Below are 144,179 nucleotides of genomic sequence, written 5' to 3' on the forward strand. Positions count from 1 at the left end.
TCTTCGGAACTCGTCTCAGGAACCCCTCTCAGAAACCCCTCTCTGGAACTCCATTCAGTAACTTCCCTTAGGAAACCCTGTCAGGAACCCCTCTCAGGATCTCCTCTCAGGAACTCATCTCAGGAATCCCTCTCAAATACTCCTCGCATTAACTCCTCTATGGAACCCCTCTCCCGTACTACCCTCAGCAAATCTCTGTCAGGAACTCCGCCCAAGAACTACTCTCAGGAAGTCCTGCAAGGGAATCATCTCAGGGTCCAATCACCGGATCATTGCTGAGGAACCCCACACAGGAAACACTCTCAGGAACCATAATCAGGAAATTATCTCAGGGGCGCCTCTCAGGACCACCTCTCAGTAAACCTTCTCAGTTAATATCCTCTATAACTCTGCTCATAACGCCTCTCAGGGTCTACTCTAACGAACTCCTCCCAGTATCTTGTCTCAGTAAACTCTCTGAGGAACACGTCTCAGGAACTTCTCTCAGTACCACCTATAAGGAACCACTCTCAGGAACTACTCTCAGTAACTGCTCTCTGGAACTGCTGACAGGAACCCCTGTCAGAAACAACCCTCAGTAACTCCTTTCTGGAACACCTCTCAGGAACTCCTCTCAGGTACCCCTCAGATGAATCCCTCTCAAGATCTCCTCTCAGGAACCCCACTCAGCTACGCCTCTCAGTAACTAACCTCTGCAACTAAATCTGTAACTGTTCCCAGGAGCTCCTCTCAGCAACTCGTCTCAGTAACACATCTCAGGAACCCCTCTCAGGAATTCCTCTCAGTAGCTCCTCTCAGGAAACCCCCTCAGGAGCCCCTCGTAGTAACATCTTTCAGGAACCCCTCTCAGCAACTTCTCTCAGGAACTCCTTTGAGGAACTCCACTCAGGAACACCTCTCAGGAACTCATTTGAGGGACTGCACCCTGAAACTTCTTTCAGGAACTCCTTTCAGGGACTCCTCTCTGGAACCCCTCTCAGGAACTCCTCTCAGGAACCACGATCAGAAACTCATCTCAGGAACCCCTCTCAGGAACTCCCCTCAGGAATACCTTACAGAGATGAGGAGAAACGTCTTTAGGCAGTGAGTGGTGAAACTATGAAATTCGTTGCCACAGAAGTTTGAGCAGGCCAGGTCACTGAGTGTGTTTAAGACATAGATAGATACGTTCTTGACAGGTAAGAGGATCAAAGGTTACAGGGAGAAGGCGCGAGAATGGGTTTGAGAATTTTCTCAGTCATGATTGAATGGCGGAGCAGATTCTATGCGCCAAATGGCCAAACCTCTGCTCCTATGTATTAGTGTCTTATGATCTCAGCAACCCCTCTCAAGAACTCAACTCAGGAACTCCTCTCAGAAGCTCTTCTCAGGAACTCCTCTCAGTAACTGGGCTCAGTAACTCCTCTGAGGTACCAATCTCAGGAACAACTCTAGCGATCTGCTCTAAGGAACCACATTCATAAACTCCTCTCAGGAACCCATCTCAGGGACTCCTTTCTGGAACTCCTCTCAAAAACTCCTCCAAGGAACCGCATTCAGAAACTCATCTCAGGAACTCCTCTCAAGGACTTGTCTCAGTAACCGATCTCAAGAACCCCTCCACCGAACGCCCCTCAGGAAACGCCCCCAAAAACTCCGCTCAAGAACTGTTATCAGGCACCCCTGTCAGAAACAACTCTTACTAACACCTATCAGGATCAACTCTCAGGAACCCCTCTCCGTAACCCCACTTAGAAACCACTCTCAGGAGCTCCTGTCAGGAACTCCTCCCAGGAACCCCCCTCATGAACTCCTGTTAGGAACCCCACTCAGGAACGCCTCTCAGTAACTCACCACTGTAAGTAACTCTGTAACTACTCTCAGGATCACCTTTCAGCAAACCCTCTTGGGGACTCCTCTCAGGAAGGCCTCTCAGTAGCTCCTCTCAGAGACCCCACTCAGTAACCTCTCTCAGAATCTCCTCTCAGGAACCCCTCACAGGAGCTGCTCTCAGTAACGCCTCTCGGGAACAACTCTCAAGAACTCCTCTCAGGAACCCCACTCAGGAATTCCTCTCAGGAACTTCTCTCTTGAACTTTTCTCAGAAACCCCTTTCAGAACGTCTCTCATAATCTCCTTTAGGAACTCCACTCAGGAAATCCTCTCAGGACACACCCTCATGATATCCTCTTAGGAGCCCCACTCAGGAGCGCCTCTCAGTTACTCGCTGCTTAAACTCACTCTGTAACATCTCTCAGGATCTCCTCTCAGCAACCCCTCTTGGGAACTCCTCTCAGGAAGTCCTCTCAGTAGCTAATCTCAGGGACCCCTCTCCTGAACCTCTCTCAGGATTTCCTCTCAGGAACGCCTCAGAGGAACTGCTCTCACTGACTCCACTCGGGAACAAATCTCAGGAACTCCTCTCACGAACACCACTCAGGAATTCCTCTCAGCAACTTCTCTATTGAACTTCTCTCAGGAACCCCTCTCAAAACGCCTCTCAAGATCGCCTTTAAGAACTCCACTCAGGAACTCCTCTCAGGAACCCCTCTCAGGAGCAGCTCTAAGAAACCACTCTCAGGAATTCCGCTCAGCATCTTCACTCTTGGGCTTCTCTTAGGAACAACTCCCTCAGCGACGCCGCTCAGTAAACACTCTCAGGAACCCCTCTGTTACTACCCTCCCTACCTCATCTCATAACTTCTCTCAGGAACTCCGCTCAGCATCCCATCTCTGTAACTCCTCACAGAAACCACTCTCAGGATTTCCATTCAGGAACATCACTCTTGAGCTCCTCCCAGTAACTTCTCTCACTAAACCCTCTGAGGAACAGCTCTCAGGAACAACTATGTTTATTCCCTCTAACCGAACAGTCTGAGGAACTCCTCTCAGTAACAGTTCTCAGGATCTTCTATAAGGAACCCCTCTCAAAAACAGCACTCAGCAACTCCTCTCAGGAACCCCTCATGTGAAACCCTCTCACGATCTCCTGTCAGGGACGACAATCAAGAACTCCTCTCGGGAACCCCTCTTAGTAACTCCTCTCAGGAACCCCTGTCAGGAACTTCTCACAGGAACCCCACTCAGGAATGATTCTCAGTAACTCAACTCTGTAACTCGCTCTGCAACTTCTCTCAGCAACTCATCTCAGCAACTCCTCTCATTTACTCCGCTCAGTAAAGACTCTCAGGAACTTCTCTCAGTAACTTCTCTCAGGAAAACCTCTCAGGAGCCCCTTTTAGGAGCATCTCTGAGGAATCCCTGTCAGGAACACCTCCCAGGATCTCATCTCAGGAACCCCTCTCAAGAACACCACTCACAAACTACTCTCAGGAACCCGTCTCAGGATCCCCTATCAGGATGTACTCTCACGAACTACTCTCAGGATCTACTCTCAGGAACTCCTCAACAGAAACCACTCTCAGGTATTGTCGTGGAAAACGGAGTGAACACTCAGACCCAGGAGGGTTGTCTCGGAAGCCTTTATTAAATCGTGATATCACGGAGAGCCCAGTAGCATACAAGGGAGCTAGCTGACACTCTGAGGAAGCATCAGAGTACACACATAGTTATAGTAAAAGTCGTACATATCAAAGAGCTTGAAGGTGATAAGACTGTCTAAACTTCGATAATTAATTACATTGAGAATCATTGTTTTTGGCATGCAACACACAATTAGTCTATTCTAATTTATGACTATACCGGATATTGGGGGAAGCCCATCTGGTAATAGAAAAGTGAGACAGAGAATAGATAACCATGCTTGACCTTATCTTTAGTGCTAGGGGGTGTACACTCTAGAGAACAGATGACCATTGCTTGATCCTGTCTCTTTGTGTTGGGGGCAGACATTCTAGCCTTGTCTCAAGGATTCTAGGAAGCTTGTTTATGATACTCCTTTTCTCCTTTCCTGCTCAATTAACTGGCAGCTACAGGTGTGCCTGCTAGAACAAAAGAGGGAACTGTGCTGTAGTATTCCACTACGGTTTTAACTGTTTAACCCTTAGTTGTCCTGTAGATATATTTTATTCTTCCACAGCCCTCCTTGTTAATCCTTCAGATTAATACCAAAGAGGAATAATATCTTAATCATCATAAGGGGGCTCATAACCATAAGGAAAAGGCCGAGCCCTGGCATGGTAAACTTTTTCTCCCCACCAGTGTATTTCGCTGGGGCCAGTGCGTGTCAATTGAGGGACAACTTGGAGCTTCTCGTAATCCAGTAGAAACACTGTTAATAACCTCGGAACAGCAAATTCGCAGAGCAACACATGCACAACAACCTATAACACATGGTATGACCAACCCAATTAAAACGTATAGCAACCAACTTCCCCAACCGGAGAACTAACCTAGTATTACAGACCACCAAGAATCTTTATGACAATAATTACTCAAACTTTCCGTTTCACTACATAATACAAGTTAGATCCCTTGGTAACAGCTGCTATATTGTTGCCGGACAATGTATTTAACAGCGAGTGGCGTGGACCCAGTCTTCCTTCTCTTTAACCTTCAAGGCCGTTCGATTTGTTAGCAGCACAAGGTAGGATCCTTTGCACCCTCTCATGCAATTCAGCCGCTGTTTTGCATAGAGGAAAATGAGTAAAAATCCAACATTTAGTCTGATGAACTTGCGAGGCTACGGCCTGCATTCGTTGAACTGCAGAATTGGTATTCCATGCTCCCGCAAGGACCACGCAGGACAGGATCCAAATCAGAGTCAGCATTCTGCCGGCTCAGTTAAATTTCTTGCACAAGCCCTTCCGTCCAAGGTCAGCGTTCACTTGACGTGCGATGCGTGGATCCACAAGGGCGTCCTTCAACCTTCACGGCCTTATGGGTGGTGAGCAGGACTAGGAAAAGCCCTTCCTATCGAGTTTCCAAACAGTTCTTTCTCTTGATGGTCTTCACTAGGACTAGGTCCCCGGGCTGGTATTGATGGCAGTCACGTGTTAAACCCCTGAGCTGGCAACCGGTCAAGTCATGATTCTTTTGTCTTAAGAGATTCAATAGATGCTCATGAGTTACCCATGAAGGGACTACCTCTTCTTTAGTCTGTCTTAAATTTTCTCGGGCTTATTCCAGTGCCCAAGATCCATAGGTGTTGCATACATCATTTCTGCTCGCTTTGTCTGAAATATTGTTCCCTATTTCAATTAATTTATTGAAAGTGCCCGCATGACTTTCGAGCACGGTAGCCAGACTTTGGATTAACCAGTGATGTCCCTATATTGAATATCATCGTGGCATCATTCATCAGGCTGCGCTTAACGCAGTTCCCTCACAAGCCTGATCGCATCTCGCCACTGAACTGAACGGCTTCAGTCACCAATTGGCGCGTCAGAGCACTATAGAGTGCTTGGGTATGGGTTGAGCACCATTGTGGAGGACGACACCGGATACAATCAAGAATATGTGTACCAGCTCATGGTGTACATTATCATACAATACTTCTGATTAAGCAGTACCAAACCATTCGTCGATCCTGGATGCATAGTCGGAAAAGATGGATTAGTCGGTGTGGTTTGAGGGGCTTCAATTATCTCAACTCACACTGTGAAAGTAGAGGTGGGATGTGGCTGGGTATTGGCGGACCTCCCATGCTCTATCTGAAGCAAAACCTTACTACAATTTGAAAGCACTTGTTCTCCTACTGTTACATTTATCATTCCCCGTTGCGAGTCAATCGGCACTGTCCATGCTGTACCAAGGTTCCTCCTGCTGTGCAGGATGGACAGTGATGTTCCCCGACCTTGTTGCCAGTACTGATAGGCCCACGACCAGGATCGTAGATCTGTGGAGACATTACAATTGGCTCCCGTTCTCTGGGTTACCGCTTGGTCAATTGTGATGTATCTTTAACTGTGTGTAATGCCTCCATTTACTTCCCGTTCTCATATCTACAAGTGCGCATGTACAACCTCCATAATTACCTGGTATGGTCCATTGTTGCTCTTTGGATTTGCCTGTTTCCATATCCTTAATCACCTGTCGGTCTCTGACTTCCTCTCTTATCTCATGTAATTGCCTACTTAATTCCCTTACATTGTCCTGTATTTTTCCTTTCTGTGGCCCTACATCTCCTACTATAATACCTTCAGGTAAATGCATGGCCCTTCCTGTTATCATTTCAAATGGGGTGAACCTGGCGGTGCTGCTTGGGGTAGCCCACAGTGCATTAGAATATTGGGCTGTTGCATGTCTCTTGATTGATTTTTTTTGAAGTTCAGTTCATCATTTCCACCATCCCTGGACTCTGAGGGTGGTAAGGAATATGGAATTTCTGTTTAATCTCCACAAGATCAAACATTTCTTTAATGACTCTCCCTGTGAAATGAGTTCCCTGATCGGAATACATTTGGGTAAACTCCTACCAGTTTACTCCCTCCTGCTGCTGTCTCATGTCAGACCTCAATTCCATAAACAATTCTACAATGCACCTTCTTATCTTATCTTTCAATGGCTCAGTATATTCACTTCCAGTGATGGTTCTCTCTGGGAACCGCTTAACTCTGCCTGTCATCAACGTGTTAATCCTATGGTTTTACTTTTTGTAGCTTGCAGGCACATGAATATAGTCAGTAATACATCTATTTAGCCTTTTTCCAGCTTTCCCTTTACCTCTAAGTTTTCTTTCCTGACCTTGATCCTCCATAGGTTCTCTGGAGTTCAGTTTCTCTATTGTCTTGATTGTTTAAAATGTTTCCTTACTCTTTAGGCCATATTAACTATTCCATTTCAACGGGGATCTCTGTCTCTAGATCTTTGCATATCTCCCCCTGTGCATTTCTAATGCCTCAGTTGATGGCCAGTTTATCTTATCTTGTTCATGTTGCCTGGAGAGACTTTAAAATATTTTCATAACAGTTTTAAAAACAGAAATCAGGTATTGACATGTTTTGATTCCTTTTCTACTTCTCAAAGGTTTTATTGTCTTGAAAGAAACCCACTAAATTGTGCCTGACCCTTTTCTTTTAGAATTTTCCCAGATTCATTAACTCGGCCAAAAATTGGATTTCTGCCAAACTTTGCCAAGGTCTTGAGCTTAGCTTCATATTTTTGGGAACAGACTTACAAACACAAAAGCTTGCAGCATTTGAATTAGTGCCAATTGTTGTCAGACCTTTTAAAATGAAATTCGCTTTTGAGAACTTTATCAAGAACCAAAACTCAAATCTTTAAACTTTGTAAGAACTGTAATTTACACTATCAAAATTAAAACAACCTCTTTTTCATGTGTAATGATTTGTATCCAAGTTATAATTTAAGTATATTTATCGACACATTCTTTATCTTAGATAGCATCCTAGTGATTCAAAAGTAACCTGTTAAATTAGATTGCACTTTACATCGCAAGATTGTCCCGAATTCAAATTCCAGTGCTTTTGGAAAGCAAATTTCCTTCAATATTGAATTCGCCTCTTCTTACGAAATCCCTTTTTATCCATTGGAACCATCTAGATCTTATGTTTATGTCTTTTAGTTTTCCTAGGATCCTTATGAATTTCAAGCAATTTCTTTTTCTCAGAATTTTAGAATACTAACTCTTATGTATTAATCCCAACCAGCTTGGAAGCTGATGATGAAGGTTATTCCCTACGAGGGGTTGGTACAAGGGTTGGTTCATCTCAAACAAAGGCAAGCCCTGGTTTATCTTTACACTAACTTCAAATTACGATTTTTGCCAGAAATCCCAACTCAAACCTTGTACTCAAAACTTTGAAATATTTGAATAAACTTTTCCTTTAATCTAATATGGGGCTTTCGACTCTAAAGTGCTCAACTACACACACAAAAGACAATTCAGGGAAGAAAACACATTAAAGCTCACATACAAATGCTTCATTGCACACAAAAAAACACATATATAAAGGTATGTATCGATACTCCTATAATATTGAACTTAACTCTAAACGAATCTTCGAGTAGCAGTGGGGAATAAAGGGATCTTGAAGGCTCCACCTATAGGGACCTTCAAACTGACAAAAGCTCACATTTTCTCTGCTGCTGCTTGTAAATTGCTCATTAACCCCCTAGCGGTACCCTCTATCTCTCTCTGTCTCTCTCTCTCTCTTCAGCACAAACAGCTCTTGTAACTTAGATCAATTCATTTTTTTTTAAGTTACAGAAAATTCAGCATCGGACTATCTACCTCCCTTAAAACATATTATAAGTGCTCAATTTGTCCCAATTAGAAGTTCCAGCTGGTGAGAAGCTCCCTCGTTTACTTTGAGTCCATTTAACCCAATCAGAAACATATTGGACATTTTCAGGACCGTAATGCACACAAAAGAAAACACAGAAATTATTTACTTTTCACCTCCAGGGCACTGGAACCCCTGGGTATACTACTACTACTTTTTTACTCCCATCCATTTTTCAAAACAACCATCATATAATCAAAATCCCAAGTAGGATCTCTGGCCCCATTAGCCACTCCATCCCACCAGGCCTGGATGAGGGGTATTTTAAAACTCCTACCATACAGCCATTCACCTTGTGTCCAGCCATATAAGTCACTGCTAAAAGGCACCGCATACCTGTCATCACCCGTCTCTTTTACAACAATGTCGGCTGGCGACCCCGGAGGGACCAGCGGGCCTCCTAATTTTTGTCGAGCCCTGGTTACCATTTTCATATGTTTTTTCCGTTTTCTTGCCCATCTTCAAAGTTCCTGACTTGGGCTCTGGCTTTGGTTTGTTTTTGGAACCCCGTGGAACCGGGGAGGCGGCAGATGCCGCTCTGCTGTTGAAACCTCCCATTTTTCTGAAAAGGTAACACAATTAACAGTGCGGCGCGTTTCCTACCCTCTGCACTCACCGGTGTTTAAGAGTTCCTTAACAAGACCTCCGATTCTTTGGGTCACTTAAGTCTCCTTGGTCGGTAGCTACCCTTTCACTCGCCGTCCCCTTATCAGTTGGGACGCTAATTAACTGCAATCCCCTTTCAGCTAGGATGCAGTTCGCACTCTCCCTAACTTGGGAGAGGTATTCCTCTCCTTTTTCCGCGAGGGTTCTTTTTTTAGAGATCCGACTGACCAGGATTTCAAACACCTCTTTAACTTAAGAGGTTTCTGGACTTCAGTCGGATCCCATCCTCGTCGCCAATTTGTCGCGGAAAACGGAGTGAACATTCAGATCCAGGAGGTTTGTCTCGGAAGCCCATATTAAATCGTGATATAACGGAGAGCCCAGTAGCATACAAGGTAGCTAGCTGACACTCTGAGGAAGCATCAGAGTACACACATATTTATAGTAAATGTCGTACATATCAAAGAGCTTGAAGGTGATAAGACTGTCTAAACTTCAATAATTAATTACTTTGAGAATCATTGTCTTTGGCATGCAACACACAATTAGCCTATTCTAATTTATGACTATACCGGATATTGGGGGAAGTCCATCTGGTAATAGAAAAGTGAGACAGAGAATAGATAACCATGCTTGACCTTATCTTTAGTGCTAGGGGATGTACACTCTAGAGAACAGATGACCATTGCTTGATCCTGCCTCTTTGTGTTGGGGGCAGACATCGTAGCCTTGTCTCAAAGATTCTAGGAAGCTTGTTTATGATACTCCTTTTCTCCTTTCCTGCTCAGTTAGCTGGCAGCTACAGGTGTGCCTGCTAGAACAAAAGAGGGAACTGTGCTGAAGTATTCCACTATGGTGCTAACTAGAGAGGGAACTATGCTGTAGTACTCCACTATGGCGCTAACTGTTTAACACTTAGTTGACCTGTAGATGTATTTTATTCTTCCACACCCATTACAAATTCCCCTGTTTCTTTCAGTCAGTGACCTACATTTGTCTTCACCCAACTTTTTCTCTTCACATGCCAATAGAAAACTTTACAGTCAGTTTCATGTTCCCCACCAGCTTACCCTCCCCAACCAGTCTAGCAAATATTCCCCGGATGGCATCAGTCCTGGTTCTGCCCATGTGAATCCCGTCCTATGAAATCTAGTCCAACCTCCTCCAGAACCAGTCCCAATGTCCCTGTAATCTGAAACCCTCCCCTTTACACCATATCGTCAGCCAAATTTTCATCCAATATATCATCCTATTTTTACTCTGACTAGCAAGCGGCACTCCTTATAAACCTCAGATCACTTCCTTTGAGGTCCTAATTTTCCACCGACTTCCTAACTCCCGGGATACTGCTTTTAGGACCAAGTGCTTTTTTTCATCTACATCGCTTGTACCAATGTTTAGCACGACCATTAGCTTTTCGCCCACCATCTTCAGAATGTCCTGAAGCCGCTCTGAGACTTCCTTGACCATAGCACTAGGGAGGCAACATACCTTCCTGGAGACTCGTTTGCGGACATATAAACGCCTATATATTCTGCTTACAATTGAATCCCTAATAAACATTGCATTCCAACAGTTTTCAAACCTCTCTTGTGCAGCAGGGCTAACCGTGGTGAAAAGAATTTGGCTGTCGCTGCTTTCCCCCGAGAGGTCACTCCCCTCAACAGTATCCAAAGCGGTATTTCTGTTTTTCAGGGGAATATCCACAGGAGATTCCTGCACTGTCTGCCTAGTCCCCTTGCTCTGCCTGGTGGTCGCCCATTCCCTTCCTGCCTGTGGGTTTTTAGATGGCGCTTATGCACCCTCTCTGTACGTGCTATGCACGGTACTCTCTGCCTCGCGTGCGCTCCACAGTGTCCCCAGCCGCCGCTCCAGCTCCAAAATCCGGGCTTCAAGGAGCTTAAGCTGGAGACACTTCCCACACACATGCGGGGCCCTGGCATCGGGAGTGTTCGCGCTTCCCACATTAGCTCATTTGTCGTCTCCTAAACCGTTCAATGCTGCTGACCTTGTTATGACGCAGCTGAGGTTGTGTGCAAGGTTGACTCAAATCCACGAGGGGAAACTTGGTTCACCGAATAAAACTGTTTTCCTATTTGCACTTATAACGAGAATGCTGAGCACTGAGATCAGAACTATTAAGTTCACCATGAACTTTAGACTTTTAAATTTTTGAATTAAAAAAAATAAAAGGATAGATGCCAAACACATACAATATATTGCAGCTACTTAATACTCTAGTAAATAATAATATTCCTGCCTAAAGTGACTCCCGAGAGTCCAAAAAAGATGTTAAAGTTAGAAAGGCAGGCCAACTCAGTTTTCACCTTTAAGGGCTAGACGCAGCAGAATCATGCAGATATGGCTCGAGGCTCTTTCGTAAGCTTCGGCTCAATGTCCCAGTGCCTCTTCAAACATAGCCTTTCATTCTCAATTCTCTACCTTTCTCTCAGTTGAATCTGTAAATTCCATTTTCGTATTTCACTTTGAAAAATTCCTTTTGCGTAATATAATCATTTCATTCTGCTAATGTTGTCAGAAACATTTGGGATAAATAAAAACACTGCTAAGCCTTCGCTTGTTAGATGTAAACATCCCCTACCACTTTGAAATTGCAACTGCACTGGTGTACCAAAAAACTCAAATTCCCCTCACGCCTGACATTCTAAGGCTTCAGACATGTTTACATATGTCGCATTTCAAACCCCTCTCTACCTAACATTTTCATACTTCCAAACTTCTAGACCAGCTGTCTCCAATTCACTAAATCACTCACACACAGCACACAGTCAATCACACTCACACACACACACACACACACACACACACACACACAAAGATTATGCAAACCCAATATTAACCTTGTTTTACAATGAGTAAAAATAATATCATGAAAGTTAATATTACTCCCTTAACAACCTCATATCTAAAAATAATGGCTCACTTGATCAATGCTTTCTTTATAAAGGAAACACTCCGGTAACCCCCATTGTATATGGGTTGTCAACATTTACTCTATGCTAGGGAACTGAGTTTTGATGGTAGCGACACAAACACTAAATCTTGATAGGACCTGACAATTTGTAATTTTCTTTAATCAATATTCAGCCATGATCTTCTCGAATGACGGAGCAGGCTCGAAGGGTATAATCGCCCAGTTCATATCATAAGTCCGATGTTCATACATAGTTTCGCTTTCAACAATTTTGGAACATAGGTTATACGCATGGAAACAGAAGGCAGAAAGAAGAATAACTTCCCTGCATTTGGTTTTGCAAAGAAAGATTATACCACAACAAACATAGCGAAGGATAAGCTCGTTGTAACATTTAATTGCATAAATTTCATATAGGTTTTTAAAGATCACATAATCGATAAGCTGGCTGTAGATGATTAGTCACGAGGAACAAAGGAGATGAATCCGAATTGATTGAGGAATTTGTGGATGATTATTTTGAAGGCGCTGACGTGAATCTCCCAACACTCCTCAGACATAGGTTCGGTTATGGAAAAGAGCGAAACGACAAATATTACCTATTTAATAAAGAGAAATAAAGACAAACAGAGAGACAGGGAAAGAGAGACAGAGAGAGAGAGAGAGAAAGAGAGAGAGAGGGAGTCAGAGGCGGAGAAAGAGGGAGAGATAGAATGAGCTATTGTTGCTGATCGGATGGAGGGGGTCGGGCAGCCCATTGGGCCATGTGTATGTCCTTCTCAGAGTCTGTGTAACACAAGAAGGGTCGTATTCATGTCGTATTCAAAGATTCACTGGCACAAAGCAAATTGTTAACTATAATCAAAAACACACTATGAACTTTATCACTCCCACTGAACTCAGGAATGTGCAACATTTGACAGAGACCAGAATTTAAGATTGCTACACTCGCTGAGATTTCTGTCTGGAGCATTATATCGCTCGTGCCTCACTCGTCGGTAAACGGTAACCCACTTAGGGACTTTAGTCGAATTCATAAATGAGAAGGAAATATATCATTTGTAAATTTCAACCAACTTGCTGTGCATCCAGTAACTGACCACAGAACATCCTGCACAAATTAAATTATCAGCAGAGAAACTCGTTGCGCAGTGACTTTCTCACAAGCACTCACAAAGAAAATAGGCAGAAGCAGAACGTCTCAAATGTCACACCGAAAATGAATTTCTGTAGGCAACATTAAAAACTATACACTGGTGACTATTACAATAAAAAGGAGATGCTAAATGAGCGATAAAGACTCATTCGATGCTAAAAAATGCTCTGACATAGAATAGGTTGGGAAAAGAGAACATTTAACAGAAATTAACTCCAGCAGCAGGGGTGCTCTCAGTAGAATAGATATTGTCTACACTCAAAATCCATTTGGAGGTTTGAGCACCAAACCAAGTTAATCTGAGAGTTTGATTCACTGTTGATGCTTCAACCTGTGGGGCAAGGTGTCACAACGGATTTAGCGAAATTTAAAATATCAACATCCCGCCGGTTACCATTTACCGGAAACTAAACTGGACTAGCCATATTAATACTGTGGTTGCAAGAGGAGGTGAGAAATTGGGAGACTTGCGGTGAGTATCTCACCGCCTGCCTCCACCAAACCTTTCCCCCATCTACAAGGCACAAGTCAGGTGTGTGATGGAATTCTCATGGAATCTTGCCTGGACACGTGCAGCTCCCACAACAGTAAGGAAGCTTGACACCGTCCAGGACAAAACAGACCGCTTGATTGGCATCTTAACTACAAACATTCACTCCTTCTACCATCGACGCACAGTGGCAGCAGCGTGTACCACGTGAAAAATGCACTGCAAAAATTCACTATGTGTCATTCGACAGCCCCTTCCAAAACCACGACCAGCAGCATATGGAGGGACAAGGGCAGCAGATAGCTTGGAAAACGACCACTTGGAAGTTCGCCTCCAACTGGCTCACCATCCTGAGTTGTAAATATATCGCCATTCCTTCAATGTCGCTGAGTCCAAAACCTGAAACTCCCTTCATAATAGCACTCTGGGTGTGCCTACAGCACATTTGCTGTAGCGGTTCAAGAAGGCAGCACACCACCACCTTCTAAATTCAGCTATGAGTGAGCAATGAATGTTGGCCCAGCCAGAGAAGCCCACATCCCGTCAATGAGTATAAAAAAAAATTACAGGCGCCTCTCTCTTCTTGTCATACAATCTCTTTCTTTTCCTCTCTCTTTCACTATACTTCTTGGGGCTTGCCTTACCTATTTGCCTCAGTGCCTTTACCAGCACTTCAGAGCATTCGGAGCAATTGGTTCTCCCTATTCGGGTGCAGGTAAGAATGATTAGGTGTGAAATGCTACTGTTTGTGCAGTCTAAACATCACCAACTATTTCGGAACATGTGGAAGTGCAAATTGGCAGTTAATTTATAGGGAAGTGAAAAATCTATAAATTTGTGATAATTGTGGATGTCATATCATATACTTACATAAGGGCAGTGTTGGGCGAGGAGTTTCTGAAGTGCGCTCTAACTATTTGGCTTGAGCTGTTCCAACTGAATCAAGTATCGGGAAAGGAATTTATGTAACGGTAGGCATTCTATCAGAGGATTTAGAATAGATGGGAAAATAACAAAGGGAAATCGGAAATATAACATGCTGAGAAAGGAAAGGTTCAGTTGATGGGAACGTTTCTGTTCGATATATATTGTCTTCCACCTGTTTCAGAGAAAACAGTTAGGGAACGATATGCTGCATTTAAAGTGGAGTTAGTCCTTGTAGATTCGAGGTACATCCTATCCCTGCACTGAATTCCATCTGCACATGTTGACTAAATCCGCCATTGAACCAAGGCCTTCTTGAAGTTGCTGACTGCCTAGACCTTGTGTTTATGCCTTTTGCTTTTCCTAGAATCCCGTGAACTTCAGGTAGTCTTTCCCCTCAGAATTTTAGAACACTAACTCGCATAAGTTAATGTAACTCGTATGTGTGAATCCCAATCAGCTTGGAAGCTGTTGATGCTAGTCTGCAAAAGGGGTGATACAAAGTTTGGTTCAGCTAACCCGGTCTAGCTTCATGATACCTGCAAATTGCGACCCTATTTTGCTAGGAATCTCAACTCAAATCTTATACTCAAAACTTTGGAATGTTTTAGTATACTTTTCCTTTAATCTAACATGGGGCTTTCAACCCTAAAGTACTGAATTGCACACACAAATTTACGGAAGAAAACACATTAAATCTCACATACGAATGCTTCCTTGCAGACAAACAAACATCTATTTCCAGGTATGTATTCATATTCCTGTATCCTTTACTTAACGACTTTAAACTCTCATATTCTAAACGAAACTTCAAATAGCAGTGGGGGAAATAAAGGGATCTTGAAGGCTCCACCTATAGGGACAATCAAACTGACGAAAGCTCACATTCCCCCTGCCTGTCACTGCTTATTAACTCCGTTAAGGGTACGCCCCTTTTCTCTCTTTCTCTCTCTCCAGCACAAGCAGCTGTTGTAACTTAGGTCAATTCGTTTTTTTAAGTTACACAACATTGAGTAGCGGACATTTCGGGTCCCAATCATCCTTCCACATTTTCAGGAAAACCTCGTCATCCCGCACGAGAGTTTATACACTCGCAATACATCTCTCCCTCCCGCAAGGCTTCCTTTACTGCTCTCTCAAACTCCCTGTGCAGGCCTGTCGCCTTCTCCCGGTCTGGGACGGCCCCAAGTTTTCGCCCAGTCTGCACACCTGGACTGCAGGGATAATCTTCCCCAAATATCCCCTGGGCATTTAACCTTCGCAAGTACGTGAGTATCGAGGGGTGGCATTGCATGGGAATCCTGCATTTCCCACAGTTTGGTCCAAAAAATCTGGGTTGTTGTTCCGAGTTTTAAGTCTCAGCAGTTATTTATGCAAAACCTGTTTCTCCCCCGGGCTGAATGGGACGTGCTTAACCTTCTCCATAACCCTCTCAATAACTTTAACCACCCCCTATTCATCAGCCCCCTTTCTCCCTTCGGGTTTTAATTCGCCTTTCCTGACTTTACTTTTCCGAACGCTTATTGCCAAAGGAGCCATTCGATTCAATGGGCTCAGTGGGGCGGTTGGTTCGTATGAGGGCGGAACTGCCTCAGGCCCTTCATAGTTTTCTCCTTCGGAGCTTTGCCCCTCTTGATCAGTGCCACTGCAGACTGCTGCTGCCACTGTTCTGATCTGTCCTGGATCTGACTTTGTTTCTCTCTCTCTCATCGATTGGAATTTATTATTAACCCTTCTGCACAACTGTAGGTACAGTGTGATAATAACCATCATCAATTACTTTCCTTATCTTTTCTGATGCTCTAACCACCACTGTTTTTGGTCTCCGGGGGTTCCCTGTGAGTTCCACCCCCCCCGCATTTTAATGATTATTTTCGACTGTTGTTCCGCTATGAAGCTCGTAATGGAGTCCACGGTTCCCCAGTCGAGTTCCATGGCCCTATTTTGTTACCCCGACTGCATTTAGTTCCTATTTTTTCATCTCTCTCTGAGCGATACGTTCGCACGGTCCTACCAACGTAGTTATCAGAGGTATCTGTGTGCGCTTTCACTGGGGCCTGGCCTCCCTGCGCGGCTTCGGTTATGGTTATATTTCAAACAGTAACCATGCCAGCACGGCTCTGCGACCTCTCAACTGGGGTCTGACCTCCCTGCGCAGCTTCGGTTATGGTTATATTTTAAACCGTAACCATGGCAGCATGGCTTTGCCTCCTCTCAACTGGGTAATGTTTCCCGTCTTCCTGCGGGGCTTTGGAGGCGCTTGCCCGCCTGCATGGCTCCGCCTATTACCCATGGCGCCTCCTATCTCCTGTCCTGAGTCCTCCTCTTGATTCCTTGATACTTGACCCGGACTGTTCTCGGGTAGGCTTACTGCAGTTACTACGGGTGTTAAATGAATATACTCACCCAGTTTGTCGAGCCGTCCCGAGGATCCGGTCCAATTACCCTGCTCGCAGCGCGAAATTGTTGTGGTGTCTTTGATGGACGGACCACAGGAGCCTCAGGCACACGTTACGGTCGTTTATTCGAGCAATTTCAAGAAGGGCACCATCTCAATGCAGCTTGAGACAGTACTCCGCTAAGCTGCAAGTGTTCACCATATTTATATATTATTGGTCACATACAAGAACATCCTCTATATTCCGATCAGGTCAACAAACAGGTTTACATTAAGCAAACAGTTCTCTGGTACAAACGTAACCCTACATTCACCCAGGCATAGACTTGCCTTCCTATCTAAGATGGGACCATCTGTCCTTCCCGTATCTGTTGAAGAACACACTTAATCTCTGTTATTGCCATCCTCTGACTCCAGTCTAACTCCGAGGACCTTGCTGGAGATTGCAAACCCTGAGGGTGTACAAAGTTTGTGAGTTGTATAAGGTTCATCCTGTTTAACGATTTAATTGTTAATTTACTGAATTGCACTGGCCTGCCTATAGATTCTAATTTAAGTAATGCATTCCCTTATAATGAATTTTCCCTTACCATAAATTCTCATTTACATTCCTCCCCCTAACACAGAGTACCAAATAATTTATTTTGTTTAACCTGCATCAAGACATTCTGTTCAGCGTCTCCAAAAGCTGGTAGTTCACTCTGATTTTTGCCATCATTTTCTCTATTGGTTAAAAGACATTTATGGCATCCGATTTGACCCGTCGTCCAACCCTCTGGCTCCATGGAGAGATCTTCATCATGATACAAAATTGTTGCACTCAATGTTGAATAGGGGAGTAAAGAAGAGAAAACATGCAACTGTTTGAGAAACGGAGTTCATGTCTCGATTCTAATATGACTTTCTTTGGGATCGTTTCGGGACTCATTTCTGAAGAAGCCATAGAGGCAAAATACTGAAGATGCTAGAAATCTGTACAATAAACAAAAAAATCCGGAAAAACTGCAGATCTGAGAGTATTTGCGGAGAGGAGCACAGTTAACGTTTTGCGTCCGTATGATTCCTAATCAGAACTAAGTAAATATAGAAATGTGGTGAAATATAAACTGCTTGAGGGGATTGGGACAGGCAGCGCTGGATAGAGCGCCAGTGATAGGTGGAAGCAAAGTGATTGCCAGAGGTGTTATAGACAAAATACCAAAAGGGATTTGACGGCGGTGATGTTATCTAAGGAATATGCTAATGGCGACATTGAGGGTAGAAAGCAGGACAAGCAAGGGGCAGATTGCTCTAGTGGGGGTGAGCTGGGGGGAAGGGATCAAAATGGGCTAAAAGGTGGAGGTAAAACGAAAGATCAAAATAAATTTATAAAGTGGTGGGAAATAAAAAATATATTTACAAAATTATAAATTATTGGAAAAAGGGGTATCAGAAAGGGGGTGGGGATGGAGGAGAGTGTTCATGACCTGAAGTTGTCGGAGTCAATGTTAAGTCCCCCTTTTTCCAATAATTTAAAATTTAGAAAATATATTTATGTGTTGCCACCTATTTTAAATTCATTTCGATCTATCTTTTCACCTGCACTTTTTTGCCCGTTTCAATCCCCCCATCTCCCACCCCCCCGCCCCACCACCACCCACTACAGCCCCAGTAGGACCGTTTGTCAATTGCTTGTCCTTCTTTCTACCATTATTGTCACCATTAGCACATGCCTTAGATGATATTACCACCGTCAACACCCCTTTGGCATTTTCTGTCTTGCATCTTTGGCAATCTCTTCATTCCCTCCACCTATCACTGGCGCTCTATCCAGCTCTAGTTCTCCCACCCCCCTCAACCAGCTTATATTTCACCACGTTTCTATATTTCCTTTGTTCTGATGCAGAGTCATACGGACTCGACACGTTCACTGTACTGCTCAGAAGACGTCATATTGCCCACGGAAAACAAACTCTGTTTCTCTTTGCACAGATGCTGCCCGGCCAATGAGTTTTTAATATTCAACACCTTCTGTTGATCCCAGGTCTGGGCGTCTGCAGTATTTTGCTTCCATTACGAATGGAAAGTTGTGAAGTGCTTTATCAATAGACGAATAACTCTTCTTCAAGCTGACATGGAACCTCAGTGTAAGAGTAAATGGATACACATCTTTTCTGGTAATCCAATGAGGGTTTCAGGAAACATGTCTTTATTTATAAACGGAATGTTAAACAAAAGTTCTCTTTTCGAATCTGAGCCGATTTCATTGCTATTCGATCACAGGGTGGACGCATCACTGTAGGTACAAGAATGTAATCCCCATCGCTCATTGTCATCCAGAAACCTGCGGCAAGCTAACCTCTTGAACGGCTGCTGTTCATGCTTTGCAGCTACACCCATAGCACCGTTAGGCAGACAGTTACTGGGTTTGGAGCCCGACAATATGAAGGAACTGTGATATATTTACAAATCAGAACTGGATGTGGCTTAGAGGGGAACTTGTAGGATATTGTGCCCTCTTGCACTTGCTGCCCTTGTAAGTTTAGGTCGTTGAGTTTGCTGTTTGGCAGATACTGTCGAAGGGGTCTTGTTGACTGGCTGCAGCACCTGTATATGGCGCATACTGCTACCATTTTGTTATCGGTTGTATAGGGACTGAATGGTTAAACTGTTGGAAAGCAGGGTTAGGAGGCGGGCATTCAAGCGAGCAGCGTTTTAGTGGACCGTTTCATGCCGATTGAATTTTGTATTCGGGCTGTACGTATTGACGTAGCGGAAGATCCCATCACAATCCACATTTAAGCCCGGTGGTGGAGACATGTCGAGGCAGGACGCGACTTATTCGCAGCAGAAATTCCAGTCTTCTGCCAGCTCTGTATCTATATACTTTAAATGGCTGGACAAGAACCTGAAATAGGAAGGGGTAGATGGAACTGATGGTAAGGTGAGATAAAGTCAGACTGTCCGATGTTTCTGTGGGCTGTTTACACTGGTATGCACACGTGGACAAAGTGCCCTCTTCTCTTTCTGTGCTATAACATATTCCGACGGGGAAATAGGAAACTGCTTGGCACAGGAACCGATAGAAACTCGGGCAAAGGCTGAGCATCGGAGAAACCAAACTTTGGATTTTAACAACCATGGATATGGAGCAATTAGGGAAATTCGAGATGTGGATTTCAAATGTCGTCCTTTACTTTCACATTGCTGTAAGGGAGGGAGTTCCAAGACTTGCATCCAGCGACACTGAAGGAATAACAATATATTCTAAATTAGGATAGTGTGTGGCTTGGAGGTAATGTTCCCATGCAAGTGCTCCGTTGTCATTCTAGGTGGTAGAAGTCACGGTTTTTGAAGTTGCTGTGTAAGCAGCCTTGCTGAGTTGTTAATGTACATCGTGTATGGCATATTGTCGTGCCAATAAGTGCCCACGGTTGGAGGGAGTGGATGTTGAAGGTGATGGGTGGAGTGCCAGTCAAACTCGCTGCTTTGTCATGAATAGTGTCGAGCTTCTTGAGTGTTGTTGTTACACTCATTCAGGTAAGCAAAGGATATACCATTAAAATACTGACTGGTGCCTTGGAGATGGTGAACAGCCTTTGCAAGTCCGGAGATGAACTGTACTCAGAACACTGATCTGCTTTTTTAGCCATTGCATTTTTCTGGCTGCTCCAGTTCTTTTTCTGGTCAATGCAAAAACCAAGATGTTTATGTTGCGGATTCAGAAATGGCCATACCACTGCATGTCAAGGAGAGATGGATGGATTCACTGACTTGGAGATGGTCATTGCCTGGGATTCTCTTCCGGGAATTGTCGGGTAAATGCCAGTCTTCAAGCTTCACTGGAACAATTTGGTAAAGGATGCAGTTATTTCTGCGGCACAACTTTTCAGCACTACTGCTTGAATATTCTCAGGGCACATACCTTTTGCAGTATCCAGTGTCTGTATGACACGTGGAATGAATCGAATTGGCTGAAGACTGGCAGCTATGATGCCAGGGCGCTCAGCGGGAGGCTGTGATGGATTATCCACTCAGAATTTCTGACTGAAGGTTTTTGCAAATGCCTCAGATTTGACTGCTGCACTGAAATGCTGCACTGACCAATTATTGAGTAGCCTCCTCCTCCATCAGTGACTGGGAGTGACAGGACTGCAACGGTTAGATCTGATCCATTGATTGTGGGATCGCTTTTCTCTGCCTATTGGATGTTGCCAACTCTATTTTAGATGTAAATAATCCTGTGTTTTATCTTCACCAGAATGACACCACATGTTTAGATATGGTTGATTCGGCTCCCGACATGACGTCCTTCACTCTTCATTGCACCAGGCTTGATCCCCTAGCAGCACCCACCCCACCCCTGCCATGAGGGTATTGGCGGAATCGGCGATCCGCTGGGCTATTTAGTCACACGTTATGGTAGTAAACAATCTACTGCTATTGATGGTCCACAGGGCTGCACAGGTGCACAGTTTTGTGTTGATGGAGCTGATGAATATCTGTCCTATTTCGTACAGTGGTAGCGCCACACAACATGCTGTAGTGCACCTTCATCGTGAAGTTTGGACTTCTTTACCACAATGATTTTGAGGTGTTTATTGCTATCAAGTGAAATGAAAAAATGCAATTGCGGCAAAAAATTGGTGTAGGCGGGTTTAAGTATGCTATTTCTGCCCTCATGTTGCTTCCGAACCTAGCTGCCAGATAAGCTGTCTTGCATTTGTTCCCTTTAGCACTAGAAAAGCTTAGCATAAAGTGGCGCTCCAAAGCGCCATCGAAAAACATCGAGTGCTCCCTCGAAGTGGCGTTCAACATGGAGGAGCACTGAGTCATCAGCTGAGTGGGGGAGGGTGTATGTGGATGGCTGTTGTTGTATGTAGCAAGCAGCAGGAGGTTAATTGCCCATATGTAACCTTATGCGATGATTCTTCATGAGTTCGAAAGTCGATGGTCAGACTTCTCAGTGTATCTCCCTTCCAAATCTATTCCACTGTACAGCCACCTCACGTGGATCTGTCCGGACTGTGGAACCGGCGAACCCTAGGGATGGTAAGGGTGGAGGCTGGGACATTTTCTGTAAGCTTTGATTCCGTGAAAATGACAGAGCCAGGCACTTGCTTGACTCTTCAGTGGGACTGCTCTGCCAATTTTGGCAACACGCCTCCCATGTCAGTAATGAGGACTTCACAAGTTGGCAGGGCTGGGTTTAAGTTGTTATTTCTGCTGCCCATGTCGATGTCTGGTGATGATTCTGGTTTCATTCTTTCTTGGAAGTTATTGTAGGGGTTTTGAAACATCTGTGCGGTTTTGTTGGTTACCAACATTACTATGTGTCTGGAGTCACATGTCGGCCAGGTCAGGTAAGGGCGGCAGACTTCCTTCCCCGAAGCGCATGAGAGAACCAGTTCGGTGTTTACCTCAATCGCTTCAAGGTCACGATTCCCGAGACCAGCTTTCCATTTGTCAATACCTCAATGAGTTTAAATTCCACCAAGTACAGTGTTGGGATTAGAATTAATGCCCCCAAAGTATTGTTCTGGGCCTCTAGGTTACCATTCCGGTGACATCACCACAGCGCAATAGCTTTCCAATCGTCTGACAGCACAATTGGAAAGGTCAGGATGTTAATGGATCTAGGAGCCCTCAACATAGACTCCAGACGCTTTGATGCGTCATGCCAAAAGAAAAAACAGGGAACGGAAATTTCCCGCCGATACCCACCTTGGTCCCTCCGCCAGCTCTGTGTTCCTCCATGTTAAACAGCAATTTCAAGAGGTATTGATTGTTTCATGGCACAAAGTGAAACCCAGTTGGGGACCTGAATACCGAATAGCTTGAGTGATTCGGTAGCATCACTAATCAACGATTTAGTAGAACATGGAAGGACATATTTTCAGAATTCACATGTCGCCCGATCTGATAGAACGAACAAGAGGGAAAACACCGTGATTTCATCCTCATCAGTCTGCCTTCACGGCGTGCATCTTTTCACGAGAGTATCGGTGGGAGTAACCACCGTACAGTCCTTGTAAAGATAAGCCCTCTCTTCTCACTGAGGACCAACTCCATCCTGCTAAATGGGGATGATTGAGAACAGATCGAGCAGCTGAACACTAGACATCCATGAGTCTCTGTGGGCCATCAACAGCAGCAGAGTTCCATACAACCACAAACTTTAATTCCATGGCTCAGTTTATCACTCACTCTACCGTTACTATGAAGCCAAAGGACGAATCATGGATCAAAGCTTTGTACGAGTCAGTGAATCAGGAACAGGACCAGGCATATTGTGCAATGAAGTTTAGCTGGCGAAGATATACTTAAAGTCTACAGGCAATCGAAAAACCAGTAGGGGCATGAGATAGACACAGATATGTAATCCCACTACCAAAAGCTCTGACGAAAGCTTTGCTGGCCTTTCACGTCTAGTGGTGGAAGGAAACTAAATAAGTAGTTGAAGGAGAAAACCCGACAAATCAAGGGGAGCCAAGTATGTCAGTTAAAGAGACAAGACTGAAGCATTCACAAATATCTACAGCTTAAAGTTCTGTGCGGAACATCCAATCCCTGCCTCAAACTGTGGTCACTAGCATTGCAGATGCAGGTTTACAGCGAACGCTGTTCCATCTTATGGATATACGGGAGTCTCTGAAGGCACATGATACAACATGCCACTGAAGTTTTACGTTGTTCCCACAGACGGTGAGTCGCTGTTCCACATTAAGTGACAATTTGGCGCCGGGATTCACAATCACACTGAAACCCAACCCGCCGTGTCTATCGAATGGAACGAGTGATATTTAGAGACTCAGGAGTGAGCGGTCTGTGTATTGTCCACGCACATGGGCTGTGAGCTGCTGGATCCTATGCTGGGTGATACGTTAATGCCAGATTCTCACACCTGGTCCAAGGCTGCCAGACAGGATGGCAACTGTCTAAGCCGGTCAGCTCTGTGTTACAAGCAACTATTAATAGACCGACTAAGTGCTCCAAATAACCATGATAACCACAGATCAGATGGTAAACATGCTAAACTTTGTAGACACCTTGTATCCTGGAAACCTCCAGCATTTTACCCTTTCCTGTAAATGTGAGTTCACTTTAGTCTCCAGCTGATTCCCGCCACTGGGGTACATTAATAGGCACGACTTAGGTAGGTGCATAGAGTCAAATGCCACACAAATTAATTCAACCCTTCTAGTCCATGCAGCGGGAAGGCAGTAAGAGACCATTAAGATCGTGGCCCTGGGAAGGGGATATGTATAGCGGAGCGGTTTGTGACGAAATGGGGAAGAGATTCAGGAGGAAAAGTTGCGCCAGCGTGTGGAGACAATTGGGATGTTTCGGGGCAGTGTGTATGGGAGAGGATATGTGCACATAGGGGCTTGTGGCGTGGAGGAAGCTGCATGTCAGCTTGACCTCAAAGAATGGTCAAGAACTCACTAGGCCTAGTTTGAGTGGCAGAGGCTCGATTAATTAAGCAGTTCCGGACAGTTGAACATAGTGCCAGGAACTTCCACCAGGAAAATTTTACAGGTACCTGACTGAGAATTCCTCAACAGCATTGTGGGTCTACCTAAAATTTATGGAATGCAGTGGTTCAGGAAGGCAGCTGAGGAGCAGATTATCAAGGCCAAAAGGGATGAGCATTAAAAATGCCCGGTCCTACCAGGCACCGCTCACGTCCCATGAACGACAAACATCCATAGGCTCGCTAAAATGATCACAGGTATGATTTTGTATATTTAACTGTTTATATATATTCCGCTCAAAGTCTAATGTAATAAGTACATTCAAGTGATGTTATTTTGACAACCAGCAGTTGACAGTTTGTGCTTTGCCCACACAGAAAGAGAGTGAACAGCTGCTTTATATTCAGGGACAGCTCATTCCCCGGACGTTGCTGAACAGTGCCAGACACGCTAGCGACTTGTGGCAGCGCTGTTCCGTTTCCGAGGCAAACATTTACCAAACAGACAAGGTCTTAAAATTAGAAATGTTTACCTATCCCTGCTAATTGATAATCCCGGTTTAAAAAGGCACTGAAAGACAGTAGGAAAGGAAGATGGCGGATGAGATGGAGGAATGAGGATAACATGAACGGAGACGAACGGAGTGTGATAGAGCATGAGAAAATCATCAAGATTGAGAGATCTGGTGAATAATAAATGTGGAGTTGTGGAAATAATTGAATGAAGAAAAAGAACGATGGCAGAGCAATGTGGAACGTGAAAAGATCGAGTGGGCAAGATTCGGTAAATATTTCAAAGATCCAACAGAGGTTTAATGGGATAATTTGCTTTGTTCTCTGCAGATTTGCTCTTACATTAAACACCATTAAGAGTTATTTTAAACATTCACCATTTCAATCATTACACAGATCGGTCTTTCTTTTGATTAACAAGTATCCGGCTTGGGCGACGGCCTCTTTAACATGCTCAAAGTGGAGAAAATCTTCATTGTGCGCATCTCTTTGTTATCTACAGAATAGTGGCTGCGTTCCTATAAAGAGCATCCGTACTCCAGTTATCGCATTGTGAATCCGAGGAGGGCAAGCGATGTGGAAAGCTCTGTTTTTGGTACTTGGATTCCTGGCCCTGGTTGAGCCGCAGTATAACGACAATCCTTACACTATGGGAGGGGAGTATATTCCACCGTAGCCGCTATAGATCAATATTTAGTGTCCATTCAGCGCCTCAAGACTGTATCTCCGGTCAATTAACAACTGGCTGGTATGCACAGAACACCATCACCCCAATATGTCTCCACAACCATTAAAACCCTTTCCAAATGTAAACCTGTCAATGTATGTTTTGGACCATTTAAAAAATGAATGATGACATTTTATTTATTGTGGACTTGTTCAGTATCCATCAATGTCATCCAATGATCTACCCGCAGTCCCCTCATGTGTCTCAACCACATGCTGTCCCTTGGTGGTTTATCAAATACACGGTGTACCATGTTTTCAACATGCATCATAATCACCATCGTATGATTTTCTCTAGTCTGCAACCCTGCGAGATCATTGGGCACCTCAATTCTGGCTGACTCTGTATGTCCTGTTTTCATTTCACCCCACAATGGCGGCTGTTCCTTCAGCGACCGGGGACAGATTCTCCTGCATTTCTTCCCTCTGAATACGTTGCTGCGTATAAATTATTTGTCATTATGCTCCTGACGAGTCCCCCGGGTATTTTCGAGACGTTGAAGGTGCGATGCAAGTTGTTTCTATTTTCGCGGTGCACTTCCACTGCCTACATATCCCTTGCTTTGACTACAGTTGGAGAAGTGTGCCCAGATAAAGTCTACATATCCCTCAGGTAGAGCACACTAAGAACACTGTTCACTGCTCTGGTTTCAACATTCCACGATTAGTCCACAATTGGACCCATGATGGTCATCAATGAATTTTTCCTTTCACTTTGCAAGGCATCTTAAGGGAATGTGACTGGTTTGGAGGGAAAAGCAGGCTCGGTGGCTGCAAGGCAGGCGAGACCCGCCTCACACAGCAATCTTTTCTTACATCCGTCTGATGCAAGAGGAAGTGAGTTACCATAACTAAATGTGTAACGTTTGACAGCGGTCTGAGGCCTTGGCTGAAGCTGACTTTAATTTCTGCTGTTCACCATCTGCTACATTGCGTAGATCCTATGGCCCTTGGCCCTCTGCTTTCTGAATATTGTGAATAAAACTCAATGCCTTGCACACTGCTTCTTGTCCAGGTATTATTTATTCTTCCGATTGCAGTGTGAACATATTGACAGGGTTGGACGGTAGGTCAGAAAATGGCAAGGCCACCTTGACATCTTGCAGCACCGAAATAGTCACTGGCACAAAACACACAACTTCCAACCAATGTCGAAGACTCGTCTTCCAACATCACTGTTATGTCATGTCACACCGGAAGGACAGACATGGCAGGGGTGATGGCAAGGTGGCATATAGTCGTGGGGCCTGGCATTGACAGGCCCAAAAATTGACAACAGATGTTATAATATCTCACACGGTATCAGGGCAAACATGGGAAAGGAAGATTCCTACTTCATCCCATTTACCAGTTTCAATACGCAGAGGAATATTTAGCACCCGACTCCAATGTTAAACAGCACTTGAAAGAACAAATGGCTGCGGAAAAGTGCACTCTGCATGTCAGTCTTGAATGACAATTATCAAGAATGACACCGTAACCACGCAACGGACGAGTTAGCCCAGCCCCAAACGGAATAGACTACTACTGCACTCTCTAGCAGGCGGCTCATAATTCACTAATTAACTTGATCTCGCCCTCTACGATATGACTGTCACTGATGCGTGTCCATAACAGTATTAGTTGGAGTGACGACCGCACAGTACTTTGAAGCTGAGCTACAATCACCACACGTACGCCACACGCCAAAGTGCCGAGTGCCAATAGCAATCTGCTAAATGCAATCATTCCAATGAGATTTAGCAGTTCGAAACTGGGCATCCTTGGGGAGCTGTGGGCCACCATCAGCAGCAGAACTGTTCACAGCCAGCATTTCCAAGCTGTTGACCCAGCATATCCCCACTTTCCCATTACCAGCAAGCATAGAGTTCAGCCATGATTCAATGCAGAATGCGGGAACGCGTGTGAGAAGCAGCAACAGGCATCCATAAACAGCGGGGATCGAGCCTGTTGAAGTTACAATGAAGAAATAGCTGTTTCTTATCAGCACGTCATTGACGGAGTTCTGTGTTCAAACAATGAACGGATCAAAGCAGAGATCTGGAGCCGGGCCACATCTGTTAGTCTCAAAATCGAAAAAAAAACCTGCCCAGAGGAGAGGGCTGCAGAGCTTTCTTCACCCTGGGTGATGGTTGTGCCCAGCTCAACAGCACTTAAGCCAAGGCTGAAGCGTTCAAAATGTGTGCAGAAAGATGTGGTAAGTGGATGATGTACTTTCGCCTCCTATTGGGTTCTCCAACATCACAAATGCCAAAATTTAGCCAATTTACTTCGCTCCGGTGGTATCAAATGAGATGAAATCAATGGGTACAACCACCCTCCAGGAGGACTGAAGACGCGAATTGCCCCATCAGAGAGACCGCCTAAGGCTTTTTCACTTTCAAGGACAGTTCGTTGCTCCCTCCCATCTCGTTAAAGGATGTCACATGGGATTGTTTCTTTCAACATTCTCTCAAACAGAGTCTACGCCCCACCAACCTCGACCCCTACCACCTGCCTCACACCCATCTTTGGAGAATAGCATGCAAGTGTTGGAAGGAATAACAGTTCAAAGATGAAAGTTTGATCGTCGCCATGAGCACTCCTTCCAAGACCTAGATGACCTGGAGATGGGACTTAAACGGAGAGCTAGCTCAGGCGCAGTATAACTATGGACTGAGCCAGAGTCTCCATGAGACAGGATCGCAACAGCCCCCATATAAATGTGTAGCAGGGTTATCATCAGAAATATTTAGCCATCTCGGCAGATGGATATGGAAGTTCTGGAGAGAGAACGAGAGAGTACACAAAAGAAGGATGGAGAAGGAGGGGCGAAATAGATCGCGGATCAGGGGACTGAAATCCAGTTTGGTTTTCAAAAGAATCAATGTTGATATTAGAAAACGTATTTGTTTTTACACAGGGAGACTTTTGCATCTGGAATGAACTGGCTGTGAGGCAGGAGTAGGCAGATTCCATCGTGGCTTTCAGAAGGGGATTCAATCAGTATCTGACAAGGAATAATATGTAGGGCCACGGCGAAATTGCACGGGCAGAGGCTCGTTGAGAGCCCCTCGCAGAGAGGCAGTTTAGGGAAGAGGGACAAATTTCATTCTTCGGCTCCGGTACCGTTCGACGATTCGATGGGGGAGAGAGTGAGTGCGAAATGGAGCAAGAGAAAATAATCGAGACACAGGCACGGCGAAAGTGAAAAAGGGTTGGGAGAGGTTAGAGAGCGACAGAATGAGAAAGAGATTCAGGCAGAGAGAAACGGACATAGATGGGGAATTGAGAGAGAGAGAGAGAGAGAGAGAGAGAAAGAAACAGTGACAGAGAGAGACAGAGAGAAAGATACAGAGAGAGAGAGAGAGAGAAAGATAGAGAGAGATATACAGAGTGAGGGAGAGAGAGAGAGAAAGAGAAGGAGGGAGATTGGGGGAGAATTGAACACCTCATACAGATTGCTAACTGGTCAAGTTCAATGTTAATTTACATCTACTGTATCAAACACAAACGGTAGATTTAAAAGTGATCTTGAGCAAAATGCAAAAATTGCAGGATCAGCACCAAAAAAGATGCCAAAAATATCGCAGGTAACTTATTATTTATGTTATGGAACATGATTTTTCATTTAATAACTTTCAGGAAAACCAGAAAAATGAATAAACAAACAAATATACTAACAGATAATTAACTAGATAAATAATTAAATGAGTAAATAGATGGATACATGAATAAATAAACGACTACATCGAAATAAATAAATATGGGTTGCTTCATAGATAGATAGAAAGAAAGAAAGAAAGAAAGAAAGATAGATAGATAGATAGATAGATAGATAGATAGATAGATAGATAGATAGATAGATAGATAGATAGATAGATAGATAGATAGATAGATAGATAGATAGATAGATAGATAGATAGATAGATAGATAGATAGATAGATAGATAGATAGATAGATAGATAGATAGATAGATAGATAGATAGATAGATAGATAGATAGATAGATAGATAGATAGACAGATAGATAAATAGCTATATATATATAGAGAGATAGATAGACAAATAGATAAATAGATCGATATATAGATAGATAGATCGATGAATAAATAAATAAATAGATAACTTAATAGAAAAGCAACCAATTAATTAGTTCATTGATCATTTCATCGTTAGTTCTATCAATTAATTGCACAGGTTCTCACGCAGGCCAGGGATTGTTCTGTTGGAAAATGTATATAGGAGCAGATACTCCCGGTGCCCACAGGGCTTAAGGACAACACCACATCCTCCTGTGCCTCTCTTGCTACTCCAGCTGCTGTTGCTCATCCTGTCCTCACACCCAAGCCCTCACCGCTCGTACATTCACCCTCCAGATTCGTGGCAATTTTCGAAGATGTCATTGATTAAGAACTAATTTTCCCATTAGATTTCTATAAGGCGCACATTATAGCCTAGCAGCACAACACTCGCTCTTTTTTGGTGATGCCAGATCGAGGCTCTTTATTGAATTCCGTTAACCAAGGTGTCACCTCGCGCAAAATTCAGGCTCAACTGTTGCTTTGGTTTAAGCTTCCAAATCGCCTGCAGCAGAGGGTCATAAAGCACGATTCACCAAGAAACAGAAATGACTTCTACATGCGCACCTTCTCCCATGTTGCAACACCACCCCCCAAAACCCCTACCGCCACCGAGGATAGTGGCGCCCGGTGCAAGCAACACGTTCTCAAACATGCCTGCTGTCCAGAGCGGATCCCAGTGACGCATGAAACCGAGGCCTCCCTCTTTCAGCATTCCTCTCTTTGGGATAGAGGAACAATGCGAACTGAGTGTAAAATCACATCCACCACTAAACGTTGACCTGTATGTTAACAGTGCATTACAAAATGCAAACCAAACACTTGGCTTTCTGTCTTAGGGGATAAACTTGAAAAATCGGGACGATATGATGAACCTGAATGAAACATCCGTTGGCCAAACTAAGGCTATTGCACGGATGGTCAACATGCGTGGTTATAAAAAGTAATATCGGGGCACTGGTGCAGAGATTATTATTAACGATGATGCCAGGAATGTGCGGGTATACATATCAGGAAGAGTTTTCAAGCTGAGGCTCTTCCCTCTGGAAAAGTGCAAATGAGTCGCAGGGTTGGCACAATAGAGGTGTTTAAAATGCAGATCTTTTGAGAGATTGGATACATAGAGAATGTTTCCTCTTATGGGAAGGGACGACACTATAAGGCCATCAATGTACGATATTCAGCAAGATATCCAATAGGGAATTCAGGAGAGACCTCATGTCTAGAGAGTCGTGAGAATTTGGAACTCGCTACGAGATGGACTGATTCAGGTGAAAAATATAAATGTGTTCATGGGGACGCCAGGCAAGAAGCTGAGAGAGTAGGAAATGGAGGGTAACAATGGAAGATATGCATGAGGAAAGATGTCTGGAGGCTCCTTGGGAGATTAAGCAGCGCAAAATAATTGAGGTATTTATCCTTCATATTCATCAATAAACCTATTGCTATTTTTTCTACAAGAACAGGACGTTGCTTGGGAACACTGTGGTAAGTAAATCACCACATCATTCCCCAAAACATGTGCAACATCTGCACGGGGCAAATTTCGAATATGTTATGATGGAGATGTGCACTGGCCAAATGGACTGGAGGGGGTGGGGTGGGGTGGGGAATGGTGGGGGTAATGGTGCTGGGAGGGCTCACTGTCCAATCGGTGTGAAGGAGAAGGAAAGTGGACCAGTGGATTGGCCAATGGGAGTGCAGTTATCCTGGAGTCTTTGATGACTAATCAGAGCGAGGAACCTTCATGTTGTAAATGCCAATTGTTCAACAGACAATGTTACCATTTGCGACCAGCCTAACGATTCCTCATTTGCCTTGCTGGCAAGCCACTCCACACGCTGAAAACCTGAAATAACATTAGACAATGCTGCACGCGAACAGTGTTGCAGTCATTTTATTCATAGACGAGTATATTCCTCAAGTACGATCGCAACGTATTCTGAGTCACAACATAAAAGCAAAAGGTTATGCATCAACTCAGGAGCTGCAGGATGAAGCCAAATTATTGCACGAAGTAATCTAGATACAAAAAACGAGACAACACATCCAACATCTGTCACCGTACAGAATAAGCCGTAAAGGCTGACCATAACAGGGTGCATTTTCCGTAGAGGGCAAACACTGAAATGTTGGGTTCCCTTCGATTTTCCATCTTTCTGATAGCCAGGCGTCACCTGCAGCTTCTGCTGGTCACCAACCTGTGGCTGACAGTGAAACCATTGAACAACAGAAGCAGGGCACATGGCCTCGTCGGGGTTAAAATGTGATTGAGAAACTCGATTATTCTCCAGGCCGGAGAATGCAGGTCATTTATTGTCAATTCACAGAGCGGTGTTTTTTCGTCAGCCAATACACATTTGCTAACAATAAATATCAGGAAATGTTCTTTAAACAACCCCAAAAAGTCACTGCTCCCCGAACCTCAGCCGCTGTTTTTCCAGCACAATGTTTACTTTCCAGATTTTGGCAACAAATGGCAACAGAGCTTTCAATGGTGCGAGTGACTGGAAAACAGGCAGAACAGTCAGTGGCTGATAGTGTTTGCATTACACGCGGGGGTGGAGTAGAAGAAACGAAACACTTCATAGAAAACAAGCAGAAATTGTCGAAGTATCAGACTGAGGAAATCACGTCTGCCACTGCCCGAGTGACCAATTGCCGAGTCGCATAATTGGAGAGCCCACACCTTCTGGAAATGTGGCACTTTTGTCTCTTAGTTAACAGAGAAGAAGGGAAATGCACCATGCCAAACTTACAAGTTTGTGTCGTAGCTTATTGAACTCTTGAGAAGGTTTAATATATACAGTGATTTGCCAAAACCATTCTACCTGAATGAAGAAACGGGATGCTTGATGATATGAATGAAAGAAGGATGTATTAACTTTATGTAAATGGATAATAGATGACATAGCGATCCTCATTGATCTCAAATTGACAGTGATTAAGGAGAGTGAGATTGACATTAACTCTCTCTCCTCTCTCCCTGTCTGTGTTGGCCTTCTGTGTGAGTGTGAGAAAGAGTGTGTTTGTGTCTTTGCGCATTTATGAATGTGTGCGAATGTGGTTTTGTAAGTGTGTCTGTCCCTTTGTGTGTTTGCGTGTATGATTGCAGCTGAGTGAGTGTGTGTATCAATGTGGGTAAGTGTGCTTGTGTTTGAGAGAGCAAGAGGGCGTGTCTGTGTATTTGTGTTGTATGAACGTATGTGAATGTTAGTGTTTGTCTGTATGTGTGTTTATGCGCATGATTGCAGATGAGTGTGTTTGTTAAAATGGGGGTGAGTGTGTGTGCGTGCGAAAGTGTGTTTCCCTGTACTTGTGTGTTTATGAATGTGAGTGTGTCTGTGCCTGTGTATATTTTTGTGTATGATTGTGGGTGAGTGGGTGTGTACCTGTGTATGTGAGCGAGTGATTGTGTGAGACCGAATATGAGTGTGCGTGTATGTGTATGCAAGATGTTTGTGAATGTGTGTGTGTGTGTCTGAAGTTGATATTATAAAGCAGCAACTTATTTCACCTTTGGAACAGAATCAATTCATTTCTGGACCAACACAGACACAATTTGAATAAGGGCTGTAAAGATGTGAAAATAAATTCTCTCCCGTATGTTGTTTGTGTTTGCTATGTCTTTATTCTAGCACCAAAAATCAGTGCGAGAAATGGATTAAACTATCTTGGAGACACAGTTAAGAGAAAACTTTTTCTAAGGTCCAATGTGTTGGGTGAAGCGTTGACAATGTATTGCAGAAGAATTACAGAGTAAGCAAATGTTATCTACTCCCGTTCTGAATGGGATTAGTGTTTGATAACTCAAACGAAAATGCACTTTTCTGTCTGAAATAATCTCCAAGGGCCATTCAGAGCCAATATCTCCAATGGGGAATGAGGAGAGAGTTCATGTCTCGGGCCAGGTGGTAAAAGAGCGAATGCATCATCCGGGCTACCTATGCACCCTGCAGCAAACTTAAATACCTTACAGTGTTGTCCAATACTCACACTTCATCAATCTGTTCCTTGATGCAACCATGCAGTAACTGAGCTTCTCCGAGGCTGGTAAAGAGCAGTGCCTATAGTGGCGGTGAAAGGCCAGCAGAGGGTGGGGTTATATCACTTTAATCACAAGACAATAAAGCAGGGCTTGAAACGAGGCTTTGATCCTGTTTAAATCCATGCATTGACCCAGAGACCAAATGAGGCCATACTCTGACAAATGGTGCGAGTCCAGGCTGAGACAGGGATGGTTGAATTGGGATGGAGGACCATCCGATGTGAAGTTACTTTTTAATATCTTAATCAACATTGATCATAAATTAACAGTGAATAACTGGAGTGAGTTTGACATTTACCCTCTCTGCTCTCTGTCTGTATGTGTTGCCCGTGTGTGAGTGTGAGAGAGTGCGTGTCTGTGTCTTTGTGTGTTTATGAATGTGTGCGAGTGTGGTTTCGGGAATGTGTCTGCGCGTCTGTATATTTTTGTGGAATGTTGTGGCTGAGTGAGTTTGTGTTAAAATGTGGAATAGTGTGTGTGTGTGTGTGGGTGTTTGTAATTGTCTGTGTATGAATGTGTGTGTGTGTGTGTGTTTATTTGAGCGAGTGATTGTGTATGCAGGTCTCTCTGTGTGTGTGTGCGTGTGTGTTTGTGTCTCTGTGTGTGGTTGATATTATAAAGCAACAATATATTTCACCTTTGGAACTGAGCCAGTTCATTTCTGGGCCTACACGGACACAATGTGAATAAGGGATGTAAATATGTGTAAATAAATCCTCTCCCAAATGTGGTTTGTGTTTGCAATATATTTTCTCTAGCACAATGAATCAGTCTGAGGAATTGAGAAAACTATATTGGAGTCATATTTATTACAAACTTTCTCTAAGGTCCAACGCGTCGGGTGTAACATTGACAACCTATTTCAGATGAATTACAGACTACAGCAATGTTTATATACGCCCATTCTGAATGCGATAAGAGTCTGTTAACTCAATGTGCACTATGAAGTCTGAAATCATCCCTAACTACCATTCGCAGCCAATATCTCCAATGGGGAATGAGGAGAGAGTTCATGTACATGGTCAGGTGGTAACAGAGCGAATGCACATTCCGAGTGAATTGTGCACACTGCTGCAAACTTCAATTGCTTAGCGTATTGTCCAACATTCGCACGTCGTCAATTTGTTTCCAGATGCAGCAATGCAGTAAATGAACTTCTCTGAGACAGGCAAAGAGCAGCGGCTGCAGAGGCGGTGAGTTGCCAGCGGTGGGTGTTGTTGTATTACTATATTCACAAGACACGGAAACAGGTTCTGATAAGAGGCTTGGACCCTTTTTAAATTCAGTAATTGACCCAGATAACAAAAAAGGCAAAACTCTGACATAAGATGCGAGGCCAGGCTGAGAAAGTCATTGTTCAAATGGGATGCGGGACTTTGCTATCCGATTTGATGTTACTTTAATACCTTAATCCAAAATGATCTCAAATTGACAGTGATTAACTTGAGTGAGATTGACATTAACCCTCGCTGCTCTCTCTGCCTGTGTTGTCCGTGTGGGAGTGTGAGAGATCGTGTGCCTGTGTCTTTGTGTGTTTAAGAATGTGTGCGAGTGTGGGTTTGTGGGTGTGTCTGTGTCTCTGTGTTTTTGTGTGCATGATTGTGGCTGAGTGATTGTGTGTACGAACGTGAGTGAGTGTGTGTGTGTGTGTGAGGGAGCGAGAGGGTGTGTCTTTGTATTTGTGATTTATGAATATGTGTGTGTACGTCTGGGTGTTTGTGCTAATTTGTGTGCATGATTGCAGGTGAGTGAGTATATGTAAAAATGTGTGTGAGTGTGTGTGTGTGTGTGTATGTAAGAGAGAATGTGTCTGTGTGTTTGCGTGTTTATGAATGTGTGTGTCTGTGTGTATTTTTGTGTATGTTTGTGGGTGAGTGGGTGTGTGTTTGTGTACGTAAGGGAGTGATTGTGTGTCAGTGAACGTGAGTGTGTGGGGTCTGTGTATGCGAGTATGTGTGTGTGTGTGTGTGTGCGCGCGCGTGAGGTTGATATTATAAAGCACCAGCATATTTCGCCTTTGGAACAGAATAAAATCATTTCTGGACCAACACGGACACAATGTGAACAAGGGCTGTAAAGTTGTGAAACTAATTTCTCTCCATATGTTGTTTGACGTCGCTATGTGTTTACTCTAGCACATAGAATTAGTGTGAGAAATTGAGGAAACTCTCTTGGAGACACATTTAAGAAAACCTGTTCGAAGTTTCAATGTGTCATGTGAAAAGTTGACAATGTATTGTAGAAGAATTACTGAGTACAGCAAATTTTATCTACTCCCATTCAGAATGGGATTCCTGTCTGATAACTCAACCGAATGTGCACATTTCAGACTGGAATAATCTCCAAGGGCCATTTCCAAAAAATATCTCCAATGGGGAGTGAGGTTAGAGTGCATGCCTCGGGCAAGGTGGTGAAAGAGCGAATGCACTTTCCGAGCTAATTATGCACCCTACAACAAACTTCAATCCCTTACAGTTTTGTCCAATACTCACACTTCATTAATTTGTTCCTTCATGCAACCATGCAGGAACTAAGCTTCTCTGAGGCTGGCAAAGAGCAGTGCCTTTAGTGGCGGTTGCAGGCCAGCAGAGGGTGGGGTTATATCACTTTAATCACAGGACCATGAGCAGGGCTTAAACGAGGTTTTAAACCTTTTTAAATTTATTCGTTGACTCAGAGACCAAAATAGGTTATAGTCTGAAAAAACGTACGAGTCCAGGCTGAAACTGGCAGGTTTAATTGGGATGGAGGACTCTTCTATCCGATGTGAAGTTAATTTAATATCTTAATCCACATTTATCTCAAATTGACAGTGAATTACTGGAGTGATATTGACACTAACCCCTCTCTGCACTCTGTCTGTATGTGTTGTCCGTGTTTGAGAATGTGAGAGAGTTTGTGTTTGAGTCTTTGTGTGTTTATGAATGTGTTCGAATGTGCTTTATGGAGTTTGTAGGTGTTTCTGTGCGTGTGCATGATTGTGGCTGAGTGAGTGCGTGTTAAAATGTGGATGAGTGTGTACACGTGAGAGAATGTGTGTAATTGTCTGTTTATGAATGTGAGTGTGTGTATTTGAGCGAGTGATTGTGTATGCAAGTGCGTGTGCTTGTGTGTGTGTGTGTGTGTGTGTGTGTGCGTGGTTGATATTATAAAGCACCGACATATTTCACCTTCGGAACAGTGTCAATTCATTTGTGGACGAACACGGAGACAATGTGAATAAGAGCTGTAAAGATGTGTAAATAAATTCTTTCCAATATGTTTTTTTTGCTATGGATTTTTTCCAGCACACAGAATCAGTGAGAGAAATTGAGAAAACGATCTTGGAGTCATATTTAATAAAAACTTTTTCTAAGGCCCAATGTGGCGTGTGAAACAATGTATTTCAGAAGAATTACACAGTACAGCAAAGCTTATTCAGAAATGGATTTGAGTCTGGTAACTGAACCAAACGTGCACATTGCAGGTTGAAATGGTCCCCAACTACAATCCCCAGCCAATGCCTCGAATAAGGAATGAGGGGAAAGTTCATGTATAGGGCCAGGGGGTAAAACAGCGAATGCACCATCCGCGTGAACTGTGCACCCTGCAGCAAGCCTCAATCACTTACAATGGTGTCCAATATTCACATTTCATCAATCTGTTCCCAGATGCAGCCATGCACGAAGTGGGCGTCTCTCAGACTGGCAAAGAGCAGCGCCTGTAGTGACGCAGAGCGGACTGCAGAAAGTGGCTTTGTATCACTTTAATCACAAGGCAGTGTAACAGGGTTTATGAAGAGGCTTTGACCCGTTTTAAATTCATCCATTGACCAAGAGACCAGTAGAGACAATTCTGTGACAAAAAATATACGATTCCAAGCTGAAACAGACACGGTTGAATTGGGATGTAGGGCTTTTATACACGATGTGAAGTAACATTAATATCATTATCCTCATTGATCACAGATTGATGGTGAATAGTATCATTGCTACGGTTCCTGCTGGACATCATCAGCCAGGCAGGAGGGAATCAGTTTGATTTGAATTGTTGAGCCCGGAAGAGGATAATCATTTGGCTTTTGGGTGTTGTTGGCTACACAAAAATCATTTTGTGTTTTGCTGCTGGGGAGATACTTAGTGACCGGTGTCAGTGTCAGGGAAGCCGCGGGTTGTGGTGGGGGAGGGGGGGGGGGGGGGGCGGGGGTTGTGGGGGGTGGTGGGGGGTGTATTTGGGGGGAGTGTCTGTGTCTGTCACTTAGCACTTGGTCGTTTGGGGTTGTAAGCGCTACTATTATCTGTGATTTCGAAGCGATTTTAATACTTATAACATTCCCTGAGTGACTCTGCAGATGAGACGGTCGGAACCATTCAAGTTTGCAATTGAATTTCTTCTTTCTGTAGGCTCCCATCACAGGCCTATTTCCAAATGGAGGTTTGAATTTTTGAGTAATTGACAGGCAACCTTTACCTGGGCACTTCGGGCTGGTGGGGAGGGGGCAGGGAACTGTTGGCGGTATTTCCCCCGTTTAAATTTGAGGTAAACCTCGTCCCCTACCAAACCCCCCACCTCCCTTTTCTGGAGCCAGGGATTTCTAATATAAACACATATATATTTCTTTTAACAGGGCCTGATTAATAACAGATAAAACAGTACAAATTAGAGACGCAGGTTTGCATAACAGGGGCGTTTATTTGAGCAGCAGGGTAAGAAAGTGTTATCTTGGTGCTGGGTATTACAGCATCATCAGAGGCAGCAAGGTCTAAGTGCCTTGCGTCCTGCTTTCATCAATAGCATCAAACACTGTGGGTCCGGGCAGTTAGAGTGAAACAACCTTCATGGCTCACGTTGAGTCAAAAAACATTGCAGGCTGTACGTATGCAGCAAACTTCTTACAAAGCTACATGAAATGTGAAATAGCAAGCAGACAATTGAGTTTCTAAGCAGTTGATGAAAGTTAACATCCAACTTGCACAAATTGTGGAATCCCAGATTTGAACTTTTTCATTTAATAAGCTGTAGTTGTTTGTCTAATATGATGAGGTGCATTCCCCATCCTTCATGGACCTCATCTGCTGCGTATCACCAGCATCCAGGCGCCTTCCTGAATCATTGGTTCAATGGTCATTTCTCAGTGGCTGTAAAACATAAACATCGGTTCATCCAAAATCAGTGCTGCTGTTTGAGTTGACGAGCTTCATTTTATCTACCACTTGTACCCTGCTGGTGGTAACAGTTTCCAGAAATAACTGAGGTAACATTCAGCCTCTGGGTGTTTATTGCGTGTTATGGCAGCGTCAACAGTTTCACCAGAGTCACCACTGATTTATGTCAGGGAGACTTATCATGGCAATTCTGTTGGATTTTATTTTTTATGTTTGTGACAGGCAGGGTTAGCTACCAAAAGAACGAAAAAAATGGCCATTGTGACATGTTACCTGCGCAGCCGGTTTATAGTGATTGGTCATCACTGACAGAATCGACCAAAGAGGAACTGGAGGCCAAATGTAAAATAAGCAGGCAGACAACATTAACGACTGGGCTAAGGAGAACACTTTTTATCGATTTAGGCAATTATGCGTGGGCAATAAATGCTGGCCCAGCCAGCGAAGCCCACATCCCATGAATGAACTTTTAAAAATATATGTTTTTTTTGTTCACATGCAGCTACCAGTTGATTGGAGCGACGTTTCAGAAGATCATCCGTACAGGAGATTTGCATTTGTGATGACACTGACTCCAGTGTGAAAATTTGTGCAATTTGGTGAGCAGATGAGGCGGTTTGTAATTGGCTCCAAGATGCTGATGACCTAATTGTTTTTGGCGGTTGACCAATGACATTCGAGGAATAGAATGGCCAATACGCCCACCAACCTTTCCACACGTGCCAGACAAAGGCAAGGTGCAATCCAACACGTTTGTTTCAGGCTTTCTTGGAAAAATTGCCTTCCTGTAGCTTGCTGGAGTTTCCTTTAACATCTGTTTATGCTGTCTAACAGGTTATAATTAATTGGCAGTATGATTAGAGGCAATTTTTTTCTCCGCCCACAAAAAAGGATTGTCAAATCAGAAGGTGGGCTGGATAATTCAATATGTCACGCCACACATCCTGGCGCCCTGTTAAGTTTACCTCAATTTAGCTCATTTACTGGAGTCTCAAAACCAATCCCCATACATGGCATAGAGAGATGCAAATCACCCCAGGGCAGGTGGAATTTAAAATTCAATGAAAAAATCTGGAATTAGAAGTCTGATGATAACCAGGAAACGATTGTCGATTGTCGTAAATATTTACAAGATTCACTAATCCCCTTATGGTATGGAAAACTGTTGTCCTCATCTGGCCTCGCCTACATGTGCCTCCAGACTCTCAACCAATGTGATTGACTCTTAACCGCCTCCTTGAACAAGGTTTTGGGCAATAAATGCTGGCCTAAGCCAGAGATTCCCACATTGGATCTGGCTTTACAGGTCCATAGGTCATTGGAAGTTGCAACGCAGGTGGATAAGGTAGTCAGGAAGGCATATGGCATGCATGCCTTCATCGGCAGGGGTATTGAGTATAAAAGCTGGGAAGTCATGCTGCAGCTGTTTAGAAACTTGGTCAGGCCACTATTGGAACATTGCGTGCAATTCTGGTCGCCACATTACCAGAAGGGTATGGAGGCGTTGGAGAGGGTGCAGAGGAGGTTTTCCAGGATGCTGCCTGCTCAGGAGGTTATTAGCTATGAGGAGAGTTGGAGAAAATAGGCTTGTTCTCACTAGAGCGACGGAGATTGAGCGGCGCCTTGATACAAGTTTACAAAATCATAAGTGGCATGGACAGAGTAGATGGTCAGAAGCTTTTTCCCAGGGTGGAAGATCAATTACTAGGGGACTTAGAGGAGAAAACTATAGAGGAGATGTGCGGGGCCAGTTTCGTTCGCAGAGGGTTAGAGTGTCTGGAATTCGCTGCCAGAGGAGGTGGTGGAAGCATGCACGATAGTGGTGTTTAAGAGGCAGCTTGACAAAAACATGAATAGGATGGGAATGAAGGGATACGGACACCGGAAAAGCAAAATGTTTTAGTTTGACAGGCAATATGATCGGCGCAGGCTAAGAGGGCCGAAGGTCCTGATGCTGTGCTGAACTTTTCTTTGTTCTTTGAATGAAATGGGAAGATGAATGTGGTTCGGGTGCGAGAAGGGAAGCCAAAACAAAGCAGTTATTTTGTGTGCTTCCAAACATTCCCCCCCACGACCACCTCCCATTCCCCCACCGCCTCCCCCCCGCCCCGCACACCTCCCCCCCTCTCCCCCACCCCCTCACCCACCACTCCCCCCCCCCGCCACGTCTGAAGCTGAGTACCAAATCTTTCGCGATGCACTGGAGACATCAGCAATGATGCAATGCTCCCCCTCAGTGAAATTGCAATGTCTGAGCCTAATCGTAAGTTCGCTCAGAGTGCATCCTTGTCAAGACCTGGAAGACAAGACGGGAAATCTGATTTGATGCTTTCCTCAATGTTTTAAAATAAAAATCGTTTTCACCTGTGCAAATGACAGAAGCTGCCTCGTCAGGCGGGCAGTTGTGCCCCTCCACCACCCCCACCCCCACCCCCCACCCCGCCCTGCCCCGTGGGTTCGCTGGACATCCGAATAATTTGAACGCATCGCCTCAGCAGTTAACATTATCCAGCCCAAAGGAGACAGGGGCTGCACCAAAATGCGCACTGGTTGGCGGGTGGGGGTGGGTTGTTGGTGGCTGAGGCTGAACTGGCGGCTCGGCAGCCCAGCTGCTGACAGACAATGTTCCCCCGTGTATGTCCCAGTCATCATCACAGACTGCCCCCCAAGCCTCATTAAAGTAACCCTCCAATCTTTCCAACGAGGTGTTTCTCCTCCACCATTCGCACTTTGGTTTCCTCTAATGGAGGATCGAACTACAATATATGTGAAAATATTCAGCAGGATTTTATCTTTATCCTTTTAACTTTTTTTCAATTCCCCGACAAGAGACTCACCATCCTGACTCGGAAATATATTGTAAGGTCAAATGCGCTTTGCCTGGTGTCTGTTTAAAGTCTACAATGTTTTCTTGCCTGGGTGACTAATAACCCGGGAGTGATTACTTTGCGCATTTGTTTAAAGTTTATTATGGTAATAATTTGTTAACGTGTTAATGTGTTTAATTTGTTATTCAATGAACATATGTTCCATTTAGTTTTATATAAATACCCCCTCGAGACTTGTGGCCTTATTCATGATTTCAGAGCCCCATCTCCTACATGCCAATTAAAAATATAGGGTTTGACTGTTGTTCAAAATTCTCCCTGTCGCTTAAGTAACTCAGCCTTTACCAACTGTTGTGTTCAAACAGCGGACAACCCGACATACACCTGAAAATGCGCGGTCACATTTCCCACATCTTGGATTTGCCTGACTCGTTTTCCTCATTGTTATGTTTCTGCTACAGGAGGATATCACTTGCCCAAGCTACATCATTATAACTGTTGCTTTGTCAAACGTGAAACTTAGTTATCCCGTTCGGACGAAATGTTTTAACATGTGACTAGGCTGTGGAACTGTCAGCAATCATCTGAACCAGAGTTATATGGTGCAGGAATATTCCACATTCCATTAAATACAATAATAGGATCAATAGCTCGAGTGAACATGGATAGCGAATTGAATATTTTAAGTTTCGCGTTCGGGTTCAGAGTCAAACTTTCCTTCCATATCCCTTTCACTGAAACCCGTCTGCCCTCAATACGTACATCACATAAATTACTGAATCTCAATCGATGATTATAACAAGAGCTGAAGCGACGGTTCCAGTGTTATTAAAAATCTCAGCATCAACTGCAAGTTGCGACTGATGTAGTGAGGATTTCAGCTAGAGTGTTCAGCTGGCTAATTGGGATCCGAAGCCGGAACATCACAGCAAGCAACTAAGGACAAAGCATTGTGACTATGTTTAACATGATATTTCACATCAGAATTCATGCATGCTGAAAAATTGTGCAAACAAATACATTTTTACCTGAACATATGACAGATGCAGCCTCGCCAGGGCTGCAGTTGTGTTCTCCCAAGGCGTTGCCTTGACATTCCACTAGGCTGGACTCATTACCTTTGCATTTAACATTATCCAGCCAAAAGGGACCAGGAGCTGCACCAAAATGCGCACCGTGAGGGGCTGATTCGGCCGCTCCGCAGCCCAATTGCTCACATACAACTTTTGCATCAAGCATGTCCCAGTCATCATCACACACTGCTCCCCAAGTCTCATTATAATGTATCTCCACTCTTCCAGTACAGGGGTTTGGCCCATTGATCAACCGCACTGTGGCGTATTCTAAGGGGAGAGAAAATGAAAGAAAAATGTTAACTGAACAATCTATTGAATTATTCATAAATTCAGCAGGTCGGTGGTGGAGCGAATAGCTTCCGTGTCCCCCAAAAGGAAGATTCGACTTCGAGGCGCAATCCAGGACAAGAGGAAGAGGGATGGTACGTTGATAACGGGGCGTAACATCTTGTTCCTAAACCTGTTACACGTTCCATTGTGGCTGCTGCACGAGGTAAGAGATGAGCCTCACTGATAGCTCAGCCTGATGGGGGACTGGTCCAACTTGTGATGTATCTGGCTTCAGGCCAATAGACCTGCGCCAAGTAAAACATGCCATGGAATCAAAAGTAAACCAAAACTTCATCAGCCTCATCCGCCTGCAGGCGAAAAATCCCATAAACATCTGAAATTCCGCCATACACAATTTCCCACCTCCTGCCTCTGCCTATTGTCGACTTCCTGACCGTAAAAATGACTTTCCATTCTGCATCAAATCATGCCTCCATTATCCCGAGTTTTGTGATGACTAACCGGATCAGGAGAGCTTGATAATGCATCACGGGGCTCATGGGTTAAAAGAGTAACCACAGCATTTAAGAGGGACATTCGACAGATCGGTTACGTGTCGACTGTCCGCTGAGCAATGAAACAGTTCCCAATTCCCCGGTTAACCTCTCTCGCCCGCCAACTTTATTGTAAGCAGGAGCTCATGCCATTCAGCTTTGAATGTGGCGAATGGTGCACAATTGGGCTTCCCTGTCATGTGTTATTTAACACTTGGTCTGGAAGCTTTTCTAAACTGATCAGAAAATAAATAAAAATAAAAAACATAGAAAGGCAATATCTTTACCTGAACATACGACGGACGCTGCCTCACCAGGGCTGCAATTATGTTCTCCGATAGAATTCGATTGACACTGGGATAATTTAAACTCTGTTCCATTGCAGTTGACTTCATCCAACCAGAAGGAACTCGTTGCAGCTCCAAAATTAGCATTTCCAGGGGCTGCTTTGGCAGTTCCACAACCTAGTTCCCTACATGCAACTTGTGCATCAAGCATGTCCCAACTATCATCGCAGACTGATCCCCAGGTGTTGTTGTAATACACTTCCACTCTGCCAGAGCAATAATCACTCCCATCCATCAGTCGAATTTTAGTTAAATCTAAAGGAAGGAAGAAAACGAAAGGTTGAGAAAATCTTCAAGCGAAATTTATTTCACCAGAATCAAAATGAAACAGTAATATTATTGTCTCCTGTGTTTTCATGTTTTCTTCTGAATCTTAATTTAGTTTTATTTGGCCTTCTCACAAGTATTGCAATGTAGGGAATCGATTTTCCTCTGAAGCAATCTTCTGCTGAGCCGCAAATTAAGAGAAAATTCATGGTTGTTGATGGAAAGTGAGTCAGGAAGACCTCAGAACAAAATCTGCAACATTATCGATTCTTTTAACGAACAAGAGGACATTTGCAACAATTCGAGGCTCTGGGTATTTTCCTGTGATGTGACAGGAATTTAAAACTCAGCGTCTTGCTTGAAAGTGTCACAAGTGCCTTGTGCCTACACTCTGCTTGGTAAGGGATTAACCGGTTTGAAGATCGACGATATGAGGGTAAACAGATAAGGGTAAAGAGAAAGTCTGCCAGGGACTGGAGGCATCTGCTTATCATGCAGCTGTGTACTGATGAGATTAGAATCTCAGTAATGCAACGTTGACGTGACTAGTTGTGTATAAAAATAGGGTTTTCCTGTAATCGGTATTTTCATGTTTTCTTCTGATTCTTAATCTTGTTCTTTATTTTACCTGCACAAACCAAAACTGGTTCCTGCGCGAGAGGCAGAAGCAATTAATTTCTTAACAGCCTGCAATCTTAGTACTGTGTCTGCAAATGAACCAAATTGCCAGGACCCTCAGTATGAATCCGGAAGGTCATATGCGCTTTGCCTGGTACCTCTGTAAAGCCTGCGGGTTACTGGTGCCTTCGTGAAGATTTACCTGGGGGTGATTACTTTGATGGTGTGCTTAAAAGCCATTAGGATGGTATTTAGTGGACATGTGTATATGTTTAACTTGTTGCAAGATTAGGAGATGTTTAGTTTAGTTCGATCTAAATAATCTCTGGAGGCTTGGTTTCCTTAATCCTGAATTCAGAGCTGCATTTCAAAAGTACCAATTGACAATATGGGTATGACAGATGTTCAAAGTTCCCTCCATGTTTGAATTATCTCAATCCTTACCAACTGCTCTGTCATAACAGCCGACAATTCTACATATCTCTGAAAATGCGCGGTCACATTTCCCACCTTCTGCCTTCGCTTGGCTCGTTATCCTCATTGCAACGTTTCTGCTACCGGAGGACATCACTAGTCGAAGTTACATCATTATAACAGTCACTTTGTGAAAAGTGAAACTTTGATATTCCATTGGGGCAAAATGGAAATCAGGGGTGAAAACAACTACCATGATTATCGCACCCAATGCGACTGTCAGTTGCAATGGGACTCAGTGCATCTGAATATCGGGAATGTCGTACAACGTGAAGCCAACATAATATTGGCCTAAAACCTAACCAAAAACTACTCATCATTGTTTTCATATCATGCCCAAGCATTATCTGGAGCTTGATGCTGGCTAACCGGATGAGGAGTGCTGGATGATGGATCACAGAGTCATGAATTCCTAGAATTTTATAGGTATTGCAGCTAATCAGGGAAACATTCAACAGGCGAATACTTGTCGTCTTTCTGATCAGTATAAGAACCCGGTTCTATTTCCCCGACCTATCTCTCTTGACCAACAACTTTCGTTTCAGCAGGAGCCTCAGGATCCTGCTTTGAAACTAGCAAATAGTGCACAATTGCACTTCACTTTAATGTGTCACTTCAAATGAGGACTGATACGATTTCTTAACTCTCTATTAAAAAAGTGCAACATCTTTACCTGAACATATAACGGACGCTGCCTCGCCAGGGCTACAGTTATGTTCTCCGATAGAATTGGATTGGCACTGGGATAATTTAGACTCTGTTCCATTGCAGTTGACTTCATCCAACCAGAAGAAACTCGTTGCAGCTCCAAAATGAGCATTTCCAGGGGCTGATTTGGGTGTTCCGCAACCCAGTTCCTTACAAGCAACTTGTGCATCAAACATGTCCCAACTATCATCGCAGACTGATCCCCAGGTGTTGTTGTAATACACTTCCACTCTACCGGAACAGGAGCCAATCCCATCCATCAAACGAATTTTAATCGAATCTATGGAAGGAAAACAGTAGTTAAAGGTAATATTCAAGCGAAATTCATTTCACCAGATTCAAAGTGAAGTCAATATATCAATGTCTCCTGTGTTTCCGTGTTTCCTTCTGAATCCTAAGTTTGTAATTTCTTTGATCTGCACAAAAACATTGCAATGTAGGGAATCGAAAGTCATCTCAATGACCATTCAGCTGAACCTAAAATGAAGGTCAAGGTCATTGTCTGTGGTGGGATGGATCACAGGAAGACATCAACCTAAAATTTCGATTCCATTGCCGAACTGGTGGACTTTTGCAACACTTCGGCGTTCTTCCTAACTTCCTGAATGTGATCGGAATTTAGAAGCGCAACGTGTTGATTGACAGAGCCACACGTGGGCCGCCATGTGTCTATGCATTGTTGGGTCTCTACGGCGCTCAAATGTAATTCAATACTGGATATTTTTTAAACACCACATTCTTGTACCAATAGTTTTCCAAAGTCAGAATTTTCTGCTGAACAAAGGGAAGTAAGGTGGCTGCTCCACACAACCTGCTCACAGGTTGGCCTTCTGTCCGGATGGTTACTCGAGCAGTTTCAAATACTTTGTAAATATAGATTTCTGTTCTCGAATTTCACACCCCGTTGTGCCAGAGATCTACCAGGAGGCTCACGTCTCATCTGGAACAGTTCAGGCAAATTTCAGAAGGCAATCAGGAGATTGCATTTGCTTTTGATGGGCCCACATTGAGACCAGAGTAAGTGGGTCTGTGGAGATATGGCTTCGTGAATACCAGACGTTCAAAATGGTTGGCACCCAAGTTAACATCTAATCACTGAGGGATTATAAGAGCTGAAATCAAGGTAAATTCCATGCGCTTGGTAAATGTCACAGTTGAAGTCACGTGCAGAAGGATGGTAACATGACCCAAGCCCTGGACAATTAGTCAATGTGGGCTTCAAAATTTTGTCTTCACAGTGACATTGTAGAATTGACATCCACTGGGCAGGGGAGCAGCAAAGAGTCTGAGGAACCAGCCTCAACACCGCATAACGGGCTTGATCGTAAAAATCTTCCATCAACACCTGCCAAATTGATTAATGACAGAAAAGCCAAACGTGCAACAGCTCCAGTCGTTTCGTGGGATTTTTGTATCAACAACCAGGCATTAAGTCATCTGCGTGGAGCCCCAACACAAGGGAAAACCTCTCTCTTCTGACTTTAAAATCTGGACCTCCCAAAATGTGATAATTTTCCTATGGCCTTCAGGCTGGAAACTAATAGATTTTTACTGTGTGAATAGAGTCATGGTGAAGGGCAGTTCCAAGACTGTACCGATGTAATGAGGGTTTCAGCTACAATGAAACCTTCGGAAAATAGAATGTTGAGGCCCGAACACTTGGTCCAGCCTGAAAAGTCCAGTAACTAAGGAGACATGATTCTGAATATGTTTAACACTGTAAGTGTTAATCATGGATTCATGTCATATTTCTTATTTGAAAACAAATGTCAGCAGAAATCTCTAGAAACGCCTTGGGGGTATTTAGCGATCAACTGGATTGGAGAGTGCAGGGCAGTGAGGATGAACAAAGAAGATTAAATCCAATCAGTGCCAGGGACTGGAGACATTTGCTTATCATGTGGCTATGTAGTGACAAGAGCAGAATTTGATCAAATACTTGACTGTGACGATTTGTTTATAGAAAGGAAAGGTTTGGTATATTCTGTGGATTTCTCTTTTAGCTAGTCTAAATCAGACACTACCTGTGTTCGCTTGAACAAATGGGTCGTTAACCCCTATCTGTGTCTCCTGTGCTCGATTCTTAGAAGGCACCACAACAACGTGGTATTTCAAATCAGAATTTATGTTTTCCTAAAACTGCGGAAACAAATCCATTTTTACCTGTACATATGACAGATGCAGCCTCGCCAGGACTACAGTTGTGTTCTCCCAAGGCGTTGCCTTGACATTCCACTAGGCTGGACTCGTTACCTTTGCATTTAACATTATCCCGCCAAAAGGGACCAGGAGCTGCACCAAAACGCGCACCGTGAGGGGCTGATTCGGCCGCTCCGCAGCCCAATTGCTCACATACAACTTTTGCCTCAAGCATGTCCCAGTCATCATCACACACTGCTCCCCAAGTCTCATTATATTGTATCTCCACTCTTCCAGTACAGGGGTTTGGCCCATTGATCAATCGCACTGTGGCGTATTCTAAGGGAAGAGAAAATGAAAGAAAAATGTTAACTGAACAATCTATTGAATTATTCACAAATTCAGCAGGTCGGTGGTGGAGTGAATAGCTTCCGTGTCCCCCAAAAGGAAGATTCGACTTCGAGGCGCAATCCAGGACAAGAGGAAAAGGGATGGTACGTTGATAACGGGGCCTAACATCTTGTTCCTAAACCTGTTACACGTTCCATTGTGGCTGCTGCACGAGTTAAGAGATGAGCCTCACTGATAGCTCAGCCTGATGGGGGACTGGTCCAACTTGTGATGTATCTGGCTTCAGGCCAATAGACCTGCGCCAAGTAAAACATGCCATGGAATCAAAAGTAAATCAAAACTTCATCAGCCTCACCCGCCTGCAGGCGAAAAATCCCATAAACATATGAAATTCCGCCATACACAATTTCCCACCTCCTGCCTCTGCCTATTGTTGACTTCCTGACCATAAAAATGACTTTCAATTCTGCATCAAGTCATGCCCCTATTGTCCCGAGTTTTGTGATGACTAACCGGATCAGGAGAGCTTGATAATGTATCACGGGGCTCATGGGTTAAAAGAGTAACCACAGCTTTAAAGAGAGACATTCGACAGATCGGTTACGTGTCGACTGTCCGCTGAGCAATGAAACAGTTCCCAATTCCCCGGTTAACCTCTCTCGCCCGCCAACTTTATTGTAAGCAGGAACTCATGCCATTCAGCTTTGAATGTGGCGAATGGTGCACAATTGGGCTTCCCTGTCATGTGTTATTTAACACTTGGTCTGGAAGCTTTTCTAAACTGATCAGAAAATAAATAAAAATAAAAAACATAGAAAGGCAATATCTTTACCTGAACATATGACGGACGCTGCCTCACCAGGGCTGCAATTATGTTCTCCGATAGAATTCGATTGACACTGGGATAATTTAAACTCTGTTGCATTGCAGTTGACTTCATCCAACCAGAAGGAACTCGTTGCAGCTCCAAAATGAGCATTTCCAGGGGCTGCTTTGGCAGTTCCACAACCTAGTTCCTTACATGCAACTTGTGCATCAAGCATGTCCCATCGCAGACTGATCCCCAGGTGTTGTTGTAATACACTTCCACTCTGCCAGAGCAATAATCACTCCCATCCATCAGTCGAATTTTAGTTAAATCTAAAGGAAGGAAGAAAACGAAAGGTTGAGAAAATCTTCAAGCGAAATTTATTTCACCAGAATCAAAATGAAACAGTAATATTATTGTCTCCTGTGTTTTCATGTTTTCTTCTGAATCTTAATTTAGTTTTATTTGGCCTTCTCACAAGTATTGCAATGTAGGGAATCGATTTTCCTCTGAAGCAATCTTCTGCTGAGCCGCAAATTAAGAGAAAATTCATGGTTGTTGATGGAAAGTGAGTCAGGAAGACCTCAGAACAAAATCTGCAACATTATCGATTCTTTTAACGAACAAGAGGACATTTGCAACAATTCGAGGCTCTGGGTATTTTCCTGTGATGTGACAGGAATTTAAAACTCAGCGTCTTGCTTGAACGAGTCACAAGTGCCTTGTGCCTCCACACTGCTTGGTAAGGGATTAACTGGTTTGAAGTTCGACGATATGAGGGTAAACAGATAAGGGTAAAGAGAAAGAGTGCCAGGGACTGGAGGCATCTGCTTATCATGCGGCTGTGTACTGATGAGATTAGAATCTCAGTAATGCAACGTTGACGTGACTAGTTGTGTATAAAAATAGGGTTTTCCTGTAATCGGTATTTTCATGTTTTCTTCTGATTCTTAATCTTGTTCTTTATTTTACCTGCACAAACCAAAACTGGTTCCTGCGCGAGAGGCAGAAGCAATTAATTTCTTAACAGCCTGCAATCTTAGTACTGTGTCTGCAAATGAACCAAATTGCCAGGACCCTCAGTATGAATCCGGAAGGTCATATGAGCTTTGCCTGGTACCTCTGTAAAGCCTGCGGGTTACTGGTGCCTTCGTGAAGATTTACCTGGGGGTGATTACTTTGATGGTGTGCTTAAAAGCCATTAGGATGGTATTTAGTGGACATGTGTATATGTTTAACTTGTTGCAAGATTAGGAGATGTTTAGTTTAGTTCGATCTAAATAATCTCTGGAGGCTTGGTTTCCTTAATCCTGAATTCAGAGCTGCATTTCAAAAGTACCAATTGACAATATGGGTATGACAGATGTTCAAAGTTCCCTCCATGTTTGAATTATCTCAATCCTTACCAACTGCTCTGTCATAACAGCCGACAATTCTACATACCTCTGAAAATGCGCGGACACATTTCCCACCTCCTGCCTTCGCTTGGCTCGTTATCCTCATTGCAACGTTTCTGCTACTGGAGGACATCACTAGTCGAAGTTACATCATTATAACAGTCACGTTGTGAAAAGTGAAACTTTGATATTCCGTTCGGGCAAAATGGAAATCAGGGGTGAAAACAACTACCATGATTAGCGCGCCCAATGCGACTGTCAGTTGCAATGGGACTCAGTGCATCTGAATATCGGGAATGTCGTACAACGTGAAGCCAACATAATATTGGCCTAAAACCTAACCAAAAACTACTCATCATTGTTTTCATATCATGCCCAAGCATTATCTGGAGCTTGATGCTGGCTAACCGGATGAGGAGTGCTGGATGATGGATCACAGAGTCATGAATTCCTAGAATTTTATAGATATTGCAGCTAATCAGGGAAACATTCAACAGGCGAATACTTGTCGTCTCTCTGATGAGTATTTGAACCCGGTTCAATTTCCCCGACCTATCTCTCTTGACCAACAACTTTCGTTTCAGCAGCAGCCACACGATCCTGCTTTGAAACTAGCAAATAGTGCACAATTGCACTTCACTTTAATGTGTCATTTCAAATGAGGACTGATACGATTTCTTAACCCTCTATTAAAAAAGTGCAACATCTTTACCTGAACATATAACGGACGCTGCCTCGCCAGGGCTACAGTTATGTTCTCCGATAGAATTGGATTGGCACTGGGATAATTTAGACTCTGTTCCATTGCAGTTGACTTCATCCAACCAGAAGAAACTCGTTGCAGCTCCAAAATGAGCATTTCCAGGGGCTGATTTGGGTGTTCCACAACCCAGTTCCATACAAGCAACTTGTGCATCAAACATGTCCCAACTATCATCGCAGACTGATCCCCAGGTGTTGTTGTAATACACTTCCACTCTACCGGAACAGGAGCCAATCCCATCCATCAAACGAATTTTAATCGAATCTATGGAAGGAAAACAGTAGTTAAAGGTAATATTCAAGCGAAATTCATTTCACCAGATTCAAAGTGAAGTCAATATATCAATGTCTCCTGTGTTTCCGTGTTTCCTTCTGAATCCTAAGTTTGTAATTTCTTTGACCTGCACAAAAACATTGCCATGTTTGGAATCTAAAGTCATCTCAATGACCATTCAGCTGAACCTAAAATGAAGGTCAAGGTCATTGTCTGTGGTGGGATGGATCGCAGGAAGACATCAGCCCAAAATATCGATTCCATTGCCGAACAGGTGGACATTTGCAATACTTCGGCGTTCTTCCTTACTTCCTGAATGTGATCGGAATTTAGAAGCGCTACGTGTTGATTGACAGAGCCACACGTGGGCCGCCATGTGTCTATGCATTGTTGGGTCTCTACGGCGCTCAAATGTAATTCAATACTGGATATTTTTTAGACACCACATTCTTGTTCCAATAGTTTTCCAAAGTCAAAATTTTCTGCTGAACAAAGGGAAGTAAGGTGGCTGCTCCACACAACCTGCTCACAGGTTGGCCTTCTGTCCGGATGGTTACTCGAGCAGTTTCAAATACTTTGTAAATATAGATTTCTGTTCTCGAATTTCACACCCCGTTGTACCAGAGATCTACCAGGAGGCTCACATCTCATCTGGAACAGTTCAGGCAAATTTCAGAAGGCAATCAGGAGATTGCATTTGCTTTTGATGGGCCCACATTGATACCAGAGTCAGTGGGTCTGTGGAGATATCGCTTCTTGAATACCAGACGTTCAAAATGGTTGGCAGCCAAGTTAAAATCTAATCACTGAGGGATTATCAGAGCTGAAATCAAGGTAAATTCAATGCGCTTGATAAATGTCACAATTGAAGTCATTGTGGAGAAGCACGGTCACATGACCCAAGCCCTGGACAATTGGTCAATGTGGTCTTCCAAATTTTGTCTTCACAGAGGCATTGTAGAATTGACATCCACTGGGCAGGGGAGCAGAAAAGAGTCTGAGGAACCAGCCTCAACACCGCAAAACGGGCTTGATCGTAAAATTCTTTCATGAACACCTGACAAATGGATTAATGACAGAAAAGCCAAACGTCCACCAGCTCCAGTCGTTTCGTGGGTTTTTTATATCAAGAACCAGGCAGTAAGTCATCTGGGTGGAGCCCCAACACAAGGGAAACCCTCTCTCTTCTGACTTTGAAATCTGGACCTCCCAAAATGTTATAATTTTCCTATGGCCTTCAGGCTGCAAAATACTGGATTTTTACTACGTGAATAGAGTCACGGTCAAGGGCAGTTCCAAGCCTGTACCGATGTAATGAGAGTTTCAGCTACAATGAAGCCTTCGGAAAATAGAATGTTGAGGCCCGAACACTTGGTCTAGTCTGCAAAGTCCAGTAACTAAGGAGACATGATTCTGAATATGTTTAACATTGTAAGTGTTAATCATGGATTTATATCATTTTTCTTATTTGAAAGCAAATGTCAGCAGAACTCTCCAGGAAGACCTTGAGGGTGTTTAGCGATCAACTGGATTGGAGAGTGAAGGGCAGTGAGGATGAACAAAGAAGATTAAAGCCAATCAGTGCCAGGGACTGGAGACATTTGCTTATCATGTGGCTATGTAGTGACAAGAGCAGAATTTGATCAAATGTTTGGCAGTGATGATTTGTTTATAGGAAGGAAAGTTTTGGTGTATTCTGTGGATTTCTTTTTTAGCTAGTCTAGAGCAGACACTACCTGTGTTCGCTTGAACAAATGGGTCGTTAACCCCTGTCTGTCTCTCCTGTGGTCGATTCTTAGAAGGCACCAAAACAACATGATATTTCAAATCGGAATTTATGTTTTCCTAAAACTGTGGAAACAAATGAATTTTGATCTGAACATATGATAGACGCTGTCTCGCCAGGGCTGCAGTTGTGTTCTCTCAAGGTCTTGGCTTGACATTGCGGTTGGCTCGACTCATTACTTTTGCAGTTAACATTGTCCAGCCAAAAGGGACCAGGAGTTGCACCAAAAAGTGCACCGCCAGGGACTGATTTGACCGCTTCACAGCCCAATTCCTGATATACAACCTTTGCATCAAGCACATCCCAGTCATCATCACTTTCTGCTCCCCAAGTCTAATTATAATATATCTCCAATCTTCCAGAACAGAAGTTTGGCCCATTGATCAACCACACTGGGATCTCATCTACAGGAGGGAAGGCTGAAAGGAAGAAGATGACTTAACAATCTATTGAAATACTCATAAGCTCAGCAGGACGGGTGGCGCAGTCAGTCGCGTCGGTGTAGCTGAGAAGAAATGTCCGGCTTACAATTGAAATCCAGGACCAGAGGAAAAGCGATATTACATTCCTAACTGGGTCTAGCATATTCATTCTAATCATGTCAAACAAAGCAAAACGGCTTCTGTAAGCGTTAAGAGACGAGAGCCTCAATAATAGCTCTGGCCAATGGGGAGTGGGTCTATCCTCTAGCGTATCTGGCTTCCGGCGGTTGACCTGCTACAAGTAAAACAAGCCTTGTCGTCAGATGGAAACGATTATTTCACCAGGCTTTGCCGCTCCAGGCGTGTGTCACGAAGAGAGATTAATATTTATAATGATTTTGGGAATTTTTAAAAATTGAACTTGAAGTACTGTCCGCGCCTATGTGTCTTTGTGTGTGGCTTAATGAGTTTGAAGCCAGCTAGTCTGCCTTCTTTGATGTATAGTCGTTTGATATGTTAATTAAATATACTTAAGGATAGAAAGTAAATATTACCTTCGCATCTGCATTGAAAATAATGGGGAAAATGTTACACCTAGCTAGGAGAGAAACAGCAACGTGATTATATTACTAACGAAATTGATGGAATGAAATGATTATTGTTAGGGGTGGTAACATTTAAAACCAACAACAAAATCAATGGAACAGTTAGATTCAAAGGGAATGCGAATTGTAAACCCAAATGAGTTTGTGTGTGTGAGGGAGAAGCAGTTAAGGTCTCAGCAGCCTGTAAGCCCAGGACTGTGTCTACAAAGGAACCAAATCATGTTCAATTCGTAAGGTCAAATGTGCTTTGCCTGGTTAATGTCTAACAGCTTGGTGAATATTTACCTGGATGTGATCAATTTGCGGATTTGTTGAAAAGCTATTAGTGTAGTATTTGGTAGACTTGTGTATGTGTTTGCTTGATTGTTAAAATAGGAGATGTTAAAATTAGTTTTAAATCAATTCACTCTCGAGACTTGATCTCCCTGTTCCTGTATTCAGAGCTGCTCCTCAATCAGGTCAATTGAAAATATTGGCTATGACAGTTCTTCAAGTTCCGCTCCGTGATATAAGTAACTCAGCCTTTACCAACTGCTCTGTAATAACAGTGGAGAATCCCACATTTGGCTGAAACTGCGGGGTCAAATCTACCACCACCTGCTTTAACATAACTCATTTTTATCTTTGCTACGTTTCAGCTACAAGAGGACATGACTAGCTGATGTTACATCATTATAACAGTAGCTCTGTGCAACGGGGTGCTAAGACCCTCCCTTCGGGCGATATTTTGAGCCTTGCCTAAATGCGGCAGCCGTTTTTCCCGCCCCCAGGACGATACACAGTTGCAAAGGGCATTTGTGCATCTGAATGTCGATTAAGTAGTACGCAGTAAGTCGTATAATCTGAGGTCAACGCAATATTGGCTATTTAATTACTCCTAAAGTGACGTTTCGTTCTGTTTCAAGGCATATCCCCTTTAGCGGGGGTTTTGCGCCAACTAACAGGATCACGAGTGCTGGATGATGCATAGCAGCGACAAGGATTCATAGAGTTATAGATTCATGACAGCTAATAAGAAGGGCATTGCACGGATCAGTGCCGTGTCGACTCTCTGTTGAGCATTAGGACCCGTCCCATTTTGCTCGAGACGAGCAACTTTACTTTCAGCAGGAGCTCATGCTATTCAGCATTGAGGCGAGCTAATGGTGCACAATTGTGCTTCACTCACATGTGTTATTTCAAATTAGGACTGACATCTTTGTTACACTTCTAACAAAATAAAGAAATGCATGATCTTTACCTGAACATATAACGGATGCTGCCTCTCCAGGGCTGCAGTTATGTTCTCCGAGAGACTTGGATTGACAGTGGAATATATTAGACTCTGTTCCATTGCATTTGACATCATCCAACCAGAATGGACTCGTTGCAGCTCCAAAATGAACATTTCCAGGGGCAGATTTGGCGAGTCCGCAACCCACTTCCTTACAAACAACTTGTGCATCAAGCATGTCCCATCTATCATCACAGACTGATCCCCAGGTGTTGTTATAATACACTTCCACTCTGCCGGAGCAAGAATCAATCCCATCTATCAATCGAATTTTAATCAATTCTAAAGTGAGCAACAAAACAGAAGGTTTTGAAAATCTTCTTGCGATAGCTACTTCACCAGAAACAAAGTGACACAAAAATATTATTTTTTCCTGTGTTTTCATGTATTCTTCTCAATGATAAAGTTTATTTTTTGGCCTGCACAAACCGAAATGAGTTTCAGCGTGAGAGGGAGAATCAATTAATTTCTACCCAGCCTGTAAGCCTAGGACTGTTTCTGCGAAGGTACCAAATTGCAAGGAGTCTCATTTTGAATTCGGAAGTTCAAACGTGCTTTGCCTGCTGTCTATTTAAGATCTATGGGTTGGGTTACTGTTGCTTTTGTAAAGATTTGCCTGGGAGTGATTAATTAGCGGATTTGTTTAACAGTGATTATACTCATAATTGTAGACATGAACACATGTTTAATTTGTTGTTAAATTACGAAATGTAAAATTTGGTTTGATCTAAATAATCTCTGCAGGCTTGGTGGTCTTATTCCTGAATTCAGAGCTGCATCACAAACTTACCAATTTAAAACATAGGTTATGATAGTTTTTCAAAATTCATTCTGTGTTTTAAACAACACAACAATTACCAACTGCTGTGTCATAACAGCGGGCAATCCACATGCAGCTGAAAATGCGGGGTGAAATGTCCCAGATCCTGCCTTCACAAGCCTCGTTTTCCTCATTGCTAAGTTGCTGCATCACGAGGATATCACTTTCGGAGGTTACTCCTTGATACCAGTTGCTCTATGCAATGTGAAAGTTAGATGTTCCATTCGAGCGAAATGGAAATCAGGCGTGCATTAATCTGCCGGTGTTAGCGCGCCCAGTACGATATTCAGTTTCGATGGGCCTCAGTGCATCTAAATATTGGGTAAATCGTTATCGGGGAAGTCGTATAACGTGAGGACAACATAATATTGGCGAATCAGTTCCCCCTTAATGTGCATTTTTATTTGTATTCAATTCATGTCCATGCATTTTCTGGAGGTTTGTGCTGACTAACCCGATCACGAGTGCAAGATGCGGCATCGCAAAGTCATAGATTCATGGAGTTATAGAGTCAGTACAGCTCATAAGAAGTTTTTTCGGCAGATCGATCCCGTGTCGAGTCTGCGGTTAGTGTTAAAACCGATCCCATTTCCCCGATTTATCTCCCAGGACCACCAAGTTTAGTTTCAGCATGCGTTCACGCGATTCCGCTTTGACACTAGTTAATGGTGCACAATTGTGCTTATCTTTAATGCGTTAATTCAAATCTGTTCTGGTACGTTTTTTAAACCGCTACTAAAAATAAAGGCAAAATCTTCACCTGAACACACAACTGACGCTGCGTCGCCAGGGCTGCAGTTATGCTCTCCGATAAAATTGGATTGGCACTGGGATAATTTAGACTCTAGTCCATTGCAGTTGACATCATCCAACCAGAAGGAACTTGTTGCATCTCCAAAATGAGCATTTCCCGGGATTGATTTCGCGGGTCCGCACCCCAGTTCCTTACAAGCAACTTGTGCATCAAGCATGTCCCAACTATCATCACAGACTGATCCCCAGGTGTTGTTGTAATACACTTCCACTCTGCCCGAACAGGAACCGATCCCATCCATCAATCGAATATTAAGCATTTCTAAAGGTAGGAAGAAAACAGAGGGTTGAGAAACTCTTCAAACCAAATTTACATCACCAGAAACAAAGTTAAAGCAAAAATATTATTTTCTCCTGTGTTTTCCTGTATTTTTCTGAATCTTAAAGATGTTATTTATGGACTGCACCAAACCATTGCACTGTAGGGAATCCATGTACATCTAAATGAGTCCTCTGCTGTACCTATAATGAGGATCAAAGTCATAGCCTGTGATGGCAATTATTGCAGGAAGGCTATTTCGCAGAATATGCACAAACATCTATTCCTTTAGCGAACGGGAGGACATTTCGAAAAAAAAATCGAGGTTCCGGTTCAATTTCCTGAGATGTGATAGGAATGGAAGAACTCAACGTGTTGGTTGACATAACCACAACTGGGAACGCTTGTGCCTACGCACTGTTCGGTTCCAAAGGCGTTGAACTGAAACTCAACAATGGGTATTATTAAAATGAATAAACTTCATTCTTTTGTCAAATGGCTTTTAAACAGAATAATTTCTGCTCAACAAAGGAAGGTAAGGCTCCATACCACATGATCACAGGTTGGCCTTCTGTCTGGAATGCAACTCCAGCAGTTTTAAGGACATATGACTGTAGAATTCTGTTCTGGAATTTTACACCCCGTTATGACCAGAGAACAACTAAGAGACTTACATCAGACCTGGGACATTTCAGGCAAATTTTAAAAGGAGTTAAGGAGATTTAATTTTCTTTTGATGAGCCATCATTCATAACTGGTTAAGAGGACCTGCTGAGACTATGGCTTCATAAATACCTGACCCTCAGAATAATTGCCACACCTGTTAATAAAAAATAACAGAGGAACGTTCAGAGCTTAAACCTAAATCAACTCCAAACTCGTCATAAATGCCACATTTAAAGTCATTGTGGCGAGGCAATGTCACATGATCCAAGCCCTCGGGCCAATGGTCATTTTAGTCTCCTCAGCTTTGTTTTCACAGTCAGACTGAACCTTCAACATCAACTGGGCAGGAGAGCAGCAACAAGGCTGGGGAATCATTCTCTGCTTCCAAAAGCTGGCGTGATTCCACAAATCCTGTATCAACACATGGCAAGAGTTCTAATCAGAGAAAAGCCAACTGTGTGGCGGCATCGTTCGTTTCCAGGGTGTCTGTACCATATAGCCAGGCATGAACTCACCTTGATGGAGCCCCAATAGGATGGAAACCTACCGCCTTCTGACTTTGAACCCTGCAAATCCCGAAATCTGATATTAATTTTCCGATAAATTTCACGCTGCAAAACTATTTCCCTCTACCAGATTTTCACTGTGTGAATAGAGGCATCCTGAAGATCTGATCCAAGGCTATACGGATGTAATGAGAGTTTGAACTATAAAGTTATGATTGGTAAGTACAATTTCGAAGCCGGAGCACGATAACAATTCAGCACAGGCAAGTAACTAAGCGTACATCATTCTGAAAATCTTTATGACTGCAAGTTTTTAGCACAGATTTCTATGTTTTTATTGAAACCAAAATTCAGCAGAACTATCCAGATGGACCTTGGCGTTTCATAAGATTTTAGCTGGTTTTGAGACCGAGGGGGGAAATGAGGATAAACAGATAAGGGTAAAGACAAGAATTGCTAGGGACTGAAGACATCTGCTTATCATGTGGCTGTGTAGCAATGAGATTAGAATATGAATAATGCACTGCTGAACTGACTAGTTGTGTATAAAAAGATGGTTCTCCTGTGACCCAAAGAGTTTTATGTTAGCTCGTCTTAGGCAGGCTTTGCCTGTATTTGCTTGAATAAAGCCGTCGTTAACCTCTACCTAAGTCTCCTGTGCTCGATTGTTGGAAGATACCACGACAATATGATATTTCAAATCAGTGCTTATTTAATGTCAGAAAATAATTGGAACAAATCAAAATTTTCCTGAACATATGACAGCCGCTGCATCGCCAGGGCGGCAGTTGTGTTCTCCCAAGGCCTTGACTTGACATTGCTGTAGGCTCGATTCATAGCCTTTGCACTTAACATCATCCAGCCAAAATGAACCAGGAGTGGCACTGAAATGGGCACCACGAGGGGCTGTTTTGACCGCTTCCCAGCTCACTTCCTCAAATACAACCTTTGCATCAAATGTGCCCCAGTCATCAGCACGGACTGCTCCCCAAGTGTCATTATAATGAAGCTCCACTCTTCCAGAAGAAAAGTCTGTTCCATTTATCAATCGCCCTGGGATGTCGTCTCATGGAGTGAGGGCTGAAAGAAATAAATTAACTTAACATTGTGTTGAAATCATAGGTTGAACAGGCCAGTTGGCTGAATGAGTCCTCTCCGTTCCTCTGAGAAGGTAGATGCGGCTTCGAGACGCAACCCACAAGCAGAGGAAAAGGGATGGGACATTTCTAACGGGGTCTAGCATGTTGATTCTACTCCTGTCACACATTGCAATACGGCTGCTGCAAGCGTTAAGAGACGAGATCCTCACCGGTTACTCAGTTTGATGGAGAGTGGGTTCAGCCGTTCGTATATCTGGCTTCAGGCGGCGGACCTGCCCCAAGTAAAACAAGCCAAGGAATCAAATGTGAACGAATGTTTCGTTAGCCTCATCCACATCCAGGCGTTTGTCATGAGGAGGCATTAATCTCTATAATGTTATTGGAAATAATTTTCAAATTAGGATTCAAGTAGGGTTTGTGCCTGTATATTTGTGTGAGTTGTGTGTGTGTGTTTGTGGGTGTGTGTTTGCATGAGTTGTGTGTGTGACTTAATAGGATTAAAGCCAGCTATCCTGGGTGCTCTTATGTATAATTGTTTCAGTTGTTAATTAGTTACGTGTAAATGTAGAATGTAAAGATTACCACAATGATATGGAGGCGTTGGAGAGGGTGTAGATGAGGTTTACCTGGATGCTGCCTGGTCTGGAGGTTATTAGTTAGGATGACAGGTTGGAGAAACTCTGATTGTTCTCAATGGAGCTACGGAGATTGAGGGGCGACTTGATAGATGTTTACAAAATATGAGTGGCATTGACAGAACAGATAGTCAGAATTTTTTTCCCAGGGTGGAAAAGTCAATTACTAGGGGGCATAGATTTAAGGTGAGAGGAGAAAACTATAAAGGAGATGTGCGGGGCAAGTCTTTTACGCAGAGGGTAGTGAGTATCTGGAATTCGCTGCCAGAGGAGGTGGTGGAAGCAGGTACGATAGTGATGTTTAAGAGACAGCTTGACAAACACATGAATAAGATGGGAATAGAGGGATTCGGACTCCGGAAGTGCAAAATGTTTTAGTTGACTGGCAATATGATCGGCGAAGGCTTGGAGGGCCGAAGGGCCTGTTCCTGTGCTGTAATGTTCTTTCTTCTCTTTCTTCTTTGTTCTGTTCGCAATGAAGGGTAAAGTTAAAAATCGTGCACCTAGCTAGGAGACGCAAAGCAATGTGTTTATATTCCGAAAATAAATGGTGGAATTAATTGATTATTGTTAGGAGGAGTAAAATTAAAGCACACTAGTAATACAATGAAAAAAAATGATTGAATGGTTAATGCAGATATATAACGAATGGACCTTGTGTGTGTAAAGCAGAGGCTTTTAACATCTTAGCAGCCTGTAAACATAGGTCTGTGTCTGCAACAGAACCAAATTGATAGGGACCTCATTTTAAACTCTTAAGCTCAAATGTGCTTTTCCTGGTGTCTGCACAAAGTTTATGGGCTACTTTTGCCTTGGTGAAAGTTTACCTGGGAGTGATTAATTTGCGGAATTATTTAACAGCAATTATACTAGTAATTTGTAGACATGTGTATGTGTTAATTTTGTTATTAAATTAGGAAATCCTTATTTTAGTTTGACTTAAATGATCCCCGGAGGCTTGGTGGCCTTATTCCTGAATTCTGAGCTGCATCTCAAACATACCAATTGAATAAGTAGCGAATGACAGTTGTTCAACTTTCCGTCTGTGACTTAAATAACTCAGCCTTTAGCAACCTGCTGTGTCATAACAGCGGGCAATGCCACATACGTCTGAAAATTCGCGGTGAAATTTCGCACCTGCTGACTTCGTATGACTCATTTTCCTCATTGCTACGTTTCTGCTACATGAGGCTATCACTTGGCCCGGTTACATCATTTTAAGAGCTTATTGTGCATCGTGAAACGTAGATGTTCCGTTCTGGCGAAATTTAATTCAGGCCTGAATTCATCGGCCGTGGTTAGCGCTCCCTGTGCAATATTCATTTCCGATGGCCCTCAGTGCATCTGAATATCGGATATGTCGCTATTGAGTAAATCGTACAACATGATATTGGAGATTTATTTTCCCCTAAATATGAATTTTCCTTCTCTTTCAATTCATGCCCGTTCATTATCTGGAGGTTTGTGCTGAATATCCCGATCAAGAGTGCAAGACGATGCATTATAGAGTCATGGGTGCATATAGTAATAGAGTCATTACAGCTAATGAGAAGCATATTCGCAAGATCGATTGCGTATCGACTCTCTGTTGAGTAATAAAAGCAGTCCCATTCCCCAGATTTATCTTTCTAGGCCACCAAGAATAGTTTCAGCAGGAGTTGATGCGATTCTGCTTTGAATCTACCTAATGGTGTACAATTAAGCTTCACTGTCATGCATTAATTCAAATTAGGACTGATACGTTTTTTAAACCGCTACTAAAACAACAGACAACATCATTACCTGAACATATAACCGACGCTGCCTCGCGAGGGTTGCAGTTATGTACTCCGATAGAATTGGATTCGCACTGCAATAATTTAAACTCTGTTCCATTGCAGTTGACTTTATCCAACCAGAAGGAACTCGTGGCAGCTCCAAAATGTGCATTTCCAGGGGCTGATATGGCGGGTCCGCAACCTAGTTCCTTACAAGCAACTTGTGCATCAAACATGTCCCAACTATCATCACAGACTGATCTCCAGTTGTTGTTGTAATAAACTTCCACTCTGCCGGAGCAAGAATCGATCCCATCCATTAATCGAATTTTAATTAATTCTAAAGGGAGGAATAAAAGAAAAGGCTCAGAAACTCTTCAAGCGAAATTTGCTTGACCAGAAACAAAGTGAAGTCAACAATATTATTGTCTCGGCTGTTTCCATGTACTATTTTGGATAATTAACTTGTTTCTTTTGTTCTGCAACAAAACATTGCAGTGCAGGGAATCGATTTTCATGTAAATGAATCCGCCGCTGCGCCTATTATGAGGATCAAATTCATAGTCTGAGAATGGGAGGTTTTGAGAAAGACTATAGGCCACAGTATGCAGAAACATCGACTCCTTCACCTAACGAGAGGACAGTTCGAAAAATTCGAAGCTCCGGTGAAGTTTCTGAGATGTGAAACGAATTGAATAACTCAAATGTGTTGGTTGACAGAGCCACAAGTTGCCGCGCTTGTGAACACGCACTATTTGTTTCCAAGGGTATTGAATTGAATCTCACCACTGGATACTTTTAAAATGTAAATAATTCAATCTTTTGGCAATTATTTTTTAAATGCCACATTTTCTGCTCTACAAAGGGACGTAAGGTGGCTGCTCCACACCACCATGTCCCAGCTTGGTCTCCTGTCTGTCAGGTGGATCCAGTAGTTTTAAATACATTGTAATTGCACATGTATTACCTGGAATTTCACACCTCCTAAAGCCCAGAGAACTACTAACAGACTCACATCACACCTGGGACATTGCAGGCGAATTTCAAAAGTAGTTCAGGCTATTTAATTTGCTTCTGACGAGCCTACATTGATACATGGTTACGTGGATCAGCTGAGACTGCGGCTACATAAATACCTGACCCTCAAAATAGTTGCCACCCCTGTTAACAACTAATGACAGATGAATTATCAGAGCTGAAATCACAGTCAATTCCATGCGCTTGATAAATGCCACATTTGAATTAATTGTGGCAAAGGAAGGCCACATGGCCCAACTCCCTCGGGCCATTGGTCATTTCAGTCCTATATGCTTTGTCTTCATATTCAGACATGGTCTTAAACATCAACTGGGCAGGAGAGCAGCAACCAGGCTAGGGAAGCAGTCTCAGCTGCGCAATGCTGGCGCGATTCCACAAATCACTGATCAACACCTGCCAAGTATTTAAATCACAGGAAAGCCAATTCTGCAGCCGCATCTATCGGTTCCAGGGTTTCTGAATCTGATAATCAAGCATGAACTCACGGTCATGGAGCCCCATTAGGAAGGAAACCCTGTGCCTTCTGACTTTGATGTCTGGAACTCCCTACATCTGATGATAATTTTCCAATGTCCTTCATGCTGCAAATCTCGTTCCCTATACCCGATTTTCACTGGGTGAATACAGCCCCCGCAAGATCTGATCCAAGGCTGTACCGGTCTATAGCGGGTTTCAGCTACAATGTTATGATCGGTAAGTAGAATTTCGAAGCCGGAGCATGATAACCAGTCAGCACAGGCAAGTAGCTAAGGATACATCATTCTAAAAATCTTTATGACTGCGATGTTTTAGCACGGAATGGTATGTTTTAATTGAAACCACAGTTCAGCAGAACTATCCAGATAGGCTTTGGTGGGTCATACGGGATTAAGCGGTTTGGAGAGCCAGCGGGGTAATGAGGATAAACAGCTAAGGCTGAAGACAAACAGTCCCACGGGCTGGAGACACGTGATTCTCACGTGACTGTGTAATGATGAGTTTAGAATCTAAAAAATGCAATATTGAGCTGATTAGTTCTGTCTAAAAAGACGATTCTCCTTTAATCGGTAGAGTTTTATTTTAGCTAGTCTCAGGAAGACTCTCCCTGCATTTGCATGAATAAAACGATCTCTAACTTCTTTCTCAGTTGCCTGTGGTCGATTCTTGGAAGTAGCCATGAGTTTATGGTTTTTCAAATCTGTGCTTATTTTTTGTCCGACAATAATTAAAACAAATCGTTTTTTTGTCTGCACATATAACAGACGCTGCCTCACCAGGGCTGCAGTTGTGATCTCCCAACCCGTCGGCTAGACAAAGCACTAAGTTCGATTCATTGCCTTTGCATTTAACATTATCCAGGCAAAAGGAACCAGGAGCTTCACCAAAATGGGCACCATGAGGGGCTGATTTGACCGCCCCACAGACCAATTCTTCACTTGCAAATTTTGCATCAAGTATGTCCCAGTCACCATCACAGACTGCTCCCCAAATCTCATTATAATGTATCTTCACTCTTCCAGAACAGGAGTTTGACCCATTGCTCAATCGCATTGGGATCTCATCTAAAGGATTGAGGAGTGAATGAAATAATTTAACTTTACGTTGTATTGAAATACACACTGAGCAGCTCGGGTCGTGGATTGATTCGCCTCCATGTCTCTGATTTGGAAGATGTGGCTTCAATGCGCAATCCAGGACCCGAGCAACAGGGATGGCACATTACTGATGGGGGCTAACATGTTGATTCCAATCCTGTCAAACATTCCAATACAGCTTGGAAACGTTAAGAGACGAGAGCCTCATTGTTTGCTCAGCTCGATGGGGATTTTCCCTAACATCTGGCGTACTTGGCATCCGGCGGTGGACCTGCTCCAAGTAAAACAATCCATGAAATCAAACGTTAACGAATATCTCAACAGCCTCCAGGCATGTGTCATGAAGAGATATTAATCTTTATCATGTTAATGGAAATAATATTTAAATTGGGCTGGATGTAGTGTCTCTGTCTATGTGTTCGTCCATGTGTGGTTTATTTGGATTAAATCCAGCTCATTTGGCTTCATTCATGTACAATAGTTTGAGATGTTAATTAAATGTACGTAAGGAAAGAAGGGAAATGTTACTGTCACATTTGCATTAAAAGAATTGGGAATATCTTGCACATAGTTAGGAGATAAAAATCAATGTGTTGAAGTTACAAATCAGGTTGATGGAATGACAGGATTATTGTTGGGAGCGGTAAATTTATATCAAACCAGTAAAAGAAGGGAAAATATACTTTAAAATGGAAAGCTATGTGTAAACCAAAATGGTTTTGTGTGTGTGAGGAATAAGCAGTTAAAATCTCACCATCCTGTAAAACTAGGACTGTGTCTGCACAGGTAACAAATTGCAAGGAGCCTCGATTTCAATTCGTATGTTCAAACGTGCTTTGTCAGGTATCTGCTTAAATTCTTGGAGAAGACTTATCTGGGAGTGATAAATTTGCGGTTTCGTTCAAAAGTCATTCAGATAGTAATTTGTATACATGTGTCTGTTTTTAATTTGTTGATAATTTGGGAAATGTTTAGTTTAGCTTTTTATCAATTCGTTCTCCGGATTGGTGGCCTTATTCCTGAATTCAGAGCTGCATCTCATATATACCAATTAAAAACATAGGCTATGACAATTGTTTAAGTTTCCTTTTGTGTTCTAAATAACTCAGCCTTTATCAACTGCTGTGTCGCAACAGCGGACCATCCCACGTGCGGCTAAAAATACGCCGTCAAATTTCCCAACTCCTGCCTTCTCGTCACCCGTGCTCCTCATTCCTAAGTTTCTGCTTTGGGAGGATGTCACTTGCCCAGGTTACTTCATTATAACAGTAGCTCTGTGCAATTTGCGGGTTAGATACGCCGTCCGGGCGATATTTTTAGTCTGGCCTTAATTGATCGGCCGTGTTTTACGATAGTCTTCTCTAATGGGGCTCAGTGCATCTGAATATCAGTTACCTCGTTAGCGGGTAAGTCGTATAACGTGAGGTCAACAAAATATTTGTAACTTGTTTCCTCCAAAAAATGTCAACTCATACTGCTACAAATCTTGACCATGCAGAATCTGGAATTCTATGCTGTCTAACACGGTCACGGTTGCTAAATAATGCATCACAATGTCTTGGGTTCAGAGAGTTATAGAGTCATTGCAGCAAATAAGGAGAGTCGAAAGATCTATTACATGGCCACACTCTGCTGAATATTAGAAACGGCCCAATTTCCCCAAAGTTTCTCTCTGGTCCACGAAGTTCAGTTTCAGCAAGAGTACATGCCATTGTGCTTTGAAAAAATCACATGGTGCACGACGGTGCTTCACTTTAAGGTGTAATTACAAATTAGGTTAGACAACTTTATTAAACTACTTGGAAAATAATGAAAGGCAAGATGTGTACCTGAACATATAACGGACGCTGCCTCGTTAGGGCTGCAGTTGTGTTCTCCGATAGAATTGGACTGGCACTGTAATAGCTCAGACTCAGTTCCGTTGCAGTTGACTTCATCCAACAAGAAGGAACTCGTTGCAGTCCCAAAATAAGCATTTCTGGGGGCTGATTTGGTGGGTCCGCAACCCAACTCTTGACAAGCAACTTGCGCATCAAGCATGTCCCAACTATCATCACAGACTGATCCCCAGGCGTTGTTGTAATACACTTCCACTCTGCCGGAACAGGAGCCAATCCCATCCATCAATCGAATGTTAATGGAATCTAATGGAAGGAAGGAAACAGAAGGTTATCAACATCTTAAAGCTAAATTCACTTGAGCAGAATCAAAGTGAAGTCAACAATATTATTGTCTCCTGTGTATTCATGTTTCCTTCCGCATTTTAAATTTGGTTTTTGCGCCTGCACAATAGCATTGCAGTGTAGGGTATCGATTATCATCTGAATGGCCTTTCTGCTGATCCGAAAATGAAGATCAAGGTCAATGTCTGTAGTGGGAAGGGTCGCAGGAGGACCTCAACACAAAATATGCAGACTTTTCGATTCCTTTACTAAGCAGGTGAACATGTGCAACAATGCAGTATTCTTCGTAAATTCCTGAGATGTGATCAGAAGTTTAAATTCAACATGTTGTTTAACAGGACCATAGCGGGCACCCTTGTATCTACGTACTGTTGGGTGTCAAAGGCGCTAAAATGAAAGTCAATATTCGATATTGAAAAAAAAGAAACACCTCATTCTTTTTGCAATTTTTTTCCAAAGTCAACATTTTCAGCTCAATAAAGTGAAGTAAGTTGGCTGTTCCACACCACCTGATCACACCTTGGCCTTCTGCCTGCAAGGTATCACCAGCCGTTTCGTGGACAATGTAATTATAGATTTCTGTTCTGGAATTTCACAGATCGTTGGCCAGGGATCTACCAGGAGGCTCAGATCACATCTGGGAATGTAAATTTCATGCAAATTTCAGAAGGAAATCAGGAGATTGCATTTGCTTTCGATTAGCCCACATTGATACTGGATCCCGTGGATCTGATCAGACTAGGACTTCATAAATGCCAGACCCTGAACATAGTTTGCACCCATGTTAATTAGTAATCACAGAGGGATTTTCAGAGCTGAAATGAAAATCAATTCCAGAAGCTTGATAAATGTAACATTTTAATTCATTGTGGAGACGGAAGGTCACATGATGAAAACCCCGGGCCATAGATTTTTTGGTCTGATATATTTTGTGTACGCGGGCAGACTGGAGCTTTCACGTTAACTGGGCCGGAGAGCAGAAAAGAGGCTGGGGAAGTAGCCTTAACCGCACAAAACCGGATTGATTATCGAAATCCCTGATCAACAACATGCCAAATGGTTTACTGACAGAAAAGCCAATCTTGCAGCGGGGCCATTCATCCCAAGTGTTATTGTTCCCTTTAACCAGGCATAAACACATCTGGACGGAGCCCCAACACATAGGAAACCCTCTCTCTTCTGGCTTTGAATTCTGGAACTCCCGTTATGTGAGCTTAATTTTCCTATGGCCTATGTTATGACATTAGTTCGACATTCCCTCTGTGATTTACATAACACAGCCTTTATCAACTGCTGTGCCATAACAGCGGACAATCCCATATAGATCTGAAAATGCATCGTCAAATTTCACAATTCGCATGACTCGGTTTCCTCATTGATATTTTTCTGCTGCAGGAGGATATTACTTGCCGAGGTTACATCATTATAACAGTTGTTCTGTGTAACGCGGAGTTTAAATACACGGTTCGTGCGATATTGTTAGCCTGGGCTAAATTCACCGGCCGCCTTTGGTGCGCCCAGTACCAAAGTCGATTAAAATTGGCCTCAATGCATCTGAATATCGGGAAAGTCGTTAGCGGATAAGTCGTACAACGTGAGGCCAACACAATATTTGAAATTATTTTTTTCTAAAAATATCTTCTCATCCTGTTACAAATCATGTTCATGCACAAACCGCGTCACGGTTGCGAGATGATGCATCAGCGTGTCGTGGATTCGTCGAGTTGTAAATTCATTACAGCTAAAATGAGGATACTTGACAGGTCAATTCCGTGTCAACTGCCTTTTGAGTATTAAAACCGGCCCCATTACCCCGACTTATCTCTCCAGACCATCAGCCTTAGTTTCAGCAGGAATTCGTGGGGTTCTGCTTTGAAACTATCAAATTCTGCACAGTTGTGCTTCACTGTATGGTATAATTTGAAATTAGGTCTGACAACTATATTAAACAACTTAGAAAATGAAGAAAGGCAAGGTCTTTACCTGAACATATAACAGACGCTGCCTCGCCAGGGCTGCAGTGGTGTTCTCCGACAGAATTGGACTGACACTCGAATAGCTCAGACTCTGTTCCATTGCAGTTGACATCATCCAACCAGGAGGAACTCGTTGCAGCTCCAAAATGAGCACTTCCAGGGGCTGATATGGCGGGTCCGCAACCCAGTTCCTTACAAGCAACATGTGCATCCAGCATGTCCCAGCTATCATCACAGACTGATCCCCAGGTGTTGTTGTAATACACTTCCACTCTGCCGGAGCAAGAATCACTCCCATCCATCAATCGAATTTTAATCAATTCTAAAGGGAGCCAGAAAACAGAAGGTTTAGAAAATCTTCAAGCGAAATTTACTTCTCGAGAACAAAGTGAATTCAACAATGTTATTTTCTCTTGTGTTTTGATGTATTCTTCTGAACCTTAACGTTGCTTTTTTTTTTGGCCTGCACAAACGAAATGTGTTTCCGCTTTAGAGGGAGAGGTAATGAATTTCTAGCAAGCCTGTAAGCCTAGGATTGTGTCTGCCAACGAACCAGATTGCAAGGAGTCCCATTTTGAATTCGGAAGTTCAAATGCACTTTGTCTGCTGACTGTTTAAAGTATATGGGTTACTGTTGCATTGGTGAAGATTTAGATGGGAGCGATTAATTAGCGGATTTGTTTAACAGTGTTAACACTAGTAATTTATTGGCATGTGTATGTGCTTAATTTGTTGCTAAATTACCAAATATTTTCTTTAGTTTGATTTAAATAATTGCTGGAGGCTTTGGAACAATTCGAGTTTCTGGGTAAGTTCCTGAGATGTGATAAGGATTTAAAACTTCAACGTGGTGGTTGCCAGAGCGACAAGTTGGTAGCCTTATGCCTACGTGCTGTTGGGTTGCTAAGGCACTGAATTGAAAGACAACAATGGATATTAAAAACAAAGAAATCCCTTCATTCTTATTGGAATTATTTTTTTAAACTCAACATTTTCTGCTCAGCAAAGGATGGTAAGGTGGCTGCTCCACTCCACCTGATCACAGGTTGGCCTTCTGTCTGGCATGTAACTCCAGCAGCTTCAATAACGTTGTATTTGTTGCGTTTTGTTGCGGAATTTCACACCTCGTTTTGCCAGCGATCTACTAAGAGAGTCAGATGACACCTGGCAATGTTCACAAAAATTTCAAATGTAATCAAGGAGATTTCATTTGCATTTGAGAAGCCCACATTTATACTGGATTTAGTTGACCTGCTGAGACTATGATCGCATAAATGCCAAACCATGAACACATTTGTCAACCCTGTTAACAAATAATGACACGGGCATTTTCAGAACTGAAATAAAGGTCAATCCCATCCGCGTAATAAATTTCATATTTGAAGACGTTACGAAGAATGGCGGTCGCATGACCCAAGACCTGGGCAATTGTCCATAAGTACATAAGAACGCAAGACGTTAGAGCAGGAGTAGGCAATTCAGCCCCTCGAGACTGGCCCGACAATAATTACGCTCAGTACTCAACTCCTTTCGGCCTGAACTCCAATTTCCCGCCCTTTCCCCGTAGCTATTCAACCCATTTCAAATTAAAAAGCTGTCCATCTCATCCTTAAACTTATTCAGCGTCCCTGCATCCACTGCCCTCTGAGGTCGTGAATTCCACAGTCTCACGACCCTTTGGAAAATGTATTCATTCTCATCTCTGATTTAAATCTACCACCCCTTTTCCCAAAACTATGGCCTCACGTTCTAGAATACCCCAGAAGTAGCAACATCCACTCCACATCTACTTCGTCTATCTCCTTTAGTATCTTGTATAACCTTCAATTACATCTCATCTCATGCTTCTGAACTCTAGCGATTGCTCAACCTCTCATCATATGACAAGCCCCGCACCTCTGGGATCAATCTAGTGAACATCCCCTGAACCGCCTTCAGTCCAACTTCATCCTTCCTCAATTTAGCGGAGCAAAACTGTACGCAGTACTTCAGGTGCGGTCCCAACAATGCCTTGTACAGTTAAAAAAGCACTTCCCTATTTTTGTACTCTATTCCTTTAGCAATAAATGCCAAAAATAATTTTTCCTTCCTTGTAAACTGCTAAACCTGCATACTAGCTGTCAGCGATTCATGCACGAGGACACTCAGATCCCTTGATAATTTGTCTTCAACGGGAACCTGGAGCTTCCATGTCAATTATCAGTAGAGCAGCAAAGAGGCTCGGGAAGCAGCCTCACTTCCGAAAAGGCGTCTTGTTTCTAAAAATCTCTGATCAAAACCTGGAAAGTGGTCGAATGACAGAAAAGCCAATCGTGCAGCAGCGTAAATCGTTTCACGGGATTTTCTGTCCGTTAACCATGCATAACGTCACCTGGTTGGAGCCACAATTATTCGAGTGGGAGGGTGAAAATTTGACCTGGAGGGAAACGGTCTCCTATATGACATTGAAGTCTGGAAACATGACACCTGATAGTAATTTCTCTATGGCTTTAAAGATGTAAAACTCCTTCCCTCTACTGGATTTTTACCATGTCAATAGAGTCACTCTCAGGGACAGTTCAAAGCCTGTACCAATATAATGAGGGTTTGAATTACAATGAGCCTTTGGAAAGTAGAATGTTCAGTCCCGAACACGTGATCCATGCAACAGAAGCCAGTCGCTAAGGACACATGATTCGGAATATCTTTAACATGGTAAGTGTTAAACGCGGATATCATTTTTCATTTGAAACCAAAGGACATCAGAACTCTCCATCAGCACATTGGGGGTCATTAGCGATTATCTGGATTGGAGGCTGAAGTGCGATGAGCAGAAACAGATAATGGTAAAGGACAAACTGTGTCCGCGCCTGGTGACACCTGCCTATCATGTGACTATGTGCTGACAATATGGAAATACGTTACAACATTTTGTTCGTTATTAGTTGTACATAAAGAAGATATATTTCCTGTAATCGTTAGAGATTTGTTTTAGCTAGTCTAAGGCAGACTCTTCCTGCGTTCGTCTGAACCAAACGATTGTTAACCTCTGACTGAGTCTCCTGTGTTCAGTGCCTAGAAACCACCAGAACAACATGCTATTTTAAAATTAATTTATTTCTCCGCGGGATGTGGAAACAAATCCATTTTTACCTGAACATATGACCGACGCTGCCTCGCCAGGGCTGCAGTTGTGTTCTCCCAAGGCGTTGGCTTGACATTGCACAAGGCTCGACTCATGACCTTTGCACTTGACATCATCCAGCCAAAAGGAACCAGGAGCTGAAGCGAAATGGGCATCGTGAGGCGCTGATTTGACCGCTCCGCAGCCTACTTCCTTACATACAACTTTCGCAGCAAGCATGTCCCAGCCATCATCACAAACTGCTCCCCAAGTCTCATTATAATGTATCTCCACTCTTCCAGAACATGAGGTTGTCCCATTGATCAACCGCACTGGAATCTCATCTAAAGGAAGGGAAGACAGAATAAACAAAGTAAATCTGCATCGTCTCTTGAAATACATGCACATTCTGGACGTCTTATGATGCAGTGAGCCGAGTGCGTGTTGGCATTTGTGAAGCTCCGGCTACGAAACTCAATCCACGAGCAGAGGATAAATGTCACGGGGCCAACCAGATTGACTATAATTTTGTAATGCTGCCATTATGGCTATTGCAAGCGATAAGAGATGAGAAATTCATTTTTAGCCATGCCTGGTGCGGAGAACGCGCCTGATATTTTCTACCTGGCTTCAAGTGACGCACCTGCTCCGAGTCAAACAAGCTATGGATGGAAATGCCTCAAGTGCTTCGTCGCCCTCCTCCGCCTCTCGGCGCTCTAACCCATATAAGTATATACTCACAACGTCAACATTTCCAATCTCCATCCCTCCCCCGCCTCGTTTTGCTCAATGCTGTGTTCCCGCTGAATGGGCAAATTGCTTCCCGAGGAGGCAACATTACAACATCTGCCAAATATGCTCTCAATTCCGCTTTATAATTTCATCGATGTTGGCACATTCATGTCCAGGACTCTCTGTCCCATTAAACCCGTTCGAACTGTTTTGCTTCGTGTACAGAGCCTCTCGCTGTCACCTATTACCAAGTTTTGAGGTTCAAATACTGACCCTCCAACTTGAATTCACTCAGTTCCATTATCCAGTTGCGTGCGTACCCTACTACCCCATTTGCCACTTATTGCGATGCGTAAGTCTCATCGTCATTTACGGTTTTTATTCGATACTGGCACCTGACGGCTATTTTGAAATTTGTTCATGATTCTTTGAGCGCAAGCACAAGTGTTAGATTATGCATTTTGGTAGGAATACCATGGACCGCCAATATGCAGCAAAGGTTTGAAATTTTGAACGGGGTGTAGGAGCAGACATACCTCGGTTTATATGTGCATTGATCGTTCAACGTGGCAAAACAAGCTGATACAGACGTTAATAAAGCCCATGCAATCCTGTTATTCTGTAGCCACACACTCAGAAACATTCATGCACAAATTTGCGAATGTATAAGTGTGAATATAGAAAACTATAACAAGTGCGCCATTCATTTGTTATTATCTGAGCTGTTATTTAAATTTAATATTTTCAATGGGTGAAAGGACAGAGCTTAAACGGTGCACCCTCTTGCCCACCCTAACGAGCCGAAAGTGCAAATCTGACTAATTTTAAGAGGACTAAATAGACGGTAACAGAGCGGTCATCCATTTACCTCACACCGTTTTATTTTTCTTATATTTTCTCTACTCACTAACGCCATGACTGCGAGTTGAAATTACTCACCCTAATTACTGATCCCTGTCTATATAGTTTCACTAAAATTAATCGACGAAAACTACTGGATGGGAGAATTCAGGTTCCAACATACATCTGGATAAAAATCGTTTCCTTGCGCAGGCCTTTAGCCGTGTTTTTGAGGACACATTAAAAGATGCCAAAATGGTGAAAGGTTACAAATTTTTGTACTAGTAAATGTGTTGTCATGGAGGGAGCAAAGGTTAACTAAGGCTGCACCTGCTGCAGCCTAATTAAAAACAGGAGAAAAAAACAGTAGTGCAAGCCTTGAACATATTCGTTCGTTTGTATAGAGTGGGCACTTGCCTATCAATGTACTTAGCTTCTGGGAGCAAGAGACGCTGCGGACGATGAGATACATCATGGACGCAAAAGTTACCCGGATGCTTTGCAGCAGAAGGCAGTCACACCCCGCAAAGGTCTTACCTCCTGATTTGGTCAGGAACAGGAGAGTGTGGCTGTGACTGAGGCAGATAGAGGGACTAAGAGGACAGATGTGCAGAAGAACTTCAGCCTTTGCAGCATTCCAATATGGTTGAGGTTTTTGCAGGCTGTTCGCATGAGAGTAAGGGCTGCAGGGCAGTTGAACAGACTAACCAAAGAACCTTGGTATAGGAAGACTTTCAAGTTGAGGAAGCACAAATGATTATAGTGGGAGCATGGGACAGTATAGTGAACGGGATTGACACTATTCTCTGCAGTAAAGTGCATGAGTCCGGAAGGATGTGGCAACCATCCGGTTCTGGGGCTGGGACATGCGATCGGCACTGGAGAGGAAATTGAAGTGGAAGGTGGAGGAACCAGTTGTCGTACTCCATGCAGATAACCAATGACAGAGGTAGATCTAGGAAAGGGCTACTCCATAGAGGGCATGCGGAGCTAGGCACTAAATTCAAAAGAAGTTCAGCAAAGTTAACCACATCTGGATTATTACCCGAGCTACGGGTAAATTGACATCGTGTACATGACATTCGATTGAGGGACATGTAGCTCATAGTCTCGAGTGGGAGAAGTGCGTTCCGATGTGCGGGACACTGACGCCGGTATTGGGGTCAGTTTGGGAGGTTCCATTGGGGCTTCCTACAACTGAACCGTGCTGGCAACAGTATTCCAGTGAGTCACAGAATGAGGGAAATAGGGAAGGTTTGAACTTAATAGTGGGGGCAAGAAATCAACTTTCCAAAGATGTGATAAATTAAAGTGTAGTGAATAGAGAAGAGAGATGCACATTAATCGGGAAACGATTAGTAGACGGTGACAGGGAGGGACAGAGAGTGCAGCAGTAGAAATGTTACATTACATCTGCAAATGAGGTTAGTAGATTCATTAATAAGAAACGGATTGAAAACTAAAGGTGATGTATCCAAATGCACATAGCATTCGAAGGAAAATATCAGATTAACTGAGACCACAGATATAAATACATAAATATGATATGATAGGCATTACAGACTTGGCTGCACGGAAACATAGATTGGCAGCTCAATATTGAAGGTTAAGTGATATTGAGGAAGGGAAGTAAGCTAGGCAGAAGTGGAGGGTTGGTTCCATTAATTAATGATGTAACCATACAGCAGACGAGTATAAAGAGAGGAATAATGGGACCTTCTCAGAAAGGGAGGGCAATAATCATGGCGGATTTTAATCTGAATGTGGAATGGAAAATTATAAGCACAAAGGAAGTGGGAGAAAGCTGGTGGAGCTGTGTGCTGACTAAGTCCCCGTGTCCTCATGAGATTAATCCTCCTTTCGGGTCTTAAATAAGTGTCTAATGAAATAGCTGAAGCGTTGGATTAATGTTCCTTGTTTGGAAATTAGTGAATGTAACCCGTTTATTCAAAAAAGCGGGGAGACACAATATGGGAATCTACAGGCAATGAAATAAACGTCTGTCATAGCGGCAAATGTTAGAAGCTGTGATTAAAGAGGCTATGGCAGGGCACATGGAAAAATTGAGCATAATCAGGCGGAGTCAACATGGTTTTGTGTAAGGGAAATCATAAATCGCCAATTTATTGGAGTTCCTGAAATCTGCAACAACGGCTGCGGATCGATGGGGAGAGATGGGCCTACTGCCATTAGATTTCCAAAACGAATTTGATGAGACGCAAGGTCAAACGTTATTGTGAAAGCAAGACCCTGCTGGTGTTAGGGTTAACCTATTGGGGTGGATAGAACATTTCCTCGCCTATAGGAAGCAGAGGTCATGATGGCGTCATTTTTCCCTGGTTGACAAGAGATAACAAGTGGCGTGCCACAGGGACGTGTGCTGGGGATTCAACTGTTTACCATTTACATAGGTAACTCGGATGAATTTGGGGAAGTGCATCTGCTACGTTTGTAGAGATAGACTCCATAGTAAGTTACAAAGAGAACACAAGGAGGCTAGAATAGGATACAGATAGAGTGGGGGAAAAAAGAAAACGTGGCGAATGGAGTGTACTTTGGGCAAGTGTGAAGTTTTCCCAATCAAACGTCAATACCATTGCCTGAAGGGCTGTACAAGTCAAGCAGATAAGAATAGCCGGCTACTGTTCCTCGCATTGCTGTGAAAGTTATGAATCTACAGAAAGCTCCTTAAATAAACCGCCATTTATAGTTCACACAGCATTAAAATAAAACAACCTGTTTTTGCCTGTGACTATTAATTGTTTCAATGTGAGACCGCAGTCTTGTAATCTAGCCTGCTGTTCAGTATTTGCTTCATTTTGTTTTGCATGTCAACTAGAAGGCTGTCTTCAATAACGGGTTCTACAGCGGAAGAACATCTTGTTAGGTGAGCCAGTGGTACATCATGGCGTTTACTGGTGACATATTGCAAGTCATATGTGATGCCTTCACTGAATTTTCTGAAAAATCCAGCTTTGCCAGAACAAATGACCGACGCTGTCTCACCATCTGCGCAGTTGTGTACTCCCAGTGGTCTTGCTTGGCAATGGAATAAATTGGACTCAGATCCTGTGTAGCTTCCGTCATCCAACCAGAATGGACGCATTGCTTGTCCAAAGTGAGGACTGCAAGGAGCTCATTTGGCGGGGCCACAGCCGATCTGCTTACAGGCAACATTCGCATCGATCATGCCCTAATTGTCATCGCAAACCGACCCCCATATGTTATTGTAACATACCTCCACTGTCCCGGACCAAGTGTCACTCCCACCGAGCAATCTCATTGTGGCCGGCGCTAAAGCAGGGGCGATGGTAGAATGTAAGCGCTGGTCCTCCTGCGAAAGATTACCCTGAGCATTCTCGCCTCATCTGTTTCTGCTTCATTCTCTCCGGGGTAGCGGGCAGCCTTTTGCAAGACCTCCATTTGTTGCCCACCCCTCAATTGGTGCCTGGCTGGGCCATTAATCAGAGGGCAGCTTAGGACTGTCCGCGTTCCATGACGCCAGGAAGCACATGTAGGCCAGACCGAGAGAGGGCAGCAGATTACCTTCCCTATGCCACATCAGCAAAGAGGTTTTAACGGCAATCGATGACGAGATGTCATGGTCACTACTGCTGAGATTAGCTTGACATTTCAGCTTTATCCATTGAAATCAATGGCCGTCAGCTGCCTTGGTGGGATTTGGACACGTGTTCCCAGAGCATGAACCTCGGCCCCTGGATCTCTCTTCCGGGGGCTTCACCCTAACAGCAGTGGCTCCTTCTGATTTCTAAATCAGTTTTTTCTTTGTCGAAAAGATTTTTTTGTGTGTGTTTAGGGCGTCAATTTCCATCTCCATCTCTGGCCTATTGGGCCTGCAATGTGGAGCAACTAATTGTTTGCCAAGGGATTACTGACATGTGAACTGCAGCTCAACATAATTAGAAACTCAGATCTCTCTATCAATGGGAATTGACAGCAATTCGGTCCATGCGGCTAGAGTTGTAAGGAAAATTGAAAAAAAGTTCCAATGATCGGACGAAAAGAGCGGCAGCGATGCGCCCTCGCACTACCCACAAACAAACCGCATGTTTACCTAACTTGGGAAGTGTGAAATAGAGGCCAGAGATACGTTTCTGCTTTAAATACTTGAGGCCAGCACATAGAGTTAAAAAGCTCGTATAATTAATGGTCCATAATTAGTTAGTTTCACTAGTTTAATCGTTGGAGGATCCTTGGCTGGGACTGGTCACGTTTCGATGTATAGTATGCCCAGGGTGGCAAATGCATTGAATGGGATTTGACCTCAGAAGATTGACCTCAGTCCCATTCCCCCCCACCCCCCCACCCCACTCCGCCCCCCGCCCCTACCCCCCCAACTTCCTTATCCAGCAGCCATCCTCCGCTGTGACAGGGCTTTTAGTTCAAGTGCGAATATTAACTCACTCCTTTTCCAGGACCTCCATTGGGCTATTTTATCAGACTTGTTCTCTCTTCTAATTAAAATGCAATGATATACCCGACTGATAACCAAGGGTGCAAAGCTTCCCCCGAGCATTGACACCGTTCCCCAGTTGATGATGTACCTTGCTGCCCTCACTGACCTTGCTGCCTGCGACCCTGCTGGCGTTGAAGTTGAGCTCAGTACAGACTCGTGCAGTTGCCCCTTGTCTTTCAAACCGGCTCTCTAAGCGTTATGGATTCAAAACTGAGTTCAAACATTTTGGACCTGAGCATCCGCCTCAATCTAGTTCCATATGTTTTCTTTATCATCACCTCCTCCTTTTGCTGGGTCAGTCTTAGTCTTGTACCTATCTAACTCCTCGTGTTACATTCAGGATTTTTTTCCGCATTATGCAGCATCATTTGGACACAGCTTTTGTTTCTTCATTATCTCCATAACAAGTGCCTTTGTCGTTGCACATTGGAATATTTTGTTACTTAACCTCCCCAACCTCCTCCCTATCACCGATCTCCCCCTTCTTCTTCCAGTCGCGTATCATTCCATGACTTCAAAGGCTCCTACTGCCTATGTGCCTTCAGTGATGACGAATTGTCATCAACCTGAAAGGTTAACCATCTTTCTCTCCACAGATGCCTGGCCGACTTGCTGAATGATTATTTTTTTGTTCTGATGTCAAGGCTTGCAGAATCGGTAGTGTTTCCTTCTTGTGTTGTGACAACAGTATGTTTTCAAATGTAGGGGTGAAATGTTGAAGAGAGGAGAAAGACATAGTTGCGTATGTGCATGGACCATTGAAGGTGTCAATGCAGGTTTAGAGAGCAGTTAATAACCTATACATTGTTTTTATTCTGAAAAAACCTCGCATGCAAATGGGCAATTGAATGACTGCAGCCCACCCGAGGTATGGGGTAACCGTTGTTCCTCTCAAACTTGTGGCCTAATGTTTCAATCTATTGGATTGTAACAGGGAGTTAAAAGCGCTACCAACTGAGTACAGTCCGTTAGGTTCTGATTCAGGCAAAATGCATTCGGCTGCCACGCATTAACCACAGGCCCTGCTGATTCGTTCAGACTTACCTGTTACCAATAGCTTCACAGGGTCGCTGCTCCCTGATGTTGCAAGTTTTCCGGATTTGTTTGTTTGGTAGTGACACATGTAGGTCCCACTCACACTCGAATCTGCACCCTGAATGGAAAATTGAATGCTGTAAACTCCATCCGGAGCAGTTTCGGAGGCAATGGGATCAACGTCACCAGCTTTCATGAAATAAAACGTGCTCCCTACGTATCGACTCAAAGCCGTGCAATTCAACGTTACGGCCTCTCCTGTCATGAACAAGCCATGTTTCCTTTCCAGAGAGAGGGTGGGCTTTGGTGGGCGGTCTGCAATCAAACATTTAAATAACTCACATTATCTCCAGTTCAAAGAGGGTGAACGAGCAGAAACTAAAGATCACTGAATGGGGTACGAAAAGATTTAACTTTATCTATTGCATAATCTGCGAAATATATAATTACAGTTTAGCCTATCTATTTCGCCTCGCTTAAGCACTAGCACGGTCAATGCATCAGGAACTATATGTACAGTGTTCTCCATGAGGAATAGTGGCCACTTGGACCCCCATTGACGGACTATTGCCGTCTATGTCTTGAGCACCGGTCTTAGTTCTGCCTGCCCGCAGAAGCAGTACTTCCGAATTCTCAGTGCATTGAATTTTTTGTCGGATCATCTTCATTTTCATTTTAGCTCCTTCATTTTATGCCTCAACATGTCCACCTCGGCTTGTTAAAAGCCATAATGTGCTAGGGAATTTCAGTTGCAAGTGGCATGCTGAGTTTCAGAATTAAAGGACAATTTTTTAAGCGCAGCTTTCAAGCAGAGCGAATCTGGCGCTGTCTATTGCCCAATGGAGCTCATGCCCACCATCCCTCCATTCACAACAGAGTATGACCCGCGAGCTTGGCAATCTGGTTCACATGATCACTATTCCTCGGTGTTTCCCCAATAGGCTGTTTGAGGTGCCATCGACAAAGACTGCAGTACAGAACTGGTGGGCTGGTCAATTTGAATTGTAGGTGAAACGGGTCGCTATGCTTATATCGGGTCATGGTATGGAATACCTTAACGAGCCTTTTCAATACCACCTATATTGTGATTGGCCATGGAAGCTGCACTGTCTTTCCTGAATTAACCATCTCCTCATAATTTACCAAGCGCAATAATCCCAAAATTCCTGCAGGTGTCTCCCTTTGCCTGCTTACCTACTGGGCGCTGAAGATTTCACTCTAATGGTCAAAATAGTGAATTTGTCCCTCCGCCCTGCTTGGCAGGTTATTATTTTTCTTATTATTATTTCTATTATTATTATTATCATTATTCCTGCACTGGATGTGGACATCGTTGGCTGGGCCAGCATTTATTGCCCATCGCTAGTTGCCCTTGAGAACGTGGTGGTGAGCTGCCATCTTGAACCGCTGCAGCTCTTGTGGTGTAGTTACACCCACAGTCCAGTTAGGAAGGGCGCTAAAGGATTTCGACCCAGTGACAGTGAAGGAACGGCGATAGATTTCCAAGTCAGGATAGTGTGTGACTTGGAGTGGAACCTCCTGCTGGATGTGTTCCAACCTATCTGCTGCCCTTGTCCTTCCAGATCGTCATGGGTTTGGAATGCGCTGTCTAAGGAGAAATGGTGAATTCCTGCAGTGTATCTTGTAGATGGCACTCACTGCTGCTACTGTGCGTCGGTGGTGGAGAGAGTGAATGATTGCGGATGTGGCACCAATCAAGCAGACTGCTTTGCTCTGGATAGTGTTCAGCTCCTTCAGTGCTGTATGAGCTGCACTCATCCACTCATTTGTGGAGTATTCCATCACACTCCTGATTTGTGCCCAAACAGATCCCTAAACAAACTTCAGCAAAATGTGGCGGAGCTACAAATTCATAAACCTCACATAGGTTGGATTCCGTCAGTATGGTTAAGGAAATTTGTTTTCAAATTAAGTGCACAGAGACAGAAATCCATGCACTATTTTAGCAAAAAATATTTGACATGTGTTTTGAAACAAGTAGCAATCATCGTATGTTATCTTCTGCCTCTGAATCTTTCGTTTTTGTCTGAGCTCTTTGCTTCTCTATAGAATAATATCGTTGATGTATTTCACATGTTGTCGACAATAAAATGATTCTGTACCTGAGCAAACGACAGACGCATCCTCATAGTGATTACAGTTGTGCTGACCCAAGGCATTTGACTGACACTGCCACAGGTAGAACTCGGAACCATTGCATTGAACAGAGTCCAGCCAGATCGATGAGTTCCCTTGTCCAAACCTGGCTTCCCAGGGTGCCGATTGAGCAAAGCCGCAGTTCAGCTCTGTGCAGACAACGTCAGCGTCAGATATGTCCCAATCGTCATCACAAACTGTCCCCCACGTGTTATTGTGGTAGACCTCCACTCTCCCTGCACACGTGCCCTCGCCATCCACGAGTCTGACTGGGAATTGTTCTAAGGAATGCAAGAGAAAATAAGTTTGACCAAATTTCTGGGAGCAAAATTAACCTGGGTTTTACAGAAACAAAATCAGGAGGAAAAGCCGAAGCAGAAGGTGAAAATAAGTTCCGGAATAAATGAACCTGAATTTGGACTTGTGCAGCTATTCCAATCAGGGAACATCGGAATCTGCAACTCTTACACGGCACTACTGATATACAGATAATGATTGTCTATTGAACAGAGAATGACTGATACAGAATGTCATGACCAAACTGTTTCCTTCAGCTCCTTTTGACTGTTTCAACATTATAGTTGCCACTTTGAGCTAATTATTTATCATCTGATTGTGGCAAACTTATGAGCATTCATATTTGCCTTTCAACACCAGGTACTTGCACATTGCCCAAGTCAAGCAGATCAGAGTAGCTGGCTACTTTGTCTTGCATCTGTATTAAAACTAGGAAAGAGCAGGAAATTCCATCAGGAAATGCTGCCGTTAATGCCTCAATTAACATTCACTTAAATATTATATAATGTTATGTATCGGTCTGTGTTCACTGGCTGATTCATTGCCTGGCTGAATTATTCCCATATTCATGCTATTAGGCCATTGTTTAATTTTGTTTTAATAAAACATCATGTTGATTTATTATAGACGAGGGGGGACGAGCAACATTGCACTTTCAAATTCTTTGTCGTTATCCTTAGTCTGGTTATAATTTCCCACAGCTCAATTAAAACTCCCCTCAGTGCCTTCTATTGAAACGTTTATGAAGAATAATAATTTCAAGGTTTCACCAGGTATTGTGACAACCCAATATTCTCCAGACAGATTTACCTTTTCGGCGCATCATCTTGCTGAACTGTTCAACGTGCCTCAGCTGTTTTTAGGCCCGAGTATTCCTCAGGCTGGCCTGGCACGCGCTGTGTTTCAGGGATGCACCACAGCCCTGCTAGCTGTGTTAATGCGAAAACCAAATCTCATTCCCCCCTCATCACTACGCTCCTTGTCTTATGTTTCCAGTTGATGCTACAATGCCCCCATTCATCGTTGCTCTCAACCAATTCATGGCCTTGTCCCCCTCTATCAAGGTGATCGAATGCATTTAAAAAATAAAATAATTCGTCAGTACCCCTTACGTTGCAGACTCATGCACAACCACAATTTCCAAACTTCACACCATTACGCAAAACACCTTTTGCTGCATTCACTTGAATATATGCAATTCATCCCCTAAGCCTCTCTGCCTCTCTACCCCTTTCACCATGCCCCCGTGAACATGAGTATTTTAACACGATTTGGTCACTGTCTTAATATCTCACCAACTCCATTTTATGACGCTCCTGTGAAATTCTGACGTTAACAATGGGAGGTAAAAATACATTTTGTTACTGATGTTTCATGTGCATACCGGAACATAGTTCAGGCACATGATTTGTCATATTTTTAGGAGTGATATTCTGCTAACATCGGTGGTATCGGATTAGCCTCTCATCACACAGAAATACTAGGTTCCACTTCCATTAAACAAAACTCCTGAACATGTAACAACCATTTCTTTTAATCTGCCCGCAATTAAAACGGCTGCACTGTTGTTGATATTTTCATTAATATTACTAACATCAAACAGAAGATAAAATGGCATATGCACATCCATATTCATTACAATGGTACTAGGTGCACATATATAGTTTAAAACATAATAGTGTAGTACCTGTAGATATGAGATTCCACAGAAACACGATCTGAACTATAAGACAAATAAAATGTTATTAAATCATAATTATAAGGCGAGCTATTGGCCAATGAAGTTTCACATTATATAATCGTCATGGAAACATTTTTCATGTTTCTTATTCTTATAATTGTAATAATAATAATATTTACTATTAATATATTCATCATCATCATCAAAAATGGATTATATAATAGTATTAATAATAGTTAATTGCAGACAGTGAGATAAAAATAGAGAATTTGTGTGGAGCATTAACATCAGTGGTAAGTGCTCACTTCAATGCAGAGTGTAAATTGTTGCTTCATTGGGAGAAATACAAGGTAACAAACTGCTGGATAAAGAAGTGAATGATTTTAAAATGAATTTATGAAACGTGTACCGGCCAGCAACGATGAGAAAATCATTGTGATGCCAGGGTGGCAGAACGGGGAATATTTTGCCAGCAGCTTCCTTGCTTTTTACTTCCAGCCTCTTTCACCTTTGAAATTCACTTTGTTCCTGAAATAAGATAGAACATCTATCATAAAAGGCACAGTTGAAATGAAATGGAGTATTCAATATATTGGTTATTTTTTTAATATTATTATTTCAAGGGGCCTGGGCAGCATTTTTATTGCCTATCTCCAGTTGCCCTAGAGAATATGGTGTTGAGTTGCCTTCTTGAACTGCAGCAGTCCTTGTGGTGTAGGTGCACCTGCAGTGCTGTTAGGGAGGGTGATCCAGGAATTGACCAGGTAACAGTGAAGGAACGGTGACATGTTTCCAAGCCAGGATGGTGAGAGGCTTAGAGGGGAAATTGCAGACGGTGCTGTTCTAACTATCATCTAACCTTGCCCTTCTAGGGGGCAAAGGTCACTGATTGCGAAGATGCAGTTGAATGGGCCTTGGTATGTCTATGCAGTGCATCCTGCTGCCCGCTGCTGCCACTGTGTGTCGGTGGTGGTGTGAGCGGGTGCTCAAGGTGCTGGATGGGGTACCACTCCAACGGGGTGCCTTGTCCTGGACGGTGCCAATCTTCATAAGTGTTGTTGGAGTTGCGCTGATCCAGGCAAATAGAGAGAATTACATCACACGCCTGACCTGTTCGTTTCACATGGTGGACAACGTTTGAGGACTCAATTGGTAGGTTACGCGCCTCTATATTCACAGCCTCCGACCTGCTATTGTAGCCACACTATTTATAAGGCTGGTCCAGCTCATTTTCTGTTCAATAGTAACTTCCAGGATGTTGAAAGGAGGGTGTGGGTGCGGGGGAGGATGATAGTTGGAGGGGGTGGCGGGTTTGATGGTTGGAGGGCGTTGTCGCGGGTGGGGGTGGTTCAACGATGGTAATGTCATTGGGTGTCAAGGGGAGATGGTTTTAGACCCCTTCTTGTTGGAGATGTTCATTGCCTGGCACTGGTGTTTCGCATACACAAGGACTGTGCAATGATCACTGGTACCAGTAGTGTCATGGTCAGATGCATCAGCTACTGACACATTTGTGGTGTGAATATCAAATGCTTTCGCCTCTCTAGCCATCTGCCACAGACATAGTCTAGCGGCTATGTACTTTATAACTCGGCCAGCTCGGTAAGCGGCCGTTCTCCCGAGCCAATCCTGGAGAATGACATTTTCGTCCCCCAACCAGGGTATATTCTGTACCCTTGCCATTCTCATTGATTCCTGCAAGTGGTGCTCAATATGGAGGACCAAAGATTCATCTCCTGAGCACGGACTTGGTGGGGGGATGGGGCTAATGGGGAGAGGAGGGTGGGGATGGAAGGGTGGGGGATGGGGGTGGGGAAGTCGCGGACGGCAGGTGTTAATCAGCTGGATAATTATTTTCTTATCTTTGACTTGATGCCAACAGACTCGATTGGGCGCGGAGGTGGCGTTATAAAATTTGGGAATGCATTAAGCTGACCTACATTAAACCACATTGAAATGAATGGAATGGGTAATCAGGGGGATCATATAATTTGTACCAATTCTGTCTTGTCCATTTTATACTTTCTCCACAATTTAAGTTCATCTTTGTTGAATAAAACCCAAGTTAAAGGCATAATCCGACATTCAGTTGAATTGAAGTTAATAAAGCTGGTTCTTGAGCAGAACATATGAGGGCAAGGAGAAAGCAAAATACTGAGGACACTGGAAATCTACAAGATAAAACAAAACCATAAAGGAATAAAACCGCTCAAATCCTTTGCAACTTACGCATCATCTGTGCAGACAAACATCGTCGAGTTTCAGGTCGAGATACCCTTCCGTGCAATAAAATGGGTTATCAAATTCGGAAAGGGAAATGACGTAGGCAGCGATAGTCAGTTGTGTGAGGGTTCAGGTTGCTGTTAATTAATATCATTCCCAAAAGACGATAATATCACGTCTGAAAGAGGTAATCTAAATATGAAATGGTGTGTGATCAGCATCTGGTCGTGAAACGGCAGCCCCTTTTACCTCACGTTCAATTGCCCTTGTTATGTGGAAATCAACCAGATTCGAATTTAGGTGGGGGCTGTAATTGGCACGTTCCCTTTTCTGGTCCCATCCGCAGGGCAATGCCTCCCGGTGCCCCACCCCCGAAAGGAAATCAACATTGTTTCGAATGACATAGGCATAAACGAAGTAATGAGGTCCTGGATGAAGTTTGTAGCTATGGAAGAATCTACAATTCAGGATGTTCAACGTAGCAAGCTCCGGATTACTCCGAATATGAGGTGGCAGTGTGAGCCGTTGGTGTCACTGTAATGTCACTGGACTGATAGCCCAGAGGCACAAGCTGACGCTCAGGAAACACGGTTAAAATGCCACCACTATGGCTGGTGGAGTAAAGATAATTTAGTTAACAAATTTGTAAAATAAACCTCTTTCAGAGTTGGTGACCATGGCGATTTTTGTAGAGAGCCATCTGTTCCACTGATGTCCTTTAGGGACGGAAGGCTCCCATCCTGATCTTGTCTGACCGATATGGGGCTGCAGGTCCGCAGTAATGTGTTTCACTTTACACTTCCCACTGAAATGTGCTAGCAAACTCTGCAATTAGGAGAGGGCAAGAACGCCCGCATCCCAGGAAGTAATGACAGCAGACTAACTTGATCGAGTTTTTCGAGGAAGTTACAAAGATGATCGACGATGGAAGGGCAGTGGATGTTATCTACACGGATGTCAGTAAGGCCTTTGACAAGGACCCTCATGAAAGATTGGTACAGAAGGTAAAGTCGTTCGAGATCAGAGGTGAGCTAGCAGGATGGATACAGAATTGGATTGGTGCTAGAAGATAGCGGGTAGCAGTGGAAGGCTGCGTTTCTGAATGGAGAGCTTTGACTAGTGGTGTTCCGCAGGGATCAGTCCTGGTATCTTTGCTGTTTGTAGTACACATAAATGATTTGGAGGAAAATGTAACTGGGCTAATTAGTAAGTTTTCCGACGACACTAAGTTTGGAGGAGTTTCAGATAGTGAAGAGGATTGTCAAAGGACACAACGGGATATAGATCGTTTGAAGACTTGGGCGGAGAAATAGCAGGTGTAGTTTAATCCGGATAAATGCAAGATAATGCATTTGGGTAGCACTAATGGTGGTAGGAATTATACAGTAAATGGCAGATTCCCTAAGTGCATCGATGGACAGAGGGACCTGGGTGTACAGGTCCACAGGTCTTTGAAAGTGGCAACGCAGGTGGTTAAGGTAGTCAGGAAGGCATATGCCATGCTTGCCTTCATTGGCAGTGGTATTTAGTATAAACGCTGGGAAGCCATGCTGTATAGAACCTTGATTAGGCTACACTTGGAATGTTCCATGCAATTCTGGTCGCCACATTCCCAGAATGATATGGAGGCTGTGGAGAGGGTGCAGAGGATGTGTACCGGGATGCTGACTGGCCTGGAGGTTATTAACTATGAGGAGAGGTTGTATAAACTCAGATTGTTCTCACTAGAGCGACGGAGATTGAGGGGCGACTTGGTAGAAGTTTACAAAATTATCAGTGGCATGGACAGAGTAGATAGTCAGAAGCTTTTTCCCAGGGTGGAGGCGTCTATTACCCAGGGACATAGAATTAAAGTTAGAGGAAAAAACTTTAGAACAGTTTTTTTTTACGCAGAGGGTAGTGAGTGTCTGGAATTCGCTGCCAGAGGAGGTGGCGGAAGCAGGTATGATAGTGATGTTTAAGATTCAGCTTGACAAATACATCAAGAGGGTGAGAATGGTTGGATACGGACCCCGGAAGTGCAAAATGTTTTAGTTTAACAAGCAAGATGAAGGCGCAAGCTTTGAGGGCCGAATGGACTGTTCCTGTGTTGTACTGTTATTTGGTCTTTGCTCTTCAGACGTTTACTGAGGGCAAATAAAACCAGAAGATGATTGAAGAAGGATAGAGATAATTTCATGAAGATGCAGGTCGTGTTAATCAATAAGAGAAGTCTAAGTTGTAAGAAGGAATAAAATTCAATATGATGTTACATTCTATCCATCTTACTGGTATGACCAGTTTTCTGAGACATGCAGGAATGATGTAAGGAAAGACAGAGGGATCTTTGGAATGAGTTTGCTAAGACACATGCCTAAAATTCCACATTCAGGCCAAAAGACCAATGAAGGGGTTTTTTGGAGATTGAAGAGGGAAAAAAATCAAAAGAGGACATGAAGGAAATAAATTATAAGCCTCTAGGTTACTTTATCCGTGCTGAAATGTTGCAGAGTTCTCTTCCAGATGCAAAATGAAGGGCAGACGAAAAAGGATCGGCATGACGGGAGTAACAAAGCAGCTGCAGAAGAGTTGCTGTTGATGTGTGAGGCAGTGGCATGATGGCATTGACTGGGCTAGACGAATAATCCAGAGACTAAGGTTGATTCTGTGGGTTTCGCAACCTGCCATGGCAGGTGGTGGAACTTGAATTCATTACAAATCTAGAATTAAAAGCAATTGTAAAACAATTATCCGGCTCACTAATGTCCTTTAACTTTCCCCGCCATGTCCATACACTCTCTAGTCTCTGGGTGCACTTAGAGAATGGCTTATGCCGTCCTTATCTGGTCTTGTGTCTGGCCTACATATGATACAGACCATTGACGGTGTTGTTCACTCCGAAAATGCCCTCTGAAGCGTAGCGAGGCAAAAAATACTCGCCGAGCCTTTTGCCGCCCACATCCCATGACTGATTAAAAAAGAAACCGCGAGCAAGCCACTGACGACCGTCATGGACCATGAGTGCAGGTATCCCGGTAGGAGTAGATATAAGCGAGGCAGGGCAAGAAGAGGAAAAACGAGTGTAACAAGAGCCCGGCATGGTACCTAAAACATAAAAGGGCTGTTTATCGTGTCAGGCCTCATCTGCCAGCCGCTGCTTCGAGTGTGGTGAAATATCCGAGGCACATATCCAACAGTTTCCGCTTTAAAATTTCCAATTTATTAAGCTTGAATTGCGAGCTGCTGAATGAAATCTGAAAGGAATCAAGTCGAAGTGTTTTCTAATGTTTAACCGTGAATGTTCGGTCTCGATTGTTGGTTTGAGTGTGGCACCGACCAGTTGACTCGCTGACCAGCGGGCTTTCTTTTTTATTATTCTTTCATGGGGTTTGGGCATCTATGGCAAGTCCAGAATTTGTTACCCATCCCAAATGTCCGTTGGTGTGAATGATTTGCTAGCATGCAAGAGAGAAGAGATGAAACCCAAAAAAACAACACGCAGAAAATAAAAGTTTCTGATGTGGTTGTGGGCGTCACTGCTAGGCCAGCGTTTATTGCCTACCCTTAACTGCCACTGTTCATAGGCTGGGATCATATACAGGCCAGAGCAGGTATGGGCGGTAGATTTTCTTCCCTCGATGACATTATTGAACCGAATGGGTTTGTGTTACAATAATATAAAATCGGATGCCGGAAAACTGAAATATAAACAGAACATGCTGGGAAAGCTCAGCAATTCTGGCAGCATCAGTGGAGAGAGCAGCAGGGTTAACGTTTCGACTCCGTATGAATCTTCTTCAGGGTTTGAGTTTTTACAGGGGTTGTATGGTAAAAATTAGATCCTTAATTCCAGGTTTTTTTTAGAATTGAATCAAGTCCCACCATCTGTCGTGATGGGATATGAACCCGCATCGCCGGAGCAGTGGTCTTGATCTCTGAAATTATTCATCCAACGACAATACCACTATGCAGCTAGCACTTAAGGGTAGTGTAATCGAATTCACTTCCTTGGAAAGATAGCACCTGGGAGGCAGTGCCTGCGATTGAGGTGAGGCATTTGCAATCATGGCTGTCAAAGAAAGCCGGATCTGGCGGGGCTTTGGGGCGAGCGCTGAACAGTGGGGACGGGATGAGTTGCTCTCGCGAATTGCTGGCAAGCGCACTGCCAGCCGAAAGCCCTCCTTCTGTGCTGTAAGCATCATATGGCACCATGATTCAATGATTCCCCCCTGGAACCCTTTAAAAGTCATCGCTGCACACACCATAGGTTTTTCTCATAATTGCTGGGGATGCACCCCCTTTCTGTAAATTTTTCTCCCCCGAATATGTTCGAATTTGGAGTCCAGCAATCATTCTGGCGTATATAAACTGCACTTCCTCTAAAGACAATATATTCACAAAGAGTGTCGCAAAGAACTGTTGAAAGTTCTCGATGTTCTAATCAAGGCCTGCATATTGAACAAGCATTTATTTCTTCCCACTTCTGTTCTTGTCGCTTATACAGAGAGACGATTAAACATTTACTTTTATTAAAACATATATACTTTTGTTTCATCCCCGTTCGTCACCTTTGGAGGATAAGCCACTCTCTGTGATTATAATAAGTGCATGAAACTAACATGCCAAACATATATATGTAATGGTTACCTAAATATCATTAATTAGAATTATGGAAATATACCCTCTTTTCATGCACTAAGGCGTTCATTACTTATAACCTATAGAAACCGTTGCAAGCTAATACTCCCAGAGGTGGCAGTGACTTTTCAAGGACTACTTGAGGGAAATAATGCATCAAAAACTAATCAATTACACTGAGAAGCATAATTATTTTCTCTAGGTCTCGCAACAATGAAATCCTAGGGAACGTTGCTTTTCTTCTCTCTCCCTCTCTCTCTCTCTCTCTCTCTCACTGTCTCATAAAAGAGCATCGGCCTCACAAATCTATGTTTCTCATCAGGTAATCAAGTCAAGGCGACTGAGCAACTCCAGCCTTTTTGTTGGCATTGATTTCAGAGGTTCAGCACCTGCGGTATTTTGCTTTGTTATATACTTCCCTGTCATTTCAGGTCACTTCCGTTCGAATTCATAGATAATGCGCTATCGTGCAAGGGGTTATTAATTAATGGTCAGGGAATGTAATCATTTTGATTAAGGGTAAAGAACATGGAGTGCAGAGGGGATTAATTCAACCATAGTTGCGGGTGGTGGGACGTGGGGGAACGGTTGAGGAGCGAACAGAGAGGGGTATAGGGTACTATTCTATTTGTGCGGCCCGGGAACAGATTGCCAAAACATCACGATGTAACTGTTTTCTGGATACTCCCAAAATGGTGTATATTCTCCAACATGTAATGGCTTATGTATCATGATAAAATATATCTTTAGTATAGTTGTGTGATAAGAAGACGTTCAAGAAAAATAAAGGTACAAAAAATGCTTCGAATATTATACGTGCACTAGTATGAATTATTTATTTCTATACAGTAACATGCTACGAATGTTAATTTTGTAAATGTGCGTTCTTGGGATATAATTCTCCCTGTGTTTTCCCCCGTATCACAGTAAATCTGTAAGGGGAAGGCAGACCATTTATGCAGAAGAAATGGAGCTCGGAGTGAGCGGGGGCTTTGGGGGTGGTGGAGGGCGTGGAAATGCATTGACAAATTAGTGAAAGCGTCTCCTGGACCTTGTTTCTGGAGCAAAAGGAACTTCTATTTTTTATAACATTTAAATCGCCAAAATCATTAAGAATTTCATATGCTTGAATTAAATAAACACTCATTCTCTTTGCACCTCAGGGTGATAGACTGTCACCACAGAGCAAGCTGCTTATCGCAGGAAATGGTGGTGTGGTTGATTCCCTTTCAATGTGTTAGTCCTCAGATAATGAGGCTGAAGATGTTGACAATGCTAGGACGTTTCCTAAAAAAAATGTGACGTGGAATTCTATTCAAACTTCTTTATTCCGTTTCCCATATATTCCAATCTCTGTGCACGAAACGCACTTGACGTTCAGTCTTCTAAACTCCAGTGAGTAGAGTCCCAAGCTACTCAAACTCCCCTCATAAGAAAATGCCTCCACTCCAGCGATTAACGTAGTGAACCTTCCCTGGACTCCTTCAATGCGAGTATATGTTTCCTTAGATAAGGCGACAAAAACTGTTGACAGTATTCTAGGTGTGGCCTAATTAGTGCCTCGTATAGTTTTAACAAGGCTTCCCTTTTTATAAAACTCCATTCTCTTTGAAATAAAGGCCAACATTCAATTTGTCTTCACTATCACTTGCTAAACATGTACGTTAACCTGTTTAGGCTTTATGCACGAGGACGGTCAAATCCCTATGTGCTGCAGCTTTCTGCAGTCTTTCTCCATTTAAATAATATTCATTTCCTCTATTTGTTCTGCCAAAGTGCATAACCTCACATCTTCCCACATTATATTCCATCAGCCACTCGTTTTGCCCACTCACTTAAACCGTCTATATCCCTCTGTAGACTCTTTGTGTCATGCGCACCACTTGCCTTGCCATCTATTATTATATCATCGGCAAATTTGGCGATAGTACATTCAGTGTTTCAATCTAAGTCATTAACATATATTGTGTAATCATGCATCCTGTGGTTAATATTACATGACATCTTACCTCAGATTACACAGGATGGAAAAGATATTTCAAGAGTTGGAGCAACAGGTGAAGCTAGCTGTTTGAGGCTGCTAATATGCAGTAGCAACACGAGTGGCATTCGCCTCCAACGGGGGGCTGCCGCCAACCTAAAAACACGTTCTACCAATCACACAATGATTAATGCGGTGTATGGATTTCAGTGCGAGTGTGATGCTAGGTATGTAGGCTAAACTTCCCAAAGACTGGCGGATCGTATCAAACAGCATGTCCCATCCGCTATTCGGAATGGGCAAGGTGCAGACCGGACTCAACCAGCCTGTGCTTGCAAAACTCCATAGTGTCGAATGTTAGATGTGATTCTGCGTTTGTGCAACATTTGCTAAATACTCCTCAATGTTTTAACAATTATGCTGGTATCCTATTTAGGTTTGTCAGTGGGGCTCACAATGTGTTGCATTAGTGTTTATTGGGAGTTACAAACATGAATACGCAGGGCCCTGTTCTTTCCAGACAGTAATAGCACGGACAAACATGGCTCCGGTTCCAGCTAAACAAAAAAAACAGCCATTCACTGACTCTTTCCTCAGCACAATGTCTTGGCCAATCTGGGTCAAGCTGCCTGGTTAAATTTCAAACAATGCTTGGCATTTAACTGCCACTCACAATCACTTGTGCATTCCCCATGGCAACACCACTTACCAACCAATCAGCCCTATCTTCGCATGCAGTATAAATTGTTGTTTCCCCCTCATATTGTTATTTTTGCAAGTGTCCTGATGAGTGCAAGAGGAAAAGGTTCGACATGTGTTTTTTTTTTACAGCAGTACCCAAGGTCTGTACTATCAAGCGATTTCAAATAAAAAATGTGCCTGATTTCAACTCCGATTTCCTGTTTACTCTCTTTATCCTTTGAGCAGTCGTAAAACAAGAATCTATATAAAGCATGTTTTTTTTTTTAAAAATGGCCCTTCAGTAACTGTTCTCTGCCAGAAACAATTCCAAAGTCTATTCTGAAAGAATGTAAAATAATCTCCTCACCTTCGCCTTAAATAAAGATCAGCTATATTAAAAACCGTGTCCCCTATTCCTAGTCTCTCCCATAGAGGGAAGCAATAACACTGTCACGCCCCCTCACGATCCTATCTATTTCTGTAAGATGATCTCTAATCTTTTCTGCTCCCTAACGTACCTGTGCCCTAAGGCCCCTCTCATTTTAGGCAGCTTGCGCGCAATCATATTGCTGCCCCTATTCAGCTCCAATGAAATTTACACGTTAAAATTGTTTCTCTCTCCACAGATGCAGGCAGATATGTGGAATTTTCCCAACACTTCCAAACGTCTCTTTCGGAAATCCTTCCACTTCGTGGAATCATACCTTGCACGTAAGCAGATCGTTGTGAGATCCCAGTTATCTCAGTACAATGACAATGCTGCGGGTTAGTGCCACGAGCCCAGCCAACTTCATTTGTTTCATCAATGACACTTCCAACGACATCACGCCAGAAGTGGGGATGTCCTCTGATCAATGTACAGTGGCTTCATTATTTCTGAAGCACTCACTTTCTGCACAGAGCAAGAGCTGGGCATCATTCAGATTCGGGCTGAGAATTGGCAAATAGCACCTCCGGTGGAAAGTTTCAGGCAATGACCATTTCAAAGAAGGGATAAACTAACCAATCCGCCCCTTGACATTACCTGACATTTACATCTCTTATCTCAGTACAATCATCACCCCGGGGGTCATTATTGTGCAGAAAAGTAACTGGACCACCCCCAAAAATACCATGGTTATAGAGGAGCTCAGGCACCAGGAATTCCGCAAATCCCTCATTTTCCACTCCGAAATGCCTGCGCACCATCGACCAGGCCCAAATCAGGAGTGTGATTGAAAACTCCATCTTGGATTAGTGCGACTCCAGCAAAACTTAAAACGCTCGGCGCAGCCCTGGATACAATGGTCACCTTCATCACCGCAACCAAAACATGAATCAATCGCTTCCTCCACGAGCAACGCATGATAGCTGAGTACAGACATAGGCGTTTAGAGTACAGCATGAGACGACTCTGCCCATCGTGTCTGTGCTGGTAAACAAACAGCTGACTGCACTAATCCCATTTTCCAGACCCTGGATCATAGCCCTGGAGGCTGTGGCAGTGCAAGTGATGATCCAAATGCTCCTTAAACGTTGAGAGGTTTTCCGACTCCACCCCTTTCAGACAATGAGTTCCAGACTCCTATCACGGTCTGGGTGAAAAAAAAAATCTCCTCAAACCCCCTCTCATCCTTCTACATCTTACCTTAATCCTTTGCCCCCTGGTTATTGAACCCTCTACTATTGGGGGAAGAAAAAGTCTTCTTATCCAGCCTACCTAAGCTCCTCATAATCTTATACACCTCTCTCAGGTGCCCTATCACCCTTCGCCATTCCAAGGAAAACAACCCCAGCCTATGCAATCATTCCTCCTAGCTGAGGCACACCAGCTCAGGCAGCATCCAGGTAATTATCCTCTGCACCCTCTCCAGTGCAATCACATCCTTCCTATAATGTGGTGACCAGAACTGCACGCACTACTCCAGCTGTGGCCACACCAGCGTTTTATAAGCTTCCAACACAACTTCCCTGATATTGTATTCCATGCCTCAGCTAATAAGCACAAGTATCCCATATGCCTTATCCATCACCTTATCTACCTGCCCTGCTGCCATCAGGGCTCTCTGGTTATACACACCAAGGTCCCTCTGATCTTCAGTATATTCCAGGGTCCTACCATTCATCGGGTAATTCGTTGCCTTGTTAGCGCTCCCCAAGTGCATTACACACACTTTACCCCGCCGAATTCCATCTGCCACTACTGCGCCCACCTGACCAGTCCATTAATATCCTCCTGCACTTTACGGCTATACTCCTCAGTATTTACCACCCTAGCAATTATTGTTTCATCCGCGAGCCTCTTGATCATACCCCCTACATTGGTTATGCTTCACAAAACTCTCTGAGCATACTCTCTAAGTCTTGAAGAGCACGTTGAAAACATACGAAATTTACTACCGTTCAGCGTATTGGAACAGCACCGCCTGCCAGGTCCCCTCCGAACAGCGTCGGAATATGTCCTTAAATTGCCCTTTATCCACGGTTGCTGCCTCAATGTCCTGGAGGTCCTGCAGCTCAACAAAACACTGCAGCTGTAAACGGACTGCCTGAACTGCAACTATTCAAGAAGGCAGCTCAGCACCGCATTGATGAGGACTGAAGTTTCAAAAGCCATGAACAGTACCTTCTTTGAAGGCTGTATGCAAAGCCCGGCAAGTTCCCGTCCAAGAAACGCGCCATCCTGACTTAAAACTCACACCTGCTGCTTCACAGTCGCTGGGTGAATTTCCTGGAGCTCGCTGACGAATTGCCGCGTGGGTGTACGTGCACGACGTGGGCTGCAGCAGTCGAAGAAGGCACCACACCGCACTCTTCTTAATGGCAATTAAGGATGAGTAATAAGTGCTGACCTAGCCAGCGACGCCAGCAGCTCATAAAGTAAGTTGAAAAAATAAATAAAACAAACTTTTTTAAATGGGCAGTGGGAAGGGCGAATGGGGTAGGCGGTGGCATATTTGTACTGTAATCCCGGGTTCGAATCCTACCACGACAGATGTTGTACTTCGACTTCAAAATTATAAAACAACCGGGAATTAAAAGTCTAATGATGACCATAAAACCATTGTTGTAAAATCCTATCTCGTTCACTAGTGCCCCTTCAGGGAGGGGAATCTGCTGTCCTTGCCTACATGTTACTGCAGACTCATAGCTATGATATGTTTAGACTCTAATATGCCCACTGAACAAGGGCAATTAGGAATGGGTAATGTATGCTGTCCTATCCAGCGAAGTCCATATCTAAAAAAAAATGAGTAAAGCAGTATCTTTATCAGAGGTGTACAGGTCCCATTAACAGGTTACGTGTACAAAATATAACAATCTCAATGTGCCCTGCCAATGTCTCAAATCAATGCTCTTCCCTTTATGAGCCCTTATTTTGTCTTTGTTCCATGACGTGTTGTGTCTAATTTAATTCAGGAGTGATGCAAATCCATATTAGAGCTTCGAAATAGATAGATGAATGGAAATTATTTCTTACCTATATCATATGAGAAATGAACTATACTGAAGCCTTTCCTAAATTGGTGCACCAGCAACTGCTCTTCCCTCACAACAAGGAACATTTTTTTTTTACCGGGATGGAAAATTTAAACTTTGGAGGTGGTCCTACAGCTTCTCCGGTGTGACGTATGCCTGGTAGTTGCCAAATCAGCGCAGTGGGTATGGGATCTCGTGAGGATTCACATCCTCATTTCGGATCCTGTTGGGTCGCCTGCGGTTCTGATGACAGCTTGGTCCAAAAATACATTTTTTGTCCTATATGTCTTTTTGCCCAATGCTTTCTAAAATTTTAAATAAACGGAAATAACACTATTTAGGCATTGCATCTTGCCTATTTTTGCACCATGAATTTTTGATATTCTCTCCAGATAAGCATCCACGACCTATAGTCTGGTCTTCTATTCTTCAATTTAATTTTTTAATGCATGAGCACCAAATAATTATAAATGCTAACCTCAGTTGTTCTCACGTTCCTCATTGACCTGATACAGAGTCCTTATCTTCCATAAGGTCCTTGCTCTTGATGACGACACACATCATCCTGGGATGGGGATGAATCTTCGTTTGGTTTAGTATCCTGTAATCACATTCTAAACCCCACAAAGGAAACACGATCTCAACGAAGGTTCCAGAATTTCAAGGGCAGCTTCCACCCCCACATTCGAATGACCACACAGTGATGATCACTTTCTAAAGCCAAATCCTTCCAGGAAGCCATGTTATCGTCTAACTTATTTCTGCTGTGGCAGGACCCGATGACTATCGATTACCAACACACGAGAACTCCCAGCTGGAAACCTCTTCTCTGCCTCTATCTCGTTCCTTTGCCCAATCCCATCCTGCTGGTAGTCATTTCTCCGCTCTAATTCCCTATCAAGCTCAGATTGTGCCTGGTAGTTACCTTCACGCATTGTATACAACGTGAGACATCAGATATCAGGAATCTACTGCACCGACCTGACGTCTTAATATGCAAGTGTTGTTGTTGTTTCTTGGCGAAATGTGTTTAAATCATTACCTCTGATAGCCAACAATGTCTGCTGATGGACTCCACACAACTCCGCACAGATATTCCTTAAGGTGCAGACAGTTGCTGCAAGTTTGTTTGTCCGGGCCCTCAGTTCTCTCCATAGTCTGCCATATCCTATATTTCTGGGGCAGAAAATGTTCTGCCATGTTATTCCATCCATACGTAATAATTTACTTGAACAGTTACTTAGGTACTACTTCAATAAGGAAACGCAGCTGCTAGTTACAATTTCCTAGCTTAGGAAGAAAATAAAAACACAAATCAGGTAAATTATATTTATAAAAAGGATATTAATCATCTCCTGCTCAGAATTCACCGTTTGAACAAATGCCATACACTGCCCATCATATAATCCTGTTGATAGTGATGCACTAATTCACGGATTCGCTGTTCTGCAAACTCTTATATGCACTTGGCCCTTATGTCTCAATGAATCCTTAGTGTCAAATGATGTTTTTAACGTTCCACTCAAGAGGCTTTGTTTCTTTTATGTCACCAGAAAATGTAATTGGGAAGATCTGCAGCCCTGGCATTAGCCCGGCTGTGTGAAAAGTTTCTGAAGTTTGCCCAGTATGCAATAGAAATGGGAAAAATCCAGCCCAAATAAGTTCCGCTGAATTTTCCCAATATCAATCGTCGATAAAATGATGCACGTTTTATCAAACATTGTCCTACTGTAAGTTTACAACTGAAATTGACTGCTTTCCCAGGTTTAACCTTGTTTCTCCAGGTCTGTCAGGCGTAAACCTCATGACATCATTGGCCTTAAAAAAGGAAATGGAAACTGAATTCTAGAGGTGAATTTCCTTGAACTAAAGGTAGCGTTTGACTATCTGTGGTATTAATAAGCCAGTGCAAAGCTGATGTCGATTATAACTCTGGGGCAAGCATACCATTTGTTGAAGTCTGGACACAACATTCAGTTCATCAACATCAGGCCATTACATTATCTCATAATGGTTAATGACAGCGAAGGAGGTCATTCTGCCTATCGTGTCTGCATCAGTTCTCCAAATGAGCAGTATGACCCAGTATCATTCCCCTGTCTTTTCCCCGCACACCTGCACATTGTTCCTATTCATATAATCATCTAATATCTTCTTCAATGACTCAAATAAACCTGCCTCCACCACACACCCAGGCAGTGCATCCCAGACCACAACCACTCGCTGTATGAAAGAACTTTTTATCAGGTCACATTTGCTTATTTTGCAAATCACTTTAAATCGGTTCCCTCTCGTTCCTGATCATTTAACGAGTGGGAACTGTTTCTCCCTATTTACTCTGTCAAACCCCCTCATGATGTTTAATATCTCTATCAAACCTCCTCTCAACCTTCTTGTCCCCAAGGAGAAAAGTCCCAACCTCTCCAATTAACCCTTAGAAATAATGTTCCTCATCCCTGAAAGTATTCTTGTAAACCGATTCTGCACTCTCTCCAATGTGTTCGCATCCTTCCTATTGTATGACGCCCTGAACTGAACACAGAGTTCTAGCTGAGTCTAACGATTCTCTCATGTAAATTCAGCATAACCTACTTGCCCTTTTACTCAATGCAGCTGTTAATAAAGCCCAGGATGCTAGAAGCTTCATTTACTACCCTCTCTTCCCGTCGGACCACCTTCAATGGCCAATGCATATATACATCCAGTTCTTTCTGCTCCTGAACACCCTTCAAAATTTTACCCCTTATTTTATATTGACGAGCCATGTCCTTCCTACCAAAATACATCACCTCACACTTCACTGCATTAAATTTCATCTGCCAACTATCTGCCCACAGCACCAACTTGTATATGTCTTTTTGAAGTTACATACTGCCGTCCTCGTGGTTTACAACCCTCCAAGGCTTAGTACCATCCGAAAATCTTGGAATTGTCCCCTGCCCTCAAAGATCTTGATCATTAATATTTGTCAGAAAAAGCAAGGGTCTCACTACCGATGCCTGGGGATCTCCCCGAAACACCTTCCTCCAGCCGAAAAAAAACATTCACCACTACTCTATTTTTCCTATTTCACAGACAATTTTATTTCCACATTGATATTGTCCTTTTAATTCCATGAGCAATGACTTTTCTCATAAATCTGTTGTGTGGCACTGTATCAAATGCCTTTTGAAAGCCCATGTACACCACATTAATGGCATTAACCTCATGGAGCTCATCTGTTTCCTCTTCAAATAATCCTAGCAAATTATTAATCCTAAAAAATTACACCTAAGAAATCCTCCTTATCAACCCATATTTTTCCACGTGACATCTAACTGTACCTACAAAATTGTTTGTAGAATCCTGTCCACCACTGAGGTTGAACAAACTGGTCTGTAATTGCTGGGCTTATTCTGAACAAGGGCGTGATGCTTGAAATTCTCTAGGCTTCACATTTTTCTGCTTCCCCTCGGGCAAATCTGGGCCTTGTTCTCAATCTTTGCTTTCAGATACCACTGACGTTTATTTTGCTATAACACCTATTCTGGAACAATGATTTGTCCTTCTCTACTAACAATCTCATTCTCATTGCCTTTTATTCCACGACATCATTAAAATTGCATCTACCCCGCAGTGTAACCTACCACGAAATGTATTTTTTTTAAATACTCAAACTGCCCCTCTCACCGCCACATCCAACTTCCAACAACACAAAGACGAAGAGATTTCAGCTTCTTTTCAGTTTCGATCAAGATTCATGTTGAAATTGAAACAATGAGCTGATCTCAAAATAGATGCTGCTGATCTTGCAGAGTTTTGTTTTTTTTTTCCAGCAATTTCTGCTTTCATTCGGTAAACATTGAATATTTTGACACCATACACTAAACATAATAAGATCGACCTGATTATTAGATGCCAATCATCTCAGTCCAACGTCATTACTGCTGAAGTTCCTCAGGTGAGTGTTCCAAATTATTCAGTTGCTTGAACAATTGGGACTCCCTTCAACATCACGTCAGAAAAGGGAAAGTTCACTGAATGTTTTATGTAATATTAGACCATAAGACCATAAGACACAGGAGCAGAAAATAGGCCATTCGGCCAATAGTGTTAGCTCCGCCATTCAATCATGGCTTATAAGTTTCTCAACCCCATTCTCCCGTCTTCTCCCCGTAACCTTTGTTCCCCTTACCAATCAAGAACATTCTTAGCTGCCGAGCTACTGAAGAAGTCGGTGTCTACATGTAGCCCGAGCTGGAAAGCATTACGATTCTGACTGACAATTGGCAAGTGACATTCCCACCAAAGAGCACTGAAACAATGATCAGCTCCAGCAAGAGTGAATCCAACCCTCCCTCCTTGACATTCAATGTCATTACAAGGCACAGATCAGGAATGTAATGGAATACACCATCTGTATGAATGAGTACAGCTTCCATAATAGTCAAGAAGATGACACCATACACGACTAAACAGCCCACATGATTAGAGCGGTATCCAGAATAAATCCCCTCTTTCACCAACGACGCACAGTGGCAACATCTACCATCTAGAAGAAATGCAGTAGAAACTCAACAAGCCTCCTTAGACAACTCTTTCCAAACCCAGAACCACTAACATCTAGAAGTAGAAGGGAAGCACATGCATGGGATCTCTACCACCTGCAAATTCCTCTCCAAGCCACTCACCATCCAGACTTTGAAATATATCATCACGCCTTCACTATCGCTGGGTCAAAATCCTGTAATCCCCTCCCTATGAGCACTGTAAGTGTACCAACACCACAGGGACTGCAAGGGTTCGAGAGGGCAGCTCACCACCCCCTTCTAATGGGCAATTAGGGATGGGCAGTAAATACAGGCTTATCGAGCGACGCCCACATCCTACGAATGAATAAAAATAATTACAAAGCGCTCTGTAAAAAATCGACATGTCTACTTGCACAGCACCTTTAAAAACTCGTCTATGACTGCTAACAAATCACCCCCTTCGCATGGCATCTTCCCATGCAATCGCTGGAGGTGATGGTCCTCCTCCCAATTCATTGCCCAAGGCTCAAATGACACCTTCAATGTGAAGAAGCGATTCACTTGCACTTGTTTCAAAAAAGCCTACTCTGTTCGCGACTCACAGCAGTGGTCTCCCCTGCTCTTGGGACGCTAAATACAGTAAGGGTGTCTGTTTTGCAGAACACAATTGCGCAGTCTGAAAACAAGACCCTGACTTTCCTGTCTCTTGCCATTTCAATTCGCCATCTTGCTCTCCTTCCCATATGTTGGCCCTTGGCCGGCTGCAATATTCCATTCAAGCCCAGCGCAGACCGAAGAAACAGCATCTTATTCTTCCGATTAGACACTTTACACAATTCTGGACTTAACATTGATTACCACAACTTCATGCCATGAACTCTATCCTTCATTTCGATATGTATGTTTTTCCCTACCCCGCTCCCTGCGTAGGGCCAGTCTGCAATTTGCTGTTGTGCTATGCTGTCAGAGGGTGCTGCCGCTTATCCTGCTATTAACACGCTCTGCTATCTCAGCTTCATGCCACTGTTGACACCTGTTTTATTCTTTAACACAGTCATTTCCAATCCCTTTATCTTGTGCCTATGTTACAATTGTCAAACCTCCTCTGAACTCAAACCTGTCCCTACCTTCAAAATGACCCACCTGCTCCATCTCTTCTCATCAACTGTGTTAAATCCATCACATTTCTACCATTCTTCAGCTCTGATCCGGATTGGACACTTTCACACTGTTTCTCCCTCCACAGATTCTGCCACACATGCTGAGAATTTCTTGGACGCTCTGCTTTGAATTTCAGATTTCCACCATCAGCTGCATTTTGCTTTTATTTTGTTTAAAAGCTGTGACGGTTACTACCAAGGCGAAGGGAAGCAGACAAATGGAAAAATCAAAGTCTGTAGGTGACCTACCTAGACACAAACCATCCTTACTTGGCAACTTGTTGCCTTTTCTTCCCTATTGTTGGCTCAATTCTAGGAATTCCCCAACTCAGCAACACTGTACCTGCAAATCCACCTACAGTGCAACTGTTCAAGAAGAAGCTCAATTTTGCATTGTTAAGGCCAGCACTGTCAAAAAAAGCTTGACCTCTGACACATAGAAGGGAAGGAGCAGCAGAAGCATAGGAACAGCACCATCGGCATGTTCTACTCCAAAGGAACGCAGCCGAATTCTTTGGCGCTATATCGCTGTACCCTCACTCTCGATGGGTCAATACCCTTCAACTCGCTTCCTAAGAGCCCTGTGGCTGTAGCTATATCACCAGGACTGCAGCCAGTCATGAAGGAAGCTCACCACCACCTGCTCAGTGGATAATTAGTGATGTCCTAGCCAGCGAAAAATACAATCTATGAATGACTAAGAAGGAAAGGGAAGGATATGGTGGGTTTAACAGCGCTTCTCCAGCCCCATTAAGAAGTGAAACTAAGGGGAAAAAATCATGGTGCCCTGACCAATGTCTTAAAATTAATCACAATAATGCATCCCTTTTGCTTCGGGTTTTTTCTTGTATCGTGAAGTGTTTTGTCTTATTGATTGGAGCTGGAAAATAGAGATGGCACTATTCTTAGTTCGTTTTTGAGACGTGGATGTCACTGGCTAGGCCAGCAGTTAATGGCGATCACCAATTGTTCAAAGGACATTTAAGTGTCAATCACATTGCCGTGGGCCTGGAGTCACATGTAGGCCAGAGCCGATATGGACGGCAGATTCCATCCCCTTCATTGCATTATAGAACCAGATCTCCTTTAACGACAATCGGCCATGGTTTCACGGCCAACATTAGGCTTTCAATACCTCATTATATTTGATTTATATTCAACTATCTACTGTGGTGGGAATCGAACTCCAATCCCTTACGGATTACGCCTGTGTTTCTGGGTTATCGGTCAAGTGACAATACCACTATGGCACCGCCTCCCTGATAGGGGCGCTATTTCTAACTTTTATCCTGCCAGGGATTAAATGCTAACATTTTAACCCTGATAATCCTTCACCTAAAACGAAACATCATGAGGCCTCATAATCTGAAGCAGCGTGTATTAGCTAGAGAGCTAGGTGAAAACTTTCTGCTTTGTTGGCTGACCTACAGTTTATCGTTCATGACCATTATGAAATGAAGGCTGAGGAAAAGGGTTTTAGTGGTAATGTACTTCCTTATTTCTGTTCCTGTTGGATCGCGTTCGTTATGATGAATTGAGAATCAGGCACATTGCACATGACATTCCAATTGAACAGAAATAACCTATCGGTATTTCGACATCGCAAGGGACAGGGGACATCGCTGACATTTAGATTTACTGCTGAAAACAATTTATTTCTCCTTGATCAAAAATATTATTGTACTTATCTCTTCGGTCTACTTTGCCATTGCTTTCCCAAATTTAACTCAATTTTTGGCGTTGTTTCCTTTCTATTTCTATGAGTTCATCTTGCTATTGTTTGCAAGAGGCCATCTGTGAGGTATATTCTGTCCTCTTTCTACTCCAAATTTTAAACAATTAACACTGAAGAACTATGTTCTGTCACCTGCCTGTTTTCAAGTGCCTTCATGGTCTGATATGCGGTCCTAAATTTTCCCATGCGTGGTTCGGTCGGTCCCGAGAATGACTCACATCACGCTTCTTGTTGATTCCCTCACCACATACCACTGACCCAATCCAGCAGCTATATCATTTAGGACTCGTCCAGCTCGTTCAGTAGTGGTGCTACCGAGCCAGATTTGGTGATGGTCATTGACATCCCGCAATCAGATTACATTCAGCGCCTACTCCGCCCTCAGTACTTCCTCCAAATGATGTTCAACATGAAGGAGCACTGATTCATTAGCTGATGTCGGGGGGGGCAGTGGAAATCAGCAGGAGCTCCCCTTGCCCATGTTTGACCTGGTGCCATGAGACTTCATGGGAAACAGAGATGTCAATTTCGGTGTCTTCAACACCACTGATTAAGTACCCTGGAAGTATATTCCAGATATCACACAGGCATCACGAACAACAGAAAGGTTCCAGCGCTTCAAAGAGAACGCCCAGCACGACCTCCTGAGACCATATGATTGCAACGTGGGTGATTCTTAGATGCCCTTTGAAATATCCTTGCGAGCACTCAGTTGTACCAAACTGCGGCAAAAGAAATGAAACAGGACGGACCACCCGGCATCGACCTAGGCACCAGAAATGACAACAGTAAACACAGCCCTGTCGACGCTTCAATGTCCTCCTTACTAATGTCTGGTGGCTATTGTCAAATTCTGGAGTGTTGTCTCACAGACGTTGCAAGCAAAAGCCTGACATAGTCCCCCTCACAGAACATATCTAACAGACAATGTGTCAGACACCACCATCACAATCCCTGGGTTTGTCATCTCCCACGGTCAGGACTGGACCAACAGTGGTGGCGGCAGGGTGGTATACAGTTGACGGGGAGTCGTCGAGGGTGTCCTCAGCATCGGCTTCGGACAGCATGAAATCGCTTGGCATCTGATCAAATATGGGAAAGGGTATCTCCTGTTGATGACTACATACCACACCGACACACCCCCATCCCCCTACGCTGAAGAATCAGTGCTTCTCCATGTTGAACACCACTGGCAAGGGGGCAGTATGCACTTTGGGTTTGCGACTCCAATGTCTATCGCCAAGACTGGCTCGGTAGCACCACTAGTGACCAATCTGGCCAAGTCCTAAATGAACTATCTGCTAGACTGGGACTGCAGCAGGTGGTGACAGAACCAAATAGAAGGAACAATAACTTGACCTCATCCTCACCAACCTGCCTGCCGCAGATGCATCTGTCCATGAAAATACCAGTAGGAGTGACCATCGCACAGTCGTTGTGGAGCCGAAGACCAGCCTTCACATTTAGGACACTGTCCATTGTGTTGCGTGGCGGTACCACCGTGCTAAATGGGATATATTACAAACAGATCTAGCTACTGAAGTCTGGGCATCCATGGGGCGCTGTGTGCCATCAGCAACAGTAGAATTGTACTCAATCGCAATCTTTACCCTCATGGACAGGCATATCGCCCACTCTACCATTACCACCAAGACAAGAATTTACCGTAATTCATTGAAGACTTTCGGAGGGCCTGTCAGGAGCAGCACCAGGCAGACCTAAGAATGAGGCATCAACCTGGTGAAGCTATAACACAGGACTGCTTGCTTGCCAAACAGCATAAGCAACAAGTTATAGACAGGGCGAAGTGATCCCACAACCACCAGAGCAGATTTATGCTCTGCAGCCCTGCCACATACTGCCGTCAATGACGGTTAACAATTAAATAACTCACTGGAGGAAGACGGTCCACAAATGTCTCCATCAACATTGATGGGGGAGCACAGCACATCAGTGCAAAATGTAAGGCTGAAGCATTTGCTACAATGTTCAGCCAGACGTGTCGAGTGGATGATTCATCTCCCACTACTTCGGAAGTCCCTATCCTCACTGATGCAAGTCCTCAGCCAATTCGATTCAATCCGCATGATATCAAGGAACAGCTGAAGGCACAGGATAATGCAAGAGCTACGAGCCCTGACAGTATTCCGGCAATAGTGCGGCAGACCTGTGCTCCAGAACTTGCCGCTCTTCCAGCCAAGCTGTTCCAGCACAGCTGCAATACTGGTATCTATCCTGCTATGTGGAACGTTGCCTAGGTAACCCCTGTATGCAAACAGTATACAAATACAATCCATCCAATTACTGCCCCATCAGTCTACTCTCGATCATCAGTAAAGCAATCGGCGGTGTTATCAATTGTGCGGTCAAGCAACACTTGCTTCACCAATAATCTGTTCACAGATGTCCAGTTTGAATTCCGCCAGGGCCACTCAGCTCCTGACCTCATTACAGCCTTGGGTCAAATATGGACAAAGAAGCTGAACTCCCGAGGTGAAGTGAGAGTGACTGCCCTTGACATCAAGGCTGCCTTTGACCGAGTGCGCCATCAAGGAGCCAAGGCAAAACTGGTGTCCAAATGACGTTAAGACCATAAGTAATAGGAGCAGAAGTAATTCATTGGGCCCATCGAGTCTGCTCCGCCATTTAATGAGATCATGGCTGTTCTGATAAGGCTCAAATCCAATTTCCTGCCTTTTCTCCATTACCCTTGATTCCCTTATTGATTAAAAATCAGTCTATCTCAGCATTGAATATACTTAACGGCCCAGCCTCTGCAGCCCCCTGCGGTAAAGAATTCCACAGATTGACTATCCTCTGAGAGAACAAATCCCCACTCATCTCTGTATTGAATGAGCGACCCCGTGCTCTGATATTTTCCCCTCTGGCTCTAGAATCTCCCAGAGGGAAACAGCATCACAGCATTTAGCCTAACAATAGGAATCAAGGGCATGGGATTTGAGGCGGGGGGGTGGGGGGAGGGGCGTGCTTGGCTGATTTGGGGCGGAACTCTCCATGTGCCTAGCACGAAGGAGGATGATCGTGGTTGTTGGCGGTCTTTCATCTGTTTCATCAAAGACATTCCTCCCATCATAAGGTCAGGATTGGGGTTGTTCGCTGATGATTGCACAATATTTAGCACCATTCAAGATTTCTCAGACACGACGCAGTCCATGTCCAAATGCAACAAGCCCTAGACAATATGGAGGCATGGGCTGACAAGTAGCAAGTACCACAAAAGTGCCAGGAAATGGCGATCACCAATGAGAGTCAATATAAGCATCGCCTGTTGATGTTCAATGGTATTAACATCACTGAATTACCAATTTTAACGTCCTGCGGGTTCTCATTGACCAGAAACTGAACTGGACGCGCCATATAAATGTTGTGTCTACAAGAGTAGATCAGTGGCTAGGGTCCTGAAACGTGTAACTCACTTCCAAAGCACCGAAGCCTGTCTAAATTCTGCAATGCACAAGCCATGAGTTTTATGGACTACTCCCCACTTGCCTGGATGAATGTAGTTCCAACAACACTCAAGAAGGTTTACACCATCCAGGACAAAACACTCCGGTTGATTGGCACCCCATCAATAAAACATTCAGTCCCTCTACAACTTAATACGGTTGCTTACAGAAAACCTTCCAGACCCACAACCACGAAGAACTACAAGGACAAGGGCAGCAGACAGATGGGAAGTCCACCACCTGGAAGTTCCCCTCCGAACCATTTACCATCCTGACTTGGAATATTTCGATATTCCTTCATTATCGCTGGGCCAAAAGCCTGGAACTCCCTCCGTAACAGCGCTGTGGGTGTACCTACACTAAAGGGACAAAATCCTGGAACTATCTCCCGAACAGCACTGTGGGTCTGTTTGCACCACATGGACTGCAGCGGTTCAAGAAGTAAGCTCACCGCTGCCTCCTCAAAGGCAAGTCATCAGACAGCTAATCTCTTCGCTGCTGCTACCTATATCTGTTTTCCATTACGTTCATATGTTTGACATTCATCCGCCGTAATCCCCACAGTGGCCCTATTGTGTCTGATATTTGTCTTCATATCTGGTATACATTAAGAACATTCGGATGTTAAGAAACTACTGGAAAATCCTTACCAACTCACGTGTTTTAAAGAGACATAACTAACTATAGTTTAAAAATAGAAGTCACGTGACTCCAATTAAAATGTATGAAATGGATTTACTTCTATTAATACTGGTGCGCTGAATAGCAAGAATGGTGGAAGGGTCGAGAGCGTGTTCAGTCAGAAGTTTCTCAGTAACTATGTGTACTGGGTGAAACAAATCGAAGAATAATAATGTCAGATTTCAATTTCCAGAAATAAACTTGGAAAAAATAGATAGTTATTGCATTATATGGAATGGAGTTTGTCAATGTGCAGAAATCCTTACGCATTATAGAAAATGCCGAAGGAATGCAGAGTGCCGAGGTGTTCCGTCATGTAAAATGAGCCAGATCAGAAAAAAAGTTATTCAATTTAGGAGAACATCCAAACAATGGAGCGATTTAAGGTAAAATTTGATAAGTAAATACATAAAACATATAACCAAGTGATACATGCTTTGAAAAACAAAATCATAATATTTGGTCTTAAGCGAACAAAACGTATTAAGGAAAATATACTGAAGCAACATACTGGCACAACAATGCAGTAGGAAAGAAGAATTTCAGCGATCAATGGAGTCCAGGAGAATCCTGTCCTCTGGAAATAATAGATTGACAAAAACCAACAGGAATAAACGCAGTCAGTATTGACACAGGAAAGGTAAATTTCAAACAAAAAACAACTTTTATGCTGTTGCATTCAGCACAAAATCACGAAAGGAAAGCAAAAAAATGGGAAGAGGAGAAGGGCAGGAAATACGTTGAAACTAAGGGAAACGCTTAAATAAATAACAAACTTAAGATTTTAAGATACACAGAATGAACAGCTGATTGGTCCGTATTCAACATAAGGAAAAACAGTAAATAATAGAAATCGCTCTGGGATACATGCGAAAAAAACTAACTTAATTACAGGGAAATGACGCGAAATATTAAACAGCTTACAGCCTTGCGAATAAATGATTGATTATAATACTGGAGATAAGATCTGAATAACATATACACATGCAGACAAGAGTGAAATTTTACAGGAGAATGTAGGATCAAACGACTTAAAATAATAAACTGGAATTTGCTTGTTCTTACACACAAAACACGGGCACTTGACACACACGAATAGAAAGGAATTGGGAAGCAAATTGCATGTCCATTTTTGGTTCAATGGACTTGCCTTATATCTGTAAAGATTCTTTGCTGCAAATATTTGGGGATTGGCTTGAGCACCATTTGCAGTCTAGGTGACAGTGCCACAGGAAATGTTAATTACTTTCGAGGGAGTTTAATGAGATCAAAAGAAAAATACTGCGATGCTGGAAATCTGAAACAAAAACAAAAGTAGCTGGAACAACTCAGCAGGTCGGACAGCATCTGTGGAAAGGAACACAGTTAACGTTTCGAGTCCGGATGACTCTTCATCAGAGTGCAACGAGAGTTCATTTGATTGATCCATGTAATGAGATTGTTCTTCAATAACAGGAGATTAAGCTGGTTGGGTTAATATTCTCTTGAGTTTGGAAGAATGGCACGTGTTAGAATTGAAATGTGCATAATTGTTTGCGAGTTTGAACCGTAGAATCTGAATGTATGCGTCATTGTTGGCACGGTTGCCATGAACTAGAATGTCATAACCGTTGATTAAGGAGTCGACAAATCAGAGCAAAGGTGAGGAGAAATATTTCTCACAGATTATAAGGAATTTCCAAATTATTATCGAAGGGAGCTATGGATACTCAGGAATTGAGCATATATTAAACAACAACAAAACATAAAACAACACTTTCTGAACTCTAAATGACTATGTGGGCACATACGTATGGCAGGTAAATGGAGATGAGGTTGATTTTGGAGATGATCGTTGGCGTTTTATTCATGTTCATGGGGTGGTAAGGCCGACTCCTGTTCCTAGGCGTTGAGATGATATGGTCATCCGAATATTAGAAACAAACTAAGATTCAGTCTAGTCAAATCTCGGACGGATATAATTGAATTGACGGCATTGCATTCATAAGGTAACGTAGGGACAGCGGTAGTCAAGGAATTCGGATCGTTGCTTGAAAAAATATAAGAAAGGAAACGTTAGAAAGTGGAGATATTAATGTTTATAACGTTATTGGATATTATTGTTAAATTTGAACTGTAGTAGGGCCTTCGTCTATGTGAGTGTTTATGTGCTTCATAACTGGATTAAAGCCAGCTAGTCTGGGTGCTTCAATGTTTGATAATTTCAGATGTTAATGATATACATTTACGGAAGAGAAGGTAAAGTGTAAATGTACATTTGTTGAATAAACCATTCAATAGATTGGGTAAAACCTTGCACCTACCTGGGAGACGCTAACGAAAGTATTTACATGTATTATGAAATTGGTGCAATTAAAGGATTATTGTTCGGAGAAGAAAAACTTTCTTAAAAAACTGGTAATACAATGGAAAATTTACAGACAAAGGAAAGGATAGGAATAACCAGAAAGGAGTTTGTGTGCATAAGACAGAGGCATTTAAGACAGAATCAAACAATGAACCTACAAAGGTGCGTGCAAAGGAATCAAATTGAACTGAACCTCATTTTGAATTTGTAAGGTTAAATGTGATTTGCCTGGTGTCTGTTTAAAGTCTTTAGGTTGTTGTTGCCTTGGTGAAGATTTAATTTGGGAATTTAAATATATAAATATATATTCAGTAATTTTCAGATATTTGTGTGTTTTTAATTTTTTGTTTAATTAATAAATGTTTACTTTAGTTTTATATAAAAGAGTACTTCGAGGTTCGGTGACATTATTGCTGAATTCAGAATTGCATCTCAAACATATCATTTGAAGATGTAGGTTATGAGAGATGTTCACGTTTCCCCTTGGGGTTGAAACAACTCAGCCTTTACCAACTGTTGTGTCATATGGCAATATAAAATGGAACGTAATGCGTGGCTGACCAAAATGAATATTCTTAAGGTGTAACAGCAAGGGCACATAAGGTTAATGCAATGGAATTAATCTGTTTATAATTCAAAAAGCCTTTCTGCAAACTATAGAATTTTAGATTCAGACTAATGTCAGGGCCTATCGACTCGGTGCACAGGTGGCAAAATGATTAGAATCCTTGTTAAAAAGAATGAAAAATGAGAATAAGTGTTCCAAGTTGTTACTTAAATTTGCAAATCTGATGTGGCAAAGGTATTTTACAAGGTATAAATTTTGGAGGTAAGAACGAAACAGAAGGGGCATAAATAAAGCTCGTTAAATATGCATTGCACAGCGAAAGCAGGGTCACCATCTTTGCACAGGGAGGGGTTAGAATGTTCAACTCGCTACAACAAGGACGAGTTCCGATGGATAGTATAGGCCCATTAATGGGGAATCACGTCAGGAACATAGGGGAAAGATCAACAACGTTGAAGTTGGGGTTAGATGGAGAAGGACACGAATAGAACATAATGGCAGTCACTCATGTAATCATAGAATTAGTATTCACAGCCTTCTGGTTCAGAAGATTCAAAGGATTTACAGCCGTCTTATGGAAGGCATTTCTCCAAATGTCTTATTGCGAACTAATGTGAATAAGGATGCCATGAGACTATCGTTGATTTTCGAAAATAAATAACATCTTGCTCACTAATGCTCTTTGGGCAAGGGAACCTGCTCTTCTTACAGTTCTGACATGCATGTGACAAAGGGCCCACTGCAATACATTGAATTGGTATCAACGCTCGGAATATGCGTTAACAAGACTCCCACTCGTAGCAAAACAACGCAGGAAAGTCAAAAATAGAAAGAAAAGTGGACGGCCACCAGATCAGCGTAGGCAGTGGATTCGAAAATGGCAAACCCAGCCATGTCGACCATTCAAAGTTCTCCTTGCTAACATCTGCGCCCCTGTGACAGATTAGGGAGAGCTGTACTGCAGAGCATTCAAACAAAGGTCTGACATAATCAGTCTCACAGAATCATACTTTACACTTTTGCAGAAAACTTCATCATTAGTATCAGCCCTGTATATGCCCTCTCGGACTGGCAGGGCAGGTCAAAGACAAGCCTCAGCACCGGGGCATAACATCCGGGGAGAGTTTCCCTGGAAGCCATAAACGCTGAAACCAAATCCAATGTGGTTTCATCGTGTCAGGTAAACCGCGGATACGGGAATCTACAACTAATTACTACCCCCACTCCCTCCCCCAACATCTCAGCTAATGCATAAGAATTCCTCCATGTTCAACCCAACTTTGAGAAATGACTGAGGGTGGGAATGGCATAACATGTAGTCCACGTGGGAGACCTCAACACCCATCAGCAGTTGTGGATGGGCAGTATTACTGCTGACCATTCGTGTCATGAACGAGTGCTGAAGGACATATCTGTCACACTAGGCCTGCTTCTGGTGGTGACGATAACAAATGGGGAGCCGGCACGAGGCTTTGTCTTCACCACTCCATGTGTCACAGTTACATCCTTCAATGACAATATAGACAAGCTCTTGTGAAGAAACAAAACACCGATTTTCAGGCTGAGCAAGCGCACCACTGCTTAATTTTACACACAATCACCGTGCGAAATAATAAAGGTTCAGAAAAAAAATAAGTAGCTGAAAAATTGGTATTCATGAGCCGCTTTGCCTCAGCAGCCGCAGGATAATTGAATCCACCCACCATCTGTTCATGGCCCAGCTTCTCACCCAGTCTACCATTACCATTAAGCCAGCGATCAACCATGGCTCAAATAAGATTTCTTGGGGGCATGACAGGTGTAGAAACAGGCGTAACTGAAAAAAGCAACAAAGTAATCTGTCAGCCTGGTGAAGCTACAGCACAGGACAACTTGCATGTCAATCAGCGGACGGAGCAATTAGATGAGATGTTAAGTGCTTCCACATCCAGTCGCGAATGCTAGGGTGGGAAGGGCGGAGGTGGAGAGAGGGCAATCAAACACGTTGCAGGAGGAGGAATCTTCACAAAAGCCCCATCATCATTGATTAGGTGCCCAGCAAATTAGTGCAAAATACAAGGGCTGAAAAATCTGCAACCATCTTCAGCCAGAAGTGCAGAGTGAATGATACAGTTCGGCGTCTCCCGAAGGTAGCTAACATCACAGGTGACATTTTTCACTCCAGGTGATATAAACAAACGGCTGAAGTGCCGGATGCTGCAAAGACTATGGACACGGACGGAATCCTTGCAATGTATCTGAAAGCTTGTGCTCCAGAATTAGCTGCTCATTTCGCTCTGCTGTTGAGTACAGCCACAACAGAAACGTTTACTCAACAATGTAGAAAATTATTTAGATATGTGCTGCCCTAAAAAAAAGGACAAATGCAACCCGTAAAATTTCTGCCCCATCAGCTTTCGTTCCATCATGACGAAAGTGATGGTTCGCATCGTCGACAGTGCTTTTAAGCGGCACTTAGTGAGCAATGGCCTGCTCACTGATGCATAGCTTTGGTTCTGCTCTTTACATTCAGCTCCTAACCTCATTACAGCCTTTCACGAAACATGGATCAATGAGATGAATAGAAGATGTGAAGCGAGGGGGACTAGACTTAACTTTAAAGCAGTTATAGCGAAGTCCGAGAGCAAAAGGGAAATGACTGTGTTTGTTGGAAGCCACTCATCACAGTCCCGAGATATCGGTGCAGGAGTTCCTGCAGTAGTGCCCGAGGCCCAATCATTTTCAGCTGTTTCATCAGTTATCCTCCATTATAATGACAGAAATGGGGATGTTACCTGATGCTTGCAGTATATTCAGTGTCATTATTAACTCCTCAGATGCTGAAGCAGTCAGGGTCCATATGCAGCAACACCTGGACAATGTTCAGGCTAGGGCTGATAAATGGCAAGTGACTTTTGCGCCACACAATTGACAGCCAATGGCGATCTCCAACAAGAGAGGATCTAAACACTTAACCTTGATATTCAATAGCATTACTATCGCCCCATCACCCAGAATCAACATCGTTTGTCTTAGCATTGATTGAAAGCCGAACTGGACCAGCCATACAACTCCGGTGTTCTCCCGATCATGTCAAAGGCTGGGTGCCCAGCTGCGAGCAGCTCACTTCCTCCTTGCCCGAAACCTGCCTACCAGGCACACGCCCGGAATGTGATGGAAAACTCTCCATTCCCCAAGAAAGCCAACGTTCGGCACTCTGCCAGTTTTGTGTTTCGGCGTTTTGAGCTCATTCTGCGCCCATACTTTTTTGCATGAAACTGGCACATATTGCCCATAGGGACTTCACGGCAATGTTTGACATTGCTCCAAAACCTACGTCAATCTGGCATATATGTAGGGATCTGCAAATTGCGTGCTTTCCCGAATGGATGAACTACTTTTCGACATTCCGTGAGGCTGGCACTCGACGTATGTAGGCTGGAAGCTGGAGAAACCTGGGAGGTTTCGTCATAACTACAACTCATTGAAAGCAACTTTACGTGATACATACACGGGCTTTTTACGCAGAAGGTAGTAAGTGTCTGGAATTCGGTGCAACAGGAGGTGTTGGAAGCAGGAACGATCGTGTTGTTTAAGAGGCAGCTTGACAAATACATAAATAGGATGGGAATAGAGGGATACGGACCCTAGAAATGGAAGACCTTTTTAGTTTGACAGGCAATATGATCGGCGCAGGCTTGGAGGGCCTAAGGGCCTGTTCCTGTGCTGTACTTTTCTTTGTTGTTCTTTCTTCTTTCTACCCCAGTGCGAACATGTCATGCACTGTCTGGGACAATAATGGATGGGGGCGGATGACCTCCGTGCATAAAATGAATGCAAAACATGGAATTTAGAACACAATTATGCTGTTCTGTTAATTATGGTTGATTCATGACTCAACAACTGGCCATCTGTTGGGCATAAGCTCTAGGTTGCTCCTACAGTGCAATATAGGGTCGTGTAATTTGACAAGGTCCCAAATGGCAGATTGGTCAGGAAAGGAAAATCCATTCAGGGTAATGTTGCAAACTGGATACAATGTTGGCTTTGTAACAGGAAACAAAGGGTAATCGTCAATTGATGCCCTAGCGAATGGAAGGATGTCTGAAGTGGTATTTCACAGGGCTCGGTGTTGGGACCCTTGCTGTTTGTGTTATATATTAACGATTTGGACTTGAACGTCGGGGGAACAATTGGGGACTTTGCAGATGACACGAAGATTGGCCGAATAGTGGATAGTGTAGAGGAGCCATAATCTCCAAAACAATATAGATGGGTTGGTGGATGGGCGGTAACGTGGCAGATGAATTTTAACATGGAGAAGTGTGAGGTCATACATTTAGGGTGGACATACCTTTACAGACCTTACAAAATGAATGTGAACATACGAAGTGAGGTAGATGAAATGTGAGAACTTGGCTTAAAAATGCAAAGGTCCCTGTACGCAGCAGTTCAAGTAGTCAAGTTTGTAAAGCAAGCATCCTGAATGTTCTCCTTCATTGGCAGAGGTATTGAATATAAAAATAAGGAAACAATTTTGGAATTGTATAAATAATGGTGATGCCACAACTGGAGTATTGTATGCAGTTCTGGTTTCCACATTATAGGAAGGACGTAATAGCTCTGGAGACAGTGCAGCGGAGGTTTACAAAAATGTTGCCAAGTTGAGAAAAGTGTAGCTACGAGGAGAGATTGGATAGGTTGGGGTCATTTTCCTTCGAACAAAGAAGGCTGAGAGGTGACTTGATTGAGGTATACAAAATTACGAGGGGAATGGATAGAGTGGACAGAATAAAATTGTTTCAAATGATGGAGAATTCTACAACCAGAGACATAGATAAAAGCTAAGCGGCAGAAGGTGTAGGGAGCACATGCGGAAGACATATTTGAGGTGTCTTGAATGCGCTGCCCAAGATGGAGGTAGAGGAAGAAACTTTAAACTCTTTTAAAAAGTACCTACTTCTACAGCTTATGTGCTGTAAACTGCAGGGCTATGTGCTAGGTGCAGGAAAGTGGAATTAGAAAGTGCACCTGGTTGATCTCGGGCTGACATGGACAAGATGGGCCGAATGGCCTCTTTCTGTGCTGTAAGTTTCCTAGGGTTCTATGGTTCTATGGTAATCATTTCCACTTCTGCAAATCGGAATTTTCTGTCACTGCAATATCGTGAAAGGATACAGCATCACCGAAATTCAATGGATAATGTATCTGTTTCTTTTTACTATAAATTGTAACAAGGAAAAGGCAAGGAATTTGAAAGTGAAAAACGGCTAAAAATAATTGTCCATATGAAACAATGGAATCTCATGTAGTGAATATTTTATTTTGTAAATGGGATGCTGCCAACACAGGCTAGGCCAGCATTTAATTACCAGTCTAGAAGACACTTTTAAGAGTCAGCCACATTGCTGTTCGCCTCGATTCACATGTCGACCAGAGCAGGTAAGGACGGTAAATTTTCTTCCCTAAAGAGCAGTAGTGAACCAGATTTTTTTTTTATGATAATCGGCAATGATATAATGGTCAACATCTGACATTTTTGTATTCCCCACAGGAACTTATTAATTCAAGTAGGCCGCAGCGGGATGCAAACCGGGGTCCCTCAGAGCATTGTTCTGGATTTCTGAAGTATTGCTCCAGTGGGACGACCACTATGCCACCGGCCCCCAAAATTTGCAGCAAGTAAATAATTGTGCACCAAGCGGGGATAGAGAGGCAGGGATTTAATGCAATTGCAATTATCCAGGGAATGATGACTGAGAAATTTTCGACAACTAAAAGCGCAGAATTCCCCACATCCTAATGGACTTCATCCTAGGGCCTCAAAAGAAGAGACAGCTGAGGAAATGCAGAATTGGCTTTAGTTTTCCAAAAAAAAGTGCCTAGGTTCTGGAAACGACCCAGCTGACTGGAATAGAGAGGAAGCAATTCCGCTACTCGAGACAGGAAGGAGACAGCAATCGGGAAATGTTTTATTCTTTATTCTTTCATGGGAAGTGGGCATAATTAATTGCACATCCATAATTTCCCTTGAGTTGAGTGATTTGCACGGCCAGTGCTGAGGGAAAGACATTTGTTTTCTTCTGGGGCATAAGTAGTCCACACGGGGGTAATATCGGCAGGTTCCATTCCTGTAAGGGGAACCATGAAGGAGATGTGTTTTTGTTTTAATAACATTCGATGTTGGTTCTAATGGCAACCATTACTGAGAATAGCCCTTAACCTGAGATTAATTTTTCCATTCACGAATAAAGTTTGTAATGCCATTCCTAACGAGGACATTGAACACACTTGCCTTCGAATAAATTAGTCAAACAGAAATTCCGTTTCGCCGAAGGCTAAGTTAAAGTAGGTGAAAAAAAGATTTGCAGCTCGAAGAGAACTTGCGTATGTTAGTGTCTGAATCTTAATCGCAGTTATCAGAAATTGTCCTCTGTGAAATGATTTAGTGCAGGCCTGCAGCCTCAATAGCCAGATATCTTCACGAGCAGCAGGAAGTGAAAGGGAAACATGATCAGGTTGAATGCTGCAGATAGGAGAGTGCTGTTAGACTCACTGGCAAGGAGATATATTACAGGAAACTCGCGTTTTTTTCACCTTGCGCTTGTTTTTAAATATAACCCTTTCATTAACAATTCTGCTGTTATTGTAAACGTTCTAGACTCATAGGCGTTTACAGCACAGAAGGAGCCCATTCGGCCCATCATTTCCGCAGCGGTCTACAAGGATCTGGCCACACTAATCCCATTTTCCAGCGCTTGGCCTATAGTCCTGAAGGTTATGTCAACGCAACTGAATATCGAAATGCTTGTTAAATTTTACGAGAGTTTCTGACTCAACCAGCCTTTTGTTTTTTTTTCAGGACACGGTGACGTATACTTTGCTGGCTACAGGAGAAGGTCTAAAGGCCAATATTTTTATTGATGTATGACGGGTTTTTGCATAACTACTTGATTTCGAGCTGACACGAAATTCGGAAATATATGAAGCGTTCAGGAAAATCGCACTAGGCTTCAGGAGGACACTGTCAGGCTGTTGAAACGTGCAGGGACCGTGCAGTTATTATATATAGTTTAGAAATATGAAACGAAAGATGTGGAGAGGCAATTTAAACGAAAAGCTTTCGTTATAAAGAGACTGCAGGAAACAATAAATTTATGTGACTTCACATGGACGGGGTAGATAAATTAATAAAGTTAATTGACAATGGGTCAAGGCCAGAAATAACAGCATTTCTTTCCTTCACTCAATCATTAAAAGAATAGAAACTGGAATGCACTGCAGCAACCAGTACTGCAAAGACATAAAATCACAATTTGCATAAAGCAAGTAAAATCTTCATTTTTAAAAGGCAAAGCATATTTGAAAAGGGATAGTAGAGTGTCTCACAGTGAAAGACAGGGTACGAGGGAACAGATATGAGAGGCTAAATAGCCTCACTGAAGGTATATGATGCTAAATTTACATGATGAGCGACGCATTCTTGATCATCCCTGTTCAATGGCAGTGAGCATGCTCGCAGTTTTCACTTTCTGTTGTTCTTAAGCTTAAGGGAATGTGAGAGACAGAGGCAGCAAATCAATTTGAAATCGGTGTTGCACCTCATCTGAAATTGTCTGTCGCTCCTGACAGACAGCATGGGCCGTGGATATTGTTCGCTGAGGCAAGTATTGAAGTCACGAAACTACTGAAGCTTCACTTCGCCAGTGCATCCGTTTGAGTGAAACATGAACTTGGACACACACCTTTAAATTTAAGTGAGCGAGGATCGAACACGTCCCTGCTGTGGGAAACAAAGTAACTAGGGGTAGGACATTCGGCCCTTCGAATCCGCCCAGCCATTCAATAAGATCATGGCTGATCCTCTATCTCAAAGTCATATTCCTGCTTTCCCTCTATATTCCTTGATGTCCCTAAAATCGAAAAAAAACATCAATTTGTGTCTTGATTATAGTCAGTGAAGCGACATGCACAGCCTTCAGTGGTAGAAAATTCCACAAGTTGACCACCCTCTGATGAATACATTTTACCTCCTCTCAGGCCTAAAAGGCCTGCAGCCTCAATAGCCAGATATCTTCACCAGCAGCAGGAAATGAAAGGCAAACATGATAAGGTTGAATGCTGCAGATAGGAGAGTGCTGTTTGACTCACTGGCAAGGAGATATATTACCGGAAACTCGACTTTTTTTTTTTCACCTTGTGCTTGTTTTTACATATAACTCTTAACCCTTTCATTTACAATTCTGCTGTTATTGTAAACGTTATGGACTCATAGGCTTTACAGCACAGAAGGAGGCCATTTGGCCCATCATGTCCGCACCGGTCTACAAGAATCTGGCCACGTTAATCCCATTTTCCACTGCTTGGCCTATAGTCCTAGAGGCTATGTCAACACAACTGCATATCTAAATGCGTGTTAAATTTTCCGACAGTTTCTGACTCAACCAGCCTTTTATTCTTTGCAGAACACGGTGACGTATACTTTATTGGGCTCTGGAGAAGGTCTAAAGGCCAATATTTTTATTGATATATGACGTTATGTTGCATAAATCTTTGATTGAGAGCTGACACTAAATTCGGAAATATTTGAAGCCTTGAGGAGAATCGCACCAGGTTTCAGGAGGGCACTGTTAGACTGTTGAAACGTGCAGGAGCCACGCAGATAGTATTTATAGTTTAGAAACATGGAAGGAAAGATGTGGAGAGGCAATTTAAACTAAACACTTTTGTTATAAAGAGGTTGCAGGATCAATAAATTTACTTGACTTCACATGCACGGGGTACATAAATTAATAAAGTTAATTAACAATGGGCCAAGGGCAGAAATAACAGCATTTCTTTCTTTCACTCAATCATTAAAAAAATAGAAACTGGAATGCACTGCCACAACCAGTACTGCAAAGAAATGCAATCACAATTTGCAAAAAGCAATTAAAATCTTAATTTTAAAAGGCAAAGCATATTTGAAAAAAGGGATAGTAGAGTGTTTCATAGTGAAAGACAATATACGAGGGATCAGATATGAGAGGCTGAATAGCCTCACTGAATGTATATGATGCTAAATTTACATGAAGAGCGATGCATTCTTGATCATCCCTGTTCAAAGGCAGTGAGCATGCTCGCAGTTTTCACTTACTGCTTTTGTTCAGCTCAGGGGAATGTGAGAGACAGACGCAGCAAATCAATTTGAAATCGGTGTGGCATCTCACTTGAAAATATTGCCTGTCGCTCCTGACAGGTAGCATTGGCTGTGGGTATTGTTCGCTGTGGTCAGCTTGAAGTCACAAAACTACTAAAGCTTCGCTTCGCCAGTGCACCCGTTTGGGTGAAACATGGACTTGGACACACACCTTCAAATTTAAGTGAGCGAGGATCGAACACGTCCGTGCTACTACGTAACTTGGAGTAAGACATTCTGCCCTTCGAAACCGCCTCGCCATTCAGTAAGATCATGGCTTATCCTCTATCTCAACGTCATATTCCCGCTTTCCCTCCATATTCCTTGATGCCCCTAAAATCGAAAATATATCAATTTGTTTCTTGATTATATTCAGTGAGGCGTCATGTACAACATTAAGTGGTAGAAAATTCCACAAGTTGACCACCTTCTGACTGAATACATTTTACCTCGTCTCAGCCCTAAATGCCCTGCCCCGTAACCTGAGACTGTGGCCCCTGGTTCGAGACATGCCAAGCAGGGGAAACATCCTCCCTGCATCCAGTCTGCCTAGCCCTTTTAGAATTGTATTAGTTTCAATCATAGCCTCTCTCATTCTTCTAAGCTCTGGTTAACATAGGCGCAGGCGAACTAATCTCTCCTGGTATGACGGTCCTGACATCCCCGATATCAGCCTAGTAAACCTTCACTCCAAAACCGCTATGCCAGGTATGTCCTTTCTAAGGTATGGAGACCAAAAGTTCATCAGTACTCCAGGTTTGGCCTCACCAAGGCCCTGTATAACTGCAGTAAGACATGCCTACTTCTGAATTCAAATGCTCTTGAAATGAAGGCCCACATATAATTTGCCTTCCTAATTGCTTGCTGCACCTGCCTGTTTACTTTCATTGGCTGGTGTGCAAGCACCCTACGATACATTTGCACATTCACTTTCCGAATAGATCATCATTTAAATAATACTCTACTTTTGTGTTATTCACGCTGAATCGTATAACTTCACCTGTATACACATTAGAATGCATCTGCCATGTGTATTCCAACACACATAACTTGTCTAAGTATGGATGCAGAGCTTCACAGTTCCAATTGGACTTCAAATAAAATGATAATTCAGCCTTGCTGATCATTTCTCCGCTGTCCATCACACATATACCTGGCTGCTTGTGACCAATAAAAAACAACAGGTTCCAACACTAATTTACCGTTACTCAAGTGTAACTAACTGTACCTTAGTCTTGTTCGAAATAAATGTTTCCTTTCAAATCTGTTACGTAAGTTTCCCCACCTACTCTCTTCTGGAAGATATACGGTGTTTTTTTAACTTAATGGGAGGCTTTGGCGTAGTGGTACTGTTGCTGGCCTAGTAATCCAATAATCGCAGTGCAATGAACTGCGTTCGATTCCAGCCACAGCAGGTGCTAAAATTCGAATTCAATACAAATCTGAAATGATCGTTTAAAAAAACGCATCCGGATCACTAGAGCCCCTTAGAGAAGGGATTCTGCTGGTCTTTCCGACATGTGGCTCTAGTCCCAACACAATGTGGGTCTTAAATGTATATTAGTGGTAGGCAATACATTCTGGACTAGACACCGATGCCCACATCTGATAAATAAGCAGCCCTTTCGGTGATTGTCAAACGTAGATGCAAAGAGTCTCGTCTTGTGGTCACGCCTAAAATAAAACTTTCTTTGTAATAAAATATGTGCCAAATGTAGATGAATTTCACATGTTGAACTAAAATCATTGTGAAATGGGATAATTCCGTATTTCAGATACTTCACTGAAATTGCCGTGTATTTTCTTGGTTTTAATGTTGCATCATATGTCTCCATGAATTAGAACTCTAACGTCTTACTTTTATTTCGATAAATGCTGCTATTTAAGATAGTTTTGGTTATGGTTTCATTCTGAAGGAGTACAGTAAGCGAGGCTGTTCTCAGACTAATTGTGAGGATCAAAGGCAGTTTGTAGCGTAGGAAATGCCACTGGGCCTATCGTGTCTGCGCCTGAAAAATAAAGCCGAGCCCCCCATTCCCCTTCACACCCCCAACCAGATAACACTTTGCAACTATTGACCCGCCGCCTTGCAGGCTACGACAGACGAGTGAATATCCAGGCAGAATGTAATTCAGCTGATCGTTTCTGCCCCTGCTACCCTTTCAGCCGCACTGCCAGAGACCAGCAACTGCACTAGTGAAATAATATTGTTTATTAATGGGTATTCGTTGTATTGAATTTAATCATTAGTCGGGTAAGTGATTTATTTTTAGTACTTAGGTAGAGAGGCAGAGAGATAGATAGATATATATGTAGATAGTTGGACAGACAGATAGATGGGTGAATAATTGGGTGCTTAGATGAAAGGGTAAAGCGTTCTAATTTATTTTTTTCAGACTTCTTTAAGCTTGCAATTCAATACAAGTGAATGAAATTAAAATGTGACATGGACAGGTTCTTCGAGTTTACACATGTGCTTTACTAATTTGAATGTGGTATTCTGTCCACGGGAGGCTGTGGTGTAGCGGTAATGTCGCTAGATTAGTAATTCAGCGGCACCGGCAAATGCTCGTGGAATTTGAATTGAATTTAATATAAATTTGCAATTGAAAGCTAATCTTTGTAATAGTGCTCATGCAAATATTTTTGATAAACGTGAAACAAGCACCATTTGTCATTTTGTATTTGACATCTTTTGGCCACCTCCACCTATCACTGGCCCTATATCCAGCTCTAACTATCCCCCCACCACCCCCCCCCCCCCCCCCCCACCCCCCCCCCCCCCACCCTCCCTCCCCCCCCTACCTTAAAACAGCTTACATTTCACCTCTTTATAATTTTGCTTAGTTCTGTTGAAGAGCCATACGAACTCGTAACGTTAACTGTGTTCCCCTCCGCAGATGCTGTCAGACGTGCTGAGTTTTTCCAGGTATTTTTATTTTTGTTTTGGATTTCCAGCATCCGTAGTTTTTTGGTTTTTAAACAAACTCTCCTGTTGTGTTAATATCCTATAGGGAAGGAAATTTGCCATTAACTGGTCTGGCCAACATGTAACTCCAGACCCATAGCAATATGGTTGGCTCTTATGTGTTCTCTGTAATATTCTAGCCCCTAAGAATGGGCAACAAATCATGGTCTTGCTAACAACGCTCACATCCTGTGAAAAGGAAAGTGATCTCTTCCACGTTGTTCACAAGTGACATAACGAGGAAAAATAACCAAACGCCGAGGAACTAGGGGCCGTGGAAGTGCAAAGGGAATTGGGCTCGAAGTAAATCGTTGCAATGATGTAGTCGCCGTGGCGTTGTGGCGACGTCACTGGACTAGAAATTCAGAGGCTGAGGCTAATGCTCATGGGAAACCAGCGCCAAAGCCACCACAGCAGTTGATCGAATTTTAATTAAATGCATCAACTCGAAATTAAGAGTTAGCCTCATGGCGAGTATGAAAATATAGCCTACTGGAAAAAAAAACGCATCTGGTTACCTCCTGTCCATTAGGGGATTTAATCTGCTAACATTACACTTTGTGGCCTACATGCGACTCCAGATGCGCAGCAATACGCTTGACTGTTACGTGCCCTATGAAATGCACACGCCACTCATTTTCCTCAAAACCAGAAAAAGTGTCAAAGAAATGAAACCGTATGGACCACTCGGCATCGAACTAGGCAGCGGACATGACAGCGGCTTACCCTGCCCTGTCGAACTTTCAAAGTGTCCCTAATTCACATCTCATATTTGGTGTTTTGTGCAAACTTTCGGAGAGCTCTCCCACCGAACAGTCATTAACAACCTGCCATAGCCATAGTCACGGAAACATACTTTACAGACAATATCTTCGGTACCACCATCACCTTCCCTGAGGTGGTTGCACATTGGAATGTAGTCAGGAGGGAGTTTCCCTGGGATTCCCAGCATCGACTGCAAACCCCATGAAGTCTCATGACATCAAGCCAGAAGTGGGCAAGGTAATAGTCCGCTGGTTACGAATTACCGTTCCCCTCATCCTATGTACCAGTACTCGTCAATGTTACACGCCACTTTGAGGGAGCACTGAGGGTGGCAAGAATACATAATGTCCTCTGGATGACTTCAATATCCATCAGCAAGAGTGGCTCAGTAGCACTACTGACCGAGCTGACCAATTCGTATTATATAGTAGCTAGACTGAGTATTTGGCAAGTGGCAAGGGATTCAACAAGAGGGGAAAATAAATCCTTGACCTCGTCCTGAGCAACGCATCTAAAGCAGATGCATCAGTGCATGGCTGCATTGTTCAATATGACCAACCCTTGTTTGAGATGGAGAGAACCATTTTTTACATTGAGTGTTCATTCCACCGGGTTCCATGCCACCGCCAATAGTGTTAGATGGGATCGTAGTGGAACAGACCTAGCAACTCAAGACTTGCCAACCATGAGGCGCTGTGGGCCATTAGATCAGCAGGGTTGCACACAATCTGACAAGAACTTAATTAAATTTAATGTAGAAGGTCAACCCTGGATCAGCGAAGAATACACAAGGGCATGCCAGAAGCAACGCCAAGCACACCTATTTATTTGTTCATGGGATGTGGGCGTCGGTAGCTCGGCCAGAATTCACTTGCCATCCCGAATTGACCTTGTCCAGGGAGCATTTTAATAATAAAACCACTTGCTGTGGGTCTGGAGTCACATGTAAGCCAGACCAGCGAAAGACGGCTGATTTCCTTTCCTAAAGGGCACTACCGAATCAAATAGGGTTTTACAACAAAGGAAAGCGTTTTCGTGATCATCATCAAACTTTTAACCCCAGGTTGAAATTGAATTCAATACTTGCGAACTGCCATATTAGGATTGGAACCCGGAACACCGGAATATTCCCCTGGGTCGCTAGAGAGCCAATCCAGTGACAATACGACTATGGTATCGGCTCCCCTGTCAAAATTCATCAAACCACAACATAGTAAGTCTTGCATGCCAAACAGTTTAAGTAGCATGTGATAGACTGAGATCAGCGACACCACAAGCAACGGATCAGATCTAAGCTCTGCAGTCTTTACGCACCGAACCGTGAATGGTGTTGGACAATAAAACAACCATCCGGAGGGGGAGGCTCCACAGAAATCCCCATCGTCAAAAGACAAGGCGGAAGCGTTTGCAATCATCGTCTGCCAGAAGTGCCGATTGCAAGATCCACTTAGACCACTCGTGAGGTGCCTAGCACCACAACAGCCCCGCTTCAGCCATTTGGATGCAATACACGTGACATCAAGGAACGGTTGAAGGCAATGGATACCTCGAAGGCTCCTGGGCATGCCAATATTCCAGGCATAGTCCTATAAGACTTGTCCTCCCAACTAACCGTGCCCTTAGACAAGATGCTCCGGTACAATTTCAACATTAGCATCTATCCGGCAATGTGCAACATTTCCCAGATATATCCTGTACACAAGAAAAGAAGGACGAATCTAACCTGTTACACATCTGGACTACTTATTACCCCATCAGTCCACAATTCATTACCAGCAAGTTAACGGCAACTGTCGCAGACAGTATTATCAAGCTGCACTTACTCATCAAACCGTGCTCAATTATTTTCAGATTGGGTTCTGTTAGGTCCATTAAACCTTTGACTTTTGCAGCTTTGGTTCAATTAAGGACAAAGAATATAAGCTGAAGAAGTGAACTGACTGCCTTGGACACCAAGCGAATATTTGACTGATTATGGCATCAAGAGCTCTAGCAAAGCTAAAGTCAAAGTCAATGTCAATCAGGTGGAAAACATTCTGATTGTTGGAATCATAACGAGCATAACGGAAGATGGTGGCGGTTGTTCGATATCAGTCATATCAGTTCCGGGACCTCTCAGCAGGAGCGCATCAGGTTAATGTCCAAGGCTCAACTATCACAGTTAATTGATTAATTACATTCGCCAGCCTTTCAGGAAGAACATTCCAGATTTATTTGTACGAAGAACTCTTCAAACGCTCCATGCCTCTTTGTCAATCACTTTAAAACAGACTGTTCTGGTTACTGACTGATTTTACAGAATCGCCAGTTTCTCGTTATTTACTCTGTCAAAAACATTCGTGATTTTATATGTCTCGATTAAACCTCCCCTTTGCCTGGTCTGCTCGAAGGAAAACAATCCCGGCTTCTCCAGTCTCCCCACGTAATTTAATCCCCTCATCCCTGTTCGAATTCCAGTAAAATTCCTCTGCACCCTCTCCAAGGCCCTCACATCCTTCATGAAAAACGCTGGCCAGGATTAGACACAAGTACTCCAGCTGAGGCTTCACCAATATTTACATATGTGTTGTCTGATTTTCTTAGTTTCATAAACTCTGATTCTGTTTAACAATAAAAATATATTGCTATTTTAATACTCTAAAAGGCTTGTCATGCCACCTTCAACGACATGCTTATGTCCACCCGATAGTTTTACGAAACAACTCCGACATTTGCCCGATTTGCTGCTTCACACTATTCTCCTTACAGTATTCCGTCCTCAGAAACCCTCTTACATCCCAGATGGACCAGCTAACTGTTCCAATTTAGTGTGGTGCATGTACAATTGGACTGAAAGGGTTAAATGAGCCTGTTTGTTCAGTGGCTGTAATTAATGTCAGTCTCCATGGATCCTAAATAACTCACTGGGGGGGCTTCCCACTGTTGTTAATAAGGGAGTCGCTACATTGTGTTACCTCATATTGTCAGCGGGGGCATCAGCTCCATGAGAAACAAGGACCCGCGGTTATAAAACTGGGAGAGAGGATAACAGAGTCTGAGAACAAAATATTGGAATGTTCCAACAGTGGATCAGAATCTGAGAACAATAAATTGGAATGTTACAACAATGGATCAGAATCTGAGGACAATAGATCGGAATGTTACAACAATGGATCAGAACCTGAGGACAATAGATCGGAATGTTACAACAATGAGTAGGAGTTCATTGGAGGCGCTTTATCTACTTTCTACATTATTTGATTGGCTGCCAGTGGAAAGCCGGATCTATCATGCACTCCATGTGATTCAGGCCGGTTACTATCCCATCCTCGCTATTATTGGCATCCCTGGTAAGTCTCACTGTATATGGCTATTAATTCTATAAAGCGTGTAGAAATTATTTATTTCGTCTTCATCAAAATTACAAGTGTTTTGGAGATTGCAACATTTTTATACCAGTTAAAGAATCCAGGGGGACAGGATTATGATAACATCCGAGTTCAGCAATTTCAGTAACATATTTATTGCCATCTAATCTCTATTGCCTCCCATCATATCAGAGACAATCATATTATTGCATGTACAACAGTATCAAAACGGCACTGGATGCAGCAACATAGTGGAAAATTTCAGCGTCTTCAAGCAAACTGATACTTGTTATTTACAAGCATTCTGATTGTTTATTAGGAACGGTTTCATTTCCTGTGGGCCATGCGTCTGTGTCATACCAATGCCGTCCTGCTTTATGCAGCCATTGGCCGTTGTGTGTTGTTCAGTGACATTCACATTTGATCGGTTTGTGGCCATGTTTTTCCAGAAACAGAGAGGTAAATATTGAACCGTGAAAATGGCTTTGAGAAAAATGACTGTGCGGAGTTTTTTACAGAAATTTTCTGGTGTTTCATGTTACCCGATTCTTATTTGCTGATGAACAATCCATGATTTTGTTTTGGAATAATACAATTTCAGACATAGAGTAATAGAGTCAAAGAGGTCTGCAGCACAGAAAAGTCGGCCCATCGAGTCTGCGCCGGTCAAATAAGTACCTAACTAGTCTAATCCCATTTTGCAGCAATAGGTCCATAGCCTTGTATGCCAGGTCATTACAAGTGCACATCCAAATACTTCGTAAATGTTATGACGTTTTCTGCCCCGAACACCCTTTCAGGCAGTGAGTTCCAGATGCCCACCACCCTCCGGGTGAAATAATTCTTCCTCATATTCCCTCTAAACCTCCTGCCCCTTACATTAAATCTATGCCCCCTTGTTATTGGTCCCTCCACCAACGGGGAAATTTCCATCCCGCCTACCCTATCTATGCGACTCACATTTTAATACACGTCAATAATGTCACCATTCAATCTCCTCTGCTCCAGCGAAACTAACCCCAGTTTGTTCAATCTCTCCTCATAACTAAAAATATCCAGGCCAGCCAACATCCTGGTAAATCTCCTCTACACTCTGATGCAAACACATCCTTCCTATAATGCGGATTCCAGACTGCACGAAATACACTAGATGTGGCCTAACCAGCGTTTCATACAGTTCGGCAGAACATCCCTGCTCTTATATTCTATGCCTCGTCTAATAAAGGCAGGTATCCCATATGTTTTCTTCATCACTTTATCTACCTGCCCCACTACATTCATGGACCGCTGCACATGCACACCATGATCTCTCTGATCCGCGGTACTTCCCAGGATCATAACATTCATCATATTCCCGTGTGTTGTTTGTCCTACCCAACTGCATCACCTCACCCTTATCTGGATTAAATTACATTTGAAAATGATCAGCCCATCTGATCAGCCTGTCTCTATACACCTGTAATCTATGGCTAATATTCTTACAATTTATCAATATTCATCAAGATTCATTAATATTCATCTATATTCGTGCCATCTGCGAACATACTGATCAACCCCCCTACATTCAAATCTAAATAGTTTATATACACCACAAACAGCACGGGACCCAACAGCGACCCATGTGGAACCGCACTGCACACAGGCATCCAGTCACAAACCGCCCCCGCCCCCCTAGACCATCACCATCTGCTTCCTGCCACTCAGCCAATTCTGGGCCTAATTCGCCAAATTGTTTTGGTAACTACGGGCTCTTCCCTTCGTTATCAGTCTCCCGGCCATATCAAAAGCCTTGCTGAAGTCCAAGTAGACTACAACAAATGCATTGCCATAATCTACACACCTGGTCACGTCTTCGTAAAATTCAGTCAAATTAGTCAGGCATTACATCTCCTTAAACAAACCAAGCTGACTGTCCTTGATTTTCCCTGCTTCTCCAAGTGTAGATAAAAAATCGCCCTCAGAATTACTTCCAATAATTTACCCACTGATGATAGACTGACTGGCCTCTTGTTCCCTAGTAAATCCATTCCTCCCTTCTTGAATAACGGTGCCACATTGGCTCCTCTGGCACCTCTCCTGTGGTCAGAGAAGTGTTGAAAATTATTTCCAGCGCCCCTGTTATCTCCTTGCTTGCCTCATTCAACAGCCTGGGATCAATTTCATCTGGTCCTGCAGATTCATATTATTTTATGCTTGTCAGACTGCTTACAATTTCTTCCCTATCTGTGCTAATTTATTTAATTATCTCACAGCCCTTCTGCATGATTTCAATCATCCCTCTCACTTGTGAAAACCAATACAAGTCATTCATTTAGAAAATGACCTACGTCTTCCGGCTCCACACACAAATTTCCACCATGGTCCTCAATGGGCTCTATTCTTTCCCTAGTTATCCTCTTATTCTTAATTAAATTGTAAAACAACTTTGTATTTTTCTTTATTTTTCCTGCCAATGATTTTTCATACCCTCTTTTTGCTCTCCTAATTTCCTTATTAAATTGCCCCTTATACATTCTATTCTCTTATAGGCCATCCGCAGTTTTGAGCTCTCGTTAAGTGCCATAAGCCTCCCTTTTTCTCTTTATCCAATCCTGTATATCCCTCGAGATCCAGGTTTCCCTGGATTTATTGGTCCGGCCCTTTATTTTTATTGGAATATGTTAGTCCGGCACTCTCCCTATTTCTATCTTGAATGAGTAACACAGCTCTGAAGCAGATTTACCTAAAATAAGCTGCTCTCAGGCAACTCTTGTAAAATCATACCTGATCTTATTAAAATTGGCCTTTCTTCAATTTAGAACTCTGATTTATTGCACTCTCTTGTCCTTTTCCATAACAACGTTAATCTAACGGAGTTATGATCAGTATGCACAAAACGCTCCCACACTGACACAGCTGCCACATGCCCGGCTTCATTCCCTAAAATTAAGTCCAAGACCGCCCCTACTTTGTAGGACCTTCGATGTACTGGCTTAAAAAGCTCTCCTGGGTGCAATGTAAGAATTGATCTCCCTCTAAAACTACCACACTATGACTAACCCAGTTAATGTTGGGGAAATTGAAATCTCCCACTATTACTACCATTTTATTTTTACACTGCTCTGAAATTTGCCAAGATATCTTCTCTTCCATTTCTCTATGGATGTTTGGTGGCCTGTAGTACAATCCTAGCAATGTGATTGCTCCTTTTTTTGTTTTTTTTTCCAGTTCTATCCATATGGCTTCATTTGAAGAGCCTTCTAGGATGTCAAACCTTCTGACTGCTGTCAGTGATTCCTTGACCAATATTGCGAAACCCCCTCCTCTTTTACCTCATTCCTTCTCTCGCCTGAAGACACTGGGATTTTGAGCTGCCAATCATGCCCCTCCCTCAGCCATGTCTCTGCGGCAGCAAGGACATCATACTTCCATATGTTAACTTATGCCTTTAAATCTGCTTTATTTTCCAGAGTCCTTGCATTAAATTAAATACCATCCAACCTTACCAAACTCGCTTCTGCCTTAACTGGCCTATAAGTTCTTTGCCTTCAAGGCTCACTTGCTCTCTCTTCTAATTTTGGCTGTGCACCTCCCCCTGCTGAGCCACCTCTCAGGATCCCATCCCCCTGCGAAGTTAGTTTAAACCCTCACCAACAACACTAGCAAGCCTCCCCAAAAGGATGCTGGTCTCATTGCAGTTCAGGTGCTAAATGTTTGCCTTGTACAGGTCCCACTTCCCCCAGAAACCGTCCCATTATGCGAGAAATAGAAAGCCCTCTCCCCTGCACCATCTATCCTGCCACGCACTCATCTTGACTAACACCCTACTTCTATACTCACCAGTGCGTGGCACTGGAAGAATTCCAATGATCACTAACTTTGAGGGCCTGTTTTTTAACCTGATTCCTGGATCCCTAAATTATGTTATGTGCAGCGATGTCGTTGGAACAAATATGTACCACGGTATCTGTCTGTTTGCCCTCCTACTTTAGAATGCCCTTCAGCCGTACAGTGACATCCTTGATCCTGGCACCAAGGAGGCAACATACCATATTGGAGTGACGTCAATGGCCTAAGAAACGGTTGTCTGTTCGCATTATTATGGGCCCTCCTGCACCTATTGTACTTCCACTCTTTTTGCTTCCCCGTTGTTCAGCTGAGCCATTCAGTACCATGAGCGTGGCTGCATTCCCCAGTCGAACCGTCACTCTCACCGTTTTCCAACACAGAAATACGGTTCTCGCGCGAGATGTACCCTCGGGATTTTCTGACTACCTGTCTGACACATCTCTTCAGACTGATGGTTACCAATCCAGCTCTGTCTGCTTTGGGGTCACCATGCCTAAAAACGTTCTAGCCACCAAACTCTTAGCCTTGCCGATGCGCTTCAGTGCCTCCAGCTGCCGCTCCAGCTCTGAAACTCGGAGCTCATGTCGCTTCAGTTGACGGCACTTCCTGCACATGTGGTCGGTCAGAGAGTAAGGAGCGTCTAAGACTTCCCACATGTTGAAGGCGGTAAATAACATGGGCCTGAGCTGCCCTGCCGTGCCTCTAGCTTGAAAAAACACTCGTTATTTACTTTAAGTTAAATAAACTAAATAAGACAATTTATGTTATTTATGTATTTTAAACAAAAAAATATAACTTTTACCTTTCCTTAGCTTACCCAGGGGAATACACTTTCCCGTGACTCACCAATCAGCTCTCACCTTTGTGCTGACGTCACTTTTTCAAGCATCCCCGCACTCGCGCTGGTTCTGATCTCTCCATCGCTCTCGCGCTGTTTTTTAATGTCACTATTTTTATTCTCAAAAACAGCTGCAGGATATTCTTTCCAGACTGTTTCACCGCGATGCTGACTGCAGGACACTCTTTCCAAAACCATCTCCCGTCTGGACAGCTGTCGAGTTCCTCCATCACATTCTTATTTCATTCATTCATGGAACGTGGGCGTCGCTGGCTAGTCTGGCATTTATTGCCCATCCCGAATTGCCCTTGTTCAGAGGGTAGTTAAGAGTCAACCACATTGCTGTGGGTCTGTAGGCACATGTTGCCCAGCAGATTTCCTTCTTTAAAGGGCATTAGTGAACCAGGTGGGATTTTGCAAAAGTCAGCAATGGTTTCCTGGTCATCATTGTGCGTTTTATTCCAAATGTTTTATTAAATTCAAATTCTACGATCTGCCAGGGCGGGATTCGAACGCCTGTTCCCAGAGCATGATGCCGGGTTTCACGTCCAGTGACAATCCCTCTACATCATCGCCCCACTTAATTTGTACCCCCTGTCTCCCATTTGTTCTGATTGTGCTGCTCAATCTTCTCACCGTCAGACACATTTTAGTGAACAGCAGAGCCCGCAGGAGACTCCAGCCTCACAGCAGTGGGGAGACTCCCAGAGACCCAGAGATGGAGCGTCGGAAGAAATCCATGATTTTACTGCTCGTTATCTCAGCCAATTTCATCCTGTTGTAGGCAATGTTAATATTGTTTTCTATGTGAAGCCGGATATCGTTCTTGGGGAATGTGAAAGTTGATCAAGATTATACTGTGATGGGATTGGGCTTCATGCGGCAGCTCCTGAGTTGCTGACAAACATTGGGATTAACACCGTGACCGAGGTTAAATTCAGGGAGCAGTTGAAGAATGTGCTGAAATATCCCTTTACTCTAATTCTTTAACCCACCTGAGAATTTGAACATTCTCTGACAATGCGGCACTTGCTCAACAATGAACATCTGATTGTCCTTATCCCACCCCCCGCATTTACGAACCCAACCCCGTCTTCCCCACGCCGCATTTAACGCAAAACATTGAGGTGCGTAGAATAAATTGCTCTCACTTTCAAAAGTTTGGACGCGTGAAGGTAAATTCAGGATCACAGAATGACGGAGCTGCGATGGTGCAGAAAGAGGCCATTCTGCCCATCGGGACCACGCTGGCTGCCTGAATGAGTATTATTGTTCAGTGCCATTTCCCTGCCGTTTCCCCATAACCCTACTCATTGATTCTATTCAAATTCCATCTAATGCACTTTTTAATGCCTCGATTGAACCTGCATCCACCACAATTCCAGACAGTGCACTCCAGACCAGAACAAGCTGCTATATGAAAGAGGCTTCCTTTCCCCTCAGGCCAAATTTAACAGGCCGGATTAGAAGGGTAAGAGTCATATAGCAGCAGGTACTAAACAATGGGTGAATTCTCCATGGCTTTTTTTTGTGTAGAAATAGCGGTTACTATCATTTCACGCAGGGTCGACGGTCGAGAAGTTTTGATAAAGCATGAGATCTAAATTAGTTCAAGCATAATCCATGAAGATTGAAGGTCATTAAGATCTGTGTATTTCTTCAAATCAGTGAAATGTGTTCCATTTAAGGATACATAAACTAAAGGTCCAGTTGAGAAGACCCCTGAAGATGCCCCTCGGAGATGTGTGCAGTTTTGTGAGAATCTCTGGTTTCTATTGATTTGCCTGTTTTATGAGATTGTTTAGCTGCAACTGGGACAGGTGCCGTCGAAAGTTCACTGTAAGAAATTAACCAGTTGATGACACTTACTTAGGCTTGCGCAGTGAGCAGCAAAAACACTAAAGCCAAGATTCAACACGTGGAATGCAAGTAAGGTTAATCTCAGTCTGGGTTACATGAGGAAAAATAATCTGGAACGTTGTCTGGTTTGAAACTGAAAAAAATCTACAGCGGTCCTCAAAGACCCTTGTGACAAAATATAGCCAATCATGGATTAACATGGAAATATTGAGGAGAAAAGAGAACAAGTGAATGAGTCTCCTAAATACATGTTAATTGAAAGTCCTAAGGCTTAGGATGGCTGGAACTGAGAAGGTATAAAGCCAGCGACATAGCACTGGCATTCTGGGTGATCCCTAAAGAAGTACATAGCTTCAAAAGTTTTTTATGTTCTAAGATAATTATCTGGAGGAAGGATTAAATTTGAGCGTGCAGCATCTCTGATTATAAACTGTAGCATTCAGGCAATTGTGCTTATGTTGCTGAACCATCTGTTACTGTTCCCCAACAAATACCGTAATTGGCACGTGGTCATTCTTTGTCCGTATAGTTAACGAAAAAACATACTTTCATCAACAACCCTACCTGATACTTCATCAACGATGCCAATCGAGTTTGCAAAGGCATTATTTCACTAATGTGTCTCTTCTGGCTGTTTTTTATAAACCCATGTTTTCTAATCAACAAACTCATTTTGCCCCAAATTATTGAATCTCTGATATAACACAACGTTTCACTAACAATTCTTTGATTTATTGGCAGATATAAGGTTTATCCATCTGCCCTTCGAAAAACAGGGAACAACATTGACAACAGTTCGGGAATAGTCCGATATCCAAGGAGGATTGAAGGATAATGTTTAGTGTGTCCACGATTTCCACATTTCCTTCCCTCGTAAAATCTCAGACATCCCCACTAAAGCTGCAAAAAAGCTGTTTCATTATGGTGCAATAGAAAGGGGTTAAGTTAAACCTTTTTTCGTGGCATAATAATATCAGTCTCCATGGAACTTCATTGTGCCAATAAAGCAATTAAAATGCAATAAAAATTCAATTAAAATGCGAATCCTTCCAATCAGCCATCTCATCCTATAACACGGATACTCAATGCGGCATTGTCAGGGAGCAGCAGATCCAAAGCGAGGGAGAAGATATATTAGAAACAGAGGACAAGACTTTGGACTATTATAATGATCTGTCCGAATCAAGAGCAGCAGCTTGGAAGTTTTCCACAATGGATCAGGATCTGAGAACAATAGATTGGAATGTAACAACAATGGATCAGAATCTGAGAACAATAGATTGGAATATTACAAAAATGGATCAGAACCTGAGGAATATTACAAAGATAGATCAGAATCTGAGAACAATAGATTGGAATTTTACAACAATTGATCAGAATCTGATAACGATAGATTTGGTTTTTACAACAATGGATCAGAATCTGGGAACTGTAGGTTGGAATGTTTGAACAATGGAATAGGACCTGAGAACAGTCGATTGTTATCATACAAGAGGCAGGGGTTTACCCTGGTATGTTCACTATTTGTTGACGATTTATTGTGGAATCGCATTGAAATATCGGTTCCCAATGTTTCTTCAGGTTATTCGATGTTCTTATTATCCAATGCTCGCTTTTGTTGGTGTGCATCGTAAGTCTTTCTCTCTCCAGTTTTTAAGTACGTAAAGAATGTTCAGTTGCAATGATGTGCTTGAAATTCACATTCGTATCTTCGGTTCAGTTGATATCCCTGAATGTCTCTATTATATTTGGAAGCCACAGTTCACTGATTAGCTGCTCCTGTTTCTTATTTTTCAGTTGAGCCATGTAAGGATCGAAGCCAGTGTCACCTGACTGCATCCGAAAATTTGTCCTCCATCCACACATCCTCCACCAGCCACACACCCCACCCCCTCCCCATATTGCGACCCAGCCCAATTCCTCCTGCTCAACCAGAGGGTTTGCTGATGGCCTTAGCTCAGTTCCTACACAATATACAGCTTTCTGAAATACGGCCCACGACCTCCCTCATAATATGACATATATCCAATCCTACCTCGACACATCTGCTTCATAAACACACAATCTGGGCATTTATTTTTTTCAAATTAAGACCCATCCATTACAATGTCAACCTAGCCAGAATCGTCCTCTCACTCACCACCCACCACCTTGCTCAAACTTCACCTCCTGTTTACAAACCTTTATAAAACTCAACAGATACCACGTTCTGCTGCCTAACTAACTGTAATCTAACTGGAATCAATCCCGCTTAACCACCGTTCCTGTGCTCAGAGAGTTACATGGGCTGGTAGGCCGAAAGCGAATATTTTCATTCTTATATTGTTGCCCCTCACCACTTTAGAGAGGTTTTCGCCTTCGAATGTTTAACAAATGCACGTTTGAAATGCAATATCATAACAGGCAGCACCGCATTAGTGGCCTGTGTATTTCAAATGAGACGACTGCTCCTTCTGCCAATCAGATTATATCTGAGCCATCCGTTTATCACCCTTTCAGCAAACGGAAAATCAACTGAATCTTTCTTCAATTTCTCTCAACTGGACAAAATGTTGAACACCTTAATGTTAATTTCTCAGCACACAATTCTGACATTGGTGCAGGAGCAGAGTGATCTTTATGTACATGCGCGTGAATCAGTGAAAGTGGGAGGATGGGTTGAGACAGTGGTTCATTAACCTACCCGCATCCTGGGCATTATGAGGAGGCACATAGAGTATGAAAGGAAGATGGAGATGATGAACCTCCATAAAACGCAATTTCGTCCTCAGCTGGAGCATTGTGCCCACCTCTGGAAATCTCATTTTAACAAGAATGTTAAGGTACCAAAGATGGTACAGAAAATACAGACGGCAATTTGCTCTGACATGATTAATCCAAGTTGTGTAGATGAATTGGAAAAGTTGTGGCTGTTCTCCTTGGAAAACACACGATTGAGGGGCGACTTGAACAGATATTTAAAATTATAAACTGTCTGGAAAAAGTAGGCATGGAGAAACCCTTCCATTGTTGGAAGGATCGAGAATCAGAGGGCATCCTGCCTCGGTAATTGGAAAAAGATGCGATGTCCCCCTGAGGAAAACCTTTATTACAAAACTGGATGCGGTGGCTGAGAATGTGGTAGAGCCAGGCCCAACCGAGGAAAAGGGGCATTGGTTTAGTACCTGAAAAGGGGATAAGTGTAGAACAAAGGGGAGATGGCTGTGGAAGTGACACCAGCGAATTGCTCCGTCAGTGGACCAGCATGGATAAGATGTACTGAATATCAACCTTCCATGCTGCACCCTTTCTGTGATTGCACTCTTCATGATAATAAAGAAGTTTCTCCAATTTATCCATGTCATTGTAATGACTCACCTGCGGTGCCATTCAGCCTGTCTCCTCTCTACACTCTAGACATTATTCACATTATTTCTAAAGTGACCTGCACATTATTCGGTACAGTACATTACGTTTGGCCAAACTAGTGTTTTGAATAGTTCTAGAGTAGCTTTCTGGAGTTTGCATCCATTCATCAAGCTGAAGGTCCTTGCTGCTTTATTAACTGCTTGTGTTAACTCGCCTGACGTGTTCAAATATTGGGAACAGGCACCCAATGCCGCTGTGCTCCTCCAATCTCCAATAAAATTGAGTTCTACAATATCAGTGTTGTACTTTGAATATTTAATCTATCCAGACATACAATATTTTAAACCTCCACCATTTGTTATTTCAGGTAAAATGATGTAAATGTATTAATGGTTAGAGTGGCACAATCAAAAATGACAATAAGTTATCAACTAAACTTTTCTGCTAACCTAATGTATTATTTTCCTGTTTATTTCCCTTGCCCGCAGTTATATCGGTGACACTTCTGATCATTTCCCGGGGAAGTTGTGGTCTTTCCAAATGTGTGACTTACTACCTGTTGGCTATGGCATCGGCGGATCTAATGGTGATTATACTCGACATGGTATTGAGGCAAATTCCAATTGTTCATCGGGAGCAGTTTCGTTTCCTGTCGTTCCTTCGTATCTGTAATATCCATGCCGTGCTGCTTTATGCAGCCACTGATTGCTCAGTCTGGTTCACCGTCACTTTCACTTTTGACCGATTTGTAGCCATATCTTGCCGAACTCTGAAATGTAGATATTGTACCGAAAAGACAGTAGCTGTGGTTCTTGGAACAGTGTCTGTGCTGAGCTTTTTAAAGAATCTTTTCTGGTATTTCATGTTGACCGAACGGTATCAAATGATGAACCTGCCCTGGTTTTGTTCTGTAACGCTAGATGTTTACTACTCTACGGTTTGGGTAACAATCGAGTTTGTCCATTACATTCTTACACCCTGTGTCCCATTTCTCCTGATTCTGCTGCTCAATGTTTTCACCATCAGACACATTTTAGTGAGCAGCAGAGCCCGCAGGAGACTCTGGGGTCAGGGCAGTGGAGAGGGGCTCAGAGATCCGGAGATGGAGAGTCGAAGGAAATCCATGATTTTACTCTTTACTATCTCGGCAAATTTCCTGCTGTTGTGGGCGACAATTATGTTGTATTCTGTATGGATCCGGATGCAAAGTTTGGGTTATGATTCCATATTTCTGCATCCTTATGTACAGGAACTGGGCTTCATGTTGCAGCTCCTGAGCTGCTCCACAAATTCTTGTATTTATGCCCTGACCCTGAGAAAACTCAGGGAGCAATTGAAGCAGGTGCTGAAATGTCCCTTTGCACCAATCGTGGAATTCATTCAAAAAGGAGAGAGGAAATGAATCAGGGAAAGTCCAGCATTTTCTCATTTTCATTCACGTTCCCAGTGGGTGGGGCTGCTGTGCCGTTCGACAGAGTGACTGGAGGAGTTGGATAGCTCCGCCAAGGGCATTGGGTGTGGGGACGGTGCCTGATGCCCATGGTGACATTATTGACGTAAGGCACCTAATCCGCACAGTTCCCGGGGAGCAGGAGGGCGATGGGGGGGTGGGGGGTGGTGATGTTTCCCATGACGAGGGCATAACGGGATTTGCAGCACCTGTGATTGCACAATTCCTAGGGGGTGAGATCTGTTCTCCATGACAACGGAATAATATGGCAGTTGGGTCATGTGACGGCACAATGGACAGTGGGTGGGACTGTTCTTCATAACGACTGCATAATAGAAAGAGCGGGAACTGTGGCGGCATCGTAAGAAGGGCCTGCTCGCATTGTTAACAGCTTAATTGGAGGGATGGGTCCTCCGGCTGCCCAACAGAAATGGGGGCAGGACCTAGTCCCATGATGACGTCATAACAAAGAGTGGAGGGCCCTGAGATTGTACAATGAACGGGGGAGTGATTTTGGCCCATTGAGGACGGCACAATGGAAAGGGCCTGGTCCTGCTTCCTTTGTCGGGCACAATGGACGGAGTTGCAGAGAAGGTTCCCGCTGGCTCCGCCCATTACGCTCACCCATTGGCGCAGGGAGAACAGGTGAGAGAGCAAAGGTTCACCGCCAAGCCCCTCCACATGTGCTCTCCTGAACATCCAAGGGAACAGCAAGAATATGAATAAAACTGGCGTTTGAAACTTCGTGCTAAATATTTCACCTGCACCGCCTTCCACTGGGCTCTTTAATAGTACCCTTTAGGACTTTAATAATGCTGAGGAGAATCAATAAATTGTAATGTGATTAATGAAAATCTAAATGTTCGCCAGTAAAAGCACAACAATGTCTCTGAAATCTCTCTATCATTTACACCGAGAGACACTCACCAACATCAGACAGCAGCCAGTTAGAAACCACTGATCATAAATGATGAACATTAGCACAGGGAGGAATTGTGAGCCCCTCGACCCACACTCACGCAGACATACTCACAGGCACACACACAGTCACACACACACAGACGCACACACATGCACAGACACAAAGGCGCAGACACACACATACACAGACACACACAAATATAGACAGACACACACGCAGGCTCACAGGCACTCAAGCACATAGATACACACACTCGCACACACGCGCACACACATACACACAGGCACAGACACACACTCACAAATACTACACAGATAGGCATACACACACACAGCTACACACACACAGGCACGCACACACACACACAGACCAACACGCATATACAAACGCACACATACACAGAGATGCAAACACCGACACGCAGACACGCACACATACACAGACACATTGGATGGAACTAAAATGCAATTTGAAATAACGTGATCCGGTTTTCAGGATTCACACAGTGACTGGGAAATGAAAAGGACCCACTGACAGAGCTCACTTCCATCCACAGCTCACACTTCATCTTAATTCATTTTAGTTCAATCTGTCTCTATCTCTCTCTCTCTCTGCTTCTCCCTGTGACCTAAATATTCCCGCGAGCTTCGGAACCATGAATTGTGGATCCAATCAGAGTCCCGAGTACTGATGTTGGGATTGTGAGATGAGGGAACAATCTTTCCTGGAGGCCGTCTCCTAATTGTCCATTGCGAAGCTCAATGTGAGATGCAGAATAGTGGGAACTCCCCATGTAGCCTCATTATTAAGAGTGCCGGTAGTCCTGGCACTTGTGCAGCCCAACCGGAAAAGTTGCACAGCCCTTGTAGTCGGTGGCTACGAAGCTGCCACAACATGGAGGCTCCCTCATTGTTATTTACATCAGTAACGAAATAACCATTTCTATATTGATGAAGAGGTAACCAGCCGCTCTATTTGTCTGCACACTCTCACAAGAGTAGTACCCTTCTTTGGGTCCTAATGGGACCAGGAACATTCAGCCCCCACACTCACTCCCTGTTTGTGACTCTCTCAAACCATCTTTTTTCACACTCCTTCAATTTTAAACTCACTCCCTGTTGTCACTCGCTATCAGACCATCATTTTTTCCCTCACATTTTTTTCACACTGACTCCCTGTTTGTCACTCTCCCTGAAACCATCTCTCTTTCTCGCACATTGCTTCACTCTCACTCCGACCCACTGATTGTTACTGTCTCTCACACTATCTCTGTTCCTCTCACATTCTTTCACTCTCACGCCATGTTTGTCAATCTCGCACACAACTTCTCTCTTTCACTCACATTCCTTCACTCTCACTCTGACTCCCTGTTGTCACTCTCTCTCTCAAACCATTTTTTACTCCCATACCTTCACCCTCACTGTAAATCCCTGTTTGTTTCTCTCTGTCACAGACCATTACTCTATTTATATCTGTCTCTCTCCCCCTCTATTTTCACATATTTGTCAATCTCTTTCCCATTCACTGCCGGAATCTCCTTCATTTTGTTTGTCACTCTCTCACTTTCCACGTCCCTGTGTCTGTTCCAGATTATGGTTCCCTGACACTTGCTGCGACATTGACCCTCTCTGTCTCCATCAGCAGGTTCCCTCCAATAAACGCTCTCCGACTTTGTATAAGTTTCACGGTTTGTTTTAGTTTCAGGATGTATACTAGTTTCAAGATATGTATTAGTTTCAGGGTCTGCATTATTGTCGGGGCTTGTATTGTTTTCAGGATCTGTATTAGTTTCAGAGTTTGTATTAGTTTCAGGGTCTGTATTGATTTCAGGTCTGATTTAGTTTCTGAGTCTGTATTAAATACAGGGTTTGTATTAGATTCAGAGTTTGTGTTAGTTTCAGGGTCTATATTAATTTCAGGGCCTGTATTAGTTTCAGGATCTGTATTGGTTTCAGGGTATATATTAGTTACAGATTCAGTATTAGTTTCAGGGTCGGTAATAATTTCAGGATCTGCATTTATTTCAGGGTCTCCTTTTAGTTTCAGTGTCTGTATGAGTTTCAGGATCTTTATTATTTTTTAGGGTCGGCATTAGTTTCAGGATGTGCAATTAGTTTCAGATACTGCAATTATTTATGCGTCTGTATGAGTATCAGGGCCTGTATTATTAACAGGATGTGTATTAGCTTCGTAATCTGAATTATTGTAAGGTCTGTATTAGCTTCAGGATCTGTATTATTTTCAAGATCTGTATTATCTACATGATCTGATCCGTTTCAGAATTTGCATTAATTTCAGGATTTATATAAATTTCTGGTTCTACTTCATTTTCAAGGGCTGTATTAGTTTCAGGGGCTTTATTAGTTTCACGATCTGTACTAGATAAACAGTCTCTATTAGTTTCATGATCTGTATTTTTATCAGGACCTTAATTAGTTTCTGAGCTAGTATTAATTTCGCACTCCATATTAATTTCAGGGTCTGTCTTAGTTTCAGGCTCTATATATTGGTTTCAGGGGTCTACATTATTGGCAGGACCTGCATTAGTTTCAGCATCTTATGAACAACCATCAATGGGAGAGCTGCAACAAGCAATCAAAGGGAAGAGAAACAGCAGAGCTTTTGGCTGCCATGGTCTTCCAGTTGAGGCTTTCAAAGCTGTGTCCGATTAGTCACATCAAGGGCCAATGGGCTCATCCTACCTATTTGACAGGAACAGAAACTGAGCTCTGACTCCAGGGATGTGACTAATGTAACTATGTTCAGGAAGGGAGATACATTCAGCTGTGGGGGCTTTCGAGGTCTTCCCCTCTTGCCCAATGTTTCAAGGCCTGTAGCGCTTGAAGGGGCAGCGGTCGCTGCAGGGCCTGTATTCGTTTTAGGGTCCAGGTTATCTTCGGTTGAATTTTTGTTTCAGGGCCTGGCAGGTTTCCAGGACGTGTACTGTCTTTGGTTTCACAAAGTACAAGACTAAGCCATTTGGCACACATTGCCAAACCGAATTCTTGATTTGGCCAGTGCCTCTGCTATTTCCATTGTTCCTTCCCTCAGCAACCGTCATACATCTTATCGATCACATGTAAGTGTTCGACATTATTGTGCATCAAACGTTTTTGATTGAAATGATTTTACTAAACCTGTTTTTTCACTGACTGTAATTAATGTCATTCTCCATGGATGGTAATTGTGTCACTGGAAAGTTTTTTCTTCTTCTATTAATAACGGATTCCTTTCAGTGAGCCTAAAATGACAGTGGGAGCATCAGCTGTACGAACAGGGATCGAAGCCTCCAGAGAGAGCGAGAGAGAGAGGAGGAGGAGAGTTCAAAATCTGGGAGCAATATGTTCGACTGTTTCAACAATGGATCAGAATATGTGAGCAATAGTTTCGAATGTTACAACAATGGATCAGACTCTGAGAACAATTGATTGGAATGTTACAACAATGGATCAGACTCTGAGAACAGTAGACTGGAATGTTACAACAATGGATCAGACTCTGAGAACAGTAGACTGGAATGTTACAACAATGGATCAGACTCTGAGAACAATAGACTGGAATGTTACAACAATGGATCAGAATCTGAGAACAATAGACTGGAATGATACAACAATGGATCAGAATCTGAGAACAATAGACTGGAATGATACAACAATGGATCAGAATCTGAGAACAATAGACTGGAATGATACAACAATGGGCAGGAGTTTCTTGGTGGTGCTTTACGTTCTTTCTGAAAATTATCATTTGCTACATTAGAAGATGGGATCTATTTGATACTTGTCGTTATTGAAAGGTTTTACTACCCCATCCTCGCGGCTGTTGGTGTCCCTGGTAAGCAACTCTTTTAGGCTATTATTTTTGAGAACCAAAATGAGCTGTGCCAATGTTAATGTTATTGTGATGTTCGGATCACCGACCTCATTGTCTTCAGTTCAGTTCAGTCAAACGATATTCTCTAGATATTGAGTCCAGAACACCTCTCTGGCCAGTATCTGAGGCTGAACCGGATTGTTTCCAACCTCTTTGATTCCTTTAAACTTGGACTAACTTCCGAACACATATCCTCCATTTTCCAAACCTGCCCACTGTGACCACCGTAATCTCACCAGCCTCCCCATCGGAATCAGTGCATCAGCGGCATAAGCTCTCATCTGTACCGGGGTCATTGTGAATCGACCAATCGAATGCTTTTCATAAACGTTCCCAGATACAAACCTTCATAAACCACAGCCCTTCTGAAATTCTGCTGCCCGTCTCCTAAATCAGAACAAACCCCATTCGCCCATCAGCAGTTGTCTCACGAACCAGCATCGCTTCTCGGTCTGGCAGCTCCTGAGTTTGAATTTTCTCATCCTTGTGTTTGACACACTCCGGGGTCCCGCCCCTGCAGTGACTTCGCTCCCCGTGGGTGTTATCCCTTTTGCTGAAAACCTTGCTTTTCCCTTTTTTACTCGCCTTCAAGTTTCTATTCAATTCGACACTTTAGAGTTAATTAATTTGCTTTCCCTTCCCTTACCAATGCCTGGCCACAATTTCCGGCTCTCCAGCCTCGCTTATTCCTGTGCCTGGAAGTTTGGATCTATCACCTCGTGCCGCCCACAATGGCGGCCAATTTCATGCTGGACATGAATCAAGCCCGGGTGGACTTTCCGTGTGGCGGGAGGGTGAGGGAGGGTCTGAAGGTGACGCCAATCAGCCCTCTGACCAGCTTTAACCCGCCGCCTTTGAAACTTGGCCTGTGGAAGTCCGATGTCCTCCTGTGTTAGTCACCCTCAGCTGTCCCATTGCTGAGCTGCGCGGGGAACCAGCCCTGGGCTTATTTCTAATGAAAAGGCGCGCACGTGGCCTGTGACAGGGGATGAGGGCTTTCTAGTATGTGAAATTTAATGGAAGTGCTGTGGGTGCTTCGCTGGGGGTTGCTATGAGCTGCTGCATGCACTCTTGGAGTTCAGAGGATTCGGGTTCCATCCATGGACAAGGTATGGGGACTGAATTGAGAGTTTATCTGTTTCTTT

The 144,179-nt window shown here is 43.3% G+C and overlaps 2 protein-coding genes across 3 annotated transcripts; both read right to left on the bottom strand.

Annotated features, from left to right (window-relative positions):
* Positions 1-38,150: 38,150 nt before the first annotated feature.
* Positions 38,151-48,254, bottom strand: LOC144672812 (scavenger receptor cysteine-rich domain-containing protein DMBT1-like). 2 transcript variants are annotated; one of them, XM_078534798.1, is made up of 5 exons: positions 47,946-48,179; positions 45,748-46,062; positions 43,656-43,970; positions 42,497-42,811; positions 38,151-38,613 (listed from the first exon to the last, which is right to left on the bottom strand). In XM_078534798.1, the coding sequence occupies exons 1-5, from the start codon at positions 48,154-48,156 to the stop codon at positions 38,600-38,602; spliced, it is 1,170 nt and encodes a 389-aa protein (XP_078390924.1). In that variant the 5' UTR covers positions 48,157-48,179; the 3' UTR covers positions 38,151-38,599. The 2 variants fall into 2 exon arrangements, with proteins under 2 accessions (XP_078390924.1, XP_078390923.1); XM_078534797.1 differs by lacking the exon at positions 38,151-38,613 and having other exon boundaries at positions 42,276-42,811; positions 47,946-48,254.
* On the bottom strand, positions 48,240-84,799 carry LOC144672797 (scavenger receptor cysteine-rich domain-containing protein DMBT1-like). The gene is made up of 14 exons (XM_078534783.1): positions 84,721-84,799; positions 83,255-83,290; positions 81,237-81,551; positions 79,123-79,428; positions 72,059-72,373; positions 68,934-69,248; positions 66,597-66,911; positions 62,181-62,495; positions 58,485-58,568; positions 57,180-57,494; positions 55,567-55,881; positions 51,190-51,504; positions 49,294-49,412; positions 48,240-48,260 (listed from the first exon to the last, which is right to left on the bottom strand). Exons 1-14 carry the CDS (start codon positions 84,797-84,799, stop codon positions 48,240-48,242), a joined length of 3,165 nt encoding a protein of 1,054 aa, XP_078390909.1.
* Positions 84,800-144,179: the final 59,380 nt, after the last annotated feature.

The sequence above is a fragment of the Cetorhinus maximus genome, unplaced genomic scaffold (genome assembly GCF_964194155.1).
Source record: "Cetorhinus maximus unplaced genomic scaffold, sCetMax3.hap1.1 HAP1_SCAFFOLD_44, whole genome shotgun sequence".
NCBI lineage: Eukaryota > Metazoa > Chordata > Chondrichthyes > Lamniformes > Cetorhinidae > Cetorhinus > Cetorhinus maximus.

Coding starts and splice junctions, on each gene's coding strand:
- LOC144672812 (XM_078534797.1), bottom strand. CDS start 48,156: ATGCTTGAGGCAAAAGTTGTATGTGAGCAATTGGGCTGCGGAGCGGCC. Junction 46,063..47,945: donor TGCATCTGTCATATGTACAG/GTAAAAATGGAT, acceptor TTCCTTCCATAG/ATTCGATTAAAATTCGTTTG. Junction 42,812..43,655: donor AGCGTCCGTCGTATGTTCAG/GTAAAGATATTG, acceptor CTCTCCCCTTAG/AATACGCCACAGTGCGGTTG.
- LOC144672797 (XM_078534783.1), bottom strand. CDS start 84,799: ATGGCTAGAGAGGCGAAAGCATTTGATATTCACACCACAAATGTGTCA. Junction 58,569..62,180: donor AGCGTCGGTTATATGTTCAG/GTAATGATGTTG, acceptor GTGTTGATACAG/GATTTGTGGAATCACGCCAG. Junction 51,505..55,566: donor AGCATCCGTTATATGTTCAG/GTAAAGATCATG, acceptor TTCCTTCCATAG/ATTCGATTAAAATTCGTTTG.